General features: G+C 36.7%; 1 long non-coding RNA gene and 2 pseudogenes across 2 annotated transcripts; 1 reads left to right on the top strand and 2 right to left on the bottom strand.

Annotated features, from left to right (window-relative positions):
- Positions 1 to 30,716: 30,716 nt before the first annotated feature.
- LOC112651518 (uncharacterized) lies at positions 30,717 to 138,750 on the bottom strand. Of its 2 annotated transcripts, none has more exons than XR_007410252.1 (4): positions 138,604 to 138,750; positions 84,259 to 84,395; positions 33,800 to 33,948; positions 30,717 to 31,168 (listed from the first exon to the last, which is right to left on the bottom strand). It is a non-coding gene; the product is annotated as an uncharacterized LOC112651518 (long non-coding RNA). The 2 variants fall into 2 exon arrangements; XR_007410253.1 differs by lacking the exon at positions 138,604 to 138,750 and adding an exon at positions 88,348 to 88,628.
- On the bottom strand, positions 118,425 to 119,326 carry LOC112651239 (microtubule-associated protein RP/EB family member 1-like; annotated as a pseudogene).
- Positions 138,751 to 138,824: 74 nt separating the features above from the next.
- On the top strand, positions 138,825 to 143,085 carry LOC112651666 (E3 ubiquitin-protein ligase TRIM41-like; annotated as a pseudogene).
- Positions 143,086 to 144,179: the final 1,094 nt, after the last annotated feature.

Raw genomic sequence — 144,179 nt, 5'->3', positions numbered from 1 at the left:
CAGATTCAACACAATACCTTTCAAAATTCCAATAGCATTTTTTACATATATAAAAAAAAAATCCTAAAATTTGTGTGTAAAATACAAGACTCCAAATAGCCAAATTAATCTTAAGAAAAAACAAAGCTGGAGGCAAACTTTCTGATTTCAAACTATATTACAAAGTCATAATAACAGTATGATACTGGCATAAAAATAGAAACACAAACCAACAGAACAGAATCAAGAGTTCAGAAATAAAGTCTTGCATCTAAGATCAACTAATATTTCACAAGGGGGGCAAGAATACTTAATAAAGAAAGGATAGTCTCTTCAATAAAAGATGTTAGGAAAATACAACTGAATAGTCACATGCAAGAGAATTAAATCAGACCTCTATCATAGATCACTCACAAAATGAAATGAATTAAGACTTAAAGGTAAGATCTGAACCCATAAAACTCCTAGAAAAACATATTAAGGAAGAAAACTCCTTGACATTGGTCTTGGCAATGATTTTTTTGGCTATAACTCCAAAAGCACACAGAGTGCCTGGGTGGCTCAGTTGGTTAAGCATCTAACTCTTGATCTCAGGCCATGTTTCAGTCTCAGGGTTATGAGTTCAGGCCCCACTTTGGGCTCCATGTTGGCACAGAGCCTACTTAATTAAAACAAACAAAAGCACAAGCAATAAAGCAAAAATCAAATTAAAAAGCTTCTGCTTAGAAAAAGGAACCATCAACAAAATGAAAAGGCAAAATGGAATGGGAAAACATTCGCAAATCATCTATTTTGATAAGGGATTAATATCCAAATATATAAGAAACTCACAATTCAACAGAAAAAAAAAAGTAAGGAAAGAAAAAAGATCTGGTTAAAAAATGGGGAGAGAACAAATACTCAATAGATAAATGAAAAGGTGTTCAACATTACTAATCAACAGGGAAGTGTAAAACAAAACCACAAGGAGGTAATTCCTCACACTCATTAGAATCATGATTATTAAAAAGATGAGGTTACAAATGCTAGCAAGGATGTGGAGGAAAAGGGACCTTTGTACACTCTTGGCAAGAATGTAAATTGTATTCTCTATGGAAAATAGTATAGAGTTTCCTCAAAAAATTAAAGTTGAACTACCATATGATCCAGTAACCCCATTACTGGGTCTTTATTTGAAGAAAAAAATAACAATAACAAAACTAATTTGACAAGATATATGTATGTATGTTCATATCAGCATTATTTACAATAGCCAAGATATGAAAACAACTCACGTGTTCATTGATGAATGAATGGATTAAGAAGTGTTGCATATGTATACAATGGAATACTATTCACCATAAAAAAATTGAAATCTTGCCATTTGCAAGAGCATAGATGGACCTTGAAGGCATTAAGTAAGGTGAAATAAGCCAGACATGAAAGGATAGATACCATACAATCTCATTAATATGTATAATTAAAAAATAAAACAAAACAAATAGAACCAAGCTCACAGATAACCCAGAGAACAGACTGATAACCAGAAGCAGGTGACATACGTGGCAAAATATATGAAGGAGGTCAAAAGATAAAAAAAATTCTGGTAATAAAAAGAATAAGTCATGAGGATATAGTATGCAGCATAGTGAACACAATTAATGATACTGTATTGCATATATGAAAGTTGCTAAAAGAGTAGATATTAGAAGTCCTCATCACAAGAAAAATAAATTTTGTAATTATGTATGGTGACAGATGCTAACTAGACTTATTGTGGTGACTATCTAACAATATATACAAATATCAAATAATTGTTATATACCTGAAACTAATATAGTGTTAAATGTTAATTATACCTTTCTTTAAAAAATTCAAATATAAAACACAGACTGTGACCAAAAAAAAAAAAAAAAGAAAAAAATGGCAAAAGGAATTTTAAGCAGTGTACTCTGATAAATTTGCTTTCCCTGGAGTTTAGATTAAGAATTCTAAACGTCTATACATGCGTCTTGAAATTAAATAAAGTAAATGGATAGTAGATGGTGGGAGTATGTTTCTAAATACTGGAGTGGAATGTAACACACAAGGAGGGAAATAAGAGTAGAATGATCAATGTGGCAACAAATTAGAGTCAGAGATATCAGCATAAATTCATGTTTAGCTTAATATTGACATAGGTGGAAATGTATAGAAATATTTATAGACAAGTATATATGCACAAGTTAGTATACACACAAGATTCCCTTGTTCTGTCAGCTGTGAAGGCCTAAAAGGAACAACTCACCAGTAGTAGGCAGCACACCTTAAGTCCAGATCTTGATTTCTCATACCATTCACAGTAAAAGGAACCCAAACTCCTTGAAGAAATGTCTGAATCTAGGATTATGGCAGTAAGTATACAAGATGAGTATGGGAGTATCTTATACACAAATTTTTTTTAAATAAACTCAAATTAGTGAGGGTATGTCAAATGGCCAGGAGCCAACAGCAAGAGCTCCCAAAGGCCAAAGCTGGAAGAATTTAAGCAACAAATAATAAAGTTGTATTAGATTATAACCAAAGTATAAAATATCCATAAATCCATATAAATATAAACAACTGATTAAATAAATAAATAGATGAGAGGAAATAGAAAAATCATTGATGTAGGAGAATTCCAAATAATTTAGAAAGATACTACCCTTCAAGGATGTTAAACACAATTGCCTATGCCCAAAGTACAGATTATGCATAGTGACTTCTTTCCAAAAGGTAAAGTATGGAAAGTGGTGGAGGATAACTTTATAGTGGAGAAACCTGACAAATCCTATCTGAGGCAGGCAATCAAGATTAACATCAACAGTGAGAACTCATGTTGATAGTATGTACTCATGATATGATATGAGGATCGTCCTTTTCCAATTGAGGTCAGAGGTCAGAGACCAGAAAATAAAGGAAAAAGAAGAACAAAACAAAATAAAACAAAGGGACCACTAAAGTAAAAAACAAATTTTAAAACAAAGTAGTCTAATCATGATAAAATCACAATAAAAGTCCAATCTGGAAAACATTCTACCAAATTCATGAACAGTACCCCTCAAAACTATCAAGGACATCAAACATAAATACAAAAATCCTCAGCAATATATTAGCAAACCACATATAATACATTGAAAAGAACATTCACCATAATCAGGCGGGAGTTATTCCTGGGATGGAAGGGTGGTATGATATTTTCAAATCAATCAACTTCATACACATCAACAGAACAAAAGATACAATTTATATGATCATTTCAATAGATGCATAAAAAGCATTTGAAAAGATTCAGCATCCATTCATGATAAAAATTCTTAACAAAATGGGGTTAGAGGGAGCATACCTCAACTGCCATATATAAGAAAAAACCCAAAGGTAACATGGTGAAAAACTGAGAGCTTTCCCTTTAAATACAGGAACAAAACAAGGATGTCCACTCACACTTTTATTCAATATAGTACTGGAGCAATCAAACAAATAAAAGAAATAAGAGGCATAAAGAGGTAAACTGTCACAGATTACATGATAATATATAGAAAATGCTAAAGATTCCACCAAAAAAAAAAAAAAAACTATGAAAAGTAATAAATTAATTCAGTAAGGTGGCAGGATACAAAATTAATACCCAGAAATCAGTAGTGTTTTTATAGACTAACAATGAAGTCACAGAAAGATAAACAAAAGAACAATCAAAAATTTATAATTGTACAAAAAGAATGAAATACCTAGGAATAAACTTAAGCAGATGAAAACCTATACTCTGAAAACCATAAAACACTGATAAAAAATTGAAGATGACACAAATGGAAGGATATTTCATGCTCATGGATTAGAATAATATTGCCAAAATGTCCATATTATCCAATATAATCTTCAGATTCTATTTAATCCCTAACAAAATACTAACAGCACTTTTCACAAAGCTAGAACAAAAAATACTAAAATTTGTAAGGAACTACAAAAGACCCCACATGGCCAAAGCAATCCGTAGAAAGAACAATGCTACAGATATCACAATTTTAGATTTCAAGATATACTACAAAGCTGTACTAATCAAAACAGTATGGTACTTGCAAAAATAGATACATAGTTCAATGAATCAGAATAGAGACCCCAGAAATAAATCTACATTTATATAGTCAATTAACCTATGACAAAGGAGACAAGAATATACAATTGGAAAAAGGAAAGTCTTTTCAATAAATAGTGCTGGGAAAACTGGACAACTACATGTAAAAGAATGAAATTGGACTACTTTCTAACATCATACATGAAAATAAACTCCAAATGGATTAAACACCTAACTGTGAGACCTGAAATCATAAAAATCCTGAAAGAGAAGGCAGTAATTTCCCTGACATCAGCCACGGCAATATTTTTCTAGGTATGTCTCCTAAGGCAAGAAAAACAAAAGCAAAAATAAACTATTGGGATTATATCAAAATAAAAAGGTTTTGCACAGCAAAGGAAACCATCAAGAAAGCAAAAAGACAACCTACTGAATGGGAGAAGATATTTACAGATGATATATTCGAGAAGGAGAACTCAAGCAATATGTAAAGAACTCAAGCAATTCAACAGGAAAAAAACAATCTGATTACAAAATAGGCAGAAGACCTGAATAGTCATTTTTCCAAAGACACGTAGATGGCCAACAGACATTTGAAAAGATGCTCAACATCACCAATCATCTTAGGGAAATGCAAATCAAAACCACAATGAACTATTAGATTGGCTAAAATAAAGAACACAAGAAACAACAAGTGTTGACAAAGATGTGGAGAAAAAGGGAATTCTCAAGGAAGGTGCAAGATGGCAGAGGAGTAGGGTCCCCAAGTCACCTGGCCCCACAAACTTACCTAGATAACTTTCAAAACATCCTGAAACACCTATGAATTTGACCTGAGATTTAAAGATTTTATTTATTTATTCATGAGAGACACAGAGAGAGAGAGGCAGAGACACAGGCAGAGGGAGAAGCAGGCTCCATGCAGGGAGCCCGACGTGGGACTCAATCCCGGGTCTCCAGGATCACACCCTGGGCTGCAGGTAGGCACTAAACCGCTGAGCCATCCAGGGATCCCTTGACCTGAGATTTAAAGAGAGAACAGCTGGAATGCTACAGAAAGAAAAGTTTTTGCTTCTAACAAGGTAGGAAGACAAAAATAAAAAAAATAAAAAAGAATAAAGTGAGGGAGGGGAACCGGGACAAGCAGGGCTAAAGCAGAGTGGCGAGAGACTCTGGGGCAGGAAAGCCCAGCCCTGGAGAAGCACGAACTTTAAATCCGCACCAGTTTTCCCTGAACCGAAAAGTGCTTAGCAGGGAAATAGGGCAAAACCGCAGGAGGGGCAGTGAAGCCCCAAGATTCCTAGACTCACTATAAGAGAAGGGATGCCTGCAGGAAAGCACCCCGCAAACCGTGGTCCAATGTCAGTAAAGGGCTGGAGACCCACAGACCTTGGGGCATTTGTCAGTTAGGTATGCCAGCTCTGGAGTGGCCCTTACCTCAGATCCCAGCACTGAAAGGAGGTGGCTGTGCCCTGTTCCCTTTGGGAGAGGTGGACCCCAGGAGCGCAGGTCCAGTGGTGCAGGGCCCTGGATCCCAGGGAGCCCAAGCGGACAAAGCCAGCGATCCTCTGTGCCTCCTGGGACAGGTGGAAGCGGGGAGGGCACAGGACAGTGGGACCTCTCCTGCCGCTGGGTGCTCTGCAAGCTGTGCAGATCAGTGCACCCCGGCCTGCCCCCAGGACCATCTAGGCCTGTGTGCACTGGGAGACTGCGGTTAGTTACTCGCAGGGAGCTCGACTCCAGAGCTGGAAATCTGGCCACCATAAATTTTGTTTTTCCTCTTTGTTTCACCTTGTGCCTGGGAGAGGTGGGGCTTCTAGGGATAAAGGCCTCACAGGATACACAGCTCCCACTGAGCCCAGCACCTGGCAGGGGGCAGGACAGCTCTCCCAGGCACACACCTGAGGATCAGCACAGCAGACCCCTCCCCCAGAAGACCAGCTGGAAGAACAAGGGAAGAGCAAGTTTATTGGCCAAGCAGACTGGAGAGCTCCAGGACTGAAGTATATAGAACTAGAAGGTCTTTTTTTTTTTTTTTTTTTTCCATACGGCTTTTTTTTAAAAACCTACATCTAATTTATTTTATTAAAATAACATAATTGAGGAACCATCAGATAACTGTATTTTGTCCGGCACGATAAAAACAAAATTAAAACCCAAATCATCAAGAAAACCTGTGTTCCCGGCTTCCTTGCATACACATGATGTGGCTGAAGAGAAAGTCTGGCCCGGCAACCCCGCCGCACAGGGGCCCCTCCTGGAAGACAGGGTCAGCACGACGGAGGACCCCTCCCTGCGGGCGCAGCCGGGAGGGGCGGGCCACTCGCCTTTTCTGGAAAACCGTCCCACTGCGCTGGAGACCTCCAAGGAGTGTCCCCAAAGTCAAGGTCCGTTAGTCCCAACACAGGCTCCTTCAGGCGGCCGTGGGCTCTGGACGGTCCTGCACTGGGCCGTTTGGTGTGTGATGTGCAAAACTACCCGTTTGACTCCACCCCGCTCTCTCTGCAGAACAGTCCTTCCTAGGAGAAGCTTCCTCCGAGGGCTGACACCCACGGTCCACGTGGCCCGATCAGGGCCGGTCTGTCTGCGACCTTCGCTTCCCCTCTGAGTGCCTTTCCTTGCCCTAAAAATACTCACTCAGCCAACAGCTGGGGCCCAGATCACGTCCTGCCATCTGGCAGCTATGGGTACAGCTGGAGAAGGCTCTCGGCTCAAGAGAAGGGGGATGCAAGGAAAGGGAGCAGGCCAGACCGGCGTGTCCAATGGCTTCCTTCTCCCAGGGCCAGGAAGGGTAGAAAAGAAGGCAACATGAAGTTAAGGCCCTGTGAGTAGTCTAGAAGGTGCTTAGCAGCAGCTTCTCTGAAAATGAGCTCTCTGCCTCCAGGGAAAGGGAGCAGAAAGGTGGTGCCGGGATCCCTGGGTGGCGCAGCGGTTTGGCGCCTGCCTTTGGCCCAGGGCGCGATCCTGGAGACCCGGGATCGAATCCCACATCGGGCTCCCGGTGCATGGAGCCTGCTTCTCTCTCTGCCCCTCTCTCTCTCTCTCTCTCTCTCTCTGTGACTATCATAAATAAATAAAAATTAAAAATATATTTAAAAAAAAAAAAAAGAAAGGTGGTGCCTGCCGACTGCCCTTAGAAGACTAAAAATCTCCAATATGTTTTCTCTTTTCTCATCTTAACTACAATATTTGACCAGCTCTTGATTTTTAAGTTTTTTCCTTTCTGACTTTCATATTTCTACAATTACATGTCTTAGATATATTTTTCACTTCTGGATTTCCTTCAATGTATTCAATTTAATTATGGGAGATTGGGGATCCCTGGGTGATGCAGCGCTTTGGCGCCTGCCTTTGGCCCAGAGCCTGATCCTGGAGACTCGGGATCGAATCCCACGTCGGGCTCCCGGTGCATGGAGCCTGCTTCTCCCTCTGCCTGTGTCTCTGCCTCTCTCTCTCTCTCTGTGTGACTATCATAAATAAAAAATAAATTATGGGAGATATACAAGATATGGGTATTTGTTTTTTGTTTTTTCTGCCTCGTTTAGTTTTCCATGGTGGAAGTTAGTACCTTCTAAAACACAACCAACATACATCCAGAACCAAGTGGAATACTGTGTTGGTTTATTCTGTGAGATTATATTCTCTCTTCCTTCTCATTCTGTCACCCCTCTTTTATCTTGTTTATGTTTTTGTGGTCAATGTTGGGGCTTTCTCTAGGTATTGCTGGTTTATATAAATTTGGGATTGAGCATCTTCTAACATATATAACAAAATACACTCAGAACCAAGAGGATCACCCTCTAGGACCCCTCAAGTAGACTATATTCTCTCTCCACTACCACTTCCTCACCACCAACATCCCCCCTTTTCTTCTTTTTTTGCTTTATCCTCTTTCCTCCACTTTTTCTTTTTTCTTCTTTTTTGTTTTTGGCTTTTGGCTTTTTATTTTTATTACTTTGTTTTAAAATTTGTTTTTCATTTTAGTGGTTCCTTTGTTTTATTTTGTTCTGTTCTTCTTTTTCTTTTATTTTCTGGTCTCTGACCTCTGACCTCAATTGGAGAAGGACAATCATCATATGGTTTCACTCATATGGGAAATATAAGAAATAATGAAAGGAATTATAAGGGAAAGGAGGGAAATGAGTGGGGAAAATTAGAGAGGGAGACAAACCATGAGTGACTCCTAACTCTGGGAAACAAACAAAGGGTTGCAGAAGGGGAGGTGGGCAGATGGTTGGGATAACTGGGTGACGGGCACTGAGGAGGGCACTTGATGGGATGAGCACTGAGTGTTATACTATATGTTGACAAATTGAACTTAAATTTTTTAAAAAATTAAAATAATTATAATGCAAAAAAAGAGAACACTTATGCATTATTGGTGGGACAGTATGGAGGTGCCTCGAAAGAAAAAAAAATCAAGAATTGAAATACCATATAATGCAATAATTCCACTATTGGGTATTTAGTGGAAAGAGAAAACAGGGAAAGTTAAAATACTAATTGAAAAAGAAATATGCGCCCCTATGTTTATTGCAACATTATTTACAATAGCCAAGATATAGATGCAACTTATGTGTCCATCAATAGAAGAATGGACAAAGAAAATGTGATGCATACACACACACACACACACACACACACACACACACACACACTGGAATATTAACTAAAAAGGATGGACAACATGGATGGACCTAAAAGATATTAGGCTCAGTGAAGTAGGTCAGAAGGAGAAAGACAAATACCATATGATTCATCCATAAATGGAATCTAAAAGAAAGTGAATTAACAAAAAGCAGAATCAGAGCTATAAATACAGAGAACTGATGGTTGCCAGAGGAGAGGTAGAAGAGATGTTGGGTAAAATGGGAACAGGGGAGAGGTAGATACAGGCCTCTAGTTATGGAATGAGTATATCATGGGAATAAAAATCAGTGCATAAGGAATATAGTCAATGATATTGTAATAGCAACATATGGGAACAGATGATAGCTATACTTGTAATGAGCATAGCATAATATATAAACTTGTCATATCACTAAGTTGTATAAATGAAACTAATGTAACATTGTATGCCAACTACACTCAAAATAAGTAAAATAAAATTAAAATTAAAAAGACTGCCAAGGTCATCAAAAACAAGTTAAATCTGAGAAGCTCTCACAGCCAAGAGGAGCCTAAGGAAACAAGACAATTAAATGTAATGTGGTATTCTGATGAGATCCCAGAACAGAAAGAAGAGATTAGGCAAAAAACTAAGGAAGTCTGAGTAAAATTTGGGCTTCAGTTAAAAATATATGAGGGGCACCTGGGTGGCTCAGTCGATTAAACACCTGCCTTTGGCTCAGGTCCTGGGATGGAGCCCCACATCATGCTCCCTGCTCAGTAAGGAGTCTGCCTCTGCCTCTGCCCTCCATGCATGCTTTCTCTCTCATTTTCTCTCTATCTCAAATAAATAAATAAAATCTTTAAAAAATAATATATTAATGTTGGTTTACCAATTGGGCTAATGTGTCCTATTACCATGAGTTATTAATAACAAAGGAAACTAGGTGTGGGGTATGTGGGAACTGTAGTATCTTCGCAACTTTTGTGTAAATCTAAAACTATTCTACAAAACTAGTATCACAAGTTTCCTAAAAACAAGTATCACAAGAAACAAAAAGAATTTGAGGAATGTAGGAAAGAAAAATAAGTATTTTGACACTTATGAACTTTTAAGAAAAATAGCATCCCCTGAATAAATACCTCCATATATTAATTTTTAATTAACTTAAAAATTTGAGCATGGGAAGGATAAATACTAATTCTCAATATATTAGAATATTATAAGAATAGAGCAACTTTTTAGCAAATTCTAAAAGGTAGAACTTCTGAAAAAAAAGAAATGATTCGAGCAGCGTTTTAGGGCAAACTAATCTGACCTTCCTGAAGTAGATGGAATTGGTATTATCAAAGAATAAGATTGCCTCTCTGAGGGACTCTCCTTCAATTCCTAGGAAGGCTCTTTCTTCATTCTCTTACCAAAACATTAAAAAAGATGGGCCTGTAATGAACTACCACGGACTGAATGGACAATGATCAATTTTCACGGCAATCAAACAAAATAGGATCATGAAATCTCAGAGCTGGTGAAAACTCCAAGGTTGACCCCTCATTTCTGACATGAGGAAGAGGAGAGCCTGGGAAACAAGGGGTCTTATCCTGTTAAACATGTTTAACTAGTGGCTCAGTTGACTCTAGAACCTCCAGGGCCATGCTCCCTCCAATGTGCAACACCAGTAACAGTGAACAGCTGCTGCTTGTTACTTCTTACAGCCATTCCTTTCCCTAAACTGTCTCTGGTTTCCTCCCTCTCCTGACAGCGCTTCTCACTACAGGTGCTCAGTGAGCAGATAGAGGTTAAAATAGCCATCTACTTAGTACCCCACGCATCCCCCTAGGCAAGGTAAGACTAGGCACATAGGAGTAAATTTACAGTTCCATCCCTGAAAGACAACAAGTTGTACTAGTATAAAGCAGCTCTGCCATAAGGTGACAATACTGGAACTGGAATGTTCAACTTCACACCATAATAAACTCAGAAACTTCATTAAAGTAATATTTGCTTATTAAACTGGAACCAATTAAAAGTAATCAACAAAAAGTGACCCATTTCTTCCAGTATATTAATTTAATTTCTATGAGAGTAAAGTTATACCTCGAATTAATCACTTCAATAGGAGCTGGTTAAAATAGTTAGGTTTTCTATCCTATCAATTTTAAAACTAAAATGGAGAAAAACACAAAAGCATTTCAATTTAAAGGAAAGTGCTGCTTTGAACTTGAAAATAATCAGATAATGAGCACACACAGCTATTTTTCCAGCTTGGATTTTAATTAATTTTCTTTGGTCTGAGGCTGATATGCATCCAATAAACTTGCAAATTTAGCAATTATCTGTAAAAATCTTTTCCTTTAAATAACTTGAGAGTTGTCTCCTGGGACTAAAAATACAAGCAACAGATACAGAAATGTTTAAAAATGAAGATTCTCCCTGACTAAAATATAATTAGAAATGTGAAAAATCTGTGCTGAAATTAGTTACCCCCAAATTGCATCATTCGACCATGAATTTCAAACTTATTAAACTTTCAAAACCTCAAAGGCAGAGGAAAATGTCAGCAGTTGATGGCATGCAAGAGTAAACTTTGTATTATGGTAATGGCTTTGCAAACCTCGAAAGCTGAATTTCGGAGCAGGAAGATCTCTGCACACACCTAAATCACATTGTGTAATTCACATTTGTTCAACATACCCCCATAAATGGATCCCTTTCCCAGGAGGAATGGGGTAGTTGACATTAGATTTGGATGGTGCCGCCTATGCTCTCAATGCCCACCACCCCTTTCCCATAAAAACATGGAGCCTTCTCTACTACTCCTCAGGCCAGGTGTTTGCTATTACTTAAATAATATGAAACTTGTATTCTTTTATCCTCATCTGTGTTTTCTCCATTCCACTTTACCCTAAAAGTCAAGACTATTTACTCTGGGATCTTTATTTCCTCATAGAGCACAAGACTTCCAGCCTTCCAGCTGTTTGCCTTCCAGCTTAAAGCAATAGGTCTAAAATATAATACAACCTTTACTCTTCCTCCCAAAATAAGGTGACAGTAAATAAAATGTATTTTTCAGATCCAAGATAAGCAAAAGAGTAGCTATGAAAATGGATAATAATTAAAGAATAATCAGTAAATGGCGCTCCCTTCAATGACTCAACACAATTGATTTAATGGTTAAGAGGCAGGCACTGGAGTCAGACTTATAAACTTTAAATCTTGCTTCTCCCACTGATTAGCTATGTGACTTTAGGCATAATGCTCCTCTCAATACATCCTCACCACATTCTTAGTTTAAAAAAAGAAGAGGGCCGCCTGGGTGGCTCAGTCAGTTAAGCGTTACCTTCAGCTCAGGTCATGATCTTGGTTGGGATCCTGGGATAGAGCCTGGCGTCCAGCTTCCTGCTCAGCAGGGAGTATCTGGCTTCCTGCTGAGCAGGGAGTCTGCTTCTCCTTCTCCCTCTGCTCCTCCTCCTTTACTCATCTCTCTCTCTCTCAAATAAATAAAAATCTTAAAAAAAGAAATTTAAAAATGTTTAATATATATAACTAAATATATAATATACACATAATTATATAATATATATATATTAAAGCCCCTCTTGTGCTTCTCATGCTCATCTCACCATTTTTATAGTTCAGAAGGAAAAATATGTATATATTAAATATATAAATATATATACATATAATATGTATATTAAAGTCTCTGGGGTGTGTCCCATAAGTACTGATTAAATACATCTTTTTGAAATGTCAAATAATTAATAATTTTATTATTTTTTATCTTTTAGAGGGCATTTGCTTTACTAAACATGTATCAGCCAGCCTATTATGTAATCCAGAGGCCACTTACACAAGTTCCTTAAAATGTCTGAGTTTCAGGTTTCCTCCTGTGTAGTTCTTATAGAATTAAAAAGACAGTAAATGTCCTGCTGTTTGTTGGCTGTAGAGAGTCAGCAGCCTTTTCATTCCCTTCTTGACTTCCCCCCATATGGCAGAGACTAGAAGCTTGGGAACTACATTTCTCAGACTCTTTTGCCAACATGATTCTAGATATAGTTTAAGTTTTACCAATTTGGGCAAGTTTTGGAAGACAGAAGACAGCCAAAAGGTTATTACTCTTTCTCTAGCAGCAAAGGGCAATCATGTGACCTTTGGCAGACATGAAGTTTTGCAATGGCCTCTGGGTATTTTACCCTGAGTTACCTACCTTACACTATAAGTTTTCTGTGTTTTCCTAACATGGCAAAAGCATCAACTCCCTGATCCTCTAAAATTTTATAGCAAATATAAAGTCAGTGACAGTTTTTCTTGACCTTCACTCTTTGAGACCATTCAATGATTTTGTAAGCACCTAATCCCTTGTATTAAATTCCTTTCCTCTCAAAATCTTTAGAATGGTATGTTTTCCCAACTGACCTGACTAATGAACATATCAAATATTCATCACCGTGTCTAGGACACAGCAGGCACTCAATAAAGGTAATTTTTAATAGTAGTAATAGCCATAGGGCAGCATTGTAACAAAGGCAGTAGAAGCTGTAAACTAAATCCCCACATTTTCAAGCAAAGCAAGGGTGAAGTACCATGCAAATTAGGCAAAGTTCTGTATTATACAAATCATAAGAGAAATAGGATATTGTTTTTTAGAATTAGATACAATAATTCAATTCAGCCGTTATGCTACTTATAGAACAATTTAAGGATTAAGGGTGCTGACCCCCACACACAGTCGAAAATCCACATTAACTTCTGACTCCTTAAAACCTTAACTACTAATAACCTACTGGAAGCCTTAATGATAACAAATAGTCAATAACACAAACGTTGCATGTTATATGTATATAAAAATGCTTATTAAAAAGTAAGCTACAGGAAAGAAAATGTTATCAGGAAAATCCTAAGAGAAAATACATTTACAGTACTGTATTGAAAAAATATGCATATAAGTGGACCCATACAGTTTGAACTGTATTTGCATTGTTCAAGGGCCAACTGTATATGGATTTGCAAGTATTTTATCTTATATCTGTGTGATTTGGAGGAATGATCTCTAGACAAGAAAGCAGCAGATCTGGGTTCAAATCTTAATCAGCCACTTTTTACTCTGATTTTGTACAAATCAGCTTTCTGTGCTTCAGTTTTCAGATCTGTAAACTGAAATATTCAAACCAACTGCTCGTTGAGGGCCTATTCAGTTATTTAATGTTACACTTTTAGAACTAAGTATGCGAAGACCTTCAAGGTCTTTGAACACTGCCTAACATCATTTTAATATTCTCCTGAAAGCAAATGTATGGGATTAATTTTCCTAAGAAAAGAGCATTTGCATATCAAAAGGTTTTTTTTTTCATTTTAACATAGGCTAGCACCTGCCCCAATTACCACCAAATTTTTATTAATAAAGTAATCCTGTCTCATTTCAACCAATTTACAGTCAAGAAAAAAGAGACCTGAAAAATATCCACTCATCCATTCGTTCCAACGCTATCTCAGAGATCAATTATGGCTGGTCTTTTCAATCATCAAAACCAAACAAACATTTGCTTCTAGAAAAAAAAAATAGATGCAGAAAGACAGACACAGAGACAAAGACAGAGACATAGAGAGAAAGACTGGGAGATGGAGAGAAAAAGATAAGATGTAGAAACATTTTGAAAAGTGCAAAGCACTAAACAACTATAAATACAGATGGCTGAGATGACCTAACTGGAGAATTGACCAATTAATGAATTCCATTTCTTTAGGTGGCTAGAAAATTTTAATTCCCCCAAGTCCAACAGATAGTGGTTACAGCATGAGCTTTAAGTCTGAGCAGACATGAAGTTGAATGGCAGAATGAGTTATTACTAACTGCTTAACTATAAGTAATTTAACCTCCATGAACCTCAATTTCTCATTAGTAAAATGAGAATAACAATAATATCATAGATTGTTCTGTGGGTTAACTGGCAAATACATGTCTATACACAAATCATACTTATCAACATATTTAGTATAGAGTTAATGCTCAATGCATGTTAATTATTGGTAGAAATCACTCCTCCAACTACTGTTTCACTTAATGAACTATCCTTGGCTAACCCAGTAGTGTTTGCGCAGCAACTTTATCATCCTAAACCCAGCTCTGTAGGATTAAGTTGATTTCAACCTATATCACCTTAGACATGTGAAGGCATGCTGGAAGAATAAAACATCAGAAAGTCAATTGAACTTAAGTTAAAACTAAGGTTGAATTATAAAGGAGAAGTAGGATTTTTTTTTTTTTTTTAGAGACTAGGAATACTCTATTCTGTCGCAACAATCATTTAATTTGCTTTTGCTTTCAACAGATTCTGACCCATTCAGTCCTAATTTCACTATAAAAATGGACTGTGACACAGAAAAGGGCAACATGTGTACTGGCAGTCCCACATGAGAGTAATTAATCAGATTACCTTCAATGACAGATCTTGCAAAATCTAAAGAAGAAAAATGATAAATTCCAAGGGGCCTCAGAAAGATATTTTTAATGTACTAATAAATTGGTGTGTTATCAAGCAGTTATTCTCAAAGTGTGGTTCATGATCCAACATGGGCTGCCACACTTTTTATTCAAATTCAACATAATCATTAACAAATATTTATTTTGCATAAAATCTACCAGAGATTATTCTAGATGCTGAGGATACAGTGGTAAATTAGATAGAAGATATTCTTGCTCTTATGGACTTAGAATCTAGTGTCCAGAGACAAACACATCAAAAATAATAATATATATTCTGTGCTGGATGACAATAAGTGCTTTAGGGAAAAATAAATAGTGAAGAGGCATAGGAGTGCCACAGTAGGAAGAGAGTTTCAATTTAAATGCTGCAGTCAGAGAAAGCCTCACCAGATAACATTTGAGTAAAGATCTCAAAGAGTGAGTTATAAGCCATTTGCATACCTGGAGAAAGAGAATTCCATGCACAGGGAAGAACAAAGCAAAGATGCTTGGGTGAGCAAGTACAAGAAGGCCTGCATGGCCAATCTTTTTTCAGTCTAAACTCTTTTTCATCAAATACAGTGAGTCATGGGATATTTTGATCTTCTCAAAATGACCTCCTTCCAAAAGTCAGTTATATCTTCAGATACACTGTAGCAAATTGAGCTCTGGCCAGTGAAGACTTGGTAATACTCAAAACAACAGAAAGCAATGGAAAAAGAAACATGTCCGAATGAATGTCACATCACAGCCTCTGAAATCTGGAAAATATAACACCTATGGAATAGAAATCATGCAATAATGCACTTATTCATTAGTCAGCAAATATTTAGTTAGCATGCAATATGTCTCATCTATTATTCTTTGTGGGTTTTTAAAAAGATTTTATTTATTTAGTCGTGAGAGACACAGAGACACAGAGACATAGACAGAAGGAGAAGCAGTCTCCCTGTGGGGAGCCCGATGTGGGACTCGATCCCAGGCCCCGGGATCACACCTGAGCTGAAGGCAGACACTCAACCACTGAGCCACCCAGTCGTCCCTCATCTATTATTCTTTGTATTATTGTGAGGAATACAAGTAAGCAGACTGCATTTTCTAGCATCCTTGTCTTGGAGAGATAGCAGGAACACATTCACATAATCCTGTGGTAAAACAACTAATGCTCATGAAATCAACATTCCATACTACCCAGCACCATCAGGAACATGTTCTGAAAACAATTTCCTTTTCAGTCTCACATTACATTCACAGCAATCTCCATTTACAGATAATCATCAGATAACCTATTTAACATTATTCACAAATACTGGATAGCATAGGTTCTGAAAAAGATGTAAATAGATTATATTCTTTCTTTCCTAGTAGAAATGAATTTTGGATAAAGCAAAACAAGGAACAAAATGGTATTTTGCAGAAAAAACTTCCCACTTATCCTTGGGCTGGACAATCCTTTTGGATTTTGTGGATGAAGGAGACAGTATAGCCAATTCCCTCTGGTCTTCTATTCCTGTAGTAAACAGCTGTCGTATTTGTCTTCCCAAAGTCCATTCTCCCCTTCTCTTAAAGAATCACCCTCTTTTGCAGTCTGAGTCAGTATGTTCTGATTATGACTAACAACTCCAGTGGTGATCAAGTGGCTGAGATGAAGATAGAGTATTCATGTCCCCTTTTGCAGTGCCATCTTCAGGGTTGTGTGAGCTGTGCAGAGGTACAGGGTCTTGCATTTGGAAGGGCATCACACTTGGTTTAATGCTCTGCAATCTCTGTTTCAAAATGCTAATAATTTTCTCTCTGAATTTGTGTCTTGTAAATGAAGTCTAATGAGACCTTAGAGTACACATGTCCACAGAAAACACACACACAATATGTATCATTCTTTGCTGCTTCATTCACAAATAATATTTGCATATAGCATGCAGGAGGCCCCTAATATTATCAGTCTTTTCTTTAAATATTTGTTCCATAGTTGCCATTTATATATTCTCATGTAAATGGCACCTGTTGAAGAACAGTAGTCAATAGGAGCAGTGCCATTGTAATAGTGCCCCAAGAGTTTTGCAATGCCCTGGCCCTGTCTTAGTTTGAGTTTCTCCATATATAGTAGTATGAGTGTAAGTAGCTTATTTCGGAGGTGATACCAGTTAGTACTATAAAGGAGTAGAAGAGTGAGAGAGGAAAAGCTACTATAGGGTACATAAATGGGCAAGTTACTGCTATAGACAATTGGATATTGAGATCCCTCTGAGAGTCTTTGTGGAACATACACAAAGATTCCCATCCCTCACTGATCAAAAGTCAACCCAGGAACAATAACTCAAATAGCATTTCTGACCTTCCCCTTGGTTGCCATACTCCTGTACCCAGAGAATGTCCTTGGACAAAGAAAGCTGCAGGCATAAGATGAAAAGGTGTGTAGCTGTCTTAGAGTAGGTTGAGGGGATATGACCTACAAAATCTACTACAGATTCTGATACGTATGCATGACACACTGCCCAAGTGTCAATATTTATCTACAATGCATCTGCTCTGTGTTAGGCATTGTTCTAGTTGTAAAAGACACAAAGTTAAAAATAACAAGTTAAAATCTCTGTCATTATGAAACTTGTAAACCAGTGGAAAAGATATTAACTAAAATGCACAAATATATGGAGCATGTTTTATGAAGTTCAGGAAGTAGTAATTTTATAATGATGATTTGGTCTTATGTAAGAGATTAAAGAAAGCTTCATAGAAAAAATGAGGTTTGGGCAGCCCAGGTGACTCAGCAGTTTAGTGCCACCTTCGGCCCAGGGCATAATCCTGGAGACCCCGGATCAAGTCCCACCTCAGTTTCCCTATGCCTGTGTCTTGCCTCTCTGTGTGTGTGTGTCTCTCATGAATAAATAAATACAATCTTAACAAAAAGAAAAAAAGAAAAAATGAGGTTTGAGATAAGGAACAAAAGTAAGAGTGAACTAAGAAATAAATAAATTATAAAAGGGAAATACGGGTGGAGTGCCCAGATTTTTTAAAAAAAGAATATCGAGAGGAAAGGCAAAAAAGGTCAGTGGGGGCCAGATCATTCAAGACCTTAAGGGCCATGTTAAAACCTTTAGTCCTTAAAATAAGAGCAATGAAATTCCATTAAAAGATTTTAAGAAGGGGATATGTGTGTGGAAAAAAAACAAAACAAAACAAAAACAAAAATAATAGTATTTTGAAAAGACTACTACACCTATCTCGCAGAGATTGGTTCAGAAAAGTGAAGAGTAGGTGTGAGAAGAACCCTTGAGGCACAAGTAACACAGTAGAGCAAAAAGGATACCTTGGACTGGACAGTCACAGAATTAAAAAGTAGATGAACTGATATAAGATTGGTAGGACTTGCTGATGAATAAGATAGAAGGAATATCTATGAAGATACTTCTACTTCCACTTCTGGCTTTTGCTCATTGGGGCCCCATAAAGGGAGGCACATTGTCTTGTTTATTGCTATACTTCAATGACTAATATAGTGTGCCTGGACACTGAACATGTTATATATAGATATAGACATAGATAATTTCCATGTTATATATAGTTATAGTTCTATAGTTATATTTGGACAAATTTTGGATAAATATCAGGGAAGGAGAAATTTAGGTAAGGGAGGGTTATTTCACCTTATATGTGCCTTTGATACCTCTGAAGGCACAAAGTGGAGATACTGAGAAAGTAGTTCTAATAGACAGTCAGTATCTTTCTGGTCTGGTCTGGAGAGAGAACTCTGGGAAAGTGACATATATTTGACAACTGAGACTCTGGCCTCAGAGGTTGCCAAGAAAGAGAATTCAGTTTGAGAAAAGTCTCTTGAGGAACTTGATTTTCCACAAATTAAACCTAACATATAACTGCAAATCAATTTCTCTTTTGAAAATTTATGTAAATATTCATGTTTTTTTGATAGAAATAAAATGGAAAGACAGTCTCTTTTGGCATTGCTTCTTTGCTTGGTTGTTTTGTTTTTTTACATTGTCTTGATTTCTCAATCTCTTACAGATAATTTTGTTTTTCTCTCAGACATAATTTCCATCCAGACACAAATACACAAGTGGGTCTCACATTTTAAAAGTCTGTGATAAAGTTTAACACAGCTTGAAATATTATAAATAAGAAAACTATTCAACAGTGTTCTCAAATAGCTCTCTCTTGCCTCTAAATTTTCAAAATGCAGAGTTAATTACTTAGTGGGCCATAATGGCAAATAAAATTAAATGGAAAGAAGGCACAGAGTTGTCAATAAAATCCCAGAAACAAAACAACTGCTTGCTCATACGTCGATACAGGAAAAAAAAAAAAAAAAAAAAAAAAAAACAACCTCTCTCTAAAGGTGATTTTTTTCATAACAGAAAAGAATATACGCATTAAATGAATAGTTTCTATCTTCTATCTAGCAATACTGTACATATTCAGAAAAGAACTTGATCTCCGGGATTCTGTAACTATATGCCAAAAACAGAAAACCAATAGTTAAATGACATTTAAAGCATTGGAAATAAAGCCAAAAAAAAAAAGGAACTTTAGGAAATTCTACTTATTTTAAAACTCACTTGAGTTTAGATTTGCCTTACTTAAACCCTCACACTACAGGGGAGAGAGTAAATCTAAATGAGGGTAGGTAATATCCACCAAATCATGAAGAGCTAATAAACTGCAGATCTTGAATTTGGATTAAGGACTGTCTTCACTAAACCATGCTTTTTCATTTTTACTGCTTTGTGAGTTCCTCTATTAAAATGAGTCCCTGCTCTATCATGTAGATTAACTCCAAGGTCAGTGTTCTGAACATGCAACAGAAAGGAAATATGAAGCTCATATTTGAATTTTACCGAGTCATCACCACCTCTGATCAATGAACTGAAAAAGGAAACTAAAAAGAGTGGTCTTATAGAGTTGTAACCAAAGGTCAATCATTTCAGCTTTTAGTTACTCAGAACTGATTTGACTTCAACCAAGACTAGGTGGCAAATCACCCAGCTGTGAATACTATGTAACCGGCTCTTCACCCTGCTTCTGGGACTATAGATATGAAATGAGAGTGAGAATCAGACTCACATAATTTTAGATTTTGGAAATACTATTGGACATAAATGAGGAAAATGCTCTTTAAAAATCTAACAAAAAAGTAAATAAAGATATACAAATGGTCTTGCCTTTAGGAAACCAAACTTAGTAGAAAATAGTTCCCATCTGTGATTATATTCTGTTTATTACATTTTCACAACATTAAGCAAATGTAGAGGTGTCCTCAGATGAAGCTGTGGCCTCTAGCTGTCCTCTAACTTGTAGACCCATACCGACTCCATATTGATTTCTCTACTAGTTATGTCACAGAAATCTCTAAAACTTCATAATGTATTGCTACTTTCTCCCTCCAAATCTGTCCAACCCTTAGCTTTCCCTATGACATGACACTGTGTTCAAGCTACCCAGTGGCTTAAGTCATAAACATGAGAGTCATCCTACTCCTTCACATTTCACATTAAATTTATCAGTAAATCTTATTGTTATCACATCCAAAATATGAATGGGATCCATATGCTAGTCTCCACCTCTGGTAACACAGCGCTGCCAAAACCATAATCAATCCTCTTCTGTATAACTGTATTAGCCCCCTGCCTAATCTCACTGCTTCTAAACTCACTCCCTAAACGAATTAATAGTTGCTGTAGTGATATTAGAAAAACATAAACCTGATCATATCCTTTCCCTGCTTTAAAAAGCCTTCATTAGCATCCAGATGAACTGTGGGGAAAAAAAAACAAAAACAAAATAAACCACTTTTCATGGTCAAAGGTGAAATCCTACAAGACTGAGCTCTGCCTACCTCACCCACCTTTCCCCTACCCCCACTCACCACTGTAGTCACTGCCACCCAGCCACAGAGCCAAGTCAGAAGCTGAGCAGATGCACGGAGGTCTTTCCCACTTTGGGATTTCTGCACATGCTATCCATTTTGTCTGAATTTTCTTCTTTCTGGTTATCTTTGATTGTTCCTTTAAATATTTCTGAACTTACCATAAATGTCATCTTATTGAAGAGTCCTTTCAGAGTTATCCAATTTGAAGAGAAACATCCCCTCCCCTCACTCTTATTCTCCACTTTTCAGCCTGGTAGTTACTTTCTTCATAGCACAGCAACAGGTAATTAGATGTTTGCTTGTTTACTTCCTAGGCCTTGCTTTCCCTACAAGACTGTGAGTTTTGTGAGGACTGGACTTTGTTTTATTCACTAACTTATACCCAGCCTTTAGCACATTGTAAGTACTAAGCATGTATTTGCTGAATGAATGTACGATGCAGTGAAATGATAAATGCTGCTCCTTGGAGAATCATGGCATACATCTTCATTTTTTTTTTAAGTTGTTTCTCTCTCTCTCTTTTTTTTTAGATTTTATTTATTTATTCATGAGAGACACAGAGAGAGAAGCAGAGACATAGGCAGGGGGAGAGGCAGGCTCCACGCAGGGAGCCCGATGTGGGACTTGATCCCAGGACTCCAGGATCACACCCTGAGCCGGAAGGCAGATGCTTAATTGCTGAGCCACCCAGGCATCCCCATGGCATGCATCTTCAAATGTCAGCCTGGCTGATTGTTGGAAAGGACATGACCTCTGATTGACCCTTGAGCTAAACCCAGGCAATCAGAGGCTCCTCATCCCCTGCCCTACCCTTGGAATGTAACTCCTGCCCATAAACCCCACAGCCAAAGTCATTTTCAAGGACACAATGTTGAGTGAGCAATATGTTTTTGAGATCATCTGGATGGTACAAACAACTGAACCCCAGTAAGTCTGTATAATTTTTTAAATTCTGGCAGGCAGATGCAGAGATCTTCTTATTTTGCAGCTTGGCAAGACAAGCCTCATATGTAAATTCCCTTGCTTATTAAAACTGTCACTTGCCAATCTGAAGGGGTCTGCTTCTTTCTCTGGTCTCTCCTTGCCCTGGGTGTACAGGGGTTAGGTTGCAACCAATACTGATAATCTACTGAATTCAGAACCCACCATGACTTAAAAAGCAAAAACCAAAACCACAATCTGGCAGTTTTTGCAGAAAAAGATGACTTTTCTTTCTCCTTTGAAATATGCTAACCATAGAATGTTCCACTGATGTCTTAAATTTCACAATCCTTCTTAGATCTTGGCTTTTATTTTTAACCTTGTTCCCAGTTTAAAATGAGTGTTTGTTTTGGTCAGCATCAATGGGTATGCCATGTTGATTTCAGAGGAGTGAAATGAAAATTTCAGACTTTTATATCCAGAAAGTCAATTATTTTGAATGTGATGAGAAACTGAAGTCTCATTTTCTAATCTTTCTCAATCAGCATTTACCAAAAAACTTTTCTAAGGAGTTGTTCCAAGAAGAGTGTTAGACAAAAAGACATACACACATACCTATATACATATATAAATATATACCTATATGTATACATATGTAGTCAAATATATATATAGGAAGTACTGAGTTAAGCAAGGTTAAATAGGCCTAATAATTGTTGATCTTCTCAGAGCCTTGTCTAATATGTGGATATGATTTTCCAAAGTGGGATAAAGTACTTGGCATTTCCAATTTTATTTGATGCTGAAGTCCTTATTATCTGTTATAATTTTGTAGAAGCATTGTTCTATAGAACGAAGTATATAGAAAATTATTTCCTAGAGAGAGTCATTAAATACTAATACCATAATTTTTAAATTGTAGAACCAGAAGTAATCTCAGAAGATCATGTCACTCAGCCTCTTGACTAGATGTCACAAACTCAAATGAATATATCTGCCTGATAACAGAAATGGTTTTGTTGGGCTAGGTGGGGACTATGGCACACAGGAAAGCACATATCCAACATAGAGGACAAAGTAATGATTTAGCTTCAGCCGTAATAGAGAATCAATATTCCAGATTACTTTATTTTTCAAAAGAACCCAGAAACCTTGAGTTTGTATTAAAGCTCTCCATTTTTAGATATTTGTAATTATTTCAAAACCATGTTTTTCAAACACTGCACAGACCAAATAAAAATACCTGTAGGTCAGATTCATTACATAATTCACTAGTTTGCAATTTGATTTAAACTGCCTAATGTGGCTATTTTTCTATTCTGTCTTTCAAAATTATGCATTAGCGTCTCGTCCTAATATTTTGCATTTGTAACTGTCTTTGATTTACTTTTCCTTTTGGTCCTCTGTGAATCCTCCAATTTGGCCAGTCTTTTAACTGGAAGGCATAAATAACATCAGAATAGTCAAAATTTTCTTTGCATAAAGAAGAAAGGTCCAGATAATGGGACTAATGTAGATGATGTCCTCCAAGATGAGCCTTATTCCACTGAAGACATCCATTTACTGTTATGCATTCTATCATGTCCTATTCTACTCAAATAGATATTTCCAAAATAACTCATTAAAGACCATCTCAATATCAGAAATACCAGAATATTTCAAAGGGAAACTTGCATAGGTCCTGGAAATAATCATTTTAATACCATTAGGACCTAGGCCTTTATTGCTTATAAAATAGGAAAAGAAAAATTAGCAGCATAGATAGGAGTGTGAGCGTTGGAGTAAAAAAACCCTATGTTCCAATCCCAGCCCCTCTCTTACTAGCCGGCTGACCTTCAGAAAGGCATCCTCCCAGGATCTTGCTGTCTCAGTGTCCTAGGTTAAAATGGAGAAAATAATAGTATCTGCTTTAACAGGTTGCTCATGATTCCATTTATATAACATGCCCAAACTAATAAAATTACAGCATTTGCAAAGAGCTCTGTGGTCATTAGGTTGTAAGGCTGGGATGTGTGCCTAGTAGGGGATAACATGAAAAGATTTCTTTGTGATGATGGAACAGCTCTGTACCTTAAATGTGATGATGGTTACATGAATAGATGCATATGGAAAAATTTCATAGATTACACACATAAAAAAGAAATGCATGTAAAACTGACATAATCTGAATATGGCCTGACTTCAAATTAATGTCTTGCTAATGTCAGTTTCCTGGTTTTGACAATGTATGTGGTTATATAAAATATCTTACTGGGGAAAGTGAGTGATGTGTACACAAAAGCTCTATACTATTTTACAACTTCCAATGAGCCTTAAACTATTTCAAAATTAAAAGTCTAAAGAAAAAACAGAAGGGAAAAAAAAGCTTGCTGAGAGAATTTTATATGTGTTAATGGTACAAAGAATTTAGCATAATATCTGTCACATTATAAAAGCTGTTTAAATAGTAGGTACCATTGTTTTGTTATTATTAAGTCTAGGAACTAAAGCTTAAAATTATGAAAACAGAATATGTATCACTGAGAAATGAGATGAAGTTTATCAGTTATCAAAGGAGGCAACTCAAATTGAATTTTGAATATGAAGAGCAAGAGAAGGGCAAAAGATAAAGAGATAATATCATTAAGAACTCATCAGCTTCAAACTCATTTCTCATTGCCCACCTACCATCACTTCAGTCACTTGACATTATACCGAGGAATCATTAACATATTACTGAAATATTTGTTTTGCTTTAAAGGGTTGCATAATTTACTATAAGTGCCACCCTAAACTTTTCCATCTCTAAGCACTTTGATACTAATGATGCTTTGAATACTTATAGCTTACTAATAGCTATAATACATTATAAATAGTTTATTACCTAATTACCTATTTTAATTCATAGCAGGGCTTAAGCAGTAGGCAAAAATAAATTGTGATAAATCTTCATAGACAAGTTAATCTGAGTTTCATCAGAAGTTTAGAAACATTCCCTCCTCTTAAAGTAAGTTCAGAAAATAGACTTATCAGAAGATATATGTATATGAATCTTTACTTTCTTCTTTCCAGATGTACAGCTGTTTTTTAAAATACTAAGTTTGGTGTTCTCACTAATGAATAATTATGAAAAACATGTTTTAATTAATAATTGACACGTCTAAAATAATCTATAACCATACAAATCTTCTGATTAAGGTGTAGGAGAGAAGCATGTGAGTCAGGGCGAGAAGATGCGGGTTCTGCCACTGATATATTTCCTTGACAGATTTTAGTGAGCAGATTGTATGTGCCAGTCATTCTTCTAGGCACCAGACATACAGCAGAAAGCAAGGCAAAGTCTTTATTTACCCTTACAGAGCTTACATTCCAGTAAGGAAAACAAGGAAACAAATGAATACGGAATACATCATTCACTGCTCTAAAAGAAAAATGATGTGGATCCATAATAAACAAGTGAGGGGTGAGAAAGAGGGAGATGGGACTAGTTACAAAGCAGTCAGGAAAGGCATCTTCAGGGAGAAAGCCTTTGAACAGAACTGAATGAAAATAAGGAAGGAAGCTACCTGAATCTAACAGAACAGTATTCCCAGGAAGACAACACAGCAAACACAAATGTCCTAAAGAGGGATAAGCATGGCAGGTTTAAGGAGCAGGAGAAAGCCACGGTGACTAGGCCTGAATTAGCCATGTGATGAGGTGGGCAGGAGAGCAAGAAAGGTGTATGATGAGGGGCATGGGTGTCACTGAGTGAGCTGAGAAGCTTCTAACGGGCTTGGGTAAGTGTGTGTGTGTCATCAGTGGACTTAGATTTTCAAGAGTTCAGTGGAACTGCTGGATGAGAAACTAACAGTGGGTGGGGCAGTCTGAACAGGGGGGCTGAGCTTCTGCTGTCTTCCAAGTGTAAACTGAAAAGTGACTTGACCTCGCTAGCCACAGTTTTCATGTCCAGACCTGTAAGTGAGCTCCTACGACACATAATTTAAATTCTACGTTGAGGGGCACCTGAGTTGCTTAGGTGGTTAAGCGTCTGCATTCCAGTCAGGTCATGATCTCCTGGTCCTAGGATGGAATATGGTATGGGGCTCCCTGCACAGTGGGGAGCCTGCCTCTCCCTCTCCCTCTGTAGCTCCCCCAGCTTATTCTCTCTTTCTCTGTCAAGTACACAAATATATTTTAAATAAAAATAAATAAATAAATAAATAATAAATTCTACATTGAAAGTTAAACAAGCATGGGACTGACCACAGAGTCCACATCGGAAATTGTCATTGGGTTCTGGTTCTACCCTAGGCAAAACTTAAGGGATATCTTTCATAGAATTTATTTCATAAATATTGTATACATTTTAGAAAAAGCATCAAAGTATTAAAAATACGAGAAATCTATAGCACTTGTAACATGCAAAAATGACAATCCCAGGATTCCTGGGTGGTGCCCCAGTTTAGCGCCTGCTTTGGCCCAGGGTGCGATCCTGGAGACCCGGGATCGAATCCCACGTCGGGCTCCCTGCACGGAGCCTGCTTCTCCCTCTGCCTGTGTCTCTGCCTCTCTCTCTCTCTCTCTCTGTGTGACTATCATAAATAAATAAAAAATTTTTTAAAAATTTTTAAAAAAGACAATCCCTCATATGTGGCATGTTTTTACCCTTCAAATATCATTTTGGAAACTTCCTTTCTCCCACAGAAGCATTTAACATCCTTCAAATCATTAAATATCAAAAACAAATCAAAAACAGAAACTTTTCATTTATTCATACAACTCCCTGTCACTGCACATTTTACCTCTTTCCAGGCTTACATAATTATAATTTATGCTGTGATAAACATGCTAGTATGTAAATCTTTGCATGAATAGTTGCTTGTTTCCCTAGTGTAAAAAATAAAAAATTCTCTTAAAAGTAAAATTTCTGAACTAATCAAAACATATATAAAAATTTAATGCATTTAACATAGATTTCCATAGCTCTCTCCAAAAACTTACTCCAATTGCCCTTTCAATAAGTGCCCAGAGAAATATTTTTGAGCTTCCTAAGGCTTTTTTGAGAACTCTCCATCCCTCTTTATCACTAATTTTATAAGATTTTTTTGTGTCCACTGCAGTTTCTATCTCTAGGGAAGTGTCCTTGTCCCAGAGTTCTTTTTCTTCATCCAGATCTAAACCATGTAAGTCTACACAAAGGTGTGTTGTAGCATGTATGTTGATTCTCTACATAATTGCCTTTCTCAGCATTCTCCCTGGCTAACAGTGACACACTTCTGTTTAGGTATCAGATTGCCAACAATGCACTTGAGGAAAGTCAGCTTCTCTTTTTTTTTTTTTTTAATTTAAATTCAATTAATTAACATATAATTATGTAATATGTGTAATAATACATATACTGTATTATTGGTTTCAGAGGTAGAGGTCAGTGATTCATCACTGTTTTTTTAATTTTTTTTAAGATTTTATTTATTTATTAGAGACATGGGGGGTGGGGCGGCGGAGACACAGGCAGAGGGAGAAGCAGGTTCCATGCAGAGAGCCTGATGTGGGACTCGATACTGGGTCTCCAGGATCACGCCCTGGGCTGAAGACGTGCTAAACTGCGAAGCCACCGGGGCTGCCCTCGTCATTGTTATGTAACACTCAGTGCTCCTTATGTCATCACCTTAATGCCCATCACCCAGTTACCCCATCCTCTTCTAAAGCTGGAGGAGGGGGATGAATATTTTTCTAATCCATTGCTAAGAGATTAAATCATTATTTTTTTCTAATTCCATGGTCTTTGCCACTAATTAGGGCCATGTGAACCATGTCTAGTGAATAAAACATTATAGAAAATATGCTAGGGGCCTCCAGAATAGCAATCTATCTTTCATAGATGAAAGGAAAGTAGTAGTTCTACTGGCTGCTGTAGCCACTGCCCTGCTTCCTGCTTTTGAACAGAATGTGATTGATACATGGACATTTGGCAGCCCTTGTGTGGTTGTTAGTAAGTTTTGGATGACAAGCAAACAGATCAAGAAGCAAAGACCAAAAGACAGAAAGTGCCTGGCTTCTTGACATTACTCAGACACTGAACAAATCTTGATGACCATCTGGGTCTATTTATTGACTCTTATGGAAGCTAGGCTCCTACCCTCTCACAGAAACCAGGACACAAAGGCTCTATTTTTTTTTTTTTTTTTTTATGGTTTCATTTCAAAAGGATGGCTCCTAGGTTTTTAAGAAAGACACCTTAGGGTTGCAAAACTGGAGGAGCCTGGGAGACAGAATTTCTAGTTGCAACTTTTCTAAAACAAATACTAGAAGAAAAGGGATTTAAGGGCCCATAGTTAGGAAGAAACCTGTCTGATATTTCATCAAGCTGGGCGGAACACTAAAGGCATCTTGATGAATGAGCATGCTCTTTCTCCTTCTGAGCTCTCCAAATCATACCTCCTTTTGGAAACCCGTGCTAAGGAATTAATTGAGCCTCTCATGACCTTTCAGCAAATTCCATTTTCCCCAAGTTGGCCAGAATCAGTTTCCTGTTGTTTGCAACCAAAGTCCCTCTGATGAATGAAGGGTTGTATTCCTTACATTTCTTTAAATATTAGGAAATGGAATTACAATTTCCACTGAGAGTAAAGTAGACCAGATATGGTAAGATGAAGACCAGCAATCTGGATTCTAGTTTTAGTTTGGTCTCCCCAAATGTCTGAGGTTTGAGGCTTGTTTTTCTCTATCTGACAAATGAAAGGGTTTGAACAAATGGTCTCTGAGGTCCCTTCCAAATCTGATATTCTACAACTCGGTAATAATTTGGCCAGTTAAACAAATGCAATTTATTAAAAGATGTTATTTATTGATTTGAGAGAGAGAGAGAGCATGAGTGAGTGGAGGGGGCAACACACAGGGACAACCAGACCCCCACTGAGCAGGGAGCCTGATGCAGGGCTCCATCCCAGGACTCAGCGATCATGACCTGAGCCTAAGGCACACAAACATTTAACCTACTGAGCCACCCTGGCACCACAAACAAATGAATTTTTTTAATGGAAAATAAAAAGATCACTTCTTTAACCCAAATGTTCATTAGCTAGAAAGAATAAAGATAACTATGCCAAAGATACACACTTAATCAGAAGTGAAATCACAGGCAGAATTTCAAACAGCAAGTTGTGATTAGAGGAGTTCAAAGCAGTCGTAATTTACTTGCTCTTCAAAGGAGTTTTTAGCATAGACCTGCACAAATTACCAATATAAAATGGTTGGCAGGTACAAAGTAAAACAGAACTATCCTGAGTAGACAAAGCATTACCTTAGACACTGGGAATACTACAGAACAGTAGCATCAGAAAGGAGCAACGCAACAAACTTAGTGCTATATGGAGTAAGTTCATTTTTCAGCAATCTGAGAGCAGCAATCCGGAGCAATGAAATAAAATCAGCAAGTCTCACCACATGGGGCAGCTAAAGCTATAGTCTCCACAAAAGGAGGATAAATGGAATGTGTCATAGGGGATTAGGTGTTTAAGGGAGTAGAAAGTTCTTACAACAGCTGCTACTTGTGATGGATCTCAAGAATGTTTTTAAACAAGTAGACAAGGTATTGAAATCCTTGCATTTGCAAGGCTTTGGGAAAGAAGTACAGTAAAAGACAGGAGCTGAAAATTGTTGCTAGAAAATGCAGAACTTAATTTTAAATACACCATTTTTTTTTCATTTGAAATGTGATCCACACTCAGAAAAATTGCAAAACGAAGATACACAAAAGAAAATTAAGAAAGCACATATTTCCATTATTTATCTAGACATAAATCTACTTCTTGATTTTCCCTAAACAAGAACTCAGATATCCCAATTGAGGAATTATTCCTTACATCACTAGCCACAGACCTAGAGGCAATTGTTCAAAATGGAGGCTGGGAAAGGGGAGATGTTACCCTTTTTCTGTCTCTCCACCTCTAACCATAAGTAAAATTATGTAGATATTACTTAAAGAGTTTAGGAATGTCAATGGCTTAAACCTCGTTTTCCCAAGCCTCTAGGTTAGGCTACAGGGAAACTATATACCTCTACCAGTTAGCTTTCCTCTCAGCCTGGCATCATTTCTTGGACGAAGGCTGTGGCAAGGAATCCCATACATTAGGTTTCCCTAAAAAGGGAATTATCAAGGTGCAATTCCCTGCATTCATCCCTTTAGGTTCTTCTCTTGCCGGCACTATTTAGTCATGGTCCGTGGGGAGTAATGGATATTTAAGTACATTGTCTATTGTCAGCACCTACTACTCTCTAAATTCTAGCTCCACCTTTGTCCTCCTGTTATCTGCGTAGCACTTGAAGAGCACTTGGAAACTTGTGTGGCAGCCTCAGGCTCCCAGATGCAGGAGGGGTCACCTTTCTATCCTAGGAAATAGGACAACAGAGCACACTGAATGTCATGTAAGGCTCTCTCAAAGGGGCTAATAAGGATTTCCATGGGGTGTTACAGTATTAGCCAAAAAAGAAGTAGACTTTTCATTCAAAGGCAGCTGCTATTCTCTGAGATAGTGGCAGTGACAGAGCCAACTGCATATATTTTAAAAGTACTACCAACCAAAAAATAAATAAATAAATAAATAAATAAATAAATAAATAAATAAATAAAAGTACTACCAACCAATCCAATACTTTAAACGTGTAAATTCTTCCTAGGGGGTGGGCGGTTCAAGCTGTGCAGCTAACACCAGCTGGTTTTTACATTTCTTCAAACAAAGAGTACCAAAGAAATAAAACATTGTTACCTTTGATCATTAAAACCCTGACAATATACCATATAAATCATTACTTCAAAAGAACATGTTGACAATGATCAGGATTTGGCTTCCCAAAATTCAGCACCTGAGGAAGCGCTACAAAGGGTATTTATTGGTTGTGTGCGCCAGGGGCATTCCATCCTTTTAAAGGGAAGTACAAGATTTTAGAACTTGTTATTTACGCTTATTGTACATGCAAGAGATTTGTGCTGAGACTAGATGCTGGAAAATACGTCATTCAAAAAAAAAAGTGCCTGAGGTGACTTTTTTGAAGATTCTTGGGAAATGATCTCAGGATTCCCCCTCTAATTTCTCAATCCATCTTAAAAAGTTAGGAAAGAACCCTGAGGTAAAGTACGGAAACCATAATTTTGAGGAATTTTTCAGAAATTTCCAGAAGCCAAAATATGTTTCTCAAAATTTTAATGGAGCAGAAAGATCTCCCAAAATCCCTTGAGTTGGCCTCCATATTGCAGTCTTGTGTGACTTTGGATAGATGGTTAAAAGTCTGAAAGAAAAAAAAAAGTCAGTGTTCATTGGTGATTAAGTTGTGCTACCAATATTATCGTGACATATTATCTCTGTAATATGATATGAGATATAACTAGATTTATTCACATTAGCTAGGACAGTGACATCAAACATGTAGGTATTCCTTTTTTTTATTTTTTTTTATTTATTTATGATAGTCACGCAGAGGCAGAGACATAGGCAGAGGGAGAAGCAGGCCCCATTCACCGGGAGCCCGACGTGGGATTCGATCCCGAGTCTCCAGGATCGCGCCTTGGGCCAAAGGCAGGCACCAAACTGCTGCGCCACCCAGGGATCCCCATGTAGGTATTCCTATACTTCTCAGTTGAAAATATAATCTGACACAACCCTTATAAGAACAATATTAAATTCTTTGTCATAATGTTATCTCTATTTTAAAGAAAGGAAAGGACTACCACGAAGTAGATAAATTATGCTAAGTATCAAGTGCAATCTCCTAGCCATAGACTGCATAAACTGGACTTAACCTATCTCTTAAGGCTCCTATCCTACAACCATGCCTCAAAATTTCAATCACTTCTGACCTTGCACTCACTTTCCTCTACATGAAATACTCTTCCTTCACCCAGTCTTCACAGTTACTCCTTCTTAACAGAGTTACTTCTTCTTACAGTTACTTTCTTATTTCAGCCCAAATATTAAACTTTTCAGAGAAATGTTCTTAACTGAACAATCTAACCTCATACCCTTGGTAACTCTTTTTGTTTTTCACATTTCTTATTCCTATCTAAAAATCTAGTTTATTTGCTTATTGTCTTTTTATCCCTACAAGAATGTACATTCTATGGGGACAGGATTCTATATATCATGTTTATTGTTAGATTCTTATTTTCTATAAGCATGTCTTGAATATTTGTTAAGGAATGAATGAATTAAGACTACAATGGTTTTCCAAGGAAGAAAAATTAAAGATTTTGTTTCTTCAGTAATGATATGTGCCCAATACAATACTTGACATATCATAAACACTTTCTCGTAGAATAAGATACAAAACAATTTAACCAAAATGCTGATCACTATACAGGTGACTCTTGAACAATGCTGGGGTTGTGGCTGCCAGTGCTCCCCACCCACATAGTTGAAAATCTACATATCAGCTTTGACTCCCCCAAAACTTAACTAATAGCCTATTGTTGACTGGAAGCTTTACCAATAACATATTAGCAAATATTTTGTATGTTATATGTATTATATACTATAATCTTATAAAAAAAAGTAAGCTAAAAAAAGAAAATACTAAGAAAATCATAAGGAAAAGGAAATCCATTTATAGTACTATACATATCAAAAAAATCCACATGTAAGTGGACCTGCGTAATTCAAACCCCTGTTGTTTAAGGGTCAACTGTAATTAGAAAATAACTCCAGTGTCTTTCATTTGTTATTGCTTCCTAGTCACATAAGTCAATAAAATCAAAGATACATGCAATACAAACTTTACATGTTTCAGTGGGAGCTATATACCTTTGTTGAAAATTAGCTCTCAGTACTTCATTTAATGCTACACTGAGGTATGTTTTAGCATTTCTGTACTCATCCATCTCTAATCAAATTAAACCAGGTCTTTACCTTATCAGCCTCATGCTGCACTGACCCAAAGTTCAAATTTCTTGTTGGAATTCATCAGAGAAAATATTCTGTGTTGCAGTAGGGTTGTCAACTTCTCTTTAACATTAAGCTATTAATCTTATCCCAGGATGTAACCCTTGGTCATTCCTACAATAGCTGTGATCCCGTTTTTATATTAGCTCCAATAATAAATTTGGGAGTCCCAAGCCTAGGAATGGGTTGTGTAAATAGATATCATCCCGGAGTTAATGGTTACCTTTTCAAACAATAATATTATCCTCCAACCTGCTAAGGAACTTCCCTGAAAAATAATTAAAACATTGATAAATGATTGAAACCCAATCTGTCTCCTCCCCAACCTCTGCCCGCTCTCACTACCCCTGAATTAAAGCAATTCCAACCAAGCAAAAAGTAAGTTTAATTTTAAAAGATTCCAGCACCCTCCCATTTGAGGTTCCACCAGGTTATTGCCAGGTTGTTTGGAAACTGGCTGCTTCATAATTGCTTTCAGCAGAATTAATATCAACTGCCTGTTAGCTGTCAATGCCAATGTCTTTAAAATCCCTTGACTGGATGCCTAATGAAAAGACATTAGATGATAAGACAAGTGATTTCTCTACTTTCTTTTCAGTGTCTGACATCATTAATGTGATAATGAGGTGACCAGGAAACCCAAATCATTTGTCAACATTAGATTGCTAGTACAATAGCCACAGCTCAAAGGTGAAAAAGGAATGGAAACAACAGTCTTCTCTTACCTCTCTTCTCTACTTTGTCAAGGAGACGAATGACTTACCTGCAATAACCTGTTTGTAATAGCAAATGTTTTGTAATAGTAAATGCTAAGAAAATTACAAACATGTTTATTTGCTTTCAAATTATTTGTAATAACTAACAGAATTATTTTTAATTTTAAAGCTTAAAAATATATTCTAAATAATTGAGTAATGATTATAAAATAGAAAATAAATAGCTGTATCAGTGTCTTTTAAGAGGAGTTAAAGTTAGTTACACTCACCAAAAAAAGTGATTGGCTCATGTTAGTAAAAATTCTAGCAATAGTTCTTGCTTCAGGCTCAGCTAGATGTATCCTGCCCCTCCTGTCCTTGTCTTTCTCATCTGTCCCTCCTTTTCTCTGACATCATTTTCTTTGTTGTTTTCAAAATCCTAGGGAAAGACAGACAATTGAAGAGCCAGTGAAGACTGAGAGAGAGAACTTTTCTCTCACTGTAGTAACTTCCCAAAATTGATACAAACCTGGCTTGCTCAGTCATAGAGGATGAGAATATAATATGTATTGATGTGTTCACAAGAGTCCAGTCCTGGAGCAGATGGAAGTAGTTTACTCCAATGTGAAACGTACTCCTAAGGAGTGGAGAACTAAAATCCTTTTTACTCATAAAAAGAAAAATCAATCCTGAGCATCCAAATAATAAAAATAAAATATCTTCCATAGAAGGAATAAGTGGTCTTTAAAGAGAAACTGAGTTGGTGCTTAGTCATACAACCTTTTTTTTTTTTTTCCTGGAGGGTTATGAACTGACAGGCATTCTCATGTGTGGCTGGGAGAAGTATAAACTTCAGAATTTTCCTAGAAGGCAATTTGGAAACATTTTAAATATGAATATGCACCTTGATCAGGCCACTAGCATTCTAGGAATTTACAATAAAGAAATAATAGTAAATCTTCACAAAAATGTGATGAAAGTGATGTTTATCTCAATGCATATAGGACATCAAAGAATTGGAAGCAACCCAAATGTCCAAAAAGTAGGGGAGAAGATTAAAAACAGCACAGAAAGTAATATTTTTAAATTCATGTATTTACTTCTCTTTATATATTTATTTATATACTCTGAAAAGATATTCAGTAAGAGGCTAGAAGTGTTTGTCTCTGGGGGACTGAAACAAGTGATTTTTCCTACCTTCTCTTTGCTAATTTCTATTTACTTTTTCATCCTCAGTGAGTATAAACTTGTATTAATTGTGTATTGTTTGTATTCTGAGTTAGGGCAGCTTGAACACAGACTCCTGATTTACTCCAAATACCCTTTCTAAGTAATACCATACTTGGATGGGAGGCATGGTGAACAGAACATAGGACACTTCTAAGGTGTCTTTTGGGACCAAGTATCAATTAGAAACTATTTTCTTTGGTGTCTGTCCTAAGCTAAGTGGTTCCATCCAGAGGATAGGGCATACCTATGTTTGGAGTCTCTGATGATGATCCAGGTTTTTTGGTTGTGAGGGAAATCAGCGAGCAGGTGCCTGGGTTCCTCTTCCATAAAGACTGCACCTGTTTACTTGCTGCATGTGGCCCTACTGACCCGGAAAGCCCACAAAGAATTATACAGAAGAGAAAAATGCCCCTAGTCCCTGAAGTGGGGAGAAGCCTGGCACAGTACCCCAATTTCATATGATATTTTAATTCCAGGTGCAATAATGATTTAGATGCAAAATACAAAATAGTTAAAACATTATAAGAAATATTAGAAGAATATTTGTATAACATTGCATTATACAAGATTCTTTTAAGCAAGATAGAAGACCTAAAGACCTATGTAATATTTCATTACATAAAAATTAAGGATTTTTCATGCCAAATATGTCATAAACTGTTCAAAGTGAAATGGGAGTCTGAGGGAAATATTTTCAATGTTTATGTCATAAAAGGGTTAATATTTCTTATATAAAAAGATCTCTAGAAATAATTAGGAAAAAGAAAAGTAACTAAAGGAAATATGGGCAAAGTGGAAATTCTAGTAGTTAATAAATATACAAGAATTCTCTTAATCCCTTACAACTTAGGAAAATGCAAATTAAAACAACAGCACTTGTTATTATGAGCACTGGGTGTTATACATAAGTGATGAATCACTAAATTCTATTCTTGAAACCCATATTACACTATATGTTAACTAACTAGAATTTAAATTAAAATCTGAAAAAACAATGAGATGCCATTTTTCACTCATCTCATATAGAATAACACAGTAAGAATCACTTATGAGGATATGGAGATATAATCTCTGATATGTCATAATTAATTAATTGCAATGACCCATTTTGGAAAATAACTATTAAAATTGTAAATGCCTACCACCCTTAACCCACTAATCTCAATTTTGGAATCTATCCTATAGAAATAAAAATCCTTGTGTTATATGAACAAAGATGTCTATTGGAACAGTATTTTATTGTGGCAAAATAAGGAAAAATAAAGGGTCATCAACAGGGGAAATTGTTAGATAAAATACAACACTTCTACTCTTTGCAAGAATCCATACCTATGGACACCTATTCTTCTATAAAGAATAGACCAAAGACTCTCAAAGCCTGGCCTTTGACCAGCAGCCTCATCATCACCCAGGAACTTGCTAGAAAAGCATATTCTTTGCAACTGCCCCCCCCCTAGATCTACCATATGGGAATCTCCTTGGAGTAATATGTCTTACCAAGTCATCCAGGCAGTTCTGATACATGGTTAGATCTGTATCGGTTGTCATGAGAAATCTATTCATGTTGTTAAATGAATATTTTAAATTTCAGGGTAATATATTTAATGTGATGCATTTTTATAGAAATGAACATTGATAAAGTACACATTTTTGACATGTACTCATATTTTTTTATAAGAAGGCAGAAGTTGTAGAATGATACACCTGCTGCCATTAAGATTGATTAGGGTGGGAACTGGAGGGTATTATGCTGAGTGAAGTAAGTCAATCAGAGAAGGACAAACATTTTATGTTCTCATTCATTTGGGGAATATAAATAATAGTGAAAGGGAATATAAGGGAAGGGAGAAGAAATGTGTGGGAAATATCAGAAAGGGAGATAGAACATGAAGACTCCTAACTCTGGGAAATGAACTAGGGGTGGTGGAAGGGGAGGAGAGCAGGGGGTGGGGGTGAATGGGTGACGGGCACTGAGGGGGTCACTTGACGGGATGAGCACTGGGTGTTATTCTGTATGTTGGTAAATTGAACACCAATAAAAAATAAATTTATTTAAAAAAAAGATTGATTAAGGTGGGAAAAGAGGAGAGTGGAAAAATAACCTCTCCTTTCATCCATCTCTACTTCATTTTTTAATTGACACAGTAAGCATACATAACTAAATTAATTTCAAAAAAGACATTTAAATAATAAACTAAAGAAAAAATTATCAACGAAACTTGTTTCTTACCTGACCTAAATCAAACAGACTCCAAGCTAATTGAATATCAATTTTGGTAAAAAGATTTTCCTTTCACCAAGCCTTAACTGGCCTTCAGATCTAGCTAGTCATGGTGCTGGCATAGCCCTTCATTAAGCAAACTCTTTTAAATAGGTAGATGATTCAGAGCAAAGATTCTGGGATTTTTCATGAAGAGGCTAAAAACCTAAAAACCACAATTCCTATGGATTAATTTCTGCAAACCATCTTTATTAAAGTTAAAGCTAAAATCTATCCATTGGACTCTCTGAAAATATTATAGTCACTGAAATCAAACTATGCAGATGCCAACATCTACAGTACAACTTTAAGCAATTTATTAAATGTGGATTTTGTTTACTGGTACTTTATCCCAATTCTTTCCATTGTGCTTTAAATTGTAAATTGTAAATGTGTATAACAATGTTTTCCTAAAAACCTTAAAGTCAAAAACAAAACAAAACAAAACACCTTAAAGTCATTCACTGAAATATCATTTTTATGGATAAATGTTGAATTATTAATTTTTTGGCTAAGATTTCCTTCCAAGGACAAATTATTCCAGTAGTATCATCTGAAACTGACCCTATCTACATCTGAAATTTGTTAGAAAATACATTTACTTGAAAAAGTCTAGCAAGTCAATAAATATATGATTGTGGGATCCATAAATTATATCCCAGGAAGTCACAAAAGCTAATAACTTGAGCCAAAATAATTATGGATTTTAGGTAAATTTAACTTGTGATGTTGACTTCTTCCTTTTAATTACTTAGCTCTTGAATAGTCAATAGTCTGATGAGCTCTGATTATGGAGAACTCAGCTATAAATATTCTGAATTAATAATCATCTGCAATGTGACATTTAGGATTCTAAAACCCTAGCCCCCCACCCCAATCCCGCCCCGTCCATTCATTCTCCATGGCACAACTTTAGGGTTATAACTGAAGTGAATCTCTAATGATTAATGCCCAGTTGACTTGATTTTTGCATAATGCAAGAATATTAAGAGGAACATTTACTTGCCCTTAAAAAAAAATCTATATTCCACTAAAAAGAACATAAATTTAAAATTTCCTCAGGCCTGAAAAAACACTTCCATAACCTAATATGTCATGGTGGTCTAAATGATTTCTAAGACAATGTCATAAAAAGAAGCTTTTGCCACTAAACTTAAAATAGATTAGATTTATATAATTTAATTAACAAAGTCGACTATATTACTTTAGGAGTGAATCTCTTTTAATCTTCCAATTTCATTGGCTTCATTACTGTTGCAAAGAATTTCTAACCCACGATTACATCTATGTCTTTCCATAGAGCCACTCAGAATCCTGAGGAAAAAAACAACTAATTTTATTATATACTTTAGTTCTCAGCAGATACTAACAAATAGAGAAAATCCTTTCTGCCTCAGCTCTGACATGTTTGTTCTGCATTAACATATCTCACTAGTAGAAGTATTTTTTTCTTCCTTTAGGCAAATATTTGAGAACCTACTATGTGCCAGTTCTTCCTAAGCACTTCAAGTGCATAAGGAAAATCAAGACAGGGATTTGACCTAAGTAGCTTATGTTACAGTGAAGATCTCTCTCTAAAATAATTTCTTAAATATTTCTTTTTAACTCAACAATTACTTACTCAGATATCTGACTTAATATCCATGATATTTCCTACCTATTAGTAACTGATTAATTCATTTTACTACTTTGTCTTAATGTTTTACCACTCTCCACAGTGTTCCTTTGGATACTTCCCTTCATTGAGGCCAGTTGGGCACTAGACACCCGACCAAGGAATTGATCCTTTGTACCTTTCAAAATTATTTTACTTTGCTTCTACATTATTACAGTCTTTATTTTACCAAAAAATATTCTGAAGTTCTGGAGCCAAGGAGAATATTCTTATTTAAATATTAGGAATTTATGTCTATTTAAATTTAAAGCACGTTACCTTCCCCTGAAAGGATTTATATGTTGTGCTGAGAGAGTTTACCAGCTTTATTTGTGATGTTAATAGAAGTTCAAATTGTTAAGTTAGATTTAGATATCATATTCATGGTCTGCATTAACAAGAAAAAAAGCAAACAGTTGAATAGGCTTGGAAACAGTACATGTTCAAGGCAATGAGCAAATTAAGTATGAAGAGAAAAATAACGTGATATTAGAAAAAAATCTTCCTAGCTGAAACTCATCCAGGGCCGTGGGATTTTTTTTTTTTTTTCTCTCTCTCACTAAATCTTAGTCTATTCTGTAGTCCTAAAAAGACTGCTCAGTAGAGGAAGAAATCCCATGTTAAAGAATTCATGTTCCTAAAATTCCCACCAGTGGTTAAGATCCCTCCAGAATCATGGCCAGATTTTGCATGTAGTCAAAATTCTTTAGTCATCTTCTGATTTTTGGATCACTGTAGTCATTTGAGAATACCTTTTAATTTAGAATCTTTTCTACAAAATTCCTCCTGTTAACTAGAGGAACCACAAAACATTGAGACTGAAAGTGTTCAAGTTCACCATCCCCATCAAATAGTAGATACCCTACATTTCCAGATGATTATCCAAGAAATACTTCCACACATCTACAACAAACTTTTTAAAAGTTTGATGCCATCCAGTAGAAATTTTCCCGGAAAATTTTCTTTAAAAGTACTTTAAATTCCACAGTAGAATTTTTAGAAGGGAGATTTATAGAACCCACACTGGGGTTTCCTATTAGATCTACAACAAAGACAATATGAACCATCTCCAATCACTGGTTAGGAATGAAGACACTAGAGTCAAAATGCCTGGGTTTGATTCTAGCTGTGCAGTCTTGCACATGTTACTCCTTCTAATCTCTCTAAGCCTCAGATTCTTCACATATAAAATGAGGATAAAAGTAATGCCCATCTCAAAAGGCTTTTGTGAAGATTAAATAAAATAAGGTGCTTAGTACAATGCCCAGCACACAGTTCGCACTCTATCAATTCATGATTCAACAAACATGTATGTGTTACTCTTGGTCATTTTCATATTTTTACTCTACCATTTTCCTTAATAGACTTTAAAGGATTTACCAGTTTTAATGGGAACCCACAACCCCAAAGAAACAGATTAGCATTTATTTATCTTCTGTAGTATTTTTTTAATTTTTATTTTCTTATTTATAAATAACATCTTATATCTCTAGTTTCCTTTTCCTATTTTTTTTGGTTATTTTGGCTTTTTGTTTCACTTTTGCATCCTTTTATAGGCATAAGGACAATAAGTCTTACTATAACCTGCAGGTTTGGGTATGATGTACTTCATTTCATTGCTTTATAAAAAAATTTGCAATGTTTGTTACCTTCTCTTTCAAGAATAATCTGAGAATGCATTTCTTACTTTCTATGTTGTCAAGATTCTTTTTGGTCATCTTTCAATTTTAAATTACTGTAGTTATTAGTAACTACAAATTTAAAAAGTCACCTCCAAAAAAAAAAAGATTTTGCCTTAACAGTAAAATATTCATAATCATCTAAGGAAACATTTTTAATTAATAATTCTGGCAGAGGGATCCCTGGGTGGCACAGCAGTTTAGCGCCTGCTTTTGGCCCAGGGCGTGATCCTGGAGATCCGGGATCGAATCCCACGTTGGGCTCCTGGTGCATGGAGCCTGCTTCTCCCTCTGCCTGTGTCTCTGCTTCTCTGTGTGTGTGTGTGTGACTATCATAAATAAATAAAAATTTAAAAAAAATTAAAATAATAATAATAATAATAATTCTGGCAGACTTTTAAGAATTTCCAAGAAAATTTTCATAGGCTCTGTAGCCTCAATGCTGAGAAGCAAGGAACAGCAAATCAAAAGTCAGATTTTTAACTTTTTTTTTTTGAGGAACTTCCAGTGCTTTCCCAAGTGGCTGCACCAATTTACATTTCCACCAACCATGTAAGAGGGGTCCCCTTTCCCCACATCCCTGACAACATCTGTTGTTTACTGAGCTGTTAATTTTAGCCATTCTGACTGGTGTGATGTTGTACATCACTGTGATTTTTATTTGTATTTCAGTTTGAAGGGGCACATGCACCCCAGTGTTTATAGCAGCATTATCCACAATAGCCAAAATACAGAAAGAGCCCAAATGTCAATTGACTGATGAATGGATAAAGAAGATGTGATTGATATACATATAATGGAATATTACTCAGCCATCAAAAAAGAATGAAATTTTCCTATTTAAAATGACATGGATGGAACTAGAGTATAGTATGCTAAGCAAAATAAGTCAGTCAGAGAAAGGTAAATGCCATATGATTTCACTCATATGTGGAATTTAAGAAACAAAACATATGAACATAGGGAAAGGGAAGGAAAAAGAAAATAAGATAAAAACAGAAAGGGAGGCAAACCATAAAAGACTCCTAACTCTAGGGAACAAACTAAGGGTTGCTAGAGGTGAGATGGGTGAGGGATGGGGTCAATGGGTGGTGGGCATTAAAGAGGGCATTGTAATGAGCACTGGGTGTTATATGCAAGTGAGGAATCCCTAAATTCCACCCCTGAAACTACTATGCTATATGATAACTAACTTGAATTTAAATAAAATCTTAAAAGAAAAAAATCCATATTTGAATGTCTAGGTATTCAATTTATGTTGCTTTCCTATGCTTTTTAAATATTTAATAGGAATCAGTGGGGAAGAATTTAAAGTATTTCCAATTGCTTTTATACTTTATTCCTTTCAGTTTTAATAATAAATCTCTATAATTGAAGTCAATACAGAGACTTTTCTGGAAGCAAAATTAATAAAAACCCAAGCATCAAAGCAGGGTGTTCAATGTAAAATGGGACCAACAGACTGGTTCCAAGGAGGATACAGGTGATAAAGTAAAGCCTATGTTGAAAAAAATATGTGCATCATTTCAACAATATGTATGAAACATCGGGATAAGGAAACCCTATCATTATGGTACCTCTGCCTCAAGGAGAAAAGGAATGCTAGGAATAAGTGGTTTAACTTCAAGATAATGGCCAATAACTCTAGGTGCAGAGAACTTCACATTAGTTCCAGAAGCTTATAATATAATACTCAGTTCTAGAATAATAAGACATTTTACAATGGACCCAGAGTTTCTCTCTAGGGTTATAAAAAGAAAAGACTATTTTCACAACTTTAAGCAAGTGGTTCTCACTAAAACTTAGTTTCCTCATCTGCTGAGTAGCTACTGGTGACAAAGGGCCTGATTACATAATCTGTATGTTTATTTTATAATCCTGTAGGCTGCTTAAAATATGTCTATCTAAGCATTAAAAACGTAAAAAAATCACAAATAGCCAAGGTTATAATAGACTTTATTAAAATAGTTTTGATCAAATACACGACACCCTGAAGCACTCCTTGATAAGACTAGTTTTCAAATAATCTTTTCATTGATGACAAATTATGCTTTCAGAAAGGAAGAATCTCAAAAAGTTGTTTTTGAAGATGTCAAAAGTTGTTTTGCAATGCAGAAATTATATTTACTGAAAAGAATAAGAAGTAAACTTTAGAGTACCGAAAATAGGCCAAGAAATATGCTTTCCATGTGCCAAAGAACTGGGAATCATGAAAATTGTAGACTATCAGTCTTTAGCAGATGCTGTTGGTTCCCAGCCCATATCCCTTGGGTCTTGTTACTTCAGGTTGGTCCTGCACAAATACCAACTGTCAGTATCTATATCCCTTGGCCAAGTCTCTGAAGCCTTGGAAAGCTGCCATGCCTATATCCAGCAGGCCCAAGGTGCCAAGGAACTAATGCCTCTACCCCAGGGAGGAGTCTAAACCAACTGAATGGAATTGCTATATAAATGCACAGCTTGCTCACCCCACAGGCAAAGTATGTGCTTTACACAATTTTTCAGAATTTCCCAGAGGTGTTAATATCTGGTCACCAGTAGCAGTAGTTGCCTTGATAGTGCTTCCTACATCGGCTACCTCACTTCCCCATGTCTCTTCCCTACTTCCCTACTTGTATTTATTTGTATGTGAATCCATGTCTCAGGATCTGCTTCTGGGGGTACCCAAATTAAGACTACAAGAAACAGACTGATTTCATGGTGCAAGTAAATCTTCATGTTATAATTTTGTCCTTTACCACCACCACCACTCCTTATATACACATTCCTGCTCTTTGCCCCAAAAGAGGGCAAAAATTTGGAATGATAAAAGCAATACACATTCACAAAACAAAAATAAATATGGAAATTTAACACATACCCTAGAAACAAAGAACATTACAGGCACTTTTTCACAAATGAAGATATTATAAGCTGGAGAGACAGGGAGGAGAGATTAGCCCTTTAGTTACCATTTATCTACTTTTAGGAGGATTTTAAAGATAAAGACTTGGACAAGCATATTTTATCAAAGTTGTGAGTTAAGGGTACATTCTGCTGAACACTGGTTCTGAGTCTAAAAGCAAAATTCTTTTTTTTTTAAAGATTTTATTTATTCATTCATGACAGAGAGAGAGAGAGAGAGAGGCAGAGTTACAGGCAGAGGGAGAAACGGGCTCCACGCAGCGAGCCCGACACGGGACCCAATTCCGGGACCCCAGGGCCCAAACCACTGAGCCACCCAGGGATCCCCTAAAAGGGAAATTCTGGTATAAACACATCATGGATAAAACCTTAACCTAGTGCAGTGGTTGGAACATAATAGAAGCTCAGTATGTATCTATAAATATATAGTGAGAACCAAGATGGATCAGGCAGGTTTTAGAAGCTAAGAAAGAAGTTAACCTTCTATAACTAGCTTAAGATTCTAGGAAGAAAAGTAAAAAGAAACTTCATTGTTTCTTCTAAGCCATCTAGCTCTACGCACCAAGTTCGTAAAGAAGCCCACCTGTTCAAAAACTCCATGTATACAGTCTTTCAGGAGCTCGGAGATAACAATAGAAAGGAGGATGAAGATGCTCCAAAAGAAAGAAAGGGAAACTCCCATCATCCCAATTATGATTTCAGTATAGAGTCCGCACAAATGGTAATCTTTAAATTTTACCTTCAGAATGACTGAAAATTAATGACTGTTGTAATATATTGGCTTTCATGTATGAAAGTCAAAATTATACCTTCCCAATGTCTATTTTCGTATCTCTGAATCACTCATTAACACACACTCTCTGAATCACTCATGAACACACACTATCTGGCTGGGCCATTATGGAGCCACTAATATTAATAGGCCTGACCCTAGGTTAAAATTATTCTGATGGAGATATAAGAAATTTAACATTTGACTAACCCTAGACTTCTTACACAATCTCCAGTTAAAACAGATTTTGTCTTTTTTGCTCATCCTTTTTCCCTTCCTTCTTCTCTGATCCCTTTCAAAGGGAGTTTTCTTGGTAAGCCTAGTCCCCAAGACCTTTTAATCAGTCTAAGTTTGGAGAGGAAGTATAGTAATTCTGACTGGACGAAAGGGGAAGCTTCAGAAAACACAGTCTGGGGCTTCATAGGACAAAAAGTAAAGGGAGAGAATCAAAGAGAATCAGAGACTACTATGGTATATGAAAAATTGAGAAAAGAAAGGATATTTTATAGTGTTATTGAATTACAGACTTGCTTCAAATATAAATCACTCAAATATTTGTCTGGAACTATAAAATTATAGTATAGTATCAGTATAGTATAGGAAGTACTATCTGGAAAACTAGGCTAAGATGCCGCTCCTATCCTGAAGCTATTTACAAAGATATTAATAGGTCCCTACAGCACAAGCTGGACAATTTTCAAATAATCTATTAGAAAATCAAACCACCAAACAGGCATTAAGCTATCATCTTCCCATCAACTATAATATCCTTCTTCTCTATAAGACAGGTGTTTAGATGTGTATATTCTATCTGGGAAAAAGTGGGAATTTTATTTCAGCTTTCTGTGCATCATTAGGTTGCTGGAAATCATGGAAACCTAAATTACATATATAGGCTATTTCATTCTTTGAGACCTCTTATAGGAAGGAAGCAGCAATCAAATCAGTCAGCTCAAATCATCCTCAACATTAGCAAGGTGGCTGTAGGATCATTTTAAGAAATTACTTTCTGCTCCTATTAGCAGACTGATTATACTCTAGCTTCTGTTTGAGAAGCATATCACCATACCAGTCTCCCAAAATGTGTAGTAAAAGAATATAATTTCTTTGCCAATGTTTATATTCAAGTCAAAGTTCTAAAAAAAAAGAGAAAAGAACAAGAATACCAAAAAATTGGAGCCATGGCAGTTTGCACCCCTTCAGCAAAAGCAATCATCAAGGCAAATATTTACTGTTTGGTTTGTTGAACATAGATGTGTGGACAGAAGTTTAATGCCCATGCAATCTGTTTCCAGTGCATTAGCCATCACATTACAAACAACAAACAAGATTCTTTCTTGTTTAAAATGTGTCCCACATGCTCAGAATCAATCTTGATCAACAGACTGCAGTATAATTTGGCAGTTCAGAAATGACAAGATTATGGACACATTTCAATTAAAAAATAATCTCGGAGAAGACAACTCATATGCATTATGTATCTAACAATGCTTCCAGAAAGCATTTAGGAATCTACCACATCAACTGTGAACAAAAAGTCTTGGTCTACTTTGTCAAACGATATAATGTAGATGCATTACTTACAGAGAAGCTACAGGCAACCTTCCATTTTTTATATAACAAATTCCTGAAATATATTCAAAAGTTAAATGTGAAAAAATAAAATGGTCTGTGTTAAATCTTAGCTCCACAAACTACTAGCGAAAAGATCTTAAATTACTTAACATCTCTGCTTCATACATTTATTCATTCAACAGATACTTATTGTGTGCAACATTCTAGGGCTGGGGAATGCAAGATAGAAGCCAACAGAAGAGGCTACAGGCCCTGCCTTCATACTTTCAAGTAAAGGAAGCAATAAAAAGGACAAATATACAACATATTAGAACATGATAAATGTAGAAAGAAAAATAAAATAAAGCAGAGAATGGGATATGAACTATTAGAGAGGAATTAGGTACATATTAGATATTTTAGATAGAGCGAGATAAGATGCCACCAAGAAGATGGCCTTGGTAATAACCTGAAGAAAGCAAGAAAACAAGTCAGGTTGATATCCATGGAGGGAAGGAGTGCTCCACAGATGGCAAGTGCAAAGGCCCTGAGGCAAGACCATGCCTGACAAGAAATGAGGAGCTAGAGCAGAGAGGTGAAAAATAGAGTGATAGAAGATGAAGTCAGGGAAGTAATGAGATCCCAGTAGGGGAACAGGCCATAAAAGCCCTTTAGTTCATAGCAAGGACCTTCAAAGTAAGAAGAAGTTATTAGACGATCTTGAGAAGTGATATTATCTGGCTTACATCTGGCAGAAATAATAATAATAATTCTTGCTCATATGTTTACTGTAAAGATTAAGTAAGATAATTGACATAATATGTTTCCCACAGTACATGACAAAGGCTAAACATAAAATATTAGCTGCCATAATTATTTTTGCTAACTAGTCAGAGATTAATTAGAAAGCATGATCAAAACTGAAAGTCACTGCAAGGGTGTGCTGCTTATATTTTTATTTTGTCTCTATCCTTCAAAAATCAGAATAATCCAAGGAGGGAAAGAGAAGTAATAAAGAGATGCTTTGATTCAAAGATCAAGTGAAGATAATTTCTGGAACATTTAAGTCCTTTAAAAAAAAAAAGGAGGAAAAAACTTAAAGTACAAAACAGAAGAATATTAAACTTTCCAGGTAAATCTCTCAATGCTCTAAGCACAGAAATAATTGGAAATCAATTTGAAACTATTTGAATTGATGTTTCTTCCAATTTAGGGCCAGGAAGAAGAATCCAAAATTGTTTGGATGACTTTCAGCAAAGTGTTATACTCAGTAAATAGGATTTGTGGTAAATAGATTCCAAGAAAGCTACCAATAGGCCTCCCTGCTGGCTGAGCAAGATTGCTGAAATAAAATAAAGCAAGGCAAAAGGTATTATTGCCTACTTAAGCAGTCTGGCATAAAAATTAATGCAGTAGCCAGATATCAGAGAAAAAATAAACAGATTATGCTCAAAACATCATGAGAGACAATACACCTCATATCTCGCCTAGTAAATCATGACAGGTGTACAATAGGCATGAATGATACAAAGAATGGAGGATTTATGATTTGAACTCCCAGAGAACTTTTAAAGTGCAGGATCTCATTTCACACACAGCTCAGGGGCAGTATATCATATCTTTCATTTTTATACCATTTTATATATTCCATTCCTTTTAAAAGCATTTATTGATTACCTATTATGTGCAAGGAGCTGTGAAAAATAGAAAATTGTGTAAGACATGATCCTCACCACCCAAGAAACTTACATTACAGCAAAGAAACACGAGACATAGACTACATTCATTCAACATAAGACACCATCAATTTAAGTTAAATTAGAATGATAATTTTATGGGAAAAGGAAAATCATTAAGTATAGAGAGAACTTTTAAGATAAACCTCAATTTCAGAAACATTAAAATTTGAAAGAAACAAATACCTTAATATATAAAATCAGGTATATAAATCTCTACACTGAGTGGAAGCATAAGTATCAAAGATAGGTTTTGAAATCGCTAGGTATTAGAGGAGCACAAGGAAAAAGGTATTAATACTGGGTCAGAGGGTTAGCAAAATATAGATAATGTTAACATTTCAGCTGGGCTTTAAAAAAAGAACTAAAAAGCCTATAATGGAAAAGGTGGGTAAAAAATGCATCCCAGGCAAATGGAAATGGAGGGTAAGAAAAGCATTCCAGGCAGATGAAATAGCACATATAGAGACACAGAACAAAAATTACTGTGCACAGAGCAGCTGCCATAAATTCAGATCAACTAAAGAAGGTTCATACTGGACCTAGTTGTAAGGAGTTTCAAATGTTAAATAAAGGATAGTAAGCATTACCATGTCAGAAACTAGGAAGTTTTAAAAGTAGAGAACAAATGCTTTTATGTGCATGATTTAGGAAGATTCACAAATCAGCAGTCCACAGTGAACTGTAGAGGGTTTGGCTGCAGAATGGGAGAGAAGTAAGGAAGCTTTCATGGGACCCTTGGCAAATGAAGCCAAGCCAAACAGGGAGGTAAAACAGTGGGTTGAGAAAATATGGATGTATCTCTCCATTCAGTGCTTTTACTGACATGATCATGATTGATACACAGTAATGTGACATCACAAGAATAAGAATTATTATTCAGGTGTTGTTTTGTTTTTAAGTAGAGAGAGTGCACACATGGCCTACACAAGTGGAGGATGGTGGCAGAGGGAGGACAGAGAGTGAGAATCTTAAGTAGGTTCTACGTTCAGCACAGGGCTCTACCTGGGGCTCATGGAAAGGCTCCATCTTGGGACTCTGAGATCATGACCTGAGCTGAAATCAAGAGTCCAATGTTTAACTAACTGAGCTACCTAGGTGCTCCATTGTTCAGGCTTTAAAAAGGAAGAAGCCAAGAGAGAAAATTTGTGACTTTTTTTTTTTTTTTTACTATATCCAGTGTTAAAAGATAAACTGAGGCATATTCAAAATTTTAAGGTTTTTTGAGAAAAATCTATTGTAATTAGCACCAAATCATAAGTAGTTAGAAGTGCTTAGCAGACAAGAACCAAAGGAAATGCTTATGTAGATAACGTGTGGTAGCAAAGAAAGGAAATTATTTGATTGGCTATAACTTAGGGAAAGACTAGTTGGCTATTTGTGATTGGTTGTCCTTAGCATCTTGATTTTGGAACCTTGAGGCACTTACAGGCTTAGATTTTGGCTTGCTTACATAGTCAATGGTGGCATTAAAGCCACTTCAGTAATAGCCTCCTATTTTATCTCTTTTTTTTTTTTAAGTGTTTGTTTTGTTTTGTTTTGTTTTGTTTTTTAGAGAGAGAGAGAGAGAGAGTGAGATCACGAGCAGGGGCAGAGGGAGAAGCAAACTTTTCACTGAGCAGGAAGCCTGATGTGGGACTTGATCCCAGGACCCTGGGATTATGACCTGAGCCAAAGGCAGACATTTAACCAATTGAACCATTAGGGTGCCCCAGTGGCCTCCTGTTTTAAAATTTAATGCTAGGAAGTAAAACAGTCAGTGCCAGAAAACAGTTCTACTGCCTCAGAGGACCTATCTGTTGTTTTCTTCACAGCACATAAACTGTACATGCACATGTAGGTTTCTGGTCAGGAATTAAAGAATGTTTTAGGATGAACTATGTATCACAATTTGAGAGATAAAAGCAGCATGAGATGAAGCATGCAGCGCTTTGCTAAACAAAAATGGCTCTAGTGACTCAGCAGTTCAATCTCACACAGCTGTTGACATTGTTTGTGGCTGTGACAGTTTATGAAGGCATTGTCTCCATGTCTAGCCCATGGCCACAAAATCAGTAAGCTAAGACAGAAGGCTATATGGCTGCATGGCATGAGAGGTCAATCAATATTTTGGCTACTTCATTAACAAGATTAAGTTTAGGATAATCTGCTAATTTTACATTCCTATTTCAAAGAATAAAATATTTCCAAAAGAAACTGGACATTAGAGAAATTTCATTTAATGATAATGAACAAATTACAAATCAACATAAACTAAATTCCCCAAGCATCACTGGCATAATGAACTTTGGTTCTCAATTTCCAAAGAATTTCTTAGATATGTGGTACAGTTCAAAAATGATGGTCTTTGGAACAACTCTATCAGAATCACCTTAGGTGATCCATAATGCAGATTATAAATCAGGCATACTGAAGTTAGCCTTGAAAAATCTTGGCAACTAGATTTAGAAAACACTGTTCCAAGGGAAACTGTGACCAATAGATAGTTCACATTGAATCCATGAGAACAGATTAGTTTTGTTTTTTTTTTAAGATTTTATTATCTATTCATGAGAGACACAGAGAGAGGGAGAGAGAGAGAGAGAGGCAGAGGGAGAAGCAAGCTCCATCCAGAGCCTGACATGGGACTCCATCCCGGGTCTCCAGGATCACGCCCTGGGCTGAAGGCAGCGCTAAACCGCTGAGGCACCTGGGCTGCCCTAGTTATTATCTTTATATGTTATAATGACTTATATACTTGAATATATTCCAAGCCACATTCTTTCATAAGCACTAATTTCTCTCTTTTAAGATAATTTTATTAATGTTGATACTAAGCATTTATGAAAACCATATATCCTTTTTTTATTTAAATTTTTCCCCCACCCACATACTTTTTTTTTGTCTGGCACCTTTTAAGATGATCCATGTTATCATATGTATTGGTAATGTGTTCCTTTTTATTGCTGAATATAATTTTTAAAAATTGAGGAGAAAGTAATCTTGATCACGGGTAGGATGTTTCCTTCATAAAAATTAATTTTGACTAGTAAATATTTACACACACATGTACATATAACATATACATGCATATATGCATGCTATAAAGTTCATGTACAATTTCAAGATTATTCTATTTGTAGTTATATAGTTCGTGATGATGTTTTATTGGCTTTGAGCAACCTCCATTTCTTTAATATCCTCCAAAGATAAGAACACAGAAGTCTCATTTTGCCAAGTTCTTTTCAGGCTGGACCTGATCTATTACTGCATTAGTGATGGAGCTACTCCACTCTCCAGTGAAAGGCCTAGATGGATTCATGATAATTCTAATGAACAAAACAAATTTTTCATAGGAATTTTGTATTAATTCTTAAAAAGTCATGAGGGAATGTGTTAGAAAAAAATATTCTAAAGAAAGTATCCATAAAAAGCCAGACAGTAAATAGTTTAGGTTCTGTGAGCCATATGGTGTTTGTCACAGCTACTCAACTCTGCCATTGTAGCATGAAAGCAACCACAGACAATATGTAAATGAAAGGGCATATCTATATCCCAATGCAATTTTATTTACCAAAATAGACAATTAATAACCCATATTAGAATAGTCAAAATCCAAAAAAAAAACAAAAAAAAAAGAAAAAAAAATCCAAAATGCAGGCAACACCAATGACTGATAAAGATGTGGAGCAACAAGAGCTCCCATTCTTTGCTGGTGGGAATAAAATGCAGTGCAGCTACTTTGGCTGGCAGTTTGGTAGTTTCTTGACAAAAGTAAATGTACTCTTACCATACATTCTAGCAATTACATTTCTCAGCATTTATTCAAAGAAGTGGAAAACTTACATCTACACAAAAACCTGTACATAGATTTTTATAGCAGCTTTACTCCTAACTGCCAAAAACTCAAAGCCTCTAAGATGCCCTTCATTAGATGGATCACTAGACAAACTGTGGGACATCTATAATTTAAGTATTATTCAATAATTTTAAAAATGGGCAAAAATTAAAGATGGGTTAATGAGTTCTCCTAATGAGGAGAAACTTTAAATGCTTATTGCTGAGTGAAAGAAGTAGTTCTGAACAGGATACATACCGTATGATTCCAACTACATGACATTCTGGAAAAACAAAACTATGGAAAAAAAAAAAAAGCTCAGTAGTCACCTAGTATGGAGAGGGGGATGACAAATGTGTGGAGCAAAGGGAATTTTTTAGGGCAGTGACTCTATTCCATATAACATATAATGGTGGATACGTGACATTATGCATTTGTCAAAACCAATAGAATTTACAACAAGAAGAGTGAACACTAATCTAAACTGATAGACTTTAGTTAATACTAATGTATCAACACTGGCTCATCAATTTTAACAAATGTACCACACCAACGCAAGATGTTAATAGCAAGGGAAACTGGGGAAGGGATGAGAGTATAATGGAAACTCTGTTCAATTTTTCTGTAAACTTAAAATTTAAAACAAAGCAAAACAAAACAAAAACAGGCAATAAGCCAGATTTTGCCTGTGGGCTACAGTTTGCTGATCCCCACTCTAGAGAATGAAAACATCATCACAGAACACTTGGAGCTCATAAAGCTGTCTTTGCGAATCTCTCACGAACTTCCAAGAAATTCATTCAATAAGGTTTTCAGAATTTTGTTTGGAAAAGCAGTGTTCTTATAATAGCACTCCTGCCAATTACAGTCATATTCTTTTTCCTATAGCAAAAAGTTCTCCATTATAATCATGAAACTAAATCCACCCACTTTCTGTACAAACCAACAGCTAAGGCTTTCTTTCTTGCTCCAGCGTTAGGGGACTTCATACTAACCCACAGAACCCCTGTGCTCAAGAACCTAGCACACTTATTGTAGGTACAAACATGCTCCAAATACAAGTGTCTTCAGATCATGTCTTCAGCTAGCTATTCAAAAATTCTCCATGAGATGGGTGCCTGGGTGACTCAGTCAGTTGAGTGTCTGGCTCTTGGTTTCAGCACAGGTCATGAACTCAGGGTGGTGAGATCAAGCCCCACATTTGCATCAGGCTCCTTGTTTAGCAGGGAGTCTGCTTGATATTCTTTCCCTCTACCCCTCCCCACACTGCTTGCTCTCTCTCTCTCTTTCTCTCTCAAATAAATAAATAAAATCTTTTTAAAAAATTCTCCATGGGAGTCAATATTTTATTTCCCCCTCTTAAGTAGTCTTATATTCTCTGTTTCAGAAAATCTTCATTTTCTAAAATTTTCACCTGCTATCTTACCATCAGCATTATAAGAAACAACCATAGCATTTTTTAAGAGTGCTATAAACTCAGTTTTCCTTCCCAGACCTCTGTGACCACTAATAGCAGCAATGTCTATTGCATTTTTTTTTAAGATTTACTTATTTAATTTAGAGAGAGAGTGTGGGGGAAGGGGCAGAGGGAGAAGGCAGAGAAAATCTCAAGCAGACTCCCCACTGAGTGTGGAACCTAACATGGGACTCCATCCCATGGCTCTGAGATCATGTTTCGAGGAGAAATCAAGAGTCAGACATTTAACCGACTGAGCACCAAAGTGCCTCTGTCTATTGCATTTTGATGATACTAATCAAATTTATTTTAATCAAAACAGTGTCATGCATTCTTAGTAACAATACTATAATTTAACAATGTAATAATAAAAACATACATTCAACTGTTACTGTTTTAAATATTTGTTTTTGTGTTTCAAAAAGCAGCAATAAGGGCAGCCCAGGTGGCTCAGTGGTTTAGCGCCGCCTTCAGCCCCGGGCGTGATCCTAGGGTCCGAGGATCAAGTCCCACATCAAGCAGGGAGCCTGCTTCTCCCTCTACCCGTGTCTCTGCCTCTCTCTCTCTCTCTCTGTCTCTCATAAATAAATAAATAAAATCTTTTTCTTAAAAAGCAGCAATAAAATGTATGTTAATTGTAATCACAATACAACTATGATGTTTTATTTTCTTATAATTTGTCATAAATCATAAATAATGCAATGTAATATAATGTATAAATGCACAACTATCATTCTTGGGAAAAGTTTGCTTTTATTCCTGTAATTTTAGTGAGGTCTATTAAGAGTCAAGATAAAATTTAAGATAACTCAATAATCCTCTGCTGCTAAGTGATATAGGACATGTAGAAAACTTATTTTCTTTAGAACAAGCTATTTGTTATTTCCATGGTATACACACAGACAAGCTATGGCTGATCTGAGAATCATAACATGCATATTTCTGCCCCTTTTCTGTTATTTTCCATGGCATACTCACTAACAGTGGGAATGCAGCTCAACTTTAACCATTTAACATAAGGATCAGATTGATTAGCTTCTAGAGGTAGAATGGCCAAAGTGGAGTAAAACACAACTTCTCAATATCTGTACATATAAGCCATTTGCCATTCAAAGGAGATTAACAACTTTATTTCCTGATTATGTCTGTAGCTAGGCCAATGGCCATTTTGAAAAGAAATATATGTATATATGTATATTGTGGAGAAGGCAGAAAAGAAAAAAAGAGAAGCTTGGGATGCCTGGGTGGCTCAGTTGGTTGAGCTCTGACTCTTGATTTCGGGTCAGATTATGATCTCGGGGTCCTGAGATGCATCCCTGCTTCAAGCTCTGTGCTGATTGTAGAGGCTGTCTAAGATTCTCTCTCCCTCTCCCTTTGCCCCTCCCCCTACCAGTTGCACATGCTCTTTCTCTCTCTAAAAAAAAAAGAAAAAGAAAAAGAAAAAGAAAGAAAGAAAAAGCAAGCAAGCAATAAAGAAGAGAACCTGAAAATTCCCATTTAAATAGAAGCACCAGGATCCAAGTTATGATTTGAGTTTATTTGTAAAGTAATCTAGTCTTGAGAAAATATAAATAACCTTTAGAGAAGTAATAGAGACAGCTACTATCAGCTATTTACCACATTCCATGCTATAACAGGAGCTAATACATAAGCAAAACAAGGTTAAATGCAAAAACAAGAACCTAATGCCATATAATTGCAGTCTGTCCTCTGTGTTTTTTTGTTTTTTTAGATTTGGGTTTTTGTGTGTGTGTGTGTGTGTGTGTGTGTGTGTTTTGTCTCCAACTTCTGTGTGTGGGAAGAAGGCAAGGAGGGAATCGGAGCTTGTAAGGAGAACTTTGCCTTGTTATTTTGCTAATATAATGTTCAGCATCTGGTGTACCTGCTGCTGTGCTTGAGCTACAGTGATCTGACACAGATCATGGAATGCTGATTCAAAAATAATGAAGAGTTGATTTTAGATTGAAATTCTTTGAGGGTGAAATAACAATATTCGAGCTTATTAAGACCAGTCAATAACTCACCAAATTTTTGCTTTTGAATTATTTTAACAGATGGCTGCTTTATCCTGTTTCATATATCTTTCATAAGCTCACAAACAGTGCTCTTTTGCATTTTCTTTCCATCTTGGAAAATAATTGCTGTAGTTCTTCACTTTTATTCCCTTATGCATTTAAGTTGAAATTTTTGTGTTAAAATTTTAGTCTGGACTTTTCCACTTTATACTAGCAAGTTTAGATCAGTAACAATTTAGTGTGGATATGGGGCATATGTAAGTTTCAACATACGCCTCAGAAACTCAAGGCATTTTTTCCACTACAAAATGTGAGATTCTTTGTCAGAGAATGATCTGCTTATTTAAGACAATTTTTCAAAAAATTATAAAAATTTGAAGGCAATAACATATTTTTTCTAATAGTGACAGTGACATTTTATAACTGCAAAAATTTAAGTCATTATGATAAACTCACATCTCTGAGGTGCTATAGGGCAAAGTTTTTCAATGTCTCTATGCAACACATACACCATCCTGCATCTAAGAATCTTTAAGCAAGTGTCATAGTTAAATGTAGCACATTACACTAATACAGAATTTATCCCAAACAGTAGATACTTTTTCTCTTCTTATCTAGCCTAATTTATTTCTAGAAATATTTGAATTTTTTTTCTCTCTCTTGGATAGGGCTTCCTTTTAATCAAGGATAATAATGACTATATGAGAGAAATAGAAGCCTCTATCTTTTGAGAAGAAACATAAAGGCTTGTATTGTGGAGATATAGCCAATTAACTGCAATATTCATAAAACTTCTTAAAAAAATAAAAGGAAAATTGGTATCAAGTCTGAGAATACCATAATTACCATCTGAAAAAAAAGCAAACTAGTTTACATGAAAAGTAGTTTGATAATTCTGCAGCCAATTAGTAACTAACAATACAACCAAAGTTACCTAAAGTACTCAGAGAATAGGGTTTGTTCTTGCTATGCTCTCTAAACAAAAACAAGACTGGTATGGTATAGCTTGGTTACATTAATGGTCCCAAATTGTATCTCCCTACACCCAGTTCTTTGCCGTTAACCATGTTCTTCTCTCCCACACGGACTCTGCTATCTGACTTATTTTAGGCAATGAGACACTAGCCAATGTGCTACAAGCAAAGGCTTGAAAAGAACATGTATGTTTCTGCTTGCCCTCTTGCATGACTGAGCTGACTCATTCTTGGACCCTTTCCACCATCAAATGAATATGCTAATGATGAAGGAATGTGAGAGACTTATGGACTAAAGCCAAACTGTCCAAGCTAAAGCCATCTTGGTCAAAGCAGCTCTCTGCTAATCTGCCAGATGACCACAGATGCACAATTTAGCCCAATTCATATTGATTCAGCCTATATCAACATAACCACCCAGCCAGCCCATAGACTCCTGAGAAATAATAAATGTGTGTTTGTTCTAGGGTGATTTGTTACACAGCATTATTATGTTAAGAGCTCACTGACATGCCACCTTATATTCTGAAAAAACTAAAAACTTATTAACCTACTTTTTTTCTACTTGATATGTTGACTTGCTGAGCACAATTGTCTCCATTTGTCTCTTTTCCCCCCAATAAACTGAAACTAAATGTTTCATTACTGATTTAAATATCTGTTATTATTATTACTTACATTCAGGTGTGCCATACCAGTTAACTAAAATTACTGTCAACTTCCAATTCAAGTCTTTGTAGTTATTCAATATACCTTTTACCAAAGGTAGTCTTAAGACTTGAAGGGATACTTCTAAATTAGATGTGGCTTAATCTGAGAAATAAAATATCCCATAAGCTTTGGGGAAACAAACAAATCAATGAAAAAGAAATAAAATTTATTCTAGGATATCAAATAAGAGTTTTCTTAGAGTATATGTAATTCCTTGGTGCTACATTTTATCTTTTTTGAGTTTTCAATAAAAGTCAGTTTGATGACAACTAGAATCAATCTATTTCTTGTTGCTACAAGTCAAAGCTCATTTTAAAGGGACACTCTACTTCTTGACAACATTTCCATACCTTTTCCAAGGACAGTACAATATCAACATTAGTATAATATGCTTATCATGTCTTTGCATTCAGAGATTGGAAATCTTCAATATATTTTTCTAATATAGAAAAGAAATCTAGGGCATTCGAGAGGTGAAGTTATTTGCTATTTGCTCAACTTCTCAGAATCTTGTTTCTCCTTTTACCACAAATCAAATGATGTTGTTAGAGAAAGGTTTGGGCAATATGACACCCTGTCCTCAAATAACTATTCTTTCCTCCATATTTCTGTGAGAATAGAGAATACTATGAATCAGAAAACAGAAATGATTTGTTTTTATTTTAAAGTCATCAACCCAAATAAAGATATGCATGGAAATTTAATGTAAGAAAGCAGTAAGTTCTAAAGTTTAAAAATAAAGGTTGGATACCTTATTTCCAGTAGGTTTAAAACATGCTGTAGGATTATAGGATATAAACAAAGAGAGGTGAGATTACCATGTAAGCACTTCTTATTTCCTTGCTGTTGGTATTCCTTGCTGTTGGTAATGACAATAACTACTATGTCTGCTTACTCTAAGTCAGACTTTCTGCTAAGTGCTTTCCAGTTATTTTATTTCATGCTTCAACAACTGTATGATTCAACAAAAAAATATTTAAAAATTCAAAAAAAATTTATTCAATAAAAAAAAAAATTCAACTAACCGATCCAAGAGCCATTTCTCTCTCCCTTCTCCCATACTAGCTTCCACTGTAGTGACTAAAAAAGTAAAATATTCATTTTTCTAGTGTTCTTTGTAGTAAGAGATGGCCATGAAACAAAGTTCTGGCCAATGATATATAAGCAGAAGTTGGCTTAAGGGATTTCTAGGAAAGCTTTTGTTTTCCTGATTAAAATAGAGGCCTGATTAATGATTCCTTCTCCTTTCTTCCTACTTTGTATGTGGATTTGATGACCAGAGCTGTGGCACCATCACCATATTGGGAAAAAAACAAGAAGATTACTAAATCACTAAACCAATTCCAGGAGCCATCTACCTCCATATTTCTTACCATAAAAAAGAAAATAAATCTCTATTTATTAAAGTCACTGTTAGTCAAATGTTTCACTATTTCAGCTTATAAATAATCCTGATAGAAATTTCAAATCCTGTCTTTTTTGTAGATTATTTTCTTTAAGTCATTTCAAATAACTTAAAGTCCAAAATAAATCCACACATTCAATTAATAATGTATAATAAACTTGAAATATCTCAGGGAGATTTTAATTTTTGCTTTAATGTTCAACAAATTTAAATTAGTCTGTACTAAGATATCCAAGTGACTTCAAGCAACGAAGCAATCTATTAAATTTGAACATCCATTCATGCTAAATATACACAAAATATGTAAAAAAAAGTATTCATACTTACCTAGAAACTAATGGAAGCTATGATGCCATAATTGAAACAATAGCTTTAAGTAAATATCTTATACTATTAAAAGTATAGATTAAAAATGTAAACACTTAAAGAAAAGAAAAATCCATGTAAAATATACAATCCACAAGGCACATTTGATATTTATTCACCTAGTTTTCACACATATAACTAGAGCTCTCATGCCTGGGAAGGTGCTTTATATTTCTGTTTGTTATTAAATCCCAACTTCTTGGGATGCCTGGGTGGCTCGGTGGTTGAGTATCTGCCTTTGGCTCAGGTCGTGATCCTGGGGGATCCTAGGATTGAGTCCCGCATCAGGCTCCCTGTGGGGAGTCTGCTTTTCCCTCTGCCTATGTCTCTGCCTCTCTCTGTGACTTTCATGAGTAAATAAATAAAATCTTTAAAATTTTTTTTTAAATTAAAAATAAATAAATCCCAACTTTTTAAGCAAGCCAGATAGTACCTCCTCTCCCCCTTGTATTCAGTATTGACATAAACATTGTATTGGTAATCTCTCCCAAACTTTCTAACACTACTCTTATCCTAGGTTTCCAGGGCTTGTGAGGTATTGATTGTAAACTGAGATCACCTGATTGCTGATTTTACTCTAATGAGCACCAAGAGAAGCAGAATTAGTAGATGTAATTACCAAAAGACTTTTGTCTTACCTTACGTCTAAGGCAACCTCTTATCTCTGAGGGTGTTGTAATCCTCAAACTGCTCCTAATTTAGAGAGCTGTGGAACTATTAAAATGGTTTACTTTGGACTTTGAATGGTGAAAACAATGGAAGTAAACTGCACTGTCAGATTTTGGTATCAAAGAAAGAGTTCAGGCTTTAAAGCCAAATGAACATTTACTAAATTACACACCTGGATGGTTTACTTAACATTTTTGAGTTGCAGGATCTCATCTATAACTCACAAGGAAGTTGCAAAGTAATATATCATTTTTCCGAAGTGCTTGGTACAGACCATGGCATATATTAAATGTTCAATAAATGATTGCTATTTTTACTAACTTGATTATCATTTTGATATATTATCTTATTTTGTGTCTTTAGACAAAACAAGGAGAAGACATACCACAATGTTTGAATAGCTTCATACTTACTCAATATGAGTATTTTTAATCTTAAATTAATCTTAAAATTAAATCTTCTTTTAAAGCCTGTAACTTGGAAGTATGAGGCAAGGAAACTGTGGTGAGAACAGCCATTGATCTTGACAAGGTCTCTGACTGGACTGAACAAACCTCGGGTAAACTCCAAGTTCAATAAAGGCTGAGAGAAAATAAAATAAAGCCACAGTAAATTATGTTTGCTCCATCTGCCTAAAATGTGAAGGAAGTGCCAACATGGTGTTCTCTTAGCCTTCACTTTATTTGTTTAGTAAATGTGAGATTGGTCAAGAAGCCCATGGTACATCTGGCATCCCAGGTCACAAAATGTTAGCCATAAATGAAAAATAAGATCTTACATCCCTTTAAGTCATTCTTCCCTCTAGACCATTCACTTCACAAGTGTCTGAGCTCCTTTTGTTTGTTAGGTATTGAGGATACAAAGGTTAATGAGATACAGCTTCTGCCCCCAAGAAAAGCTCCCAGTCTGGTTAGAATAAAAAAGCTTTAAAAACTGACTTCTGGGGCAACCCTGATAAGCAGCAATAGGGGCTGAGAATTATTTATTTGTAGAGATCGTGGAAAATAAATGCTCAATAGCTCAAGTTACTTATCAAAGTTATATCATGAAGAGTCTCCTCCTCCCTGCCTCTCTGATAAAGCTTCCCCATGTGAATGCCAAGGTTGGGAGACTGGAATGAGGCAGAAAAGATTATCCAGGGTTGGACTGAACTAAGATTATGAAATCAGCCTTATTAAACAAAGAACTATGGGCCATCTACCCCATCGAGAAATTCTAAATATCCACTCTGTGAAGCAGTCTGAGTGGACAGCCTGAAAGCCTAGTTCCTATCTCCGTGAGGTGGCCTTATCTCAAGAAAGAATGGTAGTAAATGTGACCTGATAACAAATCAGGAAGGCTCTCTGGTTGCCAAACCCGACTATGTATACTTTGTCTATGGCCAAAGTGCTTTTCTTCCCTGCAGACTGGAACAAAAAGAGATGGAAAGATAGTAGTAAAATAGACATGCAAAGAAAGTAATTATAATGCAATGAAGTATGGAAGTGCAATTAGTGAACAATGAATTCATCTCAGTCCTGGAATCAGATGCTTACAGAAAACTTAGAAGACTTGTCTCATGCTGGTACTTGAAAGGATACAGAGATTTCTTAAGTCCTTGTGTGGTAAGGGGACTAGGAAGAGAGCATGCATGCTGATGCAAAAGTAGGGGGGGTAGAAAAACAATTGATATACTCTGGAAAAGATAAACAATTTGACATAACAGGAGGCAAGTGCTCTGTATATATAAAATGTGGGGTAGGAGGTGATAGTGGTAGGTAGAAGTAAAGCAATAAGACAAGAAAGTCAAAAAGTTAAAGAAAAGCTGGGGGCAGGACATTTTGGGGCAAGGCATAGTGGAATATGCTAAGAAATGTATACTAAATAGCAAATGAATTATAATAAGTTTTCACAAGTATGATCTTTTTGTTAAAATTCATATTAATGTAACATGTTTTCCTACTTATACAATCTGAACTCAGGGAGCCACTATTTATGCTTTTACTGCTTTTTTAAAGTTAAGATAAGCTTTTCAATACTCTTAATCAATCAACCAATCAATCAATCCAGATTGGTATAGCATTCTTTGCCTGAGTAAAGGTCAGACAAACCAGGGACCTATGCAGCTCAAATTTGCTCACTAAAGTAGGATATGTGTTTAATTTCCTATAGATTACACAAAGGGATACTTTTACATCAAAATCCATTTTTTGTTTTTCCTTGAAAATTTAAGTGTAGCAATAATCATGAAGGTGAATGAGGTTCAGTGGCCTTTGGCATATGAGACCCGGCCCACCCCATTATACTTACTTTGTTTCTTGCCAGACCTTGGAAAGCAAAGGAGTATTTTACTCCTGCACTCAGTGATGGAAAAATAGCAAAAATGTTTTCACAGGAGACATATAAGATCACAATAGTTATATGTTCAATATTGTGAACAAAAAAATAATGGAGACCAAACAAATTCTACTAATGCCAGACAGCATTTTAATAGTTTAAAAGTGTCTCACTGTTGACTATGCAACTTTCAATAGTATATAAGTGGATCTCTGAAATTCAGCTTTCTTCCTATCAAATTCACCTTTTTCTCTACTTTTGTAAAAAAATTTTTAAATCATAGAGCACATCCGTAGAAAGCCATAAAAGATAAACTACTCTATTGTGCTGCCTTTAAATAATTCAAATCAAAGTAAACGACTTAAATCACTCATCTATGATGTGTTAATTTATATTCAATATATAGCTTTTCTCCAACTGATTAAACTTTATCCTAAATTTGCAGTGTTTGTAAAACCCCTTCAGCAGGTGTGTTGCTATAGTATGTGGCCTTACTACTCGGTGGTGATTTAGTTTCACCTCCAAATCAGAGAAAAGTTGAGTTTAATAATATCAGCATACTTCATTGCAGTGCACTGAATTAAAAACAAATTAATATTTTATCCTCAGGTAACTCTTACCATAATCCAGAGAGTCTTATTGAAAGAGATTTATTAACAGAACAATGAGTTTGGTTGGCTTAATTTAGCTATGCTTTTATTAAGTTTGCTAATCAGAGGTGTTTTGAGACTCTCCAAGATGCATACCTAAGATGCATAAAAATGTCAGGCTTTCAAGGAATTGAGGTTACAAAATCCTCTAAAGTAAAATATTCGCCAATGGTAAATATAAAGAGATACATCTCATGCCATCACAATGCATGAACACAAGGTGGAAAAACATAACTAACAATAGGATAGAACTCTAATATTTACTGAGTACCTTCTCTATGTCAGGTGTTATTTTGGGCCTTTTATATACTGTACATTTAAACCTTACAACAAACTTCTGAAAAGTGACTGTCCCCATTTTACAGAAAGCTTAAGTAACATATGAGAGATAACACGGTAGCAAATGGTGCTCATTTTTAACCTAAGACTTGTCTGATTCCAAAACTATACTTCAGAGAGGAAGTAAAAACTTAAAAATTATCTGGAGTTTTTACCAAGCATTGCCCAATCCTGCTAAAGGTCTGCTGTCAATCTCAGCTATATTGGAGGATCTGAACCTAAGTGTACATATTGGAGAGGAGAGATTCACAGGTGTCTCTTAGTTTTTTGTTGAGGGGTCTCTTGCATGGATACACACACACACACACACACACACACACACGACACCATCAAGCTGACAACGTCCCATATGTCTAGGTCTTAAGAAAATCAGCTTTTCCTTCCTGACAAATATTTAGTCTATTTTAAAGGAGCTCAAATGTTGGGCACCAGACAAACAGTGCCCCTTTGACTGTCACAGATGAATGCATAAGATGCTATTATAACAAACAGCAATAAATATACTTGCAAGCTGTCCATCTTAGCCAACGCTATAAACAGAGGCTGTTGGTAATCTTCTGAAAATCCTTACATCACAGATACTCTTGTTTAATTTTTCACTAGGTTTGAGAAAAAGCAGACCAAATCACTGTACCAAAGTAGTGATAATTCTATCCAGATTTTCTTGTATGCAAAGGAGCAGTGAGCCTCAAGGGTAAGAATAATGAAACTGCCAAGCAAGATGGATGTAATGGCAGTGTGGAGCAACATGATAACTGACCAAAGAGCAGAGTGAGGACTGTGCCACAGAGGCCAGTAAACCAAAGGTGGCTTGTTGGGACCGAACTCTAAACATTAAGATCAGGTCACATCGAAAAACCCAAAGAAAGGCTTTGAAGGAACAGATCTCTTTCTGAAGGCTTCATTTCATTTATGGACTCACACAGGTACACACCTCTTTCAATCTTGCTATCTGCCTAGCAGGAAAGAGCAGAAGGCCAGGAAATAATATTCTCCAAACAAAACAAAATAAACAGGTAATAGCAGTTGTCAGAATTTTAAATGGAATCATTATTCTACTTGATGTCAACAACTCTGCTATAAACGGGCACATTTCCAGAATCTTGACACTTATTTTATGTCCAGATTTCACAGTTTTTCCCAGTTACAATAGTATTTGCAGGGAGCTCTTTTCTTCCTGCCCATGTGTTGTCTTAGATTTTGAACTCCTAGAGGCAATGATATATTTTACAATAAATTTTGTATATCTGGCTGTACTTTCTTTTATATAATAATTCATTGCTTTTATAAAAGAGTATATATTTCAATAGAGTTTTTCCATTATATCATTTTATTTGACTCTCAGTGTCTTGTGGGGATGAACAAGATGGCATTATTATCCCAGTTTCACAGTCAAAACTGTAAAATATTAAATAGTATCTCAAGAGCACACAACTCTTCAACACTAGGGCTGAGGCCAGGAAGGTTGACTATTCTGAGCTAAAAATGAACCCAATTTTCAGACTTTTTTGCTTTCAAAAAAGAAAAAAGCTAGTGATTTTCATGTAATCTCTTAAGCCTACTCAGCCTAAATCCTGGGTCAAACACTGGGAACCCATAACCAAAATCTTTAGGACACTTGTTTAGCCCAAATGCTGTATATAAAGGGCAGTATAACAAAGAAAAATCCACTGTAGCAGAAACCTCTCCTCACTGATGCTAATAAGTAAAATTGACTAGTAAAGGTAGTCTGAAAAAACCTAGGCAAACTGGACATTTATTTAGCACTTGAATTTTCCTAATTAAGGACCATACACTGAATATCAGCATCTCTCCAGTTAGTCATCTCTACTTACAGTCTCTTTTCTTAATGTGTCTTTCAGAATCTCTGCTTCTGGGGTACTGGGTAGCTCAGTGGTTGAGCGTCTGCCTTCTGCTCAGGTCATGGTCCTGGGGTCCTGGGATCAAGTCACACATCAGGTTCCCCACAGGGAGCCTGCTTCTCCCTCTGCCTATGTCTCTGCCTCTCTCTCTCTCTCTCTCTGTCTCTCTCTCTATCTCTCATGAATAAATAAATAAAATCTTTAAAAAAAAAAAAACGAATCTCTGCTTCTGCTTTGAAGGAGAACTTTTCATGCTTATAGGGATCCCAAGTTTTCTAGGGTTTTAAAACTTCCTTTGGATAAGTTAAAGTAGGGATATTTATTTCACCATCAGGGAGTTTTCCTTGAAATGCTTAGCTAGAAAAAAATCACTCTGAAACGTATACACAGGACGTGCAGCCCTCACATGCCTGAAGCTAACACATTGCCAGATGGAACTAAACCAACTTAATCTGGGGCCCAGAGCCATATTAACAGATGTTTTCATTTGTACTATTTCATTTCTTCATATTTTTCTATTTTTCTTAGCAGAGATTTTCAGTATTTAGTGGACATAAGCGTCACCTGAGGTGCTTTTTTAAAATGCAGGCTCTGAGGCCTCCAGTGATTTGGATTCTTTGTATTTAATGTTGAGTTTGTGAACCTGCATTTTAACAAATCCCCCCTTCATCCTATGAGGCCAATGCAGAATTCACAATACACTGGTATACGGGATAAAATTCCAATCCCTTATCATAGCATACACAGTCTTCCTAATCTGACCCTTGTCTATTTCTATAATCTGTACTTTTTACACCCCAGAGGGAATGCTACCACTCTAGTTGAACTTGCAAATTTTTGTGATATTTTAAATATTTGTGCCATATTTCACATGCCTTCCTGGAATACATTCCTTCTAGTCAATATTTATAATTTAATTTTCCCATCATCCTTCATATCTCCTGGGAATAATAGGCCCCTGGGAGGGGCTGGGGTATGTACTTTTATCCAAACATGTTCTAATAAAATCTGCTAGCCATAGTACCCATTCTCTTAGCCTTGGGGAAACAGGAGTGAGTATGTGAATGACTAAATATTTTCCCTAAGATTTTTCAAATGGGAAATGTTAAAAAGTAATAGACCTTCACTAGTGAAAAAGCTGAAGAATGCAGGGACGCCTGGGTGGCCCAGCGGTTGAGCATCTGCCTTCAGCTCAGGGCATGATCCCGGGGTCCAGGACAGAGTCCCACATCAGTCTCCTTGCAGGGAGCCTGCTTCTCCTCCCTCTGCCTATGTCTCTGGCCTCTCTCTCTGTGTCTCTCATGAATAAATAAATAAAATCTTTAAAAAAAGAAAAAAAAAGAAAAAGCTAAAGAATGTAAAGGTAAGGAGCTATGTGAAGATTTGTTTCTCGAAAGTGGAGGAAGGCATTCAAAAAGAACAAAGTTAATATCCATAAAGTTAAAATTATTATCTAGCAGAGTTAGATAATAAATGTGAATTAGTCAAAATATAATTTTGATACAGATAATAATTGCTATTATTTTTAAGCTAAATATCCTGAAATAATTTTTACATGGCTGACAGCCTGCATGAGTATAGTTTATGTAGGAAAAACGCATTTAATTCTAAAATTTACTTAGGATTTTAACATTATCTATAGTTTACTTCAAAATGCCAATAATATCCTAATATGATAGCATATATTAATATGTAGCTATGATAAATAGTTTCTTATAAATGGCCCTAAATTATCAGGACATTATAATGTTTTCTGGGATCATAGATCCCTTGAGAAACTGATGAAAATTACAGCATCTCTTAAGGCAAAAAAAAATGCACATTTACACAAATTTTGAAAATTTCTAGAGAAGCACAGATGCCCTTGAAGCCCAACCATGGACCTCTTTAGAAATCCGTGAGCTCAGAGAGGCTTATTCTGTTCTGTTCTCTACATCTCCTATACCAGCCTACCTGTGTACATAAAAAAGGATAGTAAATTGGCATTTGTGAAAAACAAAATATATTTAGTATCCTGGTTGGCAAAGATACACAGTAAAATGGATGCAATAATCCCAAATTGCAATTAAGAATCAAAGAAAACATTAACATAATCAATTTTAAAAACATCTCTCTTGGGCAGCCCGGGTGGCTCAGTGATTTACCGCTGCCTTCAGCCCAGGGTGTGATCCTGGAGACCCGGGATCGAGTCCCACGTCGGGTTCCCTGCATAGAGCCTGCTTCTCCCTCTGCCTGTGTCTCTGCCTCTCTCTCTGTCTCTCATGAATAAATAAATAAAATCTTAAAAAAAAAAAAACACATCTCTCTTGGTTTCGTTTGGTTGGTTTAGTTTTTGCTTTAATTTTTGCTGTTGGTGGAAGTTGCTTGTTTTTCTCATGATTTCTTAGTATATTTCTTTTGTCTAATGTGAAATGCAAATGCTTTTCTTGTGATTTTTCTTCAGATTTCTTTATGATCTGATGCAAAATACAGGTGCTTACCTGCCACATTCCACATATTTTGTCTTCATATCTGTTGACTATGAAGATGGGGCAGCACTTTCAAATGTAATTCAAGATTGAATACAGATTCTATGTAATTAATAGAGATTCTAAACTGTCCTTACTATCAGCATCTCAAGGGATAATGTTTACACTATTTCAGTAGTCTGACATTTAATAATACATTTTATACTCTTTTTAATGACTACATACCTGTTAATCTTCCTTATCCTACTTACAGCAAATTATTTAGGGACAGGTTCCAGGTCTTCCGTTTCCCATGTCACATTCACGGGGTATTTGGGTTAATATTATGAGCTATATGTGACAGAACCAACTCAAACTGCCATAGAGGAAAACAGGATGAGGGGTGTCATTGTCTTCAAAAACTAAAGAGTTCAGTGATAATTCTTCCTTTTGACACTGCCATATCTAGGAGTTCAAACAGTGATGCCAGGGTCAATCCTTACACAGTGTGCTCAGCTTTGCCCTGTGTTGGCTTTATCATTTGGTAGGTTCTTTCCATGTGGTTGCTCTTAGCACCTCCAGGCTTACATTGCCCTTGACTTCTCTTTCCAGTGATAACTGACACATTCCTAGAACGGATGCCATATACCTAACTTGAGTAATATGCCCATCTCTGAATTGGTCTGGACACAGAGATCAACTTTGTACAAATTATATGAGTGAAAAAATGAGAAGAGGTATGCCAAAGGAAAATCAAAGTATGATTATCAAAAGAATGGCAATTATCAGAAACAAATGGGTGCTGGACAGGAGAAAACACCATATATCTATTATACTGAATGTATTAGCTTTAAGCACATGTCAAACACTCAGCATCCTCTATCATTCAAGACTGAATATAAAGAATCATTTTTTTGCCTGTGTTAGTTCCCATTTGATTGTAAGGCACAAACACTTTCTCAATATACTTCAAGGAAAAACTGCTTTTATTTCATTCTCAACCAATATCACTGTAAGAATTACAGCAGGGTCTCCAGAACACCAAAAAGTTGTCAGGCAGCTAGGTATGTGGGGGAGTGGAAGGTGTTGGGGTGAGGGCTACAGGATGGAAGAGAGGATATGTCCCTTATATTCTGTGTCTTTGTGCATTTTTGTGTCTCTCACTCTAAACCAGCTCTTCACTTAAGTCATTTATTTATTCCATGGTTTACAAATGGCCTCCCTCATCTAGGCTATCAAGAATAGAGAACTCAACACCAGAATGCACAGGAGCTGTATATGGCCATACTACTCTGCATTCACCGGATCTCATCTGATCTTGGAAGCTAAGCAGCATTGGGCCTGGTTAGTACTTAGATAGGAGAATGCACTGACTTCTAGTTCAGCTGCCCACAAAAGTCTCATTTCTCTAACCCATACCTGATGGGCCAAGGGAGGTGCGGGACCCACTCCTGGCTCCCTAGATGAGTTACCTGAAAGAGGAATAGGAATAGAAGGGTTGAGGATGAAAGTCACACAGCTCAAAGGACACCCCATGCTGGAGCTAGAGGAAGGGCAGGTCCCTTGAAAGTGACTGTGGAGGCAAAGAGGAAATTATTGACATCTTTAAGGCAATTTGATACAAAATTTAATTCTCCATTTTATCTCAACTACAAAAGGGGCACACAAAAGAAAATAAATAAGAAAATAAGACTGAAAAAATGGAAATTCTGTTCCATTTGTCAGGCAAAAAACTAAATTTCCATTTAAGGAAAATGGTAAAAAATTAAATGATCTGTTTATAATATATGAATTTTCACTCATCTATTTGAAAATAAGTTTACTAAAAATGCTTTACTTAATGTATTAGGTAAGTAATAATTAGTAGAATTTGAAGTTTCAAGGGATAATAAAAGTTACAAACTTCTAACTCCCATTAAAATATATTCACATATTCACATTTCTGTATCTTTGAAATTCATATTAGGGTTAATACCCAAGTAGTAGAGAATACCTGTCTAAGTAATGCTATTTCAAAAATAGCATTATAATATATAATAGTCTCAGCGTCTAAAGATTTACTAACTGCAAAAATAAGGGTTTTTAATTGCTTTAGCTATATTTTCCTTTTGCTCTGAATCTGTTATTTTTTAAAAATGGAAATAAACAAATTTTTTCCATTAAGTTTGAATAAACTTGAATCAAACACACAGAAATGTGTGATTCTGCTCCTTTTCAATATTCCATTTAAAATTAACCAATTACTTGGGGATCCATATGTTCCTTTTCAATATTCCATTTAAAATTAACCAATTACTTGGGGATCCCTGGGTGGCTCAGCGGTTTAGCACCTGCCTTTGGCCCAGGGCATGATCCTGGAGTCCTAGAATCGAGTCCCACATCAGGCTCCCTGCATAGAGCCTGCTTCTCCCTTTGCCTGTGTCTCTGCCTCTCTCTCTCTCTCTCTGTGTGTGTGTGTCTCTCATGAATAAATAAATAAAATCTTTAAAAAAAATAAAATAATTACCCAAGAAAAGTCAAATACTATTTGCCATAGTACCTTCCAATAGAGGGAAAAACAAAACTGATTTAATTCATTAAACAGCAACATTTAGACCATCTAGCAGTAGAAAGTCTATCAAATGTTTGTTTTCATAACTATATATTTAGGTGTTTATATTCCTACATGGGGTGGGTAGCTATCAATAGACTACAAGGAAATAACACTTCACTTAAATCTTAAATCTTTCCTTAACTTTGTCAGTTTAGGGTCATTAGTTGTGGTCCTCATAAACCTGGTGCTGTGAAATCTCCAGTTCATGAAGAAAAACTCCTAAGAATTGCCTAGAAAATGCATTATCCCCAATTCCTTGAGATTTCTGGGATTGTCTTTCTGGAATTTACATCTCCCAAATCCCATATTAACACTCACCTTTCTGAAGAAACAATTTGGAAACTAGTTATGGTAAGGAGTTTAAAATTCAACAGAGTAAAGGTTCAGTTCCCCCTTCTCCACTTATTGGTTATGAGATCTGGGACAAATAACTTAACTTCTCTCAGCCTGTTTCCTCAACCACAGAATGGCTACTGACCTCATGGGTTGTTGTGTGGATTAACTGAGATAAAATGTGTAAAGCACTTAAGACAGTACCAACCCTAAATAAATCGTCAATGGTAGTCATTGTTGGGAAAGAATTCATTATTTAAAAAAAATAATAGCAACCACAGGGCCATTCCTACTTTTGAAATTTGTACTGTTTTTTTATTACATATGGTAATTATGTTTCTATATCTGTCCTATCCACCCTCCCTGGACAGTGTACCCCTTGAGGATAGTGATTGTCTTATATTTTCATACTTAATCCAGATCTTTGTACATATTAGGCCTTAAGCAATTGCTTGTAAATGGAATTGAACCTAAAATCTTCCACAATCCCATTATTCCTGCTAGGATGCAAAGTTTTGGAGCTCTTTACTCTGCTATATGTAGTCGAAATATATTGCTTCTGAAAGCTTCAGTCAGATGCCACAATAAAAGACGCAGCCGTTCATGGTAAGACAGGTTATGCAGTGCTTTTTTTTTTTTTTTTTAATTTTTTTAAATTTATTTATGATAGTCACACAGAGAGAGAGAGAGAGAGGGGCAGAGACACAGGCAGAGGGAGAAGCAGGCCCCATGCACCAGGAGCCCGACGTGGGATTCGATCCCGGGTCTCCAGGATCCTGCCCTGGGCCAAAGGCAGGCACTAAACCGCTGCGCCACCCAGGGATCCCCTATGCAGTGCTTTTTAACTAGTTAGAAGAGCTCAAACTCTCAAGGCAAGTACTGAGTTAATGTCTAACAAAACCTGACTGCTCTTCCACTTTAAGTACTGACAGCGTTCTTAGCAGTCAGCACAGAAGAAAGGCCACAACATTCTTTGAAATATTGCATCAGAATTTTTGGTTCTGGGCTTCAACCCTTGCTGCATCAATTTACATTCTGAAGGTTATCTTCAAAGCCAGAAGGATGAGGAACAGAAAGGTTTGAAATAAAAAATTTCTAGGGGTTAGTATATCTAAAAATCCTTATATTTTAAAATTGGCTTCCCCTTGATAAATAGGACTCTGATTGTGGTAAGAGCCTTAATTCTTCTCCCCTTGAAAATGTACTTTTCCAATGTGGGAGAATGCACTGAACTACTTTTAAAGTTACACTCATGGATACTGACTGCAAAGATTTGCAGGTCCTGAAAGGGTTAGCATTTCTATTCCTTAAGAATCCTGACTCAACTCTGGTGCCAATAATCAGCAAACTAAACCAAATCCTCGTTAGGAGCTTTGAATACCTCCCACTTGTTTCTGAAGATGCCTCAGGGACTTACCTGTCCTAGATAAAATTCAGCGAAACATTGAAGTCTGGTGCTAAACTACAGAGTGGAGAGAGGTTGACTAAAGTCAGATAAACCTAACACCACCTGGAGGGTAAGGAAGAAAGTTTATTCTGATCTAGGGACAGAAAAGAGGGTGAGAAGATGAACTTGCTCTACTGAGGAAGAGAAGGAATTTCTAGGTGAGGGGTCAAGAGTAGAGGGGAAAGTCATCAGTGGTCACTTTGGGTAAGGGTTTTAATCAACCATTGCAAAACATTCCCAGTTAAAATCTCCAAAAGCTCCTCCACTTGACAAAGCAAATGCCCCTGTTTAAAATCTACTCCAGCATTCTTAGATTGATGATGTTAGGCATCCCTCAGGGTCAGTACTGGGTCCTCTTTCTTTTGCCTTCTATAGCCCCCCTGTCCTTAGCAACCTTTTGGATACATATCATGGATTAATTTGTACACCCTGAAGACTCAAATATTTTTATCTTCTGAGCTCCACCTCCCTACTTAACACTTCAGTGTGGGCATCTCAGCCACCTAAGTGTATCACCTCTAATGCAAAACCCTTGATCACCCCACAAAGTCAGCTTCACTCCTTTTCCTTGACTTAGTGCTATCTGCCTGCTTCTATTTGCCCTGACAACACCCAAAATGAAGCAATTTTCTATTTTATCTGGTTAACTCTGTCATCCCAAAAGGTCTTCCATGGCCACCTTTGTCCAGCTGGCATTCAGTCAGAGTGATTTCCTTTTTCTTTTAAGGAACAGGGCTTGATGGTGTCACATTCTGAGTAAACCTTTTACATGATTTACTTTTGTTCTTAGAATCTAATCTCAAGGGATGCCTGAGTGGCTTAATGGTTGAGCATCCACCTTCAGCCCAGGGTGTGATCCTGGGATCCTGGGATGAGTCTCACATCAGGCTCTCTGCCTATGTCTCTGCCTCTCTGTGTCTCTCATGAGTAAATAAATGAAAATCTTAAAAAAAAAAAAAAAAGCCCTAATCTAAGAAAAAACTAATTTTTTTACATTATCCTTTTATTTTTTATCTTTTTCCCTTTTTTATATTTCCATGTGTTTATTTTTTAATTCAATTGATTAACATATAATATATTATTAGTTTCAGATATAGAGTTCAGTGATTTATCAGTTGCATATAACACCCAGTGCTCATTAGATCATGTGCCCTCCTTAATGTCCATCATCCAGGTAACCCCATCCCCCCATCCACCTCCCCTTCAGCAACCCTCAGTTTGTTTCCTATGATTAAGAGTCTCTTATGGTTTGTCTCCCTCTCTGATTTTTGTCTTGTTTTATTTTTCCCTCTCTTCCTCTATGATCCTCTGTTGTGTTTCCTAAACTTCACATTTGAATGAGACCATAAGATAATTGTCTTTTTCTGATTGACTTACCTTGTTTAGCATAATACCCTCTAGTTCCAACCACATTGTTGCAAATGGCAAGATTTCAATTTTTTTGATGGCTGGGTAGTATTCCATTGTATATATGTACCACATTTTCTTTATTCATCTATCAATGGACATCAAGGCTCTTTTCATAGTTTGGTTATTGTGGACATTGCTGCTATAAACATCAGGGTGCAGGTGCTCCTTTGGATCACTATTTTTGTATCTTTGGGGTAAATACCTAGTAGTGCAAATGCTGGATTGTAGGGTAGCTCTATTTTCAACTTTTTGAGGAACCTCCATACTGTTTTCCTGAGTGGCTACACCAGCTTGCATTCCCACCAACAGTGCAAGAGGGTTCCCCTTTCTCTGCATCCTCGCCAACATGTGTCATTTCTTGACTTCTTTATTTTAGCCATTCTAACTGGTGTAAGGTGGTATTGTGTAAGGGACAGATAGAGCTAGGCAGGAAAGATAAGGGAAAGGCCCAGAGTCTGGCTCTCACAAATCTCTGTACACCAAGGACACCAGGAGGCCCCAAGGTCAGACTCCCATAAACACCAAAAACACTAAGATGCAACAGAGAGAAGGCAACAAAAACAGAGATAAGGAAGTAAATGTGGCCCCTTGGTTCCAAAATATGAGGGAATATCTTCCTTTGATGGCTATCAACTAATTACAGAGACTCAAAACAGTCAGATGTCATTCACTCAAGATGGCACAAGAAATCTCAAGTTCATCAACTCCCTAGTCAGGTTTTCTATAAAAGGCCAGTCCAAAAAGCCCTCAGTGGCAACGCTGTCAGGACCCCCTCTCACTTCTGAGAGCTTTCTTGGTACCTTACTTAATAAACTTCTGGTGCTTTAGTTACTCTCCTTTGTCCACGAGATTCATTCTTCAACTCCATGAGACAAGAACCAAACTCTCCTGCATCAGTATCTCATTGTGGTTTTGATTTGTATTTCCCTGATGCTGAATGATGTTGAGCATTTTTTCATGCGCTTGTTGGCTATATGTATTTCTTTTCTGAAGAAATGTCTGTTCATTCATTCATACACCCTGAAGACTCCAATATTTTTATCTTCTGAGCTCCACCTCCCTACTTAACACTTCAGTGTGGGCATCTCAGCCACCTAAGGGTCAAAACCCTTGATCACCCCACAAAGTCAGCTTCACTCCTTTTCCTTGACTTAGTACTATCTACCTGCTTCTATTTGCCCTGACAACACCCAAAATGAAGCAATTTTCTATTTTATCTGGTTAACTCTGTCATCCCAAAAGGTCTTCCATGGCCACCTTTGTCCTGCTGGCATTCAGTCAGAGTGATTTCTGTGTGAAATCACAGTGATTTCTGTTCTCATTTCTTGGTCACAGGCTAGGTAATCTCAAATTCTTAATATAGCCTAATGGCCCTATGTAATCTGATCCCTTTCAATTACAACTTTTTGACCTTTCTTCTCCCTCCTTACATTCCAGACACACCAATACCTTAAATATGTGAAGTCCTATATGAGTGCAGAGCCTTTGTAAACATTCTTTTTCCACACTAACCCTCAAACACCATCACAGGGTAATTCCTACTCACTGCTTAAGACCTAACTTAAATGCCACTGTTTCTGGGAAGCCTTCTTTATGTCCTGGACTAGGTGAAGTGTGCCTCTGGGTTACTCTCTTCTTTTTCTATGCTGTAAATATAAGATTCTCTATACATTTTTAGAGAGAAGAAGAGAAGAAGGCAGAGAGAAGGCAACAAAAACATTTAGTATATTGTCAGTCTCTCTCTAATCTGTGAGCTTCAACAGAAGCAGAGGCAATCTCTGTAGTGTTGTGTACTGAACGTTCAGGAGCTGGCATAGTGCCTGGCACGCAGTAGAGAAATAGTAAACATAATATTTTTGGAGAACTCACTAATGAAGGAAGCAAGTATATTAAAAGATCAACTAAAGACAGCAGCTCTATGAGCCAGGGTCCTCCAGGGAGGGAGAGGAGAGAGAGAGAGAGAGAGAGAGAGAAGAAGAAGGTTGAAATTTCTTGTAAGGAATTGGTTCATATGATTATGGAGGCTGGCAAATCTTATGATATGCAGGGTGAACTGGCAAGCTGGAGGTCCAGGAGACCTGATGGTTTAGGTCCAGTCCAAGTCCAAAGGTCTAAGACGCAGGAGCACCAATGCCCTACTTAGTTCAAAGGCCATCGGGCAAGAAGAATTATCCCTTACCCAGGGGAGGATCTTTTTGTTCTATTCAGGTCTTCTGCTGATTAGACGAGTCCCTCTCACATCACGGAAGGGCAATAAGCTTTACTCTGTCTACAGATTTAAATGTTAATCTCACCCAAAAACACCTCACGACACATTCAGGATAATGTCTGACCAAATACCTGAGCACACTATAGCCCAGTCAGGTTGGCACAAAAAATTAACCATTGCATTGGCTAAATGGTCTAAATGAGTTTGCCTTATTAGACATTAAATGTCCTGTCTCCAAGCTATTAATGGCAAAGCCAAAATCCTAACACACAAAATGTTTCAGCAACGCCAAGTTGTCTGACATGTTGGACAACTCTGTTATGACTTTCTTTTCCTAACTGTTGCCTGCATTTTATTTCAAAAACATAAAAGTCAAGAAAAGAGTAGTCAAACTAATGATGTTAGATGGTCCATGGGCTCTCTGTATACCCCCACCACCACCACATACAGATTCCCCAAAACTCTAACACAAGCCTGTGTGTTTTTATCAGTTTTTCTGAAGTTCTGGACATAAGCTATAGTGAAGAAAAAAACATTTAGACCTGGATACTGAATACAATTTTTCTCATAGTCTGAGGGAAAAAATTATAAAAGTTAGCTATTTACAGGGTCTCTTAAATGACAATCTATAGTCTCTAGCTTTATTTTTCTATAAGACTGTCCTCTTCTCAATCCTCAAAAATGAGTCCCTTCAAAATATGAATTCCCATCCTCATTTGGAAGAAATTCTCAAACTTGTCATAGAATCCATTGCCTTCCCTTATTCAAGGTTCATAGTGAAACACAATTAAGCACTCCAGTACATTTCCAGAATTTCATTCATTCTAGAAAAAGGTGATTGAAGTCTCCAGCCACACAATAAAAAAGAGTTTTGACACTCCAAATCTCATTGATCTCAATGGCTTTCAATATATTTGTTTTTTTCATCAGTCAGTTCTCCAAATGCTTCACATGAATCTTTGTGTCCTTTCAAAATTCATATCGAAATATCCTAACCCCCAGTGTGATAGTATTGGGAGATGTCGCCTTTGGGAGGTAATTAGGCTGTGAGGGTAGAGCTTTTGGAATAAGATTAGTGTTCTTTTAAAAAGACACGAGAGAACATGCTTTCTCTCTCCTCTATACCACGTGAGGTTGCAATGTGCCCTTGCTGGAGACCTAATCTCAGACTTCTGGCCTCTAGAACTGTCAGAAATCAATTTCTGTTGTTGATAAGCCACACAGTCTATGGTATTTGTTATAGCAGCCCAAACTGAATAGGACACCAAACATAAAATATTTATCATGTTCCTACTATTTTGCATTTTGAAGAGTCACCACCAGTGGTAAGGTAAAGATATGCCCCTTCGTACTTTCAACTATCAGAGTGTAATATACACACATACATACATACATGCAAACACACTTTCATGGAAAAACAGTATTTTACATTTAAATGTAAATTTATCTGCAAAAGCTTTTCCTGCCAATAGTGGAGACAGCATTATACATTTTAATGCAGAGCAGTTTCTCTCTTGCTCATACCAAGTCAGGTTCTATCTTTGCCTAAGAAACTAACAGAGAACAGTGCATGCGTGAACAACATAAACATCTGTCCCACATCACCACCCCAGAAACAAAATGACTTAAAAAAACACATATTTGAAATGTTAATTTGTCTTGTTGTTTTTCCTTTTACCATCATCCAAACTCTCCCTAATCCCACTTCCCCACAACTGGTTTCTATAGCGGAGAATAGAAAAAGGTAAGGAAGGTGGGCATTTCTTTCAGTGATACATATATACACTATGTAGATATATCTATATCTATATCTATATCTATATCTATATCTATATCTATAGTCAAACTTGATGTATCTTAAAATGTAACTTGTTGTAAGAGGAAAGCTATCTTCCAACTGCAACTTTGCAAGATGGATTTTTAAAATAGGATCATACTGCAGTCACCGGGTTTTTGAAAGGTGACCTTCACCCCCAACTACATTAGTCAGCAATTCAATTTTCTCAGTATCTTAAAGAGGTGATAATAGCTCCAAATTGTCCTGACATATGCTACCAGCTGCTTCTTTAAAGCAATAGTTATACAACTTCGCTTCTCTCAATTTGAATTTTTAAAAAATGTTCTTCTGTAGCAGTTGTTTTACACTTTCAAATTCAAGTTTGGAATTGAAAGTTTGGAAGTCATATGTACATGAGTTCCAACAGCCAGCGCTGACAAAACCTATTAAAGCCACTCTTATTGATACATAATTTTACCTTTCCATAATTTCAGTATATTTTAGATAACTTGAAATGCTGTCCTATTTGATCATGTTTATATCATTGGTCATTGTAATTTCACCCTGCATCTGAAATAACACCACATATTTTCTTTTTTTTTTATTTTATTTTATTTTATTTTATTTATTTATGATAGTCACAGAGAGAGAGAGAGGCAGAGACACAGGCAGAGGGAGAAGCAGGCTCCATGCACTGGGAACCCGATGTGGGATTCGATCCCGGGTCTCCGAGATCGTGCCCTGGGCCAAAGGCAGGCGCCAAACCGCTGTGCCACCCAGGGATCCCGACACCACATATTTTCAAAGAATGTTCACATCTGTCACTTTATGAAAGTCTCACAACCACTGTGAATACATGTGGTATATAATATCAATCACAGTTCAGAGTAGGAGAAATGGAAGCTCAAAGAAATTAGAGTGTGGATATTTGCAATCGTTCTGTTTTGACCCCCTGTTCTTCCTTTACTTAAAATTACTCTTGTACCATATCATCATAGATTCAACACTCAAGTTTATGTGATAGCCTCAGAAAACTCTACCTTTAATTCCTCCTATTTATCCAAGCTCCAAGCTTTTGATGCCAAATGTCTCTTGACAATTTCTTGTTGTATATTTGACCATAAGAACCTGAACTGAACACTCCTACAATCTTTTTCTCTTTTACTAATTTCTGTTGCTATCACCCCAGCAGCCTACTCTGACTTAAAAATTCAGGTTTTTAGGGATTTGCCCAAACTTTTCCACAAATAAAATTAGTGTGATGTCATCCAGATCCTCATTCCTACCACAGAACATTTCAATAACTCCCCATTTCCTGCCACAATTGGCTGAAATTTCTCCCAGGCTCTTCACATCCCTTAACAACAGGTTGGAATCATTTTATCTACTGACCTCATTGTGGTTGCTACCCACCTCTGGTTCTAATCAACTGGTGCACTGCACTGCCTTGTGAAGATACCAGAATCATTCTTGATTTACTGCTTTTATGTGTTTCTTTTAACCCCAAATATTTTCCACCAATTACTCCTTATTCACCATTCTTTCCTTGTACACCAACAAAAAGTAATGCCTGTCCCAAAAATTCAGTTTTTCAAGATTTTGGTATGGTATATTTCCAGAAATTTTTCTCATCTTTAAGCTCCTTCGAGATAATATGAAAACCAATAATGGTAACTTCTATATGTTTTGCCAAGTACCTTAGCCCAGAGATTATACACATTGAAACAATGTAGGTAGTAAGGGTAATTCTGGACTAGGAATCTGAAAGCTTAGTCTACTAGCTAGTATGATTTTGGATAGCTCATTTAACCTCCTGGATTGCAAAATCCTATCTACAAACAAGAATATTAAAATAGGGAGAAAAAAATCCTCCAAAACTCACTTTCCATCTTCATGATTCACCTACTGAATAATTCCCATCAGCATATAAATAAGTAGTGATACCACCATCAGCCAAACCCCATATCACCTTCCACCTACCGTTCCATTTTTCTTATCCCCTTTATGGCAAGGTTGCTCAAAAAAATTTTTTTTCCAAAATGAGAGAGAGAGAAAGAGAGAGAGAGAAATCAAGAAACAGACTCTTAATTATAAAAAAACAAACTGATGGTTACCAGAGAGGAGGGGGATGGGGGGAAGGGTTTTGTCATGATGAGCACCAAGTGATGTACGGAAGTGTTGAATCATTATATTGTACACCTGAAACTAACTAGAATTAAAATAAAAACTTAATTTTTAAAAAAATGTTTTCCATTCTTTCTGGATCTATTTCTTTACTTCCATGTTTTTCCTCAACCCATTATAATCAGACATTGCGTTTCTCACACTAGTAAACCATGTTTATCAAGGTAATAAGTTATATCCATTTTGCAAAATCCAATGATCAATTTTCAGTTCCCATTTGACTGAAACTATTAACAGCCATTTAATGTAGTTGATCACTCTATCCTTCTTGAAACACATGTTTAACCTGGCTTCTATGATACCACACTATCCTGAGTTTTTCTCCTACCTCACTATCTACCTCCTTCTCAGCCTTCTTGTTGGTTTCTTCTTTTTTTTTTATTTCTGAAAGTTACAGTTCTCCAGGGCTTAATCCTTAGCCCATTTCTCTTTCAATCTATATTCATTCGCTAATCACACATTCAACTTTAAATATTATCCATACAGATACTCTCAAGCATATATCCTTTTGTAACCTTTCATTTGCACTTCAGATTCATATACTCCACTTCTTTTTTTTAAAGGTTTTATTTATTTATTCATGGGGGGGGGCGGGGCAGAGACATAGGCAGAGGGAGAAGCAGGCTCCATGAAGGAAGCCCAATGTAGGACTCGATCCTAGGACTCCAGGATCACGCCCTGAGCCAAAGTTAGACACTCAACCGCTGAGCCACCCAGGCATCCCAATATACTCTACTTCTTATTAAACATCACCACTTAGATGTCCAAAAGGCATCTCACTTTAACATGTCCAAAATTCAACTCTTTAATAAAACCTGCCTTCTTTAAAATCCCCAAATTACCTCTTCCCTTATGCTTCCCCATCTCACTAAGTAGCACTATCTCTCAGGCCTTGCATGATGTTATACTTCCTCCTTCTTTACCTCATTGTTCTATACCATCTGCCATATTCACTCATGTCAAGCCACATGGGTTTCTTGCTATTTCTCTAGCACATCAAGTTTATTCTGTCTCAGAACTTCATAGTTCCTGCTCCTTCTACATATAATCACCTTGTCCAAGATATTTGCATAGATTACTTCTTCAATTTATTCTAGTCATCTTCCAAAAACTCCCCCCATTCTGAGTATCCTATATTTAAAATAGTGAACATACACACACATACACATACACACACACACATACACGTTTATTCTCTATCCCCTTACTCTGCTTTGTTTTTTAGAATTTATCACAACGTGATATATTTTATATTCATTCATTTTTTTCTTATTTTCTTTCCCTTCTAAGTTGTATAGTTGCTAAAGGGGATCATATCTCTCATTTATCATTATTTCCTCCACTGTTTAGAATAGAGACTGGCACTAGTACATACTTGTTGAATGAATGAATGATATTACAATGTTGATATAACATTTTTGCTATTGTTTACTCAGTTTTATCTAAATTGAATGTCTTTGTTAATTAAATGGCTATATTTCAAATGAAAAAAAATACAAGTAACCAATTCACAGTAGCATTTGTCACAAATGATAAATGTATATACGGAAAACAAAATAGTATTATGACATTTCAGTTAGCTATTATTCTATTAAAGACTGAGTTTGGGCCTCCTTCCATTAATAAAAGGAGATTATAAGGTATTGGAGAGGTCATAAAGACATACCAACACCAAACTTAGACTTTGCCTTCCTGAGTAAATCAAAATAATCAGGAGGAAACTTTTTGCTTATGAGATTCAAGATTATTGGAAGCCATGCCATTAGACTACCTAAAATCACCGCATACGTCATCAGTAGTTGACTTGTGGCATGTTGGGATGTCCTGCAACTAAATGGTTAAGCCCCTCACACATCTCACTCTATGAGGAATAAAAACATATTGCAAAAATTCACATATCTATCCAGGGTAGACTAATATTTGGAACCATATTTTCGCATCCCAGGGCTCTATCCATTAAATTAACCATCTCCCCCATTTTATGCCAAAACTATACTTCCCATCTTTCTACACACCTGTAATCTGGCTTTGGCCTTCCCTAAAGTGATCAGATATCCTAAATCTCTGACCACGAATTGCACTCAAAGTTTACCCAGGGGTTAAATCAAGGTCTAGGAAAATAAATTTCACAACTCTTAATACAAAGTCAATTATACTATGGGACTCCTTTTTAAAGAGTTTATATAATTTGCATATGTGAAATGAAGTTGATGTGCAGCCAAAATGACAGAAACAGATGCCCCTGCCATCACTTAATATGAAACATATTTTTCCATGCTGGTGAACAGAAGGCTATCAGCTGCAGAGGCTATAGGTGAAAAGGGTCTTACATTTTAGAATCCATTAAATATAAAATGTCTCCAAATTGTTCCCAAAACACATTTTATTTTATTCATTTGAATGCTATACATTCTTATATTGGGTTAAATTATAAACCCACTGCTTAATGGTTTATATTTCCACTCTGCTTCTAAGATATAAATAGCCAGATTGGAAACCTGAACTTCTGATCACCTTAGGCCTGGTAAACAGTGGTTTATTACAAATGGTTGTCATAGTAATAAATACACTATTGTAAAACTGAGATAGAATGATATATCCACATAAAATTAACATAACTTAAAATATCCAATCAAGAATGGTTAAGATAAAATCCTAAATCTACTATAGTATAACAGTGATTTAAATATGCATATTTAGCAGGTTTTCCAGCTTTAATTTATTCATTTACTCAATGGTCATTTGTTGTTAGGAAGCAATATGATATGGTCAGTAGCGCAAGAAATTTGTTATCATAAACTCCTGGGTTCATATCTTACCTCTCCCACTACCAGTTCTATGGCCTTGGGTTAGAAATCTGGCTCTTCCAAGGCTCTATTTTCTACATAAAAAATGGTAAGACCTTTCAAAGCTGTTGTAAAATTAAATTAAGTTAAATTAAAAAGTAACATGTGATTCAGTCAATCTACTCATAAACTCCTCTTCCTTGGAGGCAACCTCTCCTACTATGTGATATGATATATATTATAAACACAAAGGTATGGGGCATAGTTGTTGATTCAGGAGTTCTCAGTGTAAAAAAATTTCAAGTCTTTTCCACTTTAGTGCCATACAATATGATTTCTCAGACTGGAAAGCTGGACACAATTCTACTATCCTCTGGTGTCTCATTCTTTTTTATCCTTCAGATCTGAGCCTAAATGCCACCTCTGAAAAGAAGTCTATTCTGGCTGGCTCCTAATATATAGTTAGTCTTAATTCCCAATATTCCATTTATTCCCTTCATGGTATTTATTACAATTTATATAATCCTGTGTGTGTGTGCATATGTGTTTTCCTCTACTGCTAGACTATAAGAGGATTGACAATACATTTTTTGGTGTTAGTAATATCTCCAATTCCTTCTCTAATTTTTTGGTGTTAGTAATATCCCCAATTCCTTCTCTAATAGCCTAGCACTTAGAAAACATTCAAAGAAATGTGTTCAATAAATGAATGGAGATATAGTGTTGAACAATAAAAACATATCTCTTTCACTTATGAAAGTAATATTCTTAAGTGAAAAACAGATATTAAACAAATTTCAAAAGTTGTTCAACTACAATTAAGTAAGTTAAGTAAATACAATATATTTCATACATGAAATATGAAAAAATATGCTAGGAGTACTTATTTTTGAGTAATTATCTATAATAAAATTCAATGAGTACTATGATCAAGAAATGTTCCAAGTTCTTCATGGTAAAAGACTTGTTCTAACCAGTCAAGGGGAGAAATCTGAGATTTCATGGAGTAGCTGATATTCTGATCTAGGACTAAACATGGGTATAATATTGTCAGAAGTTTAAAGAGTAAGAGAATATTCAATGGTAAAGGCCTTATGGTAAACAGACATCCACAGAATATTTTGTAAAGATAGAAAGAAATGCCGATCAGTACAAGGGGAAAAGATCAGGAATCAAAAGTAACTTAACAGGGAGAACTTCAGGTTTAGTTTTGACATGTAAAGAGTTCAGAAGTCATTGTTTTCATTCCAAAAAAAAAAAAAGCTGAACATATGGCTAAACTAAAAGTAAATTACTTTTCTCAGACTTACTAGAAAACTGAATTTGCAGGGTAAACCACCAGCCCAAAATCTCAAGAGACAGGTTCATTCAGAGAGACAAAGCTAAGATCTGAATAGAAGCTGATAAAGTTATAAATATAAATGATATTACTTCCCAAGGCTGTTCTTTAAAAAAAAAAAAAAAAGATTTTATTTATTTATTCATGAGAGACAGAGAGAGAGAGGCAGAGGGAGAAGCAGGCTCCATGCAGGGAGCCTGATGTGGCACTTGATCCCAGCACTCCAGGATCACACCCTGAGCCAAAGGCAGATGTTCAACCACTGAGCCACCCAGGCATCCCTTTCCTAAGGCTGTTCTAACATATTACCACAAACCTGGTGGCTTGAAACAACAGAAATTTAGTCTCACAGTTCTGGAGGCTAGAAGTCCAAAATCAAGATGTGGGCAGGCCATTCTCCCTTTGCAGCCTCTGGAGAAGAATCCTTTCTTGCCTCTTCCTACTTTCTGGTGGTTGCCAGCAAACCTCAACATTCCTGGCTTATGACTGCATCACTCTAATTTTTTTCTCTGTCTTCACATGGCTGTCTTCCTTCTGTGTTTCTCTATGCTTTCCTTTTGTGCAATGTCTCTGTGAAATATAGATAGGCTGAGATTTTTCCAAATCCTCAAGTTCTTGTTTCATTTGGTTGTCAATTACTTTCTCAATTTTTCTCTTTCCTCTCATATTTTACTATAATCAGATCTCTCCCTATATTTTCTCTTCTGAAAACACCAGTCACCCAGTATAACCTCATCTTAACTTGATTATATCTGCAAAGACCCTATTTTGAAATAAGATCACTTTCACAGGTAATGGGGTTTAGAATTTAAACATATCTTTTTTTTGAGGGGTGATACAACTCATCCCGTTATAGATTGCCCTCCAGCCCCCAAAATTTATGTCTTTCCCACTTGCAAAATACATTTACTCCATCCTAATATCCCTGAGAGTCTTAACCCTATTCAGCATCAAATCTAATTCCAAAATCTCATCTAAGTATCGTCAACTCAAAAAGTACCAAGTCTTACCATCGAAATAATCTAAATTAAGTATGAGTGAAATTCTGGGTATAATCCCTTCTGGGGCAAAATTTCTTTCTACCTGTGGACATATGAAACTAGAAAATAAGTTTTCTGCTTCCAAAATACAATAGTGCAACAGACCTAAGGTAGACATTCTGAACCCAAAAGGTTGCTTCAATACCCTCTTGTCACTCTACCCAGAACATGTTTTAGTATATTTTGCTACATAGATAGGCTGAGAGTTTTTCGAATCATCAAATTCTAATCTTTTCATTTAACAATTCTCTCCTCAATTCATCTCCTTCTTCTCACATTTTACTCCAATCAGCAAGGAGAAACCAGGCCATGCCTTCAATATTTTCTATTTTTCACCCAAAAGTTAAACACAATTCAGCCAAGTTTCCTGCTACTTTATAACAAGGATGACTTTTCCTCCAGTTTTCAGTAATATGCTCTTCACTTCCACCTGAGACCTCAATAGAAACACCTTTAACCTCCACATTTCCATCAACTCTCCTCGAAGCAAGCAAGGCTTTTTCTATCATGTGCCTCAGATTCTCCCAGCCTCTACCATCCAATTCCAAATCTACTTCCACGTTTGTTTGTTGTTTTTTTTCCCTTTGTGTGTGTGTGTGTGTGTGTGTATTTATTACAGCATCCACTTGCCTGTACCAAAATCTGCTTTAGATTCTTAAGGCTGCCATAAAAAAACGATCACAAACTGACAACATAAATCAACAGAAAGTTATTCTGTCACAGTTCTAGAGACAAAAAATCTGAATTCAAGGTGCCAACAGGACCATATTCTCTCTGAAAACTCCAGGAAAGATTCTTTTCTTTTCTCTTTCTACCTTTTGGTGGTTGCCAGAAATCCTTGGCATTTTTTCAGCTTGTAGATGCATCACTCCAATTTCTGCCTCTGTCTTCACATGGCTGCTCTTCTTTGTATGTATCTGGTTTCTGTATTTAAGTCTCCTTCTCTTTCCTCCTAAAAAGATAACAGTCATTAGATGTACGGCCTACTCTAATCCAGTATGACCTCATCTTAACTTGATTACATCTACAAAAGCCCTATTTCCAAATAAGGTCTCATTTATAGCTACAAAGTTTAGGACTAGAAAGAGATGAGGTGTGCTGAATGGAAGTGAACTGCCAAGTTTTGGAGTAGCCAATTGAAACAAGCCAAATGAAAGTCACAGTCAAGCCCTTAATCTCTTATCTCAATAGTGTAAGCAAGAGCCTACACTAGAGAAGGCACTGACCACCCTCTGTTCTATTTTTCCTGGTGAGATAGTAATCGTGGAGGGCCAGATAGATCCGCACAGACATAGGGAGCTTTCTCACAGCTGAGGGAGCCCCCAACAACAACTTCCTGCAGGGTTTTTTTGACTTGGGGGCCAGAGGAAGGATGGAAGAAGGACAAGGAATGGAAAAGTACTGAAGACTGAATCAGAGCAGAGAAAAAGTATCTTCAGGGGACTCTCCCCTGAGTAAGGAGGTTTTGGCAGATGTGCCTAAAGCGGGCCCCAATAAAAAAGACTTTTGAATGCAAGTGCTTAGGCTAGGAATGCAGATGTGTGCAAGGGAATAGTTGGCCAGAAGGTCCCAAGTCCTTGACCAGAGACTCCCTCAGAGACTTTAGTTCATTGACTGTGCAATGAATCTGGTGGAGGGAACATAGCTCTTCCTCATTAGGGTTGGCAGGGAAAGCCTTTGTAAACTGCCTACTCTTGAGCCTGAAAAATCACATGTAAGTTTTTGGGCATGAATGGACTCCTCAAGGACCTGAACATATCTTTTGGGGGACAGTATTCAATCCGGAGCAAATGGTAATTTTGACAGGAGACTGAATGTGGTCAGGTATGAGAGTAAGAAGTTCCTGAGGCTATAATCTTAAGGCAAAAAGATGCTTTTATGGGCTTTACCTCTAGGAATCCCACCAGGTGCTTACAGTAAAGATATAAGGAAAATTTCCTCTTGGTTCTGGCAGTTCTAGTAATCAGTATGAAATATACCCAGAGTCTTCTCCATAACAAAGAACTTTCCTCCAGAGAAAAACACTTTTCTGGACCCTTATCCTAGTTGTGGAAGGGCATTCCTTTCACCCTAGCTTTACTGTCTCACCTGAGAAGAAACAATCACAATCAATAGGGCTCAAAACTTCAAGGAAATAAGTTGAGAATGTTGCAGGCAGAGAAAAAAGTAGAGGACACTGAGGATAAAAGTATACCACTGGAAAAACAATTGTGAATGTCATGATCTCAAAATATAAGGCCCCTAAGAGACTGAAATTTAATTAGAAGATGATAGAACACTCCTTCTCCCCATACTTTACCACCATGCCAAAAATGCTTTAGTGTAAACTATGGATTACAGCTGAAAAAGCTGCAAGACAGACAGACTGAGAAGAAGTACTGAGGGAAGCTCAAAACCAAGAGAAAAGATGAAAGCAAAGACCCAGAGGAGTTTGAAATCTCTGGTATCTATAGATATAGCAATCATTAAATACAGCCCAAGTCCTAGGCAGATTACTATAAATTCTCATACCAGAAGACTGTTTACCTCAATTTCTATTGCTTGATACAATACAATAACTTAGGCATGTTATATTCATACCACAGAGAAGTGGAAACAAAGAGAAAATCTTGAAAGAAGCCAAAGGAGAAAAATGTGCAGATTTCTAAGTGAAAGAAGCCAGCCTAGAAAGGCTACAGACCATATGATGCTAACTATATGATATTCTGGTAAAAGCAAAACTATAAATATAATAAAAAATATCAGTATTGTAAAAAAATCAGTTGTTGCTAGAGGTCTGGGAGGGTAGAGAGGGAAGAAGAGATGAATAAGTGGAACACAAGGGATTTTTTTATGGCAGCAGAAAGAACTATTCTGTATGACACTGTAATGCAGATACATGACTCAGTGCATTTGTCAAAACCCACAGAACTGTGTAGCACCAAGTGTGTACCGCAATGTGTGCAAACTTTAAGAAAAATCATTTAGGAGGTCAGGATCACAGGATGGACAGCAGTATGTGACAAAATAATCCAACAGTATTACAAAGGTATGAAACGACTTCACTGGAAAGCATTGGGGGAAAAATGCTGACTTTAGAACTTTAAAAATGAGTGGAATTTGGAATACAAAAGGTAAAGGGAACTATACATAAGCATTGTACTCTAGTTGATAAAGTAGCTTCAGGGGTAGAAGCTAACAAACTTGAAATTATACTGTAATTGAAAAATTAAGTAAATGGAAGGTGGATGGTAGGAGCCAGGTTTCTCATTGTTATAATGGGGTTAAAGACAAGAGGACAAAAAGCTAGCATGATCCATGCAGCAATACAGTTGGAGATATCATATGAACACATATTTGGCCTAAGAACAGATGGTAATAATATAGAAATATTTAAAGATACATATATACACATATTTCCTTGGTCTGTTGGCTAAGAGGGCCTGGAGGTCATGGTACCCAGCATCTAGATCTTGGCTCCTAACACCATTCTCAATGACAGGAACCAGAGAAATGGCACGAATCTAGGGATATGGCAGGAAACATATAAGATGAGCCTAGAGAATCATATAGTGCCAGAAAACAAGTGCTACATATGCACACACATACACACACATGGAAGCATGTCCAAGAAAACAGGACCAACTGAAAGAGCTCCCAGTGCCCAAAGATGCAATAATCTGAGCAAACTAAAGTAATATTGGATTATAACCCAAAGTATAAAATGCATATTCACCAGTCCACACTGATATTAATAAATGATTAAATAAACAAATGGGGGAGAAGAGAATAATCTGTTCAGAATTCTACACAGTTTATATGAATATTGCTCCCTCAAGGAGATGAACAATAACTCCCCACTCTGTAAGCTATTTGGAGTGGCTGTTTCCCAAAGAGCGGAGTATGACAAGAGGGAAAAAGGATAATTGTACAGTGGAGAAACCTGATAAACACTGACTCTGCCAGGTGATCAAGGTAAATATCAATAGTGATAACTCATGTTGGTAGTGTGTTCCCTTGATATGATGTGATGAGAATCAAACTTTACCTCTGTGTTCTTTCTCCCAGGAACACATTTCTCCAGGCCATCATTTGTCTGAGCAAAACATCAGACAAATCCCAACTGAAGGATTTCTACCATGTACTTGACTAGCACTCCTTAAAGCTATCAAAAACACTAAAAACAAGGAAAGTCTGAGAAACTTTAATGGCCAAAGGTACCCAAGGAGACATAACAATTAATGTGGTATGCTGGGTGGGACCCTGGTACAATAGCAAAAAAAAAAAAAAAAAAGACATTAGGTTAAGACAAAAAATCTGAATAAAGTATAGACTTTAGTTAATATTAATGTATCAGTATTAATCTATAAATTGTGACAAATGTATGATACTTAGATATTAATAACAGAGGAAATTGAGTGTAGGATATAAGGGAACTCTCTATACTGTTTTCACAAATCTGCTGTAAACCTGAAACTATTCTAAGGTTAAAAGCTTATTTCAAAAAATAATCAGGGGAGCCAAAGTGGCTTAGTCAGTTAAACATCCAACTCTTGATCTCACTCAGCTCAAGTCTTGATCTCAGGATTGTGAATTTGAGCCCCACACTGGGCTACATGCTGGGAGTGGAGACTACTTTAAAAAATTTTTATTTTTAGTGATCACTTATGAACAAGATCTTACATATATCATCAAAAATCCTAATTCTATGACACTTCCAAATAGGCATAGAAAAAAAAGAATAGTAAAACTTATTTAAGGTTAACACATTCTTATCTTTATTATTTTACTCACAAAAATGTTCCACCATAGTCCTGAGAGCCAGAGAAAGCCTTTGTCTTGGAAAGAAGGGTTGAAAGGGAAAACAGTGTTTACAAATTTAAATTAAAAATGCACACTCCTCTACTTTTATACTAGGTATTCACCATTTTTGTTCCGGCTCTTCTGGTTGCCCATCTACCAGGAATTAGTCCTGTTTTCTTATTTCCTGGCAGTCTGCCTTGCATTATAAAAGCCCAAAGCATCAGATACTCAGTTTATCAGACACTTTGAAGTTCAGACTTGGGCATGTGACACAATCTGGGGAATTCTGCTAAGAGGCTTTGGGAACAGTTTTCCTTCCTAATCAAAAGATATATAAGGAAAAACTTCCCATATTTCTTCTTATATATGTATATATTTCATGGATGATGTTGTGGGAGGACATGATGTCTAGAGCTACAGTAGCCATGTAGCAATCATGATGCAATAATCCTAACAATGAAAAGTCAAAGCACAAAAAAAGGTTGTTCGTTACTGTCTAGAAAATTGTCAACCTTTGATGGCATCATTGACCTACTAAATTAGCTAAGCCTAAAATCCGCCCCACATCCAGAATCCTTGTTAAATATCCTAGGACTTCAGATTATTTTAGTTGTGTATTGTTACTTAGAGAGGAGAGCACTGTAACTATTACATATTGGATTATACCATAACATAAATTTGCTCTTCCCCACTCCAACCTGTTTGTCTACTTGAACTTGACCTATATTATTCAAAACCCAATGGAATTTTCAACACCTGACAATCTCATTCCAAGGAAAGATAGCCCTGCTCTAGTTCTAGTTCCTTTATTATCCGAAGTAGGGGTACAACAGCTCATTGCCCATCAGAATCATCTGATTAGCTTGTTAAACATTTGACTTCCCAGATTTTACTTCAGACTTCCTAAATCAGTCCCTAAAAGAAATCTGGAAATTTCCATTTTTAACGAGCTACTAGGATAATTGTGGTAATCCTCTAAATTTAAGAAGTACTAGTTCACATCCCATTGACTCTTAGTTCATATGTTCATTATCTAACCCCATAAACCAGATTTGTAAGCCTCTAGAGGGCAGGAAATAAGCCTTAAGTGATGTGTTTTAGTTTTTCTGGTATATTTTCTGTTTTCTTCTGAGACACTATAACTCAAAGCATAGAACAAGTCCATGGTAGGTCTAGAGACTATTTTAGGTAGAGCATTATATGAAATGGAATAATGTGGTATGTTTATCTTAAAGATGTGACCTGAAATCTAATTTCAAGGCACTCTTTAAGTAGCAGGGATAAAATTATCTACAAAAAAAACTAAATTTAAAAAGAAGAAGTCCATGAAAATCATTTTGTTCCATAAGACACCAAGAATTCCTCAGAATTTATTTTTATATTTACCTTCTATTCATTATATGTGAGGTTAATTTGAGCAAAAATAATATGTAAAAAAGGGTGGAGATATAACTCAAATGGCTGAAGTTTGAGGAATATTGTTCTGTGAGACTGTAGTAAATAGGCTTAATTTATTAACCATGACAGTCATCACTTTAATTAACTAATAAACAAAAAAAAAACCTGAAAGACAACCTATTTTTCTACGTGCTTGCCTTTCACCAAGTGTTGCACAGTAAGAAATGCATTAGTAAAAAGGGAAATAAAATCATACAATTCACCCCTGAAGAGTGAGGAGTGAATCTCTATGCAATCCTTAATTCAACTAATAATTATTGAGCATTTACTATGCAGCAAACATTGTTCCACCAGCTATTTGAATGCTGCCGTGATTAAGCAAAAAATCTGAAATTTTTCACTTTTAACAGGCTATTCAGGCAGGTTGAACTAAGGTGATCTTAATGAAAATCATAACAAATAGATTAATTCCGTATGTCTGTTGATAGTACAGCCAACAGGATTTCCTGAAAGATTAGAAATGGGCTTTGGGAAAAATAGAGTGATGGACAACTCTATGGTTTTTATTTTTGTTCTTTAGTTTTGCTTCTTTTTTCTTTTTTTTTAACTTTTGTCTGAACAACTGGAAGAAAAGAGTTTCCTTTTATTGAATAGCAATGTTGGGGAACAAAGGGCAGAAATTGGAGTGCAGTTTCAGACATACACTACTATTAAGTTTGAGAAGTTCACAATAAAAAGAAATGGAAATTACAAGTAGGCATTTGAATCTACAAGTTTGGAGTTCAGGGAAGAAGGTCAAGGTTGGAGACAGAAATTTTGGAACTGTTAATATCTAGAAGGTATTAAAGCCATGAGATCTGAAAAAAATCACAAAGTGAGAGGCTGTGGGGGAAAAAAAAAAAAAAAGCATGGTCTATGGATATAGCCCTGAGACATCCAAAAGAAGTTAGGAAGATGAGAAGAAGCTATTTGAAGACAGAAAAAGTACCCAGTGACATAGAAGAAGAATCAAGGAAGAATAGTATCCCTAAAGCTAAATTGAGAAATTAGAAAATAAGCACCTGTGTCAAATGATCTGAAGGGGAAGAAAGATAGGAACTTAGGGATTGGTCATTAGATGAGCAAAAGCAAAGTCACTGATGATTCTGACAAAACTTTAATGGAATGAGAGGAGAAATGCCAAGAAAAGAATGGGAGGAGAGAGGTTGATTACAGGTGATAATAGATTGTTTTTCTGGAACTTTTGTTATAGAAAAGTTAGGGAATGGGATAGGAGCTAGAGGAGGAAGTAAATGCACGAGATTTCTTTTATAGTGGATAATATTCCATCATACCATTATACTAATGAAAAATCATAGTGGGAAAATTGATCACAAGAAGTTACAAGAACTGCTAGAATTTCTGAAAAGGCACAGGAAAATGGGGACCAGGAAAGTATTGGTCTTAAGTGGGAAAACACCTAGTTTTACATAATAGCAGGAAGGAAGGCAAGATAAGTGGATATCAGTGATTTGGGCTCATCCATGCGGTAGCATCGAATGGTACCCCATACCAGACCTCAAAAATCCCTCAAAGACATATGAGGCATTATTCTATTTTTCCACCAATGGCCTTTATTAGAGAATTTTAATTGAATTCAAATTCGGAATGAGTATAGTTTTACAGAGGTATTCTAACTCAATTAGCTGGAAAGAAACTACAAAGAAAGTAATATTCAGATTCAGTCAATCAAAACTATCTTGCCTCCAAATGTTTCCTAGTAATGAATGAAGGAAGGAGCAAGATTAAAAGCCTTCTTCCCCTGGGGTATATTACTCTTACTATTTTTCATGAAATCCATACAACTGACAACAACATAACAATAAAATATCATTTCATTCTGACTACAGTTGGTCCTAGGTACAGGATGAGGCAACCAACTGTGGCCTGACTTAGTCAATGATAATATATTTTTTCAACTTTCTTATATAATTTGACTGAAGAGTCCCTGGGTCATGGTAAATTTGGTATTAAAACAATATTTTAAAAGCCTATAGAAACATATAATACACTGAAATGGTTCATAACTGGATTAGATTCAAAAGGTGATTAGCTTTGCCTGCTATGCCACTTTAGACCAAAGCCCCTGGAATGCTGAAGCATCACTTCTTGGATCAGGGTCAGATTTGATCAACGTCCAAAATTAATCAACGATATAGGAAAAGTTGAACAAGATCGGCTGCTAAGCCCTTGAGAACAAATGAGGTTTACATTTCTCATTCTGATGAGCTAGCAGAAAAAAAAAAAAAAAACGAAACTACACAATCTTAAACTTTAAGCTGATTTTTTCCATAGACCACAAGTATATCCAGCATATTTTCAATATTCAGTAGCTTAAGAACAGCACCTCTAAATGCAAAAACATCTTTGCTCTATTTGAAGATATTTCATATTTACATATAGAACCAAACACTTTTCATATGGGATCCAAAAGTTATGGCTGAACCAAAGCCTACAATTATTTTACAGGTTGTTGGGAATCTGTCACTTTTCTGCCTCTGATGTAAGTGTTTTATTGCTTCTGTCTCTTTCCAAATTAGCAGACCCAGAGTCACCCAAAAAGCGGACTAATGTTTCATTTTTACAGTACAAAATTAAAATGTTTAACTCCAAATATTGAAAGCTCTTATAAATCGAACCTAAACTTTACCTATCATATAGTCATCTATCCTTCACCACAGCTGAGAATATAAACTACTTAGCTCTGAAAAGAAGAAATGTCATTATGCAATATTCAATATTGTTACCTTTTATACATTACTTGATGAGTCATTAATAAATACACAAATCTGCACAAGGTATATGGCATTGGAAAAGCACAGGAAATAGCTTAAAGAAATGAAAGCACCTGGCAATCAGCAGAGATGGTGTCTTAAAGGACAAGCTGAGCTTTTCAAGTGATCTAACGTGTATGAATCATTAATATATCTTTAATTATTTAGGACACAATTTTTATCTTTCACCAAAGGCATCATACAAAGATTTATAATAATCTTTTTAGTGGCTACAATAACACTTGCATTTACCTAAATAAGAATATGTCTTGTTTTATATACATGCCCACAATCACATTGTGATACTAAAGTCCAAGTGCATAGTACAGTAGATTTTGTGACATTAACCAATTTATTTTTATTAATCTCCATAGATATCATAAAAGGACACTTTAGCATTATTACATAACTGTGTCATATGGAACTTCAGTAGAAATAACTGGAAATATAATTATGCCCACTAAAATTACCAGATTCATAATTCCACATGTAAAATATCGTAATATAAACACATAAATGTTTCTAACCATAGTTTTCTACCTATGGGACCAAATCTAGCTTTTCTCACTTCTTTCCTAACTGGAAATTTCACAGGTGAGTCAGAGCTAGAATTCAAAAGAAAGCAAGGAGGGAAATAAGTCAAGAAGCCTTTGGAAAAAAAGCTTTAAAAAGTATCTAATTTTCTTATCCATATTAATAGAAAACAGTTCTATCCCCATAATGTCATCTAATACTATACATGCAAAATTAATAGCATAAGTCAAAAAAGCCTTTCATTAACTCTAGAAACATTTCTTTTGAGTTCAGACCCCCTTTCTTCACTCCTCATGTCCTGTTTGTGGTTGGGGAGTGGGTGGAGGGTGCAGAATTCTCAGCATTGATCACACATCAGAACAAAGTCTGTTATTCTGGAATCTGCCTTCCCCATTAGGAACTCAGTCCCACAGCTCTTGAGAATTGCATGGCTTAGTTTTCATTATTTATGATTCATGTTCCTATTAAGGCAACATTCAGAAAGCAGGATAAATGGAAATGCTTTTGACTGTTCATTTGTGGTACGAATACTGACAGCGGCTTGTAACATCCATTGCAATAAGCCCTGATGATTGTTCACCCATGGCACACAGAGTAGGAGCAAGATACTGCTTAGTATCTACCAAAATGTGAACATAATTCCTTTCCCTCTTGCCTTCTACTCTACATATCCAATAAGGTTATAGCCTGTAGATATTCAGTAGATGACATATTCAATAATTCTGTAGGCCCAAGCACATGCAGCAATATTTTTCATTAAAAGGTATAAATGTATTGCTCCCCCATTAATCAGCAACGCATTACAAACTGGTTTTTATAAATGTTAAGGCAACATAGTTTAGTTGGAAAAAGATGGCACTTATGACCAAAGACCTATAGCCTACCCCAACTACCAAACATTTATAATTGCAATCCTGTCATTTTTTAGGTTCCCTTACTAGGATATGAGAATAGAACTTGAGTGCAAACAAGTGCTATGGGATTTTGATAAAGAGAAAGCTAGATATATGTTTACAGCAGCCGGTCAAGGGCAGCATGCACTTTCCAGTTTATCACTTTGACATTCCTCCCTATAACGCCACAGGGAATAAGGCAGTGACATTTGTGAGATAACAAGTTCACTGGAGATTATTTTTGGGATTGAGTCAGGTCTCAAAGCAGAATTTAAATAAGTGTGTATCCCAGCAGTCCCACTCTGGTTAGTTTTACCTGCGCTTCTTTCAGCCACAGCAGGGATCCACCTATCACCTTTTCTTCTCACTCCTGGTGGCTACATTGGAAGCCTGAGTTCAATTCTAATTGGTTATTCACTGAAAACACACATACACAGAAAAAAAAGTCTACTTTTAATGAGGCTCAAGTTTCATGTGGGTTTTTTTCCCTTGCTCACTGAGGTAAAGATCAGCAACCTAAAAAGAAAAAAAAAAGTCTGTTGAGTACAAGGTCCCCTCCAGTTCCTTCTCTGAAAACATTTTACTGTAGAAAGTCTCTAATTAACCTTCATTTAAGCTATTCACTAGATTAACAGCCCTGTGCCCTTCCCTCTGATAAACTCACCAAACTAATAGGGCATGATAGACTTAAAAGCATCTTCCTAGCCCTTTACCCAATTATGGGTTCACTAGTTGGGCTGTACCTTTATCAGGAGTCAGTTGTATTTGTTCCCATCCCGTACCAGCTAAAGTTATCAAGGTAATTAAAATATTCAATGAACTATATTGTAAACCACTGAAATATGAGTAGAATGAAAACTATGAAAATTAAGTAAAATGTTCTAAATAGGACAGAAAATAGAAAAGATATTCTAAATAGGACCACTATCAAAATTACTACTGAATTAGTGTGAATGAAATGAGGGAATCATAAAAATCCAGATGGAACTTGGAAATAGGCAGCCTCATAAATATTTTTAAATTCTGATGCTTTCTAAAAGAAGCAGAACCTGAAAACAGAATATAAGAGATACAGCTTTATGGGTGCAGTTTAATCAAGAAAACAGATACAGAACTCCAAGCAGTGGAGCTTCCCTCAAAGAAAGGCCTCAGATTATGTTGATGAAATCAGTATATGAATATATATTTAAATGTTTTACATTAAAATAAAATATTTAAGTGTACATGAATCTTTCATTTTTTATGATTCCCTCTCTAAATGACTTTTTCAATTAACCTATCACCCATTGTTCCTAACTGTTTCAGGTAAGAAGTCGGCTTCTGTTTTTCTAACCTAACCACATTTCACTGTCTTCTGTTACTCTGCTTCCCTGAAGGCAAATGCCTCAGAATAGTATTTATTAAGAAATCTCCCTATAGCATGATGGAAAATGCTGGCAAGTAAAAAGATAGCAAGTCTTTGCATTTTAACAGAGAGTAGTGATAAGAAATCCTATCGACCTGCATGAATAAAGATTTCATTCTGGCTTCAACTTACTTCTAACCCTGTTATCATCCCATGACATTTTGCACTACTGAGGGAAGAGGGTGGCTAGGTCATTGGTGCAGATGTAATTTATGGCAATTTAAACTGAGTCAAGAGTTAATAACTTTGAAATAATGCACGCATCTCACAGTGAGTTTAACCACGGTTTATTAAAAGATAAGTTACTTATGTCTTTTTGCCTACCACATATCCTCCTTTAAAAACAAGTTTGCCAAGAATTAAGCAAAAGTTCTTATGGTGCTCTTAGTATTTTCTGAATTGTGAGCTTTTTATAATGACTTGTCAGAACGTAAATGGTTAATAAAGAGTCCACAGCTCACCTTCATCACTCTTCAGGTACATTATCAGCAACAGGCACATTTCTCTTCACTCTAAAATTGTAGAAAATGACACTGTTGTGAAGCCTCTGGGACTCCTCACTAAACATGAATATTCAGCACTAAGAACAGAAGCTTCAGCATACCAAATTAAATGCAACCTTAGCAAGCACTTATCATTTTTAAGTCATTTGCATCTTTTCCCCCTAGACTTCCCTTCCCAACTGTAGAAGATGAGTGGGCATCTCTACCTAGTCAGCATGAATTTTACATACCTGAGTGAAGAGGCAAATGGTTGCCTTCACTGGGGTTTCAGGGTGAGGAGTTTGGGCTGGTCACCTGGAACAGCCAGGTAACCACCAAATAGTCAGTATTACATGGGATAAAGTTATCACTGACAAGCTCCACAATACTGTTCAAGTCCTATCACAGTAATCCTCAACTAGGATTGTTTACTTGCAAGTATCAATAATCAACTGGAGCTGGTTTAAACAAAAGCAGGAATATATTGTTATGCTTAACCTGGAAGTTATAGATGGATGGACTAGTCTCAGGCAGGCATAGACGGTTGAGGGGTTCATACAGTGTTATCAGGTCTCTCACTCTTTTCCTAATCTCTGCTCTCCCAGATAACCCTCTCTGTATAAAGGTAGAGATAATGTATGTGGTCCTCAGAGCCTACAAATTCAGCAAAAAGAGTGTCTCTGAATATCTATGTCAGCCTCTTGATTGTGCCATCCTATTTGGGTTTATATGCCCATGCTTTTGGCAGGAAACTCAGGGCCAATAATTAAGAACATTTTCAGGATTGCAGGGTATGGGGGAAAAAGTTCTAAAAAAAAACCTAAACATAAAACAGACACAGAACCAACCAAAAAAACAAATAAAATAAAATAGCCAACATCCACAAATATGCCTTCAAGGAGCCAATAGGAGTTGTGGGCAGGGAAGATATATGTGGAGTAATGAAAAGGATGTGATTTTTAAAGCCAGAGCTCTGTCTGTGAAAACTGTTCCTACCACCTACCAGCAGTGACTGCCTAAGCCATCTCTCTAAGCCAGTCTTTCCATCTGCAATGCAAGTTCTAGTTTCCAGGATTGTTTCAAGAATTAGATATCTTCTATGTGTAAAGCACATAGCATGGAGCCGGCCAGATAGTAGATGTTCAGTAAAAGGTATTTTTTATTATTTGGGTGAGGCAAAGGAGCCAAGATTAATTCTAAATCTCAACCAAAAGGAAGTAGAGAGTTAAAAAGAGATGATTTTAAAAAAAGTATTTTCACTAACAGGGACTAACAAAGGGCCATATTTGCTTTGAAATATTTCAAATAAAAATTAGCATAAATTTATAGAATACCAACTATTTAATGTAAGTATCAATGTATTGTTACATAGTAATCTGGTGACTCATTTACAACCAAGCATGTGCTCAGAGTGTGTAGATGCAATAAATGTGTGGCAAATTTTTCAGTCTCAATATTCACATTGATATTTAATACACACTGAATAATTAGCACAGCTCAAAATGGGCTAAATGGGTTTCTAAAAACAGAAGGAGGAGAAGGCATCAGTAAAGGCTTATGGATGAGCAAGGAATGGAAGGCTATTTAGAGTTTGAAATCTCATTTCTGGCTCTCACAGTAACCTCCTCTGTGACCTTGCCTGCCAGTCTATTAACTTCTCAATGCTTTCCTCATCTGCAAAGGAGGGAACTGCTGGGCCCTAATCACCTCCAAAAGATAGTCCGTGTTTGAGAACACGGCATGAAAAGGAAGAAAGTTTATTTCAATCTTTAAATTTCACCTCAAATCCCAGGACAATTTTATTAAATGAGCAATTAATTAACACATACCTAGCTTTCTTATTATTGCACATATATGTTAATTGGGTTTTAATGCATAAGACCAAATTTATTAAATAGGCATATTTCACAATTGATGTGGGAATTCAAATCCCCACAGAATCACAGAGCAATGGGGCCAGAGGCAAGCTTAGAATTGAACTAGCTCAACCTCTTCATTTTACAGGTGAGGAGAATTAGAACCAAATCATATTTTCTAGGCCTGAACTTCTACCATTCCACTTGAGAGATTTTTAAAGGTTTAAAAGTTATTGTTTAAGGCAAGATTAGGTCTCTCCACTACAAAGAGACAATTATAAATAAGAGAAAAAAAAAGATGTAAGAGGCAGGACTGAACACAAATAATCTAGATTGGGTCCTGAAACTGTTTGAAAAGATGTCCTTGAGAAGGGAGACTCAGGAAAGCCATTAACCACAGAGATGAATGGAGGAGCAGAAGAGGAAAGAGTGCTTCAGAGAATTTTCACTTAATAATTCTCCATGTTCCACAAAGACAGCACATCACTATCTACAAAGAATCATGAAGATGGAAGTCAGAAAGAGAACTAAATCCTAGAATTCAATGAAAATATTCACTTTACTAACCAATGTAAGGTTACTCAATTAGCAGTTGATAAGGAAAATATTAAATGAAATGTCATCATACCCTACAACTAAATTGAATAGTTATAAGCAAATTCTAAACAAAGAGAAGATAATTATTAGTAGGCAATATGTGCCATATGCCTAGAAAAATCAACAAACCAGTTGGGTTTAATTATAAAAATTTTCAAGGATGCCTGGGTGGCTCAGTCAGTTAAGTGTCTGCCTTCAGCTCAGGTCATGATCCCAGGGTCCTGAGATCAAGTCCAGCATGAGGGTCCCTGCTTAGCAAGGAGTGTGCTTCTCCTTCTCCTTCTGCCTGCCACTCCCCCTGCTTGTTCTCTCTCTCTCTCTCTCTCTCTCTCTCTCTCAAATAAATAAATAAATAAATAAATAAATAAATAAATAAAATCTATTTTTAAAAATTTTTAAACAAAAATTTTCAAAAAATCTTAAACAGCCTCATAACCTTATCTTTTTTATAAGCAAAATTATTTATTTATTCATGAGAGACAGAGAGAGAGAGAAAGAGAGAGAGAGAGAGAGGCAGAGACATAGGCAGAGGGAGAAGCAGGCTCCATGCAGGGAGCCTGATGTGGGACTCGATCCCAGGAATTCAGGAGCACACCCTAGGCTGAAGGCAGCGCTAAACTGCTGAGCCACCCAGGCTGCCTGTAACCTTATCTTTATGGCCCTGAGAACAACTGCTAAAAAGTGACTTGAGTAGGATGTTTGAAAAGCTAGAATAAGGAATTCAACAGATCTTCTCAAAAAAGCAATGATAAAATGGAACAAAATGGTAAAAAACTAACATTCCAGAATTTTGAAATGGACTAAAGATACAATTTCACTGTAAATGAACCAAAGGTATACAACAAATTGAGAAATGCTTATTTGAGGAGAAAAATCCTAAATTTTGAGTAATAATATTGGGAGTCATGTTGTTTTAGCCTGGAGCTGCTTCCAAATCCCCACCAGCACCATCAGTTTCCTAGCTCTACTGTAGTGAGGCGGGCTGTGAAAACTAGCAGTTTTATTCTTGAAAGGGATGTCTTGATTTGGAGGAAAGGTCAAAGAGAGCCCATGCTCCTGGGCACTGTCAGAAAAAGTAGCCATCCTGATGTTAAAAAAAATGGGAAAGACCGAGGTCACAGCTAGCCTAAGGTGATTATGGTTGGATCTAGTAACTAACTAGAAATTTAACAAGGGGATCCAGAGAATGAGACATACATATGCATATAGGATATGCATATGCCTTGATAAGAGATCACATATCCCACTGGTAGAGTGAGAGGATGCACACTAGTACAAAGTGAGACTAGGAAGCAATCTGCATACCCCTGGCTGATAATGAAGCCATACATCCAGGTAGAGCTGAAACAAGAGGGCAGAATAGTAAGTAAAGTCAGGGAAGACTTGTAAACTGATGGAACACTGAATGCATTCCCCAAACCACACATATATCCACTGGCAAAGGGTGAAAATGTTATTGGCTTGTGATCTTTGAACATGAAGGACATCAAAGTATGTCACACCAAAATGTTACTTTAGCACAAGGATTATTTTGAGCTGAAGGCATTTGAGAAGCAGATACAAGAAAAGTTCCCTGCCTTCTCCCTATTTGCCTAAAAGCAGGACATACATTTTCAAGGTGTTCCTGCTCCCCTTTCCCACAGGAAGAACAAAAGCTAATCACTAGGGACAACCATAGATTGTATCACCCTGATAGCCTTTATCTACCAGTAGTTTTTCACCTATTTTACCTTCCCATAGTTTGCTGGTCTCAGGAGCCTAAAATGGCTTTCCTTTGTCCTGTAATTTCTTTACAAATTTATTGTTCTTTGTTGAATATGCTACATAAACCTGAATTCTAAGCCACCTCTTTAAGTCATTCTTCCCTGAGTTCCTCATATATACGCAGGTTAACAAACTTCTATTTGTTTTTGCCTCAATAATCTTTTATTCCAGAATCCCAGCCAAGAACCTAAGAGGAAAAGAGGAAAAAATTTTCCTCCTCCCCTACAAATACAGCCTCTAACCAATCATTGGCTGAATCATTGGCTGACTCAAAGATGACCTCTAGAAAATCAGATTTTAAAATAAAAACAAGAATTAAGAAAAAAACAACAAAAACACCGAGGAGACATCAGTGGCTACAGATCAAAGGAGAGGTAGACTTCACAGAATTAGTCCAGGCAACTTACTAAGCAAAGAAACAAAATAGCAAAAACAAAACAAAAACAAAAAACAAGGGAATAAATCAGAATCCAGAATTTCTACAGTGTATCAAAAATGTCCAGTTTTCAACAATAAAAAAAATGAGATATGAAAAGAAGTAGAAAAGTTTGATTCCTACTGGGGAAAGAAAGAAAAATAAAACAATTGGAACTGTTTCTGAGTGTTCCCAGCTAGTGGACTTGGCAGAAAAAGACTACAAAACAACGATCATAAATATGTTCAAAATCTGTTCAAAATACTAAAAGAACCAAGCTTAAAGAATTAAAGGAAATTATCATGACAATTACATATTAAATAGAGAATTTCAAAACAAAATTTTTAATTGGAAATTCGGAGTTGAAATGTATAATAATTGACTTAATGATGAAATCTGACTCTAGAAAAAAGAAAATTAGTATTTTTTCATAAATTTTTCCATATAATTTATTCCATGGGGCAAGTATTACCAAAGCCAAACAAGACACAACAAAAAATAAGTTGCAGACCAATATCCCTTATGAATATAGATGTAAAAATTCCTCCACAAAATATTAGTAAACCAAATCCAGTAATGATGATGATGTTGATGATTATATATCATAATCAAGTAGGAGTCATGCCAGAAATATACAGTTAGCTTAACATTTCAAGATCAAAAAAAAAAAAGTTTCAAGATCAATTACTGTAACATGTTTATTAGACTAAAGGACAAAAAAAAAAAACACATGATCATCTTAATAAACATCAAAAAGGCATCTGACAAAAATTCAACATACTCATTATTTAAACTCTCAACCAAGCAGGAAAAGAAGGAAATCTTCTTCAACTTAAAAGAGTATCTAAGAAAATCTACAGCTAACATCAAACTAGACTTTGCTTTTTCCCTAAGTTTGGGAACAAAGCAAGACTGTCACTGTTCTGCTGTCATCACTTCTACTGAGCATTGTACTGAAGGTTGTAACCAGTGCAATATAGCAAATAATAATAATTATTATTATATTTATGATAATAGAAAGGAAAAGATAAAGAAGAAATAAAGCTATAAAGCTTTTTCATCTACATACAATAAAATCTTATAGAAAATCCTAAGGACTTTACAAAAATACTGCTCAGCAAGTTAACAAAATACAAGATTAATATTTAATAATTCATTGTATTTTAAACACCAATAATGAGCAATCAGAAAGGCAAATAAGAAAGAAAATCCCATCCATAATAGCATCAAAATTCTTGGGAATAAACTTAACAAAAGTAGTGCAAGACTAATTTACTGAAAGCTACAAAATATAGCTAAGAAAAATTATCTAAATAAATGGAGGGACATTCTATATTAATGGATTAAAAAGTTCAATAGTGTTGAGATGGCAATTTTTCCCAAACTTATCTTTAGAGCTTTTTTTCTTTTTTTTTTAGATGCATTTATTTATTTTATAGAGAAAGTGGGGAAGCAGAAAGAGAGAGAGAATCCTCAAGCAGATTTCTCACTGAGCAGGGAGCCTGGTGACAGGTTGGATCTCAGGACCCTGAGATCATACCCTAAACCAAAATCAAAAGAGTTGGATGCTCAATTGACTGAGCCACCAAGGTGCCTCCTTATCTTTCATTTTAATGCAATCTCTATCAATATTTCAGCAGGATTTTTTGCAGAACTTAGCAAATTGACTAAAATTTATATAGATAAACAAGGGATCCAGAATAACCAAGACAATTTGGAAAAAAAGGAAGTGGGAGGACTGACTAATTCTAACTTCAATCCATACAATAAAACTGTAGCAATTAAGACTGTATGATACAGGCATAAGGGGAGACATACAGATCAATAGACAAATCCTTACATTTATGGACAGCTGGTTTCAGTAAGGTGTCAAGAGTAGGAAAGGATAATAGTGGAACAATTTCATACCAGTAAGTAAAATCATGAATTGAGACCCCTTTCTGTACATCATACACAAAAATTAATTCAAAGTGGATTATAGATTTAAATGTAAGACCTAATCATGATCTCAGGGTTGTGAGATTGGGCCTGGCATGGTAATCCATGCTTAGTTTAGAATTCTCTCTCTATCCCTGTCCCTCAGTCCTCTCATGCTGTCTCACTCTCTCTCAAAAATTAATTAATTAATTAAATGTAAGACCTAAAATTCTAAAACATGAATATAAAAGCATAGGGAAAATCATCATAACATCAGTCTCAGTCAAGTACTCTTAAATACAACACCAAAGCATGATTGATTAAAGAAAAATTGGTTAATTTAATTTCCTAAAATGTAAAACTTTTCATCTTAAAAGACAAAAAAAAAACTTCAGGATGCCTGGGTGGCTCAGCACTTGAGTGTCTGCCTTTGGCTCAGGGCGTAAGCCCGTGTCCTGGGATCGAGTCCCACATCAGGCTTCCTGTGAGGAGCCTGCTTCTCTCTCTGCCTATGTCTCTGCCTCTCTCCTTCTCATGAATAAATAAATAAATCTTTAAAAAAAATTAAGCCACCAGTTGGGAGAAAATATCTATGTATCTGATAAAACTCTTTTATCTAAAAGAGTAAAAAAGAGAAACTTTAACAACTCAAAATTGCAAATGTAAACAACCAATTTAAAAGTGAGCTAAAGATCTGAATAGATATTTCACTAAAGACATACAAAAAAAAAAAAAAAAAAAGGCATACAAATAGTGGGGCACCTGAGTGGCTCAGTAGGTTAAGTATCTACCTTCGGCTCAGGTCCTGATCTCAGGGTCCTGAGATTGAGCCCTGTATTGGGCCCCTGCCCAGCAGGGAGTCTGCTTCTCCCATTCTCTGCTCATACTCTCTCTCCCTTGTCTCTCTCAAATAAATACATAAAATTTTTTTTTAAAAAAACATTCAGATTGTTAATAATCACATGAAAATATGTTCAATATTATTAGTCATTAGGGAAATGCAAATTAAAAACATAATACGATACCACTCTAGACCCACTAAAATGGGTGTATTCCAAAGCAGACAATTACAAGTGTTGACAAGTATGTGGAGTAATTGGAATTGTCATGTATTGCATGGAATGTAAAATAGTACAGACACTTTGGAAAACATTTGACAGTTTCTTAAAAACTTAAACAATAAACTCACTATATGACCCAACAATTGTATTCCTACCTAAGAAAAATGAAAACATACCTGTATAAAGATTTATACACAAATGTTCATGGCAGTATTATTAATAATAGTCAAAAACTATAAAAAATGCATATTAAGTAGAGAATGGATGAAAAAACTGTAGTATAGCCTATAATTCCACTCAATGGAATGCTACTTTGAAATAAAAAGAAACAAACTACTAGCTCATGCTACAATATGCTTAAAAACATTATACAAAAGATGCAAAAGATCATGTATTATATAAGTCACTTACATGAAATGTCCAGAACAGAAAATTATAGAAATAGCAGATCAAGGATTACCTGATGTTGCAAGTGGGAGCAGAAACTGTCAACAGGCACAAGGGATCTTTCTGAGTTGATAGAAATGTTCAAAAACTGGATTATAATGATGATGGCACAACTCTATGAATAGACTAAAATCATTAAATTTTACATTTAAACAAGTGAATTTTATGGTATGTAAATTTTTCTTCAATAAAGCTACTAAAATAAATAAGTGAATAGATAAGATGATAGGTGATAGATGATAGATAGATGATAGATAGATAGATAGATAGATAGATGATAGATAGATAAAAGTGACTAGAAATATAATCCATGCCAGTTCCAAATAATATGCATTAAAATTACATATAGGAATATAAAGCAACTTCTACCATTTTTTGATATCCCTTACAATAGGGGATGGTTCGATCAGTCCTCTGTCAATTTCAAATCATGATTTGGGAGGAGGTTTGGCAACTGAACTGAATAAAGGAGACAAATGAGCAAGACGTTTTAAAGAGTAAAAAACTACAGCATATGACATAATAAAATCAAGATCACATGTAGGTCCTGAACACTAAATTTCATGTCACTCCACATAAATAATATGCAAAGTAGATGATAAATGGATGAAACCATGAATGTTGATATCATGAGTCCTAATGTTAATATCGAAAAAGAATCTGAGTGAATGACTGAAATTCTTATGAGAAAAATCAGAAAACTGGGACACCTGGGTGGCTCAGTGGTTAAGTATCTGCCTTAGGCTCAGGGCATGATCCTAGAGTCCCAAGATCAAGTCCCACATCAGGCTCCCTGCATGGAGCCTGCTTCTCCCTCTGCCTGTGTCTCTGCCTCTCTCTCTCTATGTCTCTCATGAATAAATAAATAAAATCCTTTAAAAAAAAAGTCAGAAAACTTAAATATTCACACTTTGCATCTTTCTCTCTGTCCTAGCCAATAAATTGATCAACTGTGAGGTTTTTAAAACCATTGTTTTCCCCGATAAAGTACTACAGAAATCCTTTTCCCACATTTGCAATAACTTCTTACCTCAAAAAGACAAATAAGAATTTTTCTTCTAAGGACTGGATAAAACTAAAGAAAGCATTTCTCTCCTATCCCCTATATACATTCGAAGAAAACAAGGTTGTTTCTATTTATTGATATTTACTGATACTGGATTACAACCACAAAACAAACTATTATAATATTTAAGGCATTGGGAATCTGGAATTCTTGGATGCTAAAATTTAACTGTCAGTCAACACCAGCAAAGATTCCCTGAAAAGCAAACATCAGAGACCAGTGGAAACTGCTTCCTTATAAGTAACTCCAGTTGCTCATGGGATATGAGTTGTTATGGAAATTAGAGTAAAGATGACAAAAATTTGGAGACTGAGAACTATTGTCAGAATGGACAGGAGCTCATCTACACACTACATGAAACCCTTCTTCTTTGAGTTGTACCTAAAACCAGCCTGATCTCCTGTTATATCAAGTTCAGAATAAGTCTCCCACAGTTATGAAAGCCAGTCTGATCTTTGTTTTTGCCTTTGTTTACCTGGGGTTCTTATGGAACCTCAGTTACAGGGGGAGAGGGAGCATCACGATATATAGTAAAAAAAGAACTTTATTTAACAGGTCTGAGAGATTACAAAGATCTTTAACACTAGAATTTGCTGACTTTTGTAAAGAAAAGGTGGCATTATCCTGTTTTTTCAGAATTAAACTAAAAAGCAGTGAAAATTTTTAAAAGAGAAATTCTCAGTCACGTTCAATTTAAGACAGGAATGGGGCTGTTGGCACAAACCAAACTTTTAAAATAGCTCTCCATCGGGAATAAAAGCAGCACTCCTGATTTGCTATTCTACATCTCGAAGGCAGCTCAGAGCTGCATCATCAATGTTAGAAGCAGCCAGGAGCAGAGAGTAAATGTCCATAGAGCACCTCTCATAAAGACCTCGTATTTCTTAATGAAAGTATTTCCCCTTTTCATAAGCAAAGAGAGAGGCAAACCTCTCTGTTCACTGAGTACTCTCCTATATAAAATCCAGTTCATGTTTTCATGAACATTCAGAAATAATTTAATTATTTTTTCATTATAGCAGATTATAGGCTGGTGTTTTCATTTACTTACTTTTTAGATTTTGATGTTGATATTACCATTGCTTTTGAGAGTAGTTTTTCTCAAATCATGAAGCCAGCATCATCAAGAAGACAATAAGGTATCTGCATGTATTTCAATCTTTCTCAATGCTATATTGAAAAATAATATTCTTATGCAAAGAGCTTTAAGGTCAACAGACTTAAGTAGAAGTTTATATTTTATCACTAACCAGCTATGACATGGGTGAAATTTCCTTAATCTCTCTGAGCCCCTGGAGGATAGTAATGATAATGCCTATCTAGAGGGCTAAAGAGATGATTTCAAGATATAGCATATATAAACTGTGTATGATAGAGCCCGACTGCGAGGGTACATTCAGTAAGACAACTAAGGGGATATTTTCAAAATCAAATCTGAGTGTTTGATCTTGGGAATTGCCTAGCTCCTCTATTTCTAATTCAATGTGCTCTGAAAAAATTAAAATTGTAGAAAATTGCATTACATTAAGAATTTTCCACTTCTTAATGTCTCTTCTACAGGCAGGGCTGAGAAAACTGTCTTCAAGGGGAAAACCCAATCTACCACCTGTTTCTGCAAATAAAATCTTATTAGAACACAGCACGTTTGGTCGTTGACATACAATGACTGCTTTTGCACTGCAAAGGCCAAGTTAAGTAAGTGTGACAGAAATTTATGGCCTGTAAAGCCAAAAATCTTCACTATCTGGCTATTTACAGAAAAAGTTTATCTACTTCTGATAGTAGAGAGCACCAGACAGGCTCATACAGCAAAATCAGTATCAAAACCCATATCTTTTTGTAGGTCATTTCAAGCTTAAGCATTCAAACTTAACCTACTATGAGAAAAAATTATGAGTAGGGGGAAAAAAACAAATAAATAAACTATGGCTGTTAACTACCCAGTCTCTGACAAAAATTCCAAAAAGATATGTCAGAGATATGGTCCAGTGTAATTTCTTAGAAATTCTACATTTTCTTTTTTTGGTTTTGGGTTTTTTTTAAATTATTATTTAAAATCAATTAATTAAAATTAATTAATTAACATAGAGTGTATTATTAGTGTCAGGGGTAGAGTTTAGTGACTCATCAAATGCATATAATACCCAGTGCTCATTATATCAAGTACTCTCTTTAATACCCATCACCCACTTATCCCATCCCCCCACCCATCTCTCCTCCAGCAACCCTCAGTTTGTTTCCTATAGAGTCTCTTATGGTTTGCCTCCCTCTCTGATTTTATCTTTTTTATTTTCCCTCCCTTCCCCTATGATCCTCTGTTTTGTTTCTTAAACTTCATGTATGAGTGAGATCTCTGACTGATTTTGCTTAGCATAATACCCTCTAGTTCCATTTACATTGTTGCAAATGGTAAGATTTCATTTTTTTTGATGGTTGAGTAGTATTCCATTGTGTGTGTGTGTGTGTATATATATATATATATATATTATTTACCTTTCACAATCCCTGGGCAATCTCCTATTCTTTTTCGTTTTTTTTTTTTTTCTTTTCAATCCCTCTGCCCCCTTACTTATACCCTTGAATTAGATTTTTGAGGGGTAGGAACTACCTACCATCTCAACCTAGGTTGGGAAACCTGCTCAGCTGTAAAAGCTGGGCTTTATAAATTTTGTTTTAGAAGTGTACATCAGGAGCAGTTGGGGAGGGTCTTTTCTAAAAAACTTTCAAATTTGATTTTCTGTGCATATGGCCGTTCTGTAAATACTTTGGGATTTTTCCTTTTTTTGAAAGTAGACAAAATCTGGGATTTTTCCCCCAAAACATTACAAAAGAATCTGTTTATTTACATGCAAATAAATTTCTTTGATAAAAAGCAAAAAAAAAAAAATATATATATATATACACACATAACACCTTCTTTATCCATTCATCTTTCAATGGACATCTGGCCTCTTTCCTTAGTTTGGCTATTGTGGACATTGCTACTATAAACATTGGGGTGCAGGTTCCCCTTCAGATCACTACATTTGTAAATTTGGAATAAATACTTAGCAGTGCAATTGCTGGATCATAGGGTAGCTCTATTTTCAACTTTTTGAGGAACCTCCATACCCTTTGTCAGAGTGGCTACACCAGCTTGTATTCCCATCAAGACTGAAAAAGAGTTCCCTTTTCTCTGCATCCCTGCCAACATTTATTGTTTCCTAACCTGTTAATTTTAGCCATTTTGACTGGTGTGAGGTAGTATCTCACTGTGGTTTAGATTTGTATTTCCCTGATGGCAAGTGATGTTGAGCAGTTCTTCATGTCTGTTGGCCATTTGTATGTCTTCTTCGGAGAAATGTCTGTTCATATCTTCTGCCCATTCTGTTTTTTCTAAAGATTTTATTTTTATTTATTCATGACAGACAGACAGAGAGGCAGAGACACAGGCAGAGGGAGAAGCAGGCTCCACGCAAAGAACCCAATGCAGGACTCAATCCCAGGACCCCCCCGGGATCACGCCCTGAGTGTGAAGGCAGACATTCAACCTCTGAGTCACCTAGGCATCCCCTTCTGCCCATTCTTTACTGGATTTTTTGTCTTTTGCGTGTTGAGTTTGATAAGTTCTTTATAGATTTTGGATATTAGCCCTTTATCTAATAAGGCATTTGCAAATATCTTCTCCCATTCTGTAGGTTGTTTTTCAGTTTTGTTGGCTGTTTCCTTTGCTGTGCAGAAGCTTTTTATCTTGAGGAAATCCCAATAGTTCATTTTTGCTTCTGTTTCCCTTGCCTTTGAAGATGTTTTTATCAAGAAGTTGCTGTGGCTGAGGTCAAAGAGGTTGCTGCCTATGTTCTCCTCCAGGATTTTGATGGATTCCTGTCTCACATTTAGGTCTTTCATCCATTTTTGCTTTATTTTCGTATATAGTGTAAGAAAAGAGTTCAGTTTCATTCTTCTGCATGTGGCTGTCCAATTTTCCCAACACCATTTGTTGAAGAGACCTTTTTCCACTGGATATTCTTTCCTGCTTTGTTGAAAATTAGTTGACCATAAAGTTGAGGGTCCATTTCTGGATTCTCTGTTCTGTTTCCTTGACCTATGTGTCTGTTTTTGTACTAATACCATAATGTCTTGATGATTACAAGATGATTTGTAATTCGGCTTGAAGTTCAGAATTCTGATGCCACTAGTTTTGATTTTCTTTCTGAATACTCCTTTGGCTATTTGGAGTCCTTTCTGATTCCATATAAATTTTAGGATTATTTGTTCCAGCTCTATGAAAAATGTTGATGATATTTTGATAGGGATTATACTGAATGTGTAGACTGCTTTGGGTAGCATAAACATTTTAACAATATTTGTTCTTCCAATCCATGATCATGGAACATTTTTCCATTTCTTTGTTTATTCCTCAATTTCTTTCATAAGTAACCTATAGTTTTCAGAGTAAAGATCCTTTACCTCTTTGGTTAAGTTTATTACTAGGTATCTTACGGGTTTTGGTGCAATTAAATGAAATTGATTCCTTAATTTCTCTTCTGTCCATCTCATTGCTAGTGTATAGAAATGCATCTGATTTCTGTTCTTTGATTTTTATATCAAAGAACACTTTGATTCAGCCACTTTGCTGAATTCCTGTATGAGTTCTAGCAATTTTGGGGTGGAATCTTTTAAGTTTTCAACATAAAGTGTCATGTTATCTGTGAAAAGTGAAAGTTTGACTCCTTCTTTGCCAATTTTGGAAGCCTTTTATTTCTTTTTGTTTTCTGATTGCTCAGTCTAGGACTTCCAGTACTATATGTTGAACAACACTGGTGAGAGTGGACATTCCTGCTGTGTTCCTGACCTCAGGGGGAAAGCTCTCAGTTTGAGGATGAAATTTGCTTTGGGTTTTCCATATATGGCTTTTATGATATTGAGGTAAGTTCCCTCTATCCCTATACTGCAGAGAGTTTAATCAAGAAAAGATGTTGTATTTTGTCAAATACTTTTTCTGCATCTATTGAGAGGATCATTCGGCTCTTTTCCTTTCTTTTATTATTGTGGTGTAATACATTGATTGATATACAGGTGCTGAATAACCCTTGTAGCCCAGGAATAAATCCCACTTGATCACGGTAAACAATCTTTTAATGTACTGCAGGATTTTATTAGCTAGTATCTTGGAGAGAATTTTTGCATCCATGTTCACCAGGTATATTAGCCTGTCATTCTCCTTTTTAGTGGGGTCGTTGTCTGGTTTGGGAATCAAAGTAATGATGGCCTTATAGAATGAGTTTGGAAGTTTTCCTTCCATTTTTATTTTGTGGGATAGTCTCAGAAGAATAGGTAGTAATTTTTCATTAAGTGCTTGATAGAATTCCTCTGGGAAGCCATCCAGCCCTGGACTCTTGTTTGTTGGGAAAGTTTTGATCACTGATTCAATTTCTTTGCTGGTTATGGGTCTGTTCAAATTTTCTTTCTTTTCTTTTCTGTTCAAATTTTCTATTTCTTCCGGTTTCAGTTTTGATAGGTTTTATGTTTCTAGGAATGCATCCATTTCTTCCAGATTGCCTAATTTGTTGGCATATAATTGTTCATAATATGTTCTTATAATTGTTTGTATTTCTTTGATGTTGGTTGTGATTACTCCTCTTTCATTTATGATTTATTTGAGTCCTTTCTCTTTCCTTTTTGATAAGTCTGGCTAGGGGTTTATTGATCCTATTAATTCTTTCAATAACCAACTCCTAGTTTCATTGATCTGTTCTACTGAGTTTTTTTTTTTTAATTTCTAATAAAACCTACATTTTGATGCAGGTTGTGCTGGCTGAAATAAAATAAAGCTTTCTTAACATATTTGCCAACTGAAATTATCAACACACTGGTAATTTGTCAAAGTACAAATTTATTCCTAAATAGACTTGTTACTTGGATGACAACTAGATACCAAAATGTCACAGAAATGTTATGTCATGGGCACTAAGACCTGTGTGTTTTTAAAACTTAAACAAGACTGTTCAAGTGACAGAAACTCATGGAAGATGGCAGTCTACCAATGTTTCTCAACCAGGATTCTTTCCACGAGAGCATTAAGCCCTAATGACCCAAGACATATGTTATATATAATGAATTAACTTATTTCCTTTGCATCTAGAAGGGTACAAGCATACTGTTCTTAGGAAAACTGAGGAATGAATAGCTCAATAATTTTCTATATACCTTAATTTTCTTATAGAACCCTAGTAGACAACAGCTGTTAAATAAAGGATCAAGGGACTATGACTTAGTCACATTTTCCTGACAGGACCTATAAAAGCCCTACTCTCTGTCCTGAGCTTTGACCATCATGAAATGTCTTTGGGATGTAAATTAGAGACAAGCAAACTAGGTTAAAAGATTATTTAAAAAGCCATGGATTAAAAAAAAAAATTTTTTTTTTAAAGGGATCCCTGGGTGGTGCAGCAGTTTAGCGCCTGCCTTTGGCCCAGGGCGCGATCCTGGAGACCCGGGATCGAATCCCACGTTGGGCTCCCGGTGCATGGAGCCTGCTTCTCCCTCTGCCTGTGTCTCTGCCTCTCTCTCTCTTTGTGTGACTATCATAAATAAATAAATTTTTAAAAAAATTAAAAAATAAAAATAAAAAAGTAAAAAGCCATGGGATCATCATAGGTCTGGAGTCAGACATCTACTAATTGTGAGGCTTGGGGAAACTAAATGTAATAATGCTTGCTAAGTGCTTTCGATTTAATAGGGGCTCAGTAAAGGATAATGCTACTAATTTTTAATGATTATTACTATTACATCAAATTCTCAAATTTTTCTAGCAGAAAGAACCCCCTGGTCTGGTTTTAAAAGCACCATACCAACCAGTAGGCAGAATGAGCAGAGACTGAGTGAGCAGAATGTCCAAAAGATGGAATTTGACATGAAAATGGAGAAATATCTTTTAGATTTTCATGTAAGTTATAGTCAAGTAATTCAATGATTTAAACCATTATTTAAACAGCTATTCTTACATCCCTTACTAGAAAAATAATGCAATTTTGTAATGCCTGGATTTTTTTCTTCAAGTTTTTATTTAAACTCCAGTTAGTTAACATACAGTGTAATAATAATTTTATATGTAGAATTTAGTGATTCATCACTTACACATAACACCCAGTGCTCATCACAAGTACCTTCCTTAAAACCCATAACCCATTTAACCCATCCTCCCACCCACCATCCCTCCAATTGTTCATTATACTTAAGAGTTTCTTGGTTTGCCTCACTTTTTCTCCCCTATGTTCATCTGTTTTGTTTCTTAAATTCCACATATGAGTAAAATCATATGGTATTTGTCTTTCTCTGACTTACTTCGCTTAGCATAATACTCTCTAGCTCCATCTACAATCTACATCATTATAAATGGCAAGATTTCATTCTTTTTCATAATGTCTGGATTTTTAAATAATGATGCAAATGTTAACAGAAATATCACAGCCTACAGACTTTGTTGAGAAAGTTAAAAGAATTTCCATCCTTCAAGAAAATGTCACTGGTAATTAGGGAAATGTAAACAAAATAACAAGGAGATAACATTTTTCACACATTAGCTGGTAATATATATATATATATAAATATAAATAATAAATATCCATTGTTGCCAGTGGCATGAAGAGAAATATTCTTGCACTGGTAGATGCATAAATTAGTGTAACCCTTTTAGAAGGTAATTTGGCATCTATTTTATGTGCATATCTTTTCACTTAGTGATTCCACTTCTATGAATCCATGCTACAGAATGCTGACATGTTCAAAATAACATGTTCAAAAATATTACTGTCTTCTTTTTTGCAATTAAAAACAAAAATTTTATCAACACGGAAAAGCACACACTAATTAAGATTATACTGTGCTATAGACAAGATATAACCATTTTGAATCATGAAATAACTTCTTTTTTAAAAAAGATTTTATTTATTTGACAAAGAGAGGGGGCATAAACAGGGGGAACAGGGGAGGGAGAAGCAGGCTTCCCAATGAGCAAGGAGCCTGATGTGGGACTTGATCCCAGAATCCTGGGTTCATGATCTCAGCTGAAGGCAGATGCTTAACCAACTGAACCACCCAGGCACCCTTTAAATCATGAAAGAATTTCTATATGCTGATTTGCAAAGTGGTTCAAGGTATACTAATTGAAAAGGGGAGAAAATTCCAGAAAATATTCATAGTATGATTTTGTTTATGTAAATATTCTTCATGTAGATAGGGTACATTTATACATATACACATGTGATTCCAAATGCAAAGAAAAACATATGGAAAGATATATACCAAAGAAATGACAGAGGTTCTTTCTGAGAAAAGAGATGAAATTGGGAGAATGTGAATAAGAGGAAAATTAGTTTTTATACTCTACTCACTAATTATTTTTAAATAATTTTTTTCCTAAGTCATCTAGTTGTTTATATTTTTTATCCACACATTGCTTTTTTTCAAATTTTTATTTAAATTCTAGCTAGTTAGGGGTGCCTGGGTGGTTCGGTGAGTTAAGTGTCTGCCTTCACCTCCAGTCATGATCTCAGGGTGCTGGAATCGAATCCTGAATCAGGCTCCCCACTCAGTGGGGAATCTGCTTCTCCTTCTCCCTCTGCCTCTCCACCCCCTCTCCCCTAAGTAAATAAATATTTGAAAGAAAGAAAGAAAGAAAGAAAAGAATTCAGTGGTTCAGTGGTTCATCACTTACATACCACACTCATGCTCATCACGAGTGCTGTCTGTAATACTCAACACCCATCTAGCCCTTAAATTATTTTTAAAAATCTCCATCATGCATGTATATATTACTTTGAAACTAAAGTATTTTGAATCATTACCAATATATTTGATATCTATCTTCCTGTTTGGTCCAGATACAGTCCTGGAAGTTGATCTAAGAATTAAGACTTCTTCCATCAATATAAATTAGTCATGTAGAAAAATCACTGCAAACTTTCAAAAATAAAGGAAAGAACAAAAATTTTGTTAGAATAAATATAAAGACCAAGCAGTGAATAGCCTCAATTTTAACTCAACAAACATTCATTTAGTACTAACAATGAGGCAATCACTGTGAATCGCTTGGCATTGAGAGATTCCTAAAACAGATATAACCCCTGGCTTCAAGGGGTTTTCAGTTTAGTAGAAGTACTTGACATATTAATTGCTTCAATATCCTGAGATAAATACAGTAATTAAAACATGAAGACAGTGTAAGAGCAGTGAACAGGAGTTCTAGAAAGGAAATCTGATGATATTTGCTCCTAGACTCCAAGGTACTGATCTCTAGGAACAAAGATTCATCATTTGACTATAAATAAACCCAATTTAAAGAAAAACAAACAAACAAACAAGGCAGCCCAGGTGGCTCAGCGGTTTAGCGCTGCCTTCAGTCCAGGGCCTGATCCTGGAGACAGGATCGAGTCCCATGTTGGACTCCCTGCATAGAGCCTGCTGTATGCCTGTGTTTCTGCCTCTCTCTCTGTGTGTCTCTCATGAATAAATGAATAAATAGATAAAATTAAAAAAGAAACAAAAAAGGCCTTATTTTACTAAGAAGTAGAAAAGTCAATATCTGTGTCAACACCATGTTATATTTTAGCTTACTATGAACAAATTAAAAGATTAAAGGTTACATCATTTATTTATTGTTGAATAGTTCCCATCAATAAAAACCATGGGCAATAATTCAGTCATTTATAGTTTAGAAGCACCTACATGTACATCGTTTTATTTCATCCTTACAATTTTTTTTCTTAGGTGGGAAGAATGTTTCCCATTGCACATATTAGTGGATGGAGGTTTAGAGAGGTTATGATAGATTGTCCCTAGCCAGATGACGTTCTGCAAAATCGGGGCGTTATTCTTCATCTGGAGGAAGATGTTGGATTTGCAATATAAAATCTAACAATTAGAGAAAATATAACAAAGCATTCCTGTTTTCTCCATAATTAACAGCAGGACCTTTTTATACCATGCTGATGTGATTAAAGTAATTATCATGGTAACAAAATAGAATATCCTGTAAGAAAAGGGGGAAACATCAGCCTAAATTTTCCTTAGAACTCCTAGTAACTTAGAACTTTGAGCATTTGAAACGCTCAAAATGGCACCATATTCTTTTCAGATCGAAGTTTCCTCCATGCAAACTGTTCCCTCCATAGAAAGAGCTTTTAGTAATGTAATTTTCCGTTTCCACAACTTAGTTCAGGAAGATACTACATCAACCATGAGACTTTTGGAAAATTCAACACAAAAGAGTTTATTCTAAAAAGGATAAATAAATAAATAAATAAATAAATAAATAAATAAATAAATAAATAAATAGAAAAGCATTTGAATCACATAACATAAATTCCAAGAATACGTGTGTGTCAGGTATGTCTTTTTTTGTCAGGTATGTCTTGATCCAGGGCTCAAATAATGAAAGAAGGACCCAGACCCTTTTCTTCTACTGGTTCTGTTCTCCTCAGTATTGGCTTCAATCTTCAATCTCAGGGAGGAAAATAATTACCAGTAGTTCCAGAGCACAAGCTTCTAAGCTCAAGTACATTAGGTAAAGTGCATATACCTTTTCCTTAGCAGCTCTTATTTGTTTTGTTTTGCCTCATTCACTCTTATTGAGTGATATACCTATTCCTGAACTTTGGCCAGAGAAAAGTGATACTTAGAGAAAAAGCGAATCATTAGATATAAATCTTAAGTCAATCCCTTAACCTAGACATGAGTCAATGCCATGCAAAACATACAAAATGAAAAGGAAAACAAAGTATATCCCCACAGGAAAACCAAAATACAGTTGCCAGAAGAAAGCTTAATAGAATCTGAATGGCACAAACAATAGTCATTCATGACAGTTCCATATAGACCTTATATTAAACTGTGCACTCAATTATATTCACTGAAGACTGAGAGTTGGTTTTATAGCATATGGGTATCTAAAAACAAAGAAAAAGTGCTATTCAGATCAGATTCTTTGGGAAGCAGATTCTGAAATGAAGATTGCATACATGAAGTCCATAGGATATGTATTCATTAGTGGATAAAGGAAACAGTATTGAATGGGGGAAAAAGTTAAATTTAGCAAAAATTGGTCTCAGCCAATCCCAGAGGGAACTCTGAAGCTAATATGGTCTTCAGAGTTATTCTGAATTAAGACAAGGGAACCAGGACTTTTTTCTCACACATTGTCCAATGATTGGATATAGGTTGCTCCTGAGGACATAATCTTGGGCAAAATGCCCTTCTACTGAAGGCAGTTGCTGGGAAAGTCTCAGCTATATACTCTCCACAGATAACCCTACCAAAAGCTGGGGAATGAGGGCCACAATACTGATGTACATCATCTAAACAGAACACCAGAACATTCATGGGTTTACCCCTTGTACTACAAGATCTATTGGTAGTAAATTAGTTCACTTCATTTGGAAACACTTTCTCCAGGATTCTGGTTGGTCTCTTTTCCTGGGTGAACTTGAATGTAGAAAGTTAGAGGGATAAACTACAACCTCTCTACCAATGCAATTGTTCTCAGGGCCTCAAAAGATATTTATCAGCTCCTTCCTCTGCTACCAAATCTAGATTCCTCTCCCCATCAGCTAACACCTCTGCCAGTCTAAGCCCCAAGATTAAAGCCCCTGTTCACCAAACCTTTCTCAGACTAGTTACTGCATTTGCCTGTGGTCAAAATCAGGCATAGGTATACCAAAAGACACCCAGTGGATCATCTGTGTGTGTTCATTGTATAACAGCAATCCTATCTTCTCCTGATGATGATGGTCAATTATCCATGCCAGAATGGTGCCTCCTTTCCCTGCCTTCTAGCTTCTTGGCACCAGATTACCAAAGTAACTGGACATTTAGCCATAGATTAGAATTTTTTTTTCTCTTGAAATACAGAATTTTATTTAGAAACTGTTTAAAGTAGAAAAAAAAAACTGTCAAAAAAGACCAGGTGGAAAATGGGTTCCCAATAAAATGGAATTTTAGGGCAACCAAAGTCTAAAAGGCCACTAAAGAGAAATAGCCTCTCTGTTATTTGAACAATGGCTAATTACTTGCATTTTTGGGCATTGTTAATCACTGAATCTGGGTTTTCCTCTGAATTGCACACAGAGCATGCACTATACAACAATTTTATCATAAAATATCTGCTTTCTACACACATTTTAGGACAAGCTACCATCAGGAACAAATCAATACAAATACATCAGGGGCTGAACAATCTCAGTAGTGGGTGACACACATTTTGCAGAACTCTGCCAAACAAAGGAATTGAATAGGCTAGGGGCAAAGAAAATGAGGAAAAATTAATGAATGAAATATTTTAAATATTAATAATTAATTCAGACACGGTACTTTATCTTCTGCAAAAGAAAATTAACATTTAGTAACACACTAACGAATTTTATCTCCAAAGAGATTAGTTTACTGGCAAAGTATTCCGATAACAGTGGAGGGCGGTGGACATCAGGTACCAAGAATCCCCAGCCTTGCAGATCCCAAGGTAGCGATGGCTTTCACTGGTCACTCCCTTTGCCAGAGGTCCAGAAAGAACTTGCAGCATGACCACCTGCCTGCTGAATTTACACTCTAAGCAGCAAACTTTAAGGAGACAAAGAGGAGTCCCCAGTGCGCAAGGGGAGCAGAGAAAAGAAGCATGTTCAATGTAAACTTAAAAGACAGTAAAATGGGACATGACCCCATTCAAATCCCAGAGATGTGGGCAAGTCCCCAAAAGTAGTTGTTAGATTTAAAAACTGGACACACCTTATTTCCCAAAAAACACAATACATAGAAATTTCTGGGATAACTGGAAAAATCATCAGAGGAATATTCAATGAAATTCAAGCTCTTCAACTCAAATATCTCAGGGCTGAAACGCGCCTTCTATTCATTCAGGCAACAATGCCTCTTGCTTCTTAGAGCAGGGATACAACTGGTCAAGGGCACCAAATGGCACCAGAGCAACTTTTTAAACTTCCCTTTTGAGCCAAGGTCTAGGTCTTTGAGGATTCAAGCAGCCCTGCAAGGCCTGTGAACAACAGATTCCAAAGGTCCAGAGGTCTGGTCCTTCCTTCCCAGACACCATGTCAAACATATAAAATCTCCTCTCATGCTACATTTTATATTTTGAAATATGGAAGTATATTTTAAATATTGTTAAGGCATTTATTTATTAAAACGTTCTCTGCCAAAATTTCACACTACCTTAAAATTCAAATCAGTCTTTACATTTCTCTACTGAGGACTCTACCTCAGTGTATGACATAAAAGGACCTTTTCCAGCAGTGCATGGTACCAGCATCCATATAGTGAGGCCCACAGTCAGCCTTTCTGTTCCCCAGGTGACCCAACTAGATGTTAATACTAACAGGGTAAAGCTCCTAACTCAAACTCATTGGAAAAGGGGTGAAATTTCTGCAAAGTATACTTTAAGAAGAGGTACTGTTTGCTCATGAAAGGAAACCAGTGAGTCCTCTAAGAATAATAAAAGGGAGGATTTTACAGTTAAGCATATGATTTGGAGCGAAGAATTCAGATGTTGCTCTGCTGGTCAGGCTGTTAATACTCTTCTCATTCCTTCTGTGGGCCCCCTTCATCAGGTATCACAAAGCCTTCATCTGTGGCATAGAGAATGTCCACGATCCTCTGCAATACAGGGTTGTTTTCCCCTTTGTTCTCCTGGCAAATCAATTCAATGTTTCTTAGCTTGCCAAAGTAGAAATCTCTCTCTTTCTCCAAGTCTTTGACAGTAAGTTTCAATACATTAACCTGCTGCATCAATTCAGCTGCTTCATCATCCCCGTTGCCCACATCAGGATTCTTCTGCACCACACCCAGGCCAGCCTTAGGGGTTGTAATAGTTCTGTGTGTTACAATGGGCCTCTGCGAGCAATTTTAGCCACCATCTTTTGTGCTGGAAAGGAGTCCCCCCCATGAGGTCTTTTTTTCTGCTAAGGTAAAGAAGACTAACAACTGCACTGCTAGAGCTGGGAGGTTTCTTCAGTTTGTTCAGAGCTGGAGCAACAAGGGAGGGGAGCCACTGCAGTTTCTTGACCTGGCAGCTATAGGGTCTGGCAAATACAGGGTCATAGTCTTTTCCATCATAGTGTGCATCAAAAAACTTCTTGAAGCCACTGAACAAATTCAAAATTGTCCTGAAAGTTTCCTTTTACTAATTTGTCCACAGGAATTATTTTGTCAACACCAGTTCTCTTAAAACCTGCTTGTAGTATTTTGAAATTCTGGATGTATTCATGCTCTAGTTTAGCCTAGAATTTCACTTTCTTCAAGGCAATGGAGCCAGGGAACAGCATGTCCATAAACTGACAATAGGCAGCCCCTGAGCACAACTGTTCGATCTTTGTCAGATTCAGCTGCAGAGACTCATTGATCCAGGTCAGCATGTCATGTTGACTTAGGTTATCACTGGTGACAGACATTGAGTATATGTTCACTGCCATCTTCATCCACTGCCTGTGCCTGGCTTCAGTTCCATCCTCGTCTCATTCAAACTGCCTGACCAGCCATAGATTAGAATTTTAATGGGACTCTTGCTATATCCCCTGATGGAAGGATTCTCTCTCTGAGAACCATAACCTCTAAACCTGCAGAGCCCAGAGTTGTAGGAGTAAGAAAGACAAATTCCACAAGTGGGTCACTGGGAGTGATGAGAAGCAGGTCATTTCCTACAACCATTCCTTGCTTCCTGGACCTATATAGTTCACTTACTGGGGATACAACATCATATAATAATTATGATTAAGAATGAATATGGTGTTCTATGCCCTTAAAAGAGCTGCTCATTCATCACCTCATTATTCTGGCAGGCCACATTTTCTCAGTGGTGTAAGAGAGGATAGAACAATGAGTAACAGGGTCATGTGCTTATGTGCATCTCCTTTGTTACCAAGTAGGCCCCTTGATCTGATACAATGTTATATGAAATCCTATGTCTATGAATCAAACACCTTTGAATAGTAGAGCTAGCTAAAGTCTTATAGGCAGGGAAGTCAATAACATACCCAAAATATGTTCCAGTTCTAGTCAACATTAATCTCTTTTCATTCTCATTGAAGGGGTTCAATATAATCAACTTATGGTAATGATTACCAAATGGCTAATTTGTCTCCTGAAGGAACAGTGCCATATCAAGGCTCAGCATTATTATCTCTGTTGCTGGCAGCTTAAACATAAAGAGCAATAGAGTGAGACTAAGCTAGGTGAGTTAAAGCCCAGGCTGGCGCTTATGATAGCCTTCATCCTTGCTACTATGGCTTCTCCCAGAACTAAGGTAGTAATGACAGAAGCTGGTTGACATCTCCTGGCCAAATCATTGTTGTCTACTTAGTTGTTTAGTGTCCCTTCTGTATGAATGCTCTCTGGTAAATATTAATATATAGTACAAAAGCTTTCAGACAAGATGAAGTTAGAGACTGAATTTATACTCCCACCTGAAGCAATAATTTTAAAAAAGATAAAATACATGAAACCAAAGTTTCAACAAGCTAGACATTAGGCAAAAAATAACAATGTTGCAATAAGTTAAAGAGATCCAGCTGAGAGTCCATATTTAAAGTATGGAAAGAAGGAAACTGTCAACCCAAATTATACATCTAGTGACATTATGTTTTAAAACCGAAGATGAAATAAAGGCTCTTTCAAACATATAACAACTGAGAGAATTCATCAACAGAAGACCTACCCTACAAAAAGTGGTAAAGGAAGCCCTTGAGGCAATAGTTAAAACCATATGGAAACATGGAACTATACAAAGAAATTAAGAACAGAAGAAATGGTAACTACATGGGTAAGTATTTGTGATTTTTTTTCTTATTTAAATATCACTAAAACAAGTGACTGAGCAAAACGAGTATTAATATACTGCAGGATTGTAACATATGTAAAAGTGTGAAACAATAGCCTAAAGTTGGAAGGAGAAAAATGGAAGGTTTTTATATGATTCACACTATAGATAAGTGGTATACTAATACTTGAATGTAGATTGTGATAAATTAAACATGTGTACTTTAAACCCTAAATCAGCCACTTAAATAACAAAAAATTATAGCCAATAAGCCAATAGAAATGATAAAATGGAGCCCAAAAAAGCTACAATTAATCCAAATGAAAGCATAAAAAGAGGAAAAGAAAGCAAATAACAGATGGGCATATAGAAGATGAACATCAAGAGGACAAACTTAAACTTAACCATATCAATAATCACATTAAATGTAAATGGTCTAAACTTGCTAAAAGACAGAGATTGGAGGGGGGAAGTAAGATCCAACTGCATGCTGCTTATAAGAAATAAACTTTAGGGATCCCTGGGTGGCGCAGCGGTTTGGCACCTGCCTTTGGCCCAGGGCACGATCCTGGAGACCCGGGATCGAATCCCACGTCGGGCTCCCGGTGCATGAAGCCTGCTTCTCCCTCTGCCTGTGTCTCTGCCTCTCTCTCTCTGTGACTATCATAAATAAATAAATAAATAAAATTTAAAAAAAAAAGAAATAAACTTTAAATATATAAACACAAATAGATTAAAATTAAATGGATGGAAAAAAGATATACTCTGGTAACACTAGTCAAAAGAAAGCTGTGTTGAGTATATGAATTTAGGCATCATCTTCAAGCAAATGGACTGTACTAGCTTTTAATAGGATGGAATGGGCCATTTCTACAGGCCCAGAAGATTCAAGAAAATAAAAAGTTCTAAGTTCCTCAGGTATTTTAACTTAAACATCCCCAGCCCAAGATTCCGTATTCCATTCCCTCCAACCAAGATCTTTACCTTGTATAGCAGAATTGATGGCTATGGGAATTCAAATTCTTTTTTTTAAGATTTTATTTATTTACTTGAGAGATAGAGAGAGCATGAGCAGGGGGGAGAGGCAGGGGGAGAAGCAGACTCTTCACTTAGCAAGGATCCCAAAGTGGGGCTCGATCCCAGGATGTTGGGATCATGACCTGAGCTGAAGGCAGACACTTAGCCATCTGACCACCCAGGTGTCCTGAGAATTCAAATTCTCTCTAACTCTGCACTGATGGAGCCTGATTCTGATCCTGATACCCAGTGTTCCCATTTCCTGCCTTTGAGAGATAAGAGTTTCTTTATATCTTACTATTGAGGTTCTTTGACTTTCACATTTAAATCAGTGATCAGTCATCCACAGCCTTTCATTATGTTTTGGCAGTGCATCCATGGCACTCAGAGATAACCAGTTTCATAGATTTTATGATTACTACTTCCCCTACACGTTTAAAAATACCTAACCTATTGAATCTTCTAGTGTATTACCTTCTACCAGCATCTGATCTTGGTTCACAACTATTTAGATGTTTGAGTAATTTCACTGACACATGATACCACAAGCTATCTACATTCCACCTACCATCAGGATTGAGGTCCTCATTGCCAGGTGACCAGGAAGTAATCAACTCCAAAATCCCATTATAGAGTCTACTTCTCCTTTAGTCTGCTGGATCTAACTGTCTTAAGTCAGGATGCCCAGGAAACAGACTCTAAGATAGATATTTGTATTCAAGTAGTTGCTTAGAGAATGTATTTAAGGTAAAACAGCTATGCAGTTCCAAAAGAGGCCTCAGCTTATCCCATAGAGAACTCTGAAGTTGTATCTCCCAATCAGAAGCAAAAGATAAGCTCTTATGACCTTTATTGGCCAATCTTTGCATATGAGCTATTCCTGAAGATAGGTCATAATCTTGAGCAAAAAGACCCTCCTTTGCTGAAGGTAAGGTAGGTATTCAGCTGTCAGTAAGGTAGACTGTGACAAATTAAACATGTGTAGTATAAACCTTAACTCAACTTATCAAATAACAGCTGAGTGAATTGGGTGCCTTGATGCTAATGGTAGAAGATGCTGGAGAAAAAGAAGTGGATAGATAGGGAATATAAGTAGCACACTATAGAGCTACCACAAAGAAATATGGAGTAAAGAGAAAAAATAATAATTTTGTTTCTATTCTGAGGGATTCATGAGCTACATAACAAAACAAAACAAAATAAAACAAAAGTACCTCTGCTGCCTCACTTCTTGGGGGGGACAGGAAGCTGATAATGAGCAAATATTTTTGCCATCTTTTTCCAAAAGAATCTGAAGGAATAGATCCCCTATATTCAACAGCTGTCAAATAGTTATGTAGTTATTATAGATGCACAGTTCTTTCACCTCAGGTTGATAGATGGACATTATCAATCCATCAGGGATAAAAGGGAAATAAAGAATCTTGCTAATACTCATTTTCAAATTAAACAAAACTATTTCCCAAGTGCTAATTTCTTATAGTTGTCAATATGAGCTCAATGCTTCTACTTCATTCTGAAAGGACTCATATGGGAGGATTGGTCTACTCAATACAATAATAATTCTGTTTAAATCATTTTTTTAACATGTAGACAAAAATCTGTCTGTTGGAATTTTTTTAAAAATAATCATCATGTTAAATAAGTATTCCTGGATCACAACTTCTTTCTGCTTCCATTTAACTCTAGTCCTTTCATACGGAAGCTCTTCTCTTTTAGAGTTAATATGAAACACACCTAACCAAAAGTAAAGAACTACTCAAAAACCAAATGTATCAGTTTCATTTTCCTAACTAAAAGCAATTTTATTCTAAATTCTATTTCAAATACAACTCACCAAGAGCTCAGCCCCTATCTAACAAAAGTCACAAGAAACCATCATATATTCCAACTACCCCTCCAAAGTAAACTTTCACAAAGTACATGCCATGAAACTCATATCATAGGACTACCAAATTTTCAAAGAGCTTCAGAAATGAAATGACACCTGCTTTTATATTCCAAAAAAATCACCACAGAACCCTGATACTTCAGTTACTATAACCAGGGTAAATAACTGCATAAGTCTGCTCAAGATGCCATAACAAAATACCATGGACTGAGTGGCTTTAACAACAAAACTTTATCACTCACAGTTCTGGAGGCTGAGAAGTCTAAGATCAAGGCTGCCAGGCAATTCAATTCCTAGTGAGGACCTTCTTCCTGGTTTGCAGATAGCTACCTTCTTGCTGTGTCCTCACATGGCATAGAGAGCTTTGGTCTCTCTTCCTCTTTTTTATATGGACACCAATTCCACAATGGGGGCCCTACCTTCATGACCTCATCTACACCTAATTACTTCACAAAAGCCCCACCTCCAAATATCAACACATGGAGGCTTAGAACTTCAACATATAAATTTGGGGGGAACATAATCAGTCTATAGCACTAACACACTGAGAGATTCAAAATTCAATATTTCAAGGCTGTCTTCAGTACATTAAAGAAATGTCTGCCTATACTGGTTGCCTTATTATACAAGAACTAAAATTGGTCACAAAAGTATATTTTAACAATTATTTTTAAACATAATTTTAATGATTAACTGGTTAGATAAACACTTATTGTGCTGTGGTCTTAAATTTCATTTTGTACTTTAGCTATTTTATCAGCTAATCTAAACATTTCACATTATACAGAAAGTTCAAGCATTGAGAAACTGGTTAATTTAATTGCCTGGTTATCTAAATATTAAGGCAAGAGATCCTTTAATTCAATAAGTTCTAAATATATATACACACTATATCTACCTATAACTATATAGTTAAATAAAAATATATGTTAATCTGTCTTGATGCCTCAGCATCTTACAAGGCTTTAAGAAGACTTTAATCAGAAACAGTAATATTATACTATAGGGACACCTGGGTGGCACAGTCGGTGAAGTATATGACTCTTGGTTTTGGCTCAGGTCATGATCTCAGGGTCATGAGATTGAGCCCCATGTTGGGCTATGTGCTTAGCACAGAATCTGCTTACGATTCTCTCTCCTTCTCCCTCTATGCCTCCTTTCCTGCACGTTCTCTCTGTCTCACTCTCAAACAAATAAATAAATCTTTAAAAAAAAAGAAATAGGATATATATATATAGGATATATATATAGGATATATTATATATATATAGGATATATATATATATAAATAGGATAATATATAGGATATATATTATCCTATAAATGCAGATGGTCAACATTAGTCTGTCCTGTGCATATTGGAGTAGATTTATGTATTTTTCATCTTTATATTATCCTATAAATGCAGATGGTCAACATTAGTCTGTCCTGTGCATATCAGAGTAGATTTGTGTATTTTTCATCTTCTAAAAAGGAGATGGGAAATAATTTAGAGTCCTCCATTAAATGGATATAATACATATCAATAAAGAACATGTATAAGTCCAACCAATCAAGTGTTTCATCGAAACATGAATGGATAAAGAGGATGTGGTCTATGTATACAATGGAATATTACTCAGCCATTAGAAACAACAAATACCCACCATTTGCTTCCACATGGGTGGAACTGGAGGGTATTATGCTAAGTGAAGTAAGTCATTTGGAGAAGGACAAACATTATATGGTCTCATTCATTTAGGGAATATAAAAAATAGTGAAAGGGAATAAAGGGGAAAGGAGAAAAAAATGAGTGGGAAATATCAGAGATGGAGACAGAACATGAGAGACTCCTATCTCTGGGAAACGAGTAAGGGGAGGTAGAAAGGGAGGTGGGCAGGTGGTGGGGGTGACTGGGTGACGGGCACTGAGGGGGGCACTTGATGGGATGAGCATTGGGTAATATGCTATATGTTGGCAAATTGAACACCAATAAAAAATAAATTAAAAAAATAAAAAAATAAAAATTAAAAAAAATTAGATGGGCAGATGAAGGTTATACCTTTACTATATCCCCAAAGTATCTCCTCTCCAAAAAACATTGGTTAAGAGTTATGTTTGGTCAATATTTTTATTAGTTTGGTTTAACTTAAAATCTTCAAAATAAAGAATATTTTTGCCCAAAGCAACGAAAGTAAAATAGGCAATTAAAGCATGGTCATGGCTTAAGATGTGTTCGACTTCAAATTCTTTAAACTTTTTGTAAATTTGCTAGGCTGAGACCTTTTCTTTTTCCCGTTCAACATTCAGGACAAAGCATGTACATGTCTACAGACCTATTTGTCAAGAAATAAGAGGAATGAACGCGAGTCACATTTGAATAACCAGAGTGGACTAGACATGAGAGAATAGATCAGGCATAGACAGTTTCAATTCTCCATTTTAAAATGACTTACTATTGTTGGGAATATTAGAACATCAAAAGGATAAATTCAAAACTCAAATTAGTTCCTGTCCTCCCAGGAGAGACAGCCCGCATGATTCTGATCTGTCTTTCATGTGTTGTTCTCACTCAAACTTACAATTTCAAGGGCTAGAGTGTTATTCTAATATGCAAAGGAGTGTTGGCATTAATGAGAGTTATATTTAGAAATCCTTCTATTGGGAAATAGAATATAATATTAAACTTGTGAATTTCAAGGTCATAACAAGGACATATTGACAAGCTAAAGTTTCAAACTATGTAAATTAGCTACTTAGATAATCACAGACTCTACAAATCAGCTCAAATTAAAAGAGACAAGTTTGTTCCTTCTTTTCACAATTAAGGATTTGTCAGAATAGGGCTATGTTATATTCTGCTAGCAAACTATCCCAAATCACTGATTTATAAAAACAAAGTATATTTCTTCCTCATACTACATAGCTGTCCTTTCAGATCTTTTCATTCCTGGTGCCAAGTGATAGAGCAGCAACCATCTCAAAGGTTGCTGGTCACTTTGACAACAGGAAAAAAAAAAAAAAAAGTTGAGACTGTGTTGCACCAGTGATTAACCATTTCTGCTTAGAAGTGTCTCTCACATGTCTTACAACTTATTGGCTGAAACAAATCATATGACTGCACCCAACCATAATGGGGAAGGGAAGTAAAATTTTTAACAACAACAAAAGTCCCTGTCCTTAGAAACTTAGACTAGTGAAGGGAGCCACACAGATACAAAATACATAAATAAATAGAGATGATAACTTCCCATTGTAGTAAGTTATATGGAGGAGATAACCAAAGATGTAGTAGACATGATGAGATACCACTTCACACCTGTCAGAATAGCTAAAATGAACACATGAAACAACAGATGTTGGCAAAGATGTATAGAAAGGGGAACCATTTCACACTGTTGGTGGGAATGGAAACTGGTGCGGCCACTCTGGAAAAAAGTGTGGAGGTTTTTTTTAAAGTTAAAAATAGAACTACTCTATGATCCAGCAATTGCACTACTAGGTTATTTACCCAAAGGCAAAAATACAGATTCAAAGGATACATGCACCCTAGTGTTTATAACAGCATTGTCAACAATAGCCAAACTATGGAAAGAGCCCAAGTATCCATCAACTGATGAATGGATAAAGAAAAAGTGATATATATTACTCAGTCACCAAAGAGAATGAAATCTTGCCATTTGCAACAATGTGGGTGGTGCTAAAGTATATTATGCTAAGTAAAATAAGTCAGAAAAGGAAATACCATATGATTTCACTCATATGTGGAAGAGGTGTAAGAGACTCCCAACAATGGAGAACAAACTGAGGGTTGATGGAGGAAGGTGGATTGGACATGGGCTAAAATGGGTGATGGGTATTAAGGGGAACACTTGTTATGATAAGCACTAGGTGAAATATGTAAGTGATGAATCACTCACTTCTACTCCTTAAGCCAGTATTACATTCTATGTTAACTCACTAGAATTTAAATTAAAAATTTGGAAAAAAAATAAAGAGAAATACAGAGGAAAGAGTCATCAACCCCCCCCCCCCCGCGCGCACACACACACACACACACACACACACACAGATGTGGTAGAGGGGGAGGGGAGAGAGATGAATAAGAAGGTCCATTTTCTTTTTTTCCCATTTTTTTAAGATTATCTTATTTATTTTAGAAAGAGAGAAAATATAAGCAGGGAGAGGAACAAAAAGTGGGGGAGAGAATCCTCAAGCAAACTGCCTATTGAGCACAGAGCCCAACATGATCATGTTGGGCTCATGATCATCATGACCTGAGCTTAAATCAAGAGTCAGCCACTCAACTGACTAAGCTACCCATGTGCCCCAAGAAGGTCCATTTTAGACAATGTGGTTAATTATAAGATAAACAGTAAGTACATCTGATATCTTCCCTTTGCTCTTCCAGGTCCACTCTTCCTTTTCCACTCTGCTCTGTGCTTTGAGAGGTTGACATGCAAAAAATAGCAAAGTATGCCACATTGGTATATTAGTTTGAGCTGCAGTCACTTGAAAAATAGCAAATTGAGGGACATTCTCTGACCTCCCCTTATCTGTCTAAAGACAGATCCTTCAAAAAGAACTCCATTGTCATAAATCTCCTCTTCAGGAGTTTTATCAAGCAGGAAAGATTGACCTCTTTTTTGGTGTTGAAATAACAATTTTGGGAAGGAGGACCTGAGACAAGTCCATTGCTGTGGGGACACAGAGAGAGCTGTGATCTGAATAGAAAAGTGTTGGGATAAAAGTGTCTTTGTGATAAGATAAGGAAAGCCAAACTTTAAATACAAATGTTTAGGATGAGCATATAATTGAGTTATCAGATCCTTGGTAGAGAATTGGTCCCTAATTCAAGGCACACAGGATCAGAAGATAGGGATCAAGAAGTGATAGATCAGGGGCTGTAAGCGGGAAGGAAAGAGAGATGTGAGTCTGGATAAGTGAGAATAGAAGGATGCAAAGAAGGGCTGCTCCTTAAGGGTTAGCTACTCAGCAAATCTGTGCTAGGATAAGGCATAAATTACAGATAATTTACCCTCATAAATTACAGAGTGGTAACCGTAGGTAAACACCCTGCTAGTTTCAGTTCCCTAGAGAAGAAACAGATTCTCAGACAGGAAACCTCATATGACTAGCCTTAGGCAGATAGTAGACTGGGAAGGTGGTTAATTTTATGTGTCAAACTAACTGGGCCACAGAGCTTAGACATTTGGTCAAATACTATTCTGGGTATGTCTGTGACAGTGTTTCTGAATAAGATTAGAATCTGATGGAGTAAAGGTGGTCTAAGTGGGTCCCATCCAATCAGGTGAAGGCCTAAATAAAAAAAAAAAAGGCTGCCCATTTTACAAATAAGAGGGAACTGCTCCTACCGGACTACTTTGAGCTAGGACATAGTTCTTGCCGGCCTTCAAATTCAAAATGAGAGAAGACTGACTTTTTAACACAGGAGGGGAAACTAGAACAACTTTGTCATAAACTATCATACCTCCTCTCTCTAAGGGCCCATTCATCTTTCCTAAAAATCACTGACTCACCCCTAAGAGGCCCACATCCCCAACCTCCCCTTTGCCAATGAAGATAGTATGTAAGTCTGAATCCTAAGCCACCTCAGGGAGTTACTCATTTCCCCTTGGGTATTTCCTGTGTATAAATGAGATATATGTGTTAATAAACTTGTTTGTTTTCCTCCTATTAATCTGTCTTTCATTACAGAAATGTCAGCTAAGAACCCAAAAAAGTTGAGAAAAAAAATATTTTTCTTCCCCTATACATATACAGACTCCATCAATGGGCTTCCTTTCAGTCTGGCCTACAGTTAGTTTCCACTGCTGAGAAGCATAAGGGTGAAATCAGGGAAAAGAAGAATGAAGTCTTCACTCCTTTTGGGTGGGGATGCTGCTGGCTGGGTGCCATCCCCAGCTATGGTTATGACTCCTGTCATGTGTGTTTTCTCTCTGCCTAGAGTAGTGGCCAAACTGTCCCCAGTTCCTCAAACCTGAAAATGGTAACTCCCTGAAGTTTCCAGTCCCAGGGTACTGTGCTACCCAGTGCTTCCCTAACTGCTATGGACTGAATTGTGTTCACCCAAATTGATATGTCAGGACCCAGTGAGAAGGCAGCCCTGCACAAGTCAGGAAGAGAGCCCTTACCACAACTCACCCATGCTGGCAATCCAACTTAAGACTTCCAGCCACCAACACTGTAAGAAAATAAATTTCCGTTGTCTAAACCACCCAATCTATGGTACTTTGTTATGGCAGCCTGGGCCATACACACTAGGCTATACACTTATAAGAGTCCCTTTATTTTTTTTAAAGATTTTATTTATTTTTTCATGAGGCGGGGGGCGGGGGGGCAGAGGGAGAAGCAGGCTCGATGCAGGGAGCCTGACGTGGGACTCGATCCTGGGTCTCCAGGACCAGGCCCTGGGCTGAAGGCGGCGCTAAACCACTGAGCTACCTGGGCTGCCCTAAGAACCCCTTTATTAAACACTTCTCAAATTACCTACTATGAGTTGCCATCTCTGTCCTGCTGAGATCCTCACTAATGCAAAATATGTATCTTTAATTCTCATTTGTTTGTACCTATAATTTCTCATGAACTTGTAATTCATGACAAATTATGGCTTAGAAAACTAAAATTATTGTTAAAAGAAGAACTATTCAAGTCAATATACCATTTATATTTTATTTAAGGCACAATGTGGCATAATTATTCAGAGAAAGGGACTGGAGGGTTAGGTAGCTCTGAGGTTTAATCCCAGTCTCTGCATATAGTGGTAGAGTTGCTTGCCAAGTTCCTCACCTGTCAAAGAAGCATCTCCATTTGCTTTATAACTAATGCAGTTATTACAGAGTTGCAGTAACCCCCCAAAGTGAAGCAGAGTAAACTTTACATGAATTATTATTATTGTTATTCTCTTACCAGAAATCCTTTTGTGATATTGCTACTTTTGGAAGCTTCTTCAATCCTAAACATATCCATGGGTGCTAGTCCTCACAACTATCATAGCCTAAGGGATTTGTATATCAAGAATGGATTAATAAAAAAGAATGGATTAAAACCTACTAATAGGCTCTAAAAGCAACATGAACTAAGGCCAGGAAACATCCTGCATTTTGTCTATAGAACATTCTCTTTAGAGGGAAAGCTAATCAAAGAATAACTACCTTTAATGAAGTTCTCATATTACATGCAGGATACTTGATATAACTTACTTAATTAATTACTTTTTTATGCTTAGAGGAAGTTGTTTGACAAATTATCTGTCCTGTGCATACATTCTCTCTTCATCCCTTCTCTTGCCAGCTGCCAGAAAATAGATACGACCTATACAGAGAGTTAAAAACTACTAACGATTATTAGCCTCTACCTCAGCAACTAACATGAGACTTAATCACATAAGACCTCACTTAATTTGTCTTTAATAACACAGAATTTTCTATGTTCAGTCAATAGGCATCTTACAGGGCAGTCAAGCCAAGCTCCAAAATCTGCACATATTATGAACCTTTGCAATAGGAAAAATGATTTCTCAGCAGGCAGATTAAATCATGAAAAGTCTGAAAATCAACAATTTATGCAACAAGGTTATGCAACAAGAAATTTATAGCTTTTTAAATCCAATGTCCAAAAATAATTTCTAATAAATTGCTACTTATGCATGACCTTGAGAGATACCTAATCAACCCAAGATAAGAGTTTTAAATAAATGAGGTATATGACCTTGATCAAGTTCCTTAACCTATCTAGCTTTTTGGTTCCTCATTAAAATGGGGGGAAATAATAGTCAATGGGGCAGGGCTACTGAGAGAATGAAATTAAATTAAAAAGGCAAAATCATTCCTGATGCACAGGAAAGTACTCAATCTTGTTAGCTATTTTATTATTATAATATCTGATACCCATTCTAGCTCTAGAATATTATAATCTATTACCATTTTAAAAATTTGACTCATCCTACAATAGAAAGGGGTTCTTCCTACTGTAATATGACCATTCTTTTAGTTTAAGACTTTGATGTAAATACCTGTATCCCAAAAAGAATGACAGTTTTCAGTTTTTAAGGTTATCCATGTGAGTTATCAATGAAGATCACTGGCTTATTTAAAAAATTCCATACAGGAGCTGCCCTGGTGGCTCAGCAGTTTAGCACCTGCCTTTGGCCCAGAGTGTTATCCTGGAGAGCAGGGACTGAGTCCCATATCGGGCTCCCTGCATGGAGCCTGCTTCTCCCTCTGCCTGTGTCTCTGCCTCTCCCTCTCTCTCTCTCTCTCTCCCTCTCTCTCTCTCTGTCTCTCATGAATAAACGAAATCTTTAAAAAAAAATTCCATACTAATAAGCAAAAAAGCTTTTCCTGATTTCTTGCTCTTCATAGCCTAGAATAAAACTAGGGTAAATTTTACATTAAGTAGCTTAAAGAGACCGGGAAGTAGGTTATAAATATCCAATCTTAAATATATATTAATTTGCTTCAAGGATTCATTTTAACTACAGAGTTTATTTTGTTAAAAAAAAGTAAAAAAATAAACAAATTGAGAAGTTCTTATTCATGTTCATGGTTTCTGAGTTTTCTGATAGGTGTTTCTTTTATAATTCCAAAGTACATTTGTAAAATGGAGAAAATATAATCCCAAATAGTTTACAACATGAGACAATATTTGTAAAGTGCACTCATGCCAGACAGTTGGTTGTCCTTGGTGGATGAACTAGTCAAAAGGAAGGCATGTTCATGAAATCAAACATTTCACAGTCCACTTTCTCCTCCTAGTCAGGACCCAAAATGTAAGGAATTAAGCAAATAAAATTCAACTCCTTTTAAATATCTTTCTGTTTTGTTAATTTTCTTTGGAAAGAAAAGAAAAGTCTTAAGACAAAAATAACTATCTCTGCTTCATCAATTAATTGCCAGTATATTAGCTTAAGGGTTATCATATAAAAATACAGTTCAAGCAAAGTTGGCATGATGGTCAAGAGATTCTCCTTCTATATTAAAGTCCAAAGCTGGACAAAGTTTGAACTTTCCTATAGGATCAGAACAAAAGAGGATTCAATACTGATTTTTCCCAAAATAAATATTCTGGAAACAAATCCCCAATACCATGCCATGGGCAAATGCCTCATGCCTTACATTCACTCTCACCTGGAGTTAATTACCACAGATTAACAAGTGATTGCTCACTAAAGGCTGGGAAATAAAAGGGCCCAATGTAGTGTCCTTAAAAATGCTTTCAAAACTCCTGAACACAGACTGTTAAAATAACTTTCTTGGACCCTTCAAAAGGCAATGTCATAAAAACAAAAATATGTATGTCAAAAAAAATTATAAATAGATAAATAAAATAGGGACACACCTATTAAAATGGTTTGCCCACACCTGCCAGTTTGCAATCTATGACAAAACATTAAAGCCCCTTGGCACTGGTGCATTGAGAAATACATTAAGAATTTCCAAGAAACTCTCTTTTGGGGATCTATGATCCAAGTTGTTGGTTCACAAACTGGTCCCTGTACATTAAGGGCAAGGAGAAACCAGAGAAAGAAGCAAAGCCCTCCAGATTAGAGAGTGGCTTTTGAATAAGCAAGGGAATTTACATACGAGGCTCATCTTGGGTGCTGCCAGAAGAGTAGAGCTGGGCACTCGCCTACCAGAATCTTAAAAGTTTATATAGAGGCCTTCACTAGGTTCAGTCACATACACCACTGATGGCATCAACAACACGTTGCTCTCTCAAGGTCAGGTCCTCAAAAAACAGCTCCAGTGTAGGAAACAGTGTGAGCAGGATGTACATTCCAAAGACGGGAGGGGTTGAGGATGCTCTGATTGCCCAGATGTAGCTTTCAGGTCAACTAGAGGTTACCGCCTCTTAATGATCTCCTACAACACGAGCAAAGAGTTAAAACATCTACTCCTATCCATGGATTCTTGTCCAGTGATAACTGTGAAACTAGAAAGCCCTATCATGCCAAAACAAGAGATGGGTAACAGGTTTTGTGGAATGCACAGCAGGACACACAGAAATTAAAGCATGCCCTCACTCCAACATTCCATCAAGTCTCTGTGCCTATAGTATACAAAGGGGACACAGCAGGGACAATGCTAATAAAAAAAATCCTTTTCTTTCTTCTTTTTTTAAGAGTTTATTTATTCATGACAGACACACAGAGAGAGGCAGAGACATAGGCAGAGGGAGAAGCAGGTTCCCTGTGAAAAGCCTGAGGTGGGATTCAATCCCAGGATCCCAGGATCATACCCTGAGCCAAAGGCAGACACTCAACCACTGAACCACCCAGGCATCCCAAGAAAATCCTTTTCTAACCTCTGTCCTCACCTAACCCCACCTTGTCACCTTTCAAGAAGGAAAGGTAGTGATAAAACAGATAACTGGGTCTACTTTCTTTGCTCAATGCCTCCAACAGACAATACAAATGTAGACAGACACCATACCTTTATCCTGCCTTGTGCTTTTCCTTTTTAGCGCCCTGCATAAGGTGAGAGTTTCTAAGAATCTCACTGTGTGCATGGTGCTTTGCTCAGCTGTCTGTCTAGTAGCACTGCTGTTTCCTCACCCATGTCTGGGCTCAGCAACTCACTGGTGGGCCTTAATTCAGAGCCAAAAGGAAAGGGGTAGTAAAAGAACAGAAAAACTGTCTAGTGTGTGCACAATCCCATATGATCCTCCATAAGCTAACATAAGTGGGCAACCCTGCAGGCAGATACGATAAGTTAGTGCAAAGTAGAAATCAAGGTCATAATAACAGTAATGTGTAAGCACTTCTTAGGTACTACATATTAAATAAGGCACACTCTGAACATCATCTCTAGAATCCTGAAAAAAAAAAATCTCACAGATCAAAAAAATGAGACAGAATGAATTTACCTGCTTCTGTCAAGAGTTCACCTTTAGTAAATGCCACAACCAGGATTCAAATTCAGATCTTATTCCAGTGCCTGAGTGTTTCTCATAACACTGTATCTCAAAAGCAAAAGGTTTGCAGTAAAGAGGAAAGTAATGATGGTTAGAAGAAAGAATTGAAACAAATCTCAGAGAAGAGACGCACACCTCCCTATCCTGAGCTCCAGCCCCCAACCCATCAAGAAGACTTGAGCTGTTCTCACAGCCTGACCTAGTACCCCTGCATCAGAATCACCTGGGGAGATCATTTAAAATGCAGATTCCTGGGTCCTACTCCAGCTCTAAGGAACCCACATCTCTCAGGTAGGGACTGACAATGTGCAATTTTACTTGTACTCTCACAGTGACTTTTGACAGTTCTCCAGATGTACTATTGGAGTTGATGTTTCAGAAAGGGAGAAAGGCAGAGTCTAACAATCTCTACCAGAAACTCATTGGTGAAAAAAAGCATTCTAAAATAACAACCCAGGAAGGAGCTTCTGCTTATCAGCCTCACGCAATTCTTAATTTTCTTTAGGGGAACAGTTATTATCAACAAACATCTGAAGGAAATCTAGTCCATTTATTTTACTTGTTTTGACATCTGCAGATAATGACAAGCTACAGGGAAAAACAGGTTTAAGGATGGTAGCAATTAGTTAATTTGTCACTGATTATTAAAAAATAACATATGCAGCTCTGTGGTTCTCCGGAGGGGAGAGTTACAAATTACTATGGTTGTTGTCGCCACTGCCACGGCTGGTGTTATTGTTTTTAAAGAATTGTAGCCTCCATGTGTTTGTGAAGAGTAATATGGTTTGAGGTCTGTCAAGTTGCCATAGTCACCTTAGTGCCCTTCCACCAGCAAGATGTGATGTGCCGGGAGCGAGAATTATGAAAGAGCCCACATATGTAACTACAACCTGGAAGCAGTTCAGTTGAAACAGACTCTTCCCTTCCCACAATTCCCTGCCTTGCTCGTTTTTGATACATTGAACAAAATGCACCTGCTTCCAGCCCACCAGCCCTCTCCTACTTGTGTTCTCTCCAGCACAATCATCTTCCCCAGCTCCCCGGACTCCCTTAGTTCCCCTTCACCGGGCTCTTTTGAACCCTTGGAAACACATTCTCATTCAACCATTCTGGCAACACTTCCTCTATGTTCTCTTCTAAACCGAAACCTAGATTTTCCCTAATAATGATGATACTGAACTCAAGTGTGCAGAGATCCTGGTGACATCAGCTTTTTTCTTTCCCTTATCGCACCCCTACTCCCATCATCCCAATATGTTAGAACTAGACGTAGGTGACTATCAGTCTCAATATTTCTGCTTCCTCTACTGTTTCACTATTTTCTCTCAAGGTCTCCTCCCTCCTTTTAACTTCCCCTGTCTAGTTATGCCATCTCGTTCTGATCTCACTGTCTTCTAACCTCTGGAGAAGGTTAGAAACCCTTCACCTTGCCTGTTGGTCCTGTCCTCTCTCATCCCCCTGAGAGATTAAACATGAACTAGACCCCTCACCCCCAGGCACCCTGAAGTTACTTAATCTACTGCATTCCAAAACTCTTGCTTCACTTCCATCTTTTGTTGATTTTAGCTCCACTTCCAGGCCCAGATCCAATGTTTCCAGCATTGTGATAACTTTCCTACAACTTGACTGCCATTCTCTCTGCATCCCCAAAGCATGGGGGCAGCAGGATGTAGTGCTTGGTGATGTGGTCTCTGGATTAAACTACACAGGGAAGGTCCTGGCTTTACCATGTACTGCTTCTGTGATTCAGAGCAAGATATTTAACCATTCCAGACCTTAGTTTCCCCATCCACAAAATGATGAAAAATATCACTTATTTCAGAGGGTTGTTATGAAGATGGAAAAAGATAACTCCTGGGTATAATTTAGACCAGTTCAAGTAAGAGAAAAGCCAACTCAGACTGGCATAAAAAACAAAAGTGTTTTATTGGCTCACTTATCTCAAGTCCAGAAGAAAGGTAGGCTTCAAGCTCGGTTTGACTTAGTGCTTCAATCATAGGATCAAGGATCTAATTTCTTTATCTCTCCCTCTCCTCTTCATTCTAAAGTGTCAGATTTGGCCTAAGCTTTATTTGCCCTTATAGTTATGAGAGGCAATCATTAGATCACTGGCTTCATCATCCAAAACAAAGGAGTGAACAAAATGATGACATCAAAAAGCTCTTCCAGAATAGTGAAGGAGAACTTTTTCAGACATGCTCAAAAAGCCCCTCATGGCCCATTGTCCAGAAATGACTAACAATCCCATCCTTAATACTAGCAGAGGATTTCCTGAATTGGTTCACGTGAACCAATCTGTTCAAACAGACCAAACACTGTACCATAGGAGAGGGGAATTACAAACCCCAGAAAGTATCTTTCTACTCACAAATTACACAGTAAGTACGACCTGGGGGAGAAGAGGAGAATGGATGCTGGAGAGATAATCTAACACCCACGAGGGGGAGTCAAGTCCTTAGCTAACAATAGGCAATTAGTAACATTATATTAATATTAGCATTATTATGCCATTTTTACCTTTAGATCATTACTTCTCATTCTTTTTGTATTGTCATTTATTGTTTACATGATTGCTTCTTTATGCTGTCCTGTCCTTGAGCTTGTAAAATCCTTAAGGCAGTGTGCTTTATTGATTTGTTTGCCACTAGCATGGCCCACCCCAAATTCTGTACCTGGTAGGGTACATAAAAATATAGCTTCAATAGATGCTGGTTGAATACATGAATAGACTATAAAAATGGTTCTACCCGGTGACAAAGTCTCTCTCTCTGGCAGAAATTAGAGATTACACAATGCTCTTATGCCCTTCAGTACAGAACAACTTAATACACTTTAATAATGTTCTTTCTTATACAAAATAATATTACCAACCCACCATTGATTACACAGGCACAGAGAGTGTCTTTGGTATTTTCTAACTGATCAGTAAAAGTTCATTCTTTACCACAATTACATGCAATTTATCCTTTTTCAAATTTTCCTTCACAATAACTTTTGAAATAAATGATCCCATTTGACCAGACTAGATGCACTGCAAAACATACAAGGAGACACATGATGTTTTTGGTCTGTGTACCCTTACAATGAAAGCTTAAAAATCTTCAAATCAGTATATTTTTTACTAAGACCTATAGTTCTCAAAACCATAAATTATCAGGAAAAACTCCAAAATTACAGTGTGAAGTTATAATATATTTATATAGGAAAAGACTTCCCTGGTAAGATTAACCTTTAAAATGTCCCATTTTCCATAAAATACACTTGAATTTTAAACCAACATAAAGAGAAATAATACCTTACACTGCCTTATTTTTTTTTTTTTTAGTAAATAACACCATTTCCAAACAAGTTTATTTTAATGCTTCTGAAAAGCAGGTAATATTAGCAATTCCATAATAATACAACTAGCAAATGTGTAACTGTAATTTTTAGATAGATATGGTAAATGACTTTGTATGTGAGACTTTTTTTGATTCTTTGCATTTATTTTAAAGTCTATAGGATTTCAAAATTGAATTACCTGAAAATTATCTTTTTAAAAATATATTATTAAACTTGAAAATGTCTTTGAGAGAAGAAAAGCATGTGAGAGACTATAAAACATACTGGCTGTCTAAAAGTAAAATGAAGGAAAATATGGATTCCTTGTCTTTTAACTGAAAGGCTGTAGCCGTGCAGAACCTTTGCTTCTTGTCTGTAGAGACCATGCAGTGAATTTTAAGAGTGGAATCTGATGAAAGAGTAAAACAAGAAATGTTTAGAGAATATAAATTAGTCAGACCATCTGAACTTCATGAAAAGACAGTAATAAATTTTAAAATCATAATTATAGCACATGAGCACAATCCAGTTAACACTACATATATAAAGCTATATCATACATTTTATATCTAATAATCCACATGCATGACCAGTCACATTTTTATTTCACATGCGTCTTAAAACTGCCACTTTGGTTTATCTCTAGCCACAAGCTTTTCACCACACAAAACAGAGTAAAGCCTCTGAAAATAATGAAACAACATGAAGGATAGATAGTTAACGCAGTGGACAGTAGTATATCCCCATAGAATTTGATGCCTGATCCAACTCCATGAAGTAGATATTGTTACCTGAGGCCAAGATGTTAAATAATTTTTCTCTATGCTTCTGAGTATTGGCAATGAGTCCCAAAGTCCCTGACTGCATTGTAATGTGAGGTTTAACCAATAAATCTCTTTCCCAAAGCAAAATCCAGCAGAGAATGTAGGCACCATTGATCTCACACAGCGGACTAAATAGCCAAAAGGCTGTGCACTGTAAGTTATTCTATTACCTCTGTTGGATCTGGGTGATGAGTCACTCGGGTGAAGCTTTTGATGTTTCCTCAGTAATCAGCCTGCTTGATGGAGCAGCCAAAGTTCATTCAAACCCACCCTTCCGACAGCCTCCACTGTAGCTTCCTTGGCGACCCTAAGTATAGAAACATTTTAGGATGAAACCAAGACAATATAAAGAGCCCTAACCTCAGTAATTGTTTATAAAACGACCTCTTGGAGATGCTCAATATCACAATGAAGAGAAAAATTAAATGCCTTTTTGTCCATAAAATTTAAACAATGTGAATTTTTTTAAAAAAAAGGAAAATTTCTCACTTGTGGGAGGATAAATTGATGCACTCTTGTTGGATCTAAATTTTAAACATGCATACATTTTGAACCAGTAATTCCATTTCTATAAATATATCTCTAGAAAAGTGTTCAAAGATACATACAGAAGATATTACAGTGTTGAATAAGGAAGTATCTAAATTTATTACAGTAAATCCAGGCAATAGAATCTCTGATGACTATAGAAAGAATTGGGTAAATCTATATACATGAGTATAGAAAATATCCTAATTATATTGTGAAGTGAGGAAAAGCATTTTGGATAATAATATCCATAGTATGATTCCTATTTTGCACATTATGACTCCAGTTTGTGAAAAGAATATATATATATGGGGAGGGGGAAGGATCAAAGGACCTTAACTTTCCCCTTTATCTTCTTATTAAAATTTTTGTACCATGAGAGGAGCAAGAAATTCTCTTCTCCCTTATCTTGCTTGTATGAAAGTAAAAATAGATGATATAAATATCCACTGTAAAGATCGTGTCAGGCACCAGGAACCCATGAAAATTGGTTCTCCTATTCAAACATAAGCATGTATATGTGCATGAGCACACACACACACACACACACATACACATACACACACACACACACACTACCACTACCACTACCACCACTACCATCACCACTTCCGTCTAATGCCTTCTAAATACTAATACCATTTTACATGCCACCAACTTTCCAGGACATCTCCATTATCTCCTAGACATCCTTATTTTAAGGAAGGATTGAAGGAAGGGACAGAGAGAAGAGTTCATTTGGACATTGCTGTTCCCAGATATTTAGCTTAAATTTTTCAAAAGAGAAAGTCAGAATCTTGTATTTTATTTTTCCGTTTCCAAAACAGTGAATAAAAAAATCTTCCCAGGTACTATCAGTGACATACAGAAATGCTCCATCTTGCAACCTATTTCAATCAATCTTGAAAAAAAGATCGGGATGGGAACACTCAAATATACCAATACTACTATTGAAAATCACAAGAATGATGAAACTTTGTGTAAAATAATGTTGAAATAACATTCAGGGAATTGTGGGTTCTGACAAGCAGTGAGATTTATGACTCCTTTCCTCCATCCCAAATCAGAGAAACAGTAAAAATACTACCTTCCAAGTGAATGGCCTCTAAAAGAAATGATCTCATATCCTAGCAGTAAAGAAATTTCAAGCAAGCATCCTCCATAGATTTTTATCTATTTATAAATTATATATATATATTTCATAACACTGTATTAATATTATTAGTATATGTAATGTTAATATTTAATTAGCAAATATAAAAATTGAAATTAAAATGAAGGAAATTTTAAATATATAGAAAATCAAGTTTCTAGGATCTTTTTTCCACACTCACCCAATGAGATATTGTTCCAAAATATTAAATAGTAACTATGACAGTGTCTCATACACAATTATAAAATCTACATCCCTAAAATATTACAACTTAAGTTATTTTGCCAATGAAAGGTTTCAGGACAACCCTTGCTGCTGAAATGCCTCCTTTGATGGCTGAGGATATAGAATTAAATTGAGAAGATAGATTATTCTTCTTTCAGTTGGTAGGCGAGGGGAAAGATAGATAATATTTACTGAGTGCCTTCTAGGTATCAAGCACTGCTAACAGTCCTGAAACATAATGTTCCCAAAACTCTGTGTGATAGATGATCTTACTCGTCCCATTTTACACATCAGAAACTAAAGATTAAAGGCCCTAGATCAGCCAGCTAGAAATTGATAAGATACATTATCAGAATCTAGTTTGGCTCATTCCAAAATCTAAACCTTTAATTAGTCCTATTTACTGCTTAGAAAAGGAAAATATTAGAAGTCAAAAATGCATAACTGTAGTTATAGAATGTGAAATCATAAAACATTACATAGTCAAAAAGATGAGAAGCAATCTGAGAGTTAGGTCTTTCCTTCCTATTGTCTCTGAGCTTCTCACTCTACTGCTACACAGAAAGATTTTCCTGTACCTGGAGATGAAACTGGACCCCACTGTATTTATCACCAGGCACGTTAAACTCTAAGAACTTCAGTAAGAAAGGTTTATGAGAAAATTTTTCCACACATTTTCGAGTTGTCTCCTTATAGCCTCATGTTACTTCTTTCAAATTAAAAGCAAAACACCACATATTTTTTTAAGAACTTTAAATAATGCATACAGAATATGTGACAAATTCTTCTTCAAAGAAAGGTGGTCTGTGGCAGTAGTCTCAAAGGGAGAGAAATTTGGCTCTCAGCAAACATTTGGCAATGTCTGGAGACAGTTTTAGTTACACAAATGAGAGTGGGCATACTATGGGCATCTAGTGGGTAAGGGCCAGGATTCTGTTAAACAACGTAGGGACGCCTGGGTGGCTCAGCGGTTGAGCATCTGCCTTTGGCTCAGGGTGTGATCCCGGAGACCCGGGATCGAGTCCCACATCGGGCTCCCTGCCTGACGCCTGCTTCTTCCTCTGCCTGTGTCTCTGCCTCTCTCTCTCTGTGTGTCTCTCATAAATAAGTAAAATCTTAAAAAATATATATATATATAAGCAACCAGGACAACCTGGACTACATGTGGGAGGAGGAGGACGAGGAGGAAGATTTGGACTACTACTTGGGGGACATGGAGGAGGACCTGAGAGGGGAGGATGAGGAGGACGAGGAAGAGGAGCTACCACTGCCCCCGCCTCCAGCCCCTCGGAGGTGCTTCACCTGCCCCCAGGGCCGAAAGAGCCCTCCCAGGAGGAGCTTCCGCGCCAACCTGCAGCTGGCCAACATGGTCCGGGGGCATTTGTCCAAAACACCAGGCAGCCCTGAAGCTCTTCTGCAAGGCGGATGAAGAGGCCATCTGTGTGGCGCGCTGAGAGTCCAGGAGCCACGAACAGCACGGCGCGGTGCCCGCGGAGGAGGTGGCGCAGGGGTCCAGGGCCAGACTGCAGGGGCATGTGGAACCACTGAGGCAGCACCGAGAGGCCGTGCAGAGGACGAAGGCCGAGGAGGAGAGGCGGCTGATGGAGCTGAAGAGCCAGATGCAGTCAGAGCTGGCCGCGGTGGCCCGGGACTTCCACGGCTGACACGGTTTCTGGCTCAAGAGCGGGCAGGGCCGGAGCGGCGCCTCCAGGAGACACGGGAAGCCGGGCTAGGGCGTGCAGGAGCAGCTGGGCCGCCCTGGCGAGGCCCAGGAGCGGAGCCGGCAGGGGGTGGGTCTGGGGCTGCTCTGGCACATCCAGGAGACTTTCAAGAGGTGTGAAGAGGCCCGGCTGCAGCCTCCAGAGGTCTGGCCCGCTGACCCGTGTCAACCCCATAGCCATGACTTCTTGACAGATGCCATCGTGAGGAAAATGAGCCCTGTGTTGTGTCAGGCTGCCCAAGGGGACCTGACGCCGGGCCCTGGCACGCCTCGCTCGGCCCTGATGCTGTCCGCGCCCGCCGGGGCTCGTCTGGCCGAGCGGGGCAGGAGGTTGCTGCCATTCCAAGCGCTTCTCGGCCGCCTGCTGCGTCCTGGGGGCCCACGGCTTCCGCTCCGGCTGCACTGCCGGGAGGTAGAGGGTTGGGCGGTGGGCGCTGCCCGTGAACCGACCCATCAGAAGGAGCAGGTGGGCTCTGGGGGGTCCTCTGCGGGCAGTGGGGACGCCGGCTCCTCGCGCGTCACCATCGCCGCCGCCGCCTCCCCTACCCCAAGAGCCCCTGCTCCAGAGGCGAGTGTGATGTGTGGGCACCAACGGCAAACGCTGCGAGGCACAGAGCTCGACCGAGCAGGCATTGCTGAGCCCCAGTGAGAAACCGCGGCGCCCGGGCGTGTACCTGGACCCTGAGGCTGGGCGCCTGGGCTTCTACAATGCCGAGACTTTAGCCCGTGTGCGTACTTCTCAGCTGCTTTCCTGGGCAAGCCTGTCTTCCCTTTCTTTCGGGTGCTCTCCAAGGGCACCCCCATCAAGCTCTGCCTTGATTAGCCTGCCACCGGCAGGGGCCCCTCTGATTAGCAATTGGGGGGTAGGTGGTGGTGGAGGGTGGCCCGTAAGTTTGGGGGCTCAAAGGCTCCTTCCAATTTTTGTTGCTTCCTGCTCCTTTGACCCAGGCCCGCTTCTCCCTCTAGGAGCCTAAAGAACCCTCCTAGCCTGCAGCTTGGCCTTCTCTCACCTGCAAAGTCTGTCCAACAGGTCTGTATGGGTCCCTGATGAGAACAGCTGCTTGGTTTCCCTTCCCGCTGTCCACCCAGGGGTCTGAATTTTGAGTAGGGGATGAAGGGAGATTTAACTCCATTACTTAACTTCCCTTTCCCTGCTCTTCAACCTTAGTTCCCAGGCTGGGGTACTTGGGCATGATTCAGGTCTGCCCCATTCCAATTCCGTTTTCTGATGCAAATTTTAGCTAAGGGATTTGGAAGCTTTTTTGGGGTAGGCAGGTTGGGCAAAAGGGTAGAGCTGGGTAATAAATGTCTACTCTAGGGGAAGTAGGAGGGATTCAAAACTCCTTCCATCCCCAATTTCTACCTCCATAGACTGGCCAGATTTTAGCTTGAGATCTAGATTGGCTGACATGATTGAAACTAGATACCATTGTACCACCCAATAAATTATTCCCCCCCCCTTCCTTTTTTCCAGCACTCAAACTAGGAATAAAGCTCACCCCACCCAACTCTTTTAGGTCTTTTTCACTGCCAGGCTCCTTTCCCCTTTGTTCAGTGGAGTTTCTTGTGTCAATTTTCAGCCTCATGTCTTTAGTTCTCTCCATTTGGTGAGCCTTGACCAGGAGCCTGGGCACAGGGGTTTGGATCCTCAGAAGAGCCTTGGGTATAATATATTTTTCTAGTAACCCCTTGCCTTCTGTCACTTGTCAGCTTTTGTCCTCTGCTTTGATGGCAGAGGTCAATTTATGTTCCTGGAGAAAAGGGAAGAGGGGTTGTGTTGTGGAAATAAAAGCTTATTTGCTTAAAACAAAAACAAAAACAAAAACAAACAAAAAAAAAAACCTAAAGTCCACAAGACAGTCCCCTATAACAAAAATAATTATCTTTCCCAAAACGTCTGTAGTGCCAAGTTTGAAG

The sequence above is a fragment of the Canis lupus genome, chromosome 4 (genome assembly GCF_003254725.2).
Source record: "Canis lupus dingo isolate Sandy chromosome 4, ASM325472v2, whole genome shotgun sequence".
Taxonomy (NCBI): Eukaryota; Metazoa; Chordata; class Mammalia; order Carnivora; family Canidae; genus Canis; species Canis lupus.
Note: the sequence above shows the minus strand (reverse complement) of the source record. Positions and strands in the feature narration are given on the sequence as shown.